This window comes from the organism of the source record quoted next, unplaced genomic scaffold (genome assembly GCF_019419815.1).
Source record: "Pyrus x bretschneideri cultivar Hongxiangsu unplaced genomic scaffold, Pyrus_bretschneideri_v1 Contig28, whole genome shotgun sequence".
NCBI lineage: Eukaryota > Viridiplantae > Streptophyta > Magnoliopsida > Rosales > Rosaceae > Pyrus > Pyrus x bretschneideri.
This window is the reverse complement of record NW_025999590.1, coordinates 4,330,055-4,468,714: the sequence shown is the minus strand read 5'-3', so window position 1 is coordinate 4,468,714 and position 138,660 is coordinate 4,330,055. Positions and strand designations below refer to the sequence as shown.

At 36.4% G+C, this 138,660-nt stretch overlaps 13 protein-coding genes and 5 pseudogenes across 21 annotated transcripts; 14 read left to right on the top strand and 4 right to left on the bottom strand.

Annotated features, from left to right (window-relative positions):
- The first annotated feature begins 293 nt into the window (after positions 1-293).
- On the top strand, positions 294-2,168 carry LOC125468081 (SH3 domain-containing protein 2-like). 4 transcript variants are annotated; one of them, XM_048588340.1, is made up of 5 exons: positions 294-633; positions 1,033-1,155; positions 1,241-1,310; positions 1,637-1,738; positions 1,992-2,008. In XM_048588340.1, exons 1-4 carry the CDS (start codon positions 586-588, stop codon positions 1,729-1,731), a joined length of 336 nt encoding a protein of 111 aa, XP_048444297.1. In that variant the 5' UTR covers positions 294-585; the 3' UTR covers positions 1,732-1,738; positions 1,992-2,008. The 4 variants fall into 4 exon arrangements, with proteins under 4 accessions (XP_048444297.1, XP_048444296.1, XP_048444295.1 ...); XM_048588338.1 differs by lacking the exon at positions 1,992-2,008 and adding an exon at positions 2,026-2,168 and having other exon boundaries at positions 295-633; XM_048588339.1 differs by lacking the exon at positions 1,992-2,008 and having other exon boundaries at positions 1,637-1,943.
- On the top strand, positions 2,089-3,168 carry LOC103930123 (SH3 domain-containing protein 2-like). Its single transcript, XM_048588158.1, has 6 exons — positions 2,089-2,226; positions 2,351-2,404; positions 2,529-2,681; positions 2,769-2,843; positions 2,934-2,947; positions 3,114-3,168. The coding sequence occupies exons 1-6, from the start codon at positions 2,089-2,091 to the stop codon at positions 3,166-3,168; spliced, it is 489 nt and encodes a 162-aa protein (XP_048444115.1).
- Positions 3,169-5,578: 2,410 nt separating this feature from the next.
- Positions 5,579-11,405, top strand: LOC125479224 (disease resistance protein RUN1-like). Of its 2 annotated transcripts, none has more exons than XM_048588334.1 (6): positions 5,579-6,381; positions 7,843-8,941; positions 9,027-9,326; positions 9,453-10,301; positions 10,394-10,979; positions 11,087-11,405. In XM_048588334.1, exons 1-6 carry the CDS (start codon positions 5,870-5,872, stop codon positions 11,272-11,274), a joined length of 3,534 nt encoding a protein of 1,177 aa, XP_048444291.1. In that variant the 5' UTR covers positions 5,579-5,869; the 3' UTR covers positions 11,275-11,405. The 2 variants fall into 2 exon arrangements, with proteins under 2 accessions (XP_048444291.1, XP_048444290.1); XM_048588333.1 differs by having other exon boundaries at positions 5,580-6,381; positions 11,066-11,405.
- A 2,509-nt stretch (positions 11,406-13,914) lies between these two features.
- LOC103930117 lies at positions 13,915-19,810 on the top strand (annotated as a pseudogene).
- A 3,273-nt stretch (positions 19,811-23,083) lies between these two features.
- On the top strand, positions 23,084-28,904 carry LOC108865770 (disease resistance protein RUN1-like). The gene is made up of 6 exons (XM_048588336.1): positions 23,084-23,889; positions 25,341-26,439; positions 26,523-26,822; positions 26,951-27,799; positions 27,892-28,498; positions 28,611-28,904. Exons 1-6 carry the CDS (start codon positions 23,378-23,380, stop codon positions 28,796-28,798), a joined length of 3,555 nt encoding a protein of 1,184 aa, XP_048444293.1. The 5' UTR covers positions 23,084-23,377; the 3' UTR covers positions 28,799-28,904.
- Positions 28,905-37,825: 8,921 nt separating this feature from the next.
- Positions 37,826-42,026, top strand: LOC108865768 (SH3 domain-containing protein 2). The gene is given in 11 exon segments (XM_048588337.1): positions 37,826-38,136; positions 38,536-38,658; positions 38,744-38,813; positions 38,908-39,059; positions 39,339-39,440; positions 39,736-39,742; positions 40,258-40,451; positions 40,566-40,589; positions 40,591-40,629; positions 40,754-40,906; positions 40,994-42,026. Coding segments are annotated over 11 exon segments (1,179 nt in total). The 5' UTR covers positions 37,826-38,088; the 3' UTR covers positions 41,261-42,026.
- Positions 42,027-43,798: 1,772 nt separating this feature from the next.
- On the top strand, positions 43,799-49,604 carry LOC125479225 (disease resistance protein RUN1-like). Its single transcript, XM_048588335.1, has 6 exons — positions 43,799-44,588; positions 46,043-47,141; positions 47,226-47,525; positions 47,652-48,500; positions 48,593-49,199; positions 49,316-49,604. Exons 1-6 carry the CDS (start codon positions 44,077-44,079, stop codon positions 49,501-49,503), a joined length of 3,555 nt encoding a protein of 1,184 aa, XP_048444292.1. The 5' UTR covers positions 43,799-44,076; the 3' UTR covers positions 49,504-49,604.
- A 2,440-nt stretch (positions 49,605-52,044) lies between these two features.
- Positions 52,045-55,362, top strand: LOC125479227 (annotated as a pseudogene).
- Positions 55,363-55,582: 220 nt separating this feature from the next.
- On the top strand, positions 55,583-62,319 carry LOC103930118 (disease resistance protein RUN1-like). Of its 2 annotated transcripts, none has more exons than XM_048588331.1 (6): positions 55,583-56,975; positions 58,399-59,497; positions 59,584-59,883; positions 60,339-61,187; positions 61,280-61,886; positions 62,003-62,319. In XM_048588331.1, the coding sequence occupies exons 1-6, from the start codon at positions 56,464-56,466 to the stop codon at positions 62,188-62,190; spliced, it is 3,555 nt and encodes a 1,184-aa protein (XP_048444288.1). In that variant the 5' UTR covers positions 55,583-56,463; the 3' UTR covers positions 62,191-62,319. The 2 variants fall into 2 exon arrangements, with proteins under 2 accessions (XP_048444288.1, XP_048444287.1); XM_048588330.1 differs by having other exon boundaries at positions 60,063-61,187.
- A 2,472-nt stretch (positions 62,320-64,791) lies between these two features.
- Positions 64,792-68,298, top strand: LOC125468099 (annotated as a pseudogene).
- A 1,166-nt stretch (positions 68,299-69,464) lies between these two features.
- On the top strand, positions 69,465-78,547 carry LOC125479226 (disease resistance protein RUN1-like). Its single transcript, XM_048588342.1, has 5 exons — positions 69,465-70,864; positions 75,316-76,414; positions 76,498-76,797; positions 76,977-77,825; positions 77,912-78,547. The coding sequence occupies exons 1-5, from the start codon at positions 70,353-70,355 to the stop codon at positions 78,473-78,475; spliced, it is 3,324 nt and encodes a 1,107-aa protein (XP_048444299.1). The 5' UTR covers positions 69,465-70,352; the 3' UTR covers positions 78,476-78,547.
- Positions 78,548-82,762: 4,215 nt separating this feature from the next.
- LOC125479228 lies at positions 82,763-86,205 on the top strand (annotated as a pseudogene).
- A 2,745-nt stretch (positions 86,206-88,950) lies between these two features.
- Positions 88,951-95,673, top strand: LOC125468212 (disease resistance protein RPV1-like). The gene is made up of 6 exons (XM_048588332.1): positions 88,951-90,306; positions 91,764-92,862; positions 92,946-93,245; positions 93,425-94,549; positions 94,642-95,248; positions 95,365-95,673. The coding sequence occupies exons 1-6, from the start codon at positions 89,795-89,797 to the stop codon at positions 95,550-95,552; spliced, it is 3,831 nt and encodes a 1,276-aa protein (XP_048444289.1). The 5' UTR covers positions 88,951-89,794; the 3' UTR covers positions 95,553-95,673.
- A 2,411-nt stretch (positions 95,674-98,084) lies between these two features.
- On the top strand, positions 98,085-101,410 carry LOC103930131 (SH3 domain-containing protein 2-like). Of its 2 annotated transcripts, XM_048588324.1 has the most exons (11): positions 98,085-98,345; positions 98,742-98,864; positions 98,950-99,019; positions 99,114-99,265; positions 99,545-99,646; positions 99,934-100,134; positions 100,248-100,310; positions 100,435-100,587; positions 100,675-100,749; positions 100,846-100,944; positions 101,062-101,410. In XM_048588324.1, the coding sequence occupies exons 1-11, from the start codon at positions 98,298-98,300 to the stop codon at positions 101,068-101,070; spliced, it is 1,095 nt and encodes a 364-aa protein (XP_048444281.1). In that variant the 5' UTR covers positions 98,085-98,297; the 3' UTR covers positions 101,071-101,410. The 2 variants fall into 2 exon arrangements, with proteins under 2 accessions (XP_048444281.1, XP_048444280.1); XM_048588323.1 differs by lacking the exon at positions 101,062-101,410 and having other exon boundaries at positions 100,846-101,056.
- Positions 101,411-104,822: 3,412 nt separating this feature from the next.
- Positions 104,823-106,757, bottom strand: LOC125479340 (B-box zinc finger protein 21-like). Its single transcript, XM_048588551.1, has 3 exons — positions 106,336-106,757; positions 105,762-106,208; positions 104,823-105,535 (listed from the first exon to the last, which is right to left on the bottom strand). Exons 1-3 carry the CDS (start codon positions 106,519-106,521, stop codon positions 105,263-105,265), a joined length of 906 nt encoding a protein of 301 aa, XP_048444508.1. The 5' UTR covers positions 106,522-106,757; the 3' UTR covers positions 104,823-105,262.
- Positions 106,758-115,758: 9,001 nt separating this feature from the next.
- LOC125479255 lies at positions 115,759-121,296 on the bottom strand. Of its 2 annotated transcripts, XR_007259895.1 has the most exons (8): positions 120,911-121,296; positions 118,286-120,226; positions 118,130-118,184; positions 117,512-117,660; positions 117,139-117,225; positions 116,723-116,851; positions 116,104-116,266; positions 115,759-115,905 (listed from the first exon to the last, which is right to left on the bottom strand). XR_007259895.1 is itself a non-coding variant. In XM_048588411.1 (7 exons), the coding sequence occupies exons 1-7, from the start codon at positions 120,977-120,979 to the stop codon at positions 116,192-116,194; spliced, it is 2,505 nt and encodes an 834-aa protein (XP_048444368.1). In that variant the 5' UTR covers positions 120,980-121,296; the 3' UTR covers positions 115,947-116,191. The 2 variants fall into 2 exon arrangements, 1 of the variants encoding a protein (XP_048444368.1); XM_048588411.1 differs by lacking the exon at positions 115,759-115,905 and having other exon boundaries at positions 115,947-116,266.
- Positions 121,297-122,655: 1,359 nt separating this feature from the next.
- On the bottom strand, positions 122,656-125,320 carry LOC125479310 (annotated as a pseudogene). The gene is made up of 8 exons (XR_007259925.1): positions 125,245-125,320; positions 124,902-125,157; positions 124,712-124,778; positions 124,548-124,609; positions 124,277-124,376; positions 123,635-123,676; positions 123,237-123,278; positions 122,656-123,117 (listed from the first exon to the last, which is right to left on the bottom strand). The product of XR_007259925.1 is annotated as an agamous-like MADS-box protein AP3 (transcript).
- Positions 125,321-126,795: 1,475 nt separating this feature from the next.
- LOC125479292 (V-type proton ATPase subunit a3-like) lies at positions 126,796-132,357 on the bottom strand. Its single transcript, XM_048588458.1, has 18 exons — positions 132,118-132,357; positions 131,979-132,023; positions 131,654-131,776; positions 131,474-131,581; positions 131,184-131,294; positions 130,915-131,088; positions 130,547-130,684; positions 130,159-130,266; positions 129,932-130,039; positions 129,658-129,806; positions 129,169-129,322; positions 128,919-129,079; positions 128,624-128,830; positions 128,084-128,267; positions 127,898-127,981; positions 127,587-127,780; positions 127,408-127,467; positions 126,796-127,313 (listed from the first exon to the last, which is right to left on the bottom strand). The coding sequence occupies exons 1-18, from the start codon at positions 132,271-132,273 to the stop codon at positions 127,109-127,111; spliced, it is 2,469 nt and encodes an 822-aa protein (XP_048444415.1). The 5' UTR covers positions 132,274-132,357; the 3' UTR covers positions 126,796-127,108.
- Between the last annotated feature and the right edge of the window lie 6,303 nt (positions 132,358-138,660).

The window sequence follows — 138,660 nt, the reverse complement described above, 5'->3', positions numbered from 1 at the left end:
TAACAACTGAAAACTAAAAATAGTTACAAAAAGAATTTTTCAGTTTTTAATTTTCAAAAAAAAAAAAAAAAAACTGAAAACTCCAAACTATAGACTAAAAATTAAAAAGTGAAATCAAATTGGGCTCTCAACAAAATTGAAAAAAGACTGGGCTCAATTACTAAATTCAAAGCAGGGCTTATTAACGCTATGAGGCCTAATGGATCCGCATAAATAACTTTTGTTATTATTATTTTTAAATCAAAACTAAAACTCCTTATTCATAAGTTATCGTAATAGACTTGTTATTTTATTTTATAAGAAAAAAGAAAGAAAGCAATGAACAGCTGCACATAAACTGAATACAAAAAGGAATGAAATGAAATGAAGAGGAGTGGGAGACTAACGTTTAATTCAAGATAAAGAAAGAAAGGTAATCGCGTTTCCAAAAGCAAAAAAAGAAAGAAAGGTAATCGCACCACGACGGCGGCGACGTGACGGTCATTTAACGGAAAATACCAGACAAATCAGCCTCCAGATCAAGTCTTGAAGGGCACAACTCTGAAAAATCGAGACTACCTACCGCTGAGCTCCGACCAACCGTTGATGGAGGCAATCAGGAAGCTCAGAGATCAGGTCGCCAAGCAACAGCAGGTACTCTCTCTCGTTTGATTCCGAATGTGTATTTCTGTATGGATTTTGATATGAACATAATCTGCGTTGATTGCGAGATACTGAGATTGCTTAATGAAATAATATTTATATAATTGTTCGAGTTGAATTGGATCGATTCGAATTCGAATAGATTTTTCACTATTTCTGAGCTGTTTGGGGATGTGTTGGAGTGTAATGTTGCTGAATTTCTGAAATTTTGAGCTAGGCGTTGCTAATTACTTATCGATTTTCGGATTTAATTGGATGCTTAATTTTTACATTTTCGGAAAACTTCAAGCGAAAATGGCATATAATTCAATGTTCTATGCTTCATTAATGCATAAGAGTTAGTCGAAGCTTTATCGAGTTTGCTTTTGATTATTTTGTGAACACCGTCAGGCTGTGTTCAAACAATTTTCTGGTGGCATATATGGGGGATCGGATAATGTTGCCTCGGATGAAAATGAATTTCAACAGCATCAGAAACTCGAGAAGCTGTACATATCAACTCGTGCTGCCAAGGTTGCTACGCTTATTTTTTGTCTGTGCTTTTAACGAGCATCACGTTAGTTGTGTTACCTATCGTTTTTTGCTTCTTCTTTAACAGCATTACCAAAAGGAAATTGTCCGCGGAGTGGAAGGTTACATTGTGGCCGGTTCAAAGCACGTTGAAATAGGTATGTTGCTTGAAATGCGTTGTCTTTTCTTGGGAGTTTGGATATGAATTCATGTTGGTTTTATCAGTTGGCATACATAATACTTTTTCAACAGGTACCAAGCTATCAGAAGATAGCAGGAAATATGGTTCTTAAAAGACTAATTTTCGTGTGCATTTGATCATTACGAAAGAAATTTACAGTAAAAATTGTTTCCATTTTCACGTGGGGTTCAAGAACTGGACTACTTTTTGTGTTATTATGCATCATATGACAAACTGGTTCACCGTTTCTTTCTATAGGTTTGCATAATAACTCTTTCTGTGCTTATCAATTTGCCTGTGTAGGTTGCAGAGCCTTTAAGGGCAATGATAGTGGGAGCGCCCTTGGAGGATGCTCGACATCTAGCTCAACAATATGCTACAATGCGGCAAGAAGCTGAAGCTCAGGTATATGCAGTTTCTTCTGTTTCCTACCCATTTTATACTACAGTGATTTTATATGTTACATGGTTATCGTACATTTTCTCGGTTAACTTTTTTTGTTTTCTTTTAAAAGTGTTTGTTCATTTTGAGACAATCATGCATTGGTATTCATAGAGAACGCAAAATCTTAAGTTGTTTAATGTAAACTTGTTGAGATTGCTTCATTACTTGAAGCTTTGTTGTAATTTGGTTGTTGGTTTTTTTATTACTCCTTCAGATTTGTCTATATATACTAACTTCCACCGGGATAGGCTATAGATGTTTCCAGATGCCAAACCAAAGCACGGGATTCTGCAGGTAATGCTGATATTATCATGAAACTAGAAGCTGCTGAAGCCAAGCTTCAGGAGCTGCAGTCTAGCGTTGCAATATTGGGAAAAGAAGCTAGTGCAACTATGGCTGCTGTTGAAGGTCAACAGCAAAGATTGACTCTTCAGCGGCTTCTTGCAATGGTAAGGGATTGCCTTCCCTTTTTTATTTAAGTATTAAGACCTTGGCCTGTTCTAGTGACAAGACTGAAAAGGAAATTAATTTTGTAAACTTGTCATTTTTCGTCCCAATTCAAGTTTGAAGCAGAGCGCAACTATCATCCAGAACATTCTTCAGATACTTGATCAGCTTGAAGGCGAGGTATGAAATATCCTAAAGTCTTCCTTTCAGCATGAAAATTTCTTTTCCCAATTCATTTGGCTGTATATTATTCTAGTGTCTTGCTACTAAAAGCAGAGATCATTGACACTATTTGTTGGGACAGATTTTGTCAGAAAAGCAGCAAATTGAAGCATCGCATAGTCCGCATACAGAGGACACTATGCCTCCACCACCATCGTATGAGGATCTCAGCCGTAGCTTTGCTTCTGAAACCTATGATGAATTGACAGGGTTGAGGGACTATTTCTTAGGAGAGGTATCTTTATGCTAATGTTGTTGTATCCAAGTTTTAGTCTGTTCGACTCTTTAGTTTCTAGTTACTGTTTCTTTTCGCCTACCGCAGGTTATGTACACCTTCCATGCTGTAACTGATGTGGTGTTAAGTTTGTCATTCGGGGATTACGTTGTCGTCCGGAAGGTTCTGTCGTCTTTCCTGCTTGCATGCTTTCATCTTATATTCATGTTCGGATTTATTTCTTTCGTATTGAGGTTAAATTTTCATGTTCAGAGACGTCCACTCAGGTATGTTCGTCAATGCATATGCATTAGCACACCACCGAGTGCATTAGAATATGGATTTCAGTTTTGGGTGCTGCATGCATTAAAGTAGTTTGTGTGGTTTTGGTTTTTGCTGCCGCTGAGAGCATGAGTGGTTTTCTGTAGTTGCTGAGAGTTATATTGTGAGCAGAATTCATACAGCAGCTTTCATATACGGCACATGTAGTCGGCAGCACTGCATTTAGAAAGAGAAAGTTATATTTTCTTCACTGTTTATTCAAAACTTATATGTTGCATGTTCTGGCTTTTAAAGTGAGTCGGCATAAGAGTCTTTATTTGAGAAAAATCAGTTTTGTGTCCATGTGTTTTCAAAGAAAATATTTTAGTTTTTAATCACTGATTTTTCATTGTGCTTCAATTAGAAATCAATTATGAGAATGTGCCTTGTGATTTTTGTAATTGGTTGATTTCAAACAATCATTACATTTCATACATTATGCATGATCACGGTAGTATCTTGCAAAGTTTGAGGAGATAGTGATTGACGGCCGTGTTAGTGTCGTGTCACTTCCACTTGAAGGCTGAAGAGAGATTGAGTAGCAAAGCGCAGTGAAAAAATTGCCTACTAGTATGTGGGTCTAGTTGATGAGTTTTGTAAGTCTTTTTGTACTCATTTTTCTTATTGTTTGTCCTGATTTAAGAGTCTGAGAATTTTCTCAGTGGTGAGTTTTATCTTGTTAAATCCTACATCATGTGTACACGTTATTTGTCATTTTAATTACAAATGTGTAGGATAATATTTCACTTATTTTCTTGCAGTGAACTCTATCTTAGACATTCATCAACATATAGAGTTTATGACATAGGACTTTGCTACTATATTATTCAGTGCATTGATTAATTTGTAAAGCGCTCATTTATCCTAATTATAAAATATAATATGTTCAAGACATTAAAAAAATGGAGGTGTCTTTCAACAGTTTGGATGTCATGTATGGCCATATCCTTTATTTCCACCATTCTTATCAACCGGATGGGGAGAGATTGTCTTTATCTCGCAAACCCATAATGTGGCAATCGTCCATTAGAAAGGTAACGTACGTTTTGAAAATCTTGGCAAATATTGAATGGGTAATGACGCCTCTAAAAATAAAATTAAGTTATCTGAAAGAATCTCTCATAAAATAAAATAAGAAAAATTAATGAAAAGAGTTTAAAAACTTTGAGTTTTAACGATAAGAACAAAATAAAAAGTAAAGTGAATTGTACCAAGTTTGACTTTTTAGTGTAAAAATGTGATTTTTTGTTAAAGTGAACAGTATCGTAGACTTTTCGTTAAAATTTCCAATAAAGTAACAAAATAATCAACAAAAGTACCAGTACACCAAATTGGACATTTTTCAACGTTGAAATGAAATATGAAAGGAGATCAAGTTGATATTATTCATCCACTTTTTTTTTTTTTTTGAATAAACGATATTGTCTATATTAAGAAGAGGAAGTTGGCTAAGCCTCACAATGAGCTAGCAATAACATGGTTCAAATTTGCATTTGACGAGAATCAAACCTAAAACTTCTCACTTACAAGTAAAGAGAAATATTATTAGACCGTAGCATTATTCATCCGCTTTTAAATAATGAATAATCAAGAAAAACATTGCATGGGTCCCCCTCTCGTCACTTACCACTAATGGCCATCACTTCCCTGAGCAAAAGAGATATTTCCAATTGCTCGACCAAAACAAGCATTGACTTGGCTGTCCATCCATCAATAATAGGTCCACATCCCAACCCAAATATAATGATGTCAAAAGTGAGGGGAAAATGAGAAGGAAACTCTGGAGGGTAGAGGGAAGGAAAAGGAGAAAAGGAGAAGGGAAGAGTAGAGAAAGGCAAGGAGGAAAATGAGATGAAATGAGGGGAAAATGGGAAGGAAACTCTGAAGGGTAGAGGGAAGGAAAAGGAGAAAAGGAGAAAATGAGAAGGGAAAAGTAGAAAAGGAGGGAGGAAAATGAGAGGAAAATTCGGAGAATAGAGAAAAGGAGTAGGAAAAAGAAGAAAAGCGGAAAAGAAGGGAAAATGTGAAGGAAACTTGAGGGTAGAGGAAAAGAGGGAAATGCATAAAAATAAAAAATAAAAAATAAAAAATAAAAAATCATTATGTCTTCTAACGGAAGGGAGCAAAATGCTCCCAACTTCCCTTGTTTCTTTCTTACGTTGTAAATTATATTTCGTATAATGAGAAACCAATATTCCTACTCCGAGGATATAGACATAACTTGTCGAATCTTGTTACTATTCAACAAACCTATAACTACACAACAATTCGATCAATCACCTTAAGTTCAACCATACATGTACCAAGATTCAAGTTTTTATAAACTTTCGTTATGAAACTAACTGAACATTATAAGTGCCACATTATTATGTGGTTATATCAAGTTTTAAATTTTGTCTCATAACCACATCATCTTTAGGATAATCAATCTTGCAGTTGAATATGTAAACCTTCGATATGGTGATATTGGAAACACCAGTTGGTGGGTTGATTGGTAGAAATGGTTCCAACAATTCAAGAACGAGAAATAAGCATTGAGCAACGATCAAAATGTGTTTTATTTTATCACAAAAGATGGTTGTGCAATTAGAAATGCATTTTATCACAAAAAGATGAGCAACGATCAATATAATTGTTATTTATAAAATCACACATAAAATAAGAAGTAATCTTTTCTTTTTCTTTTCATGTCTGCCACTAGCGGCCGACCATGACTTAAAGAAATGCTTTTTGGGTCAATGGATGGGAACGGCCCATTTTACAATATTGTTTGTAAATTTTTCTGGAAGTAGATGGAAATGATCCAATTACATATTTCCCCTGCTCACAGACATTTGCATTGCACCTAGCAAACACCAGTTTTTTTGTTTAAACATCGATCCACATCAATGGCTCTTGTGAGAACATCTCCAGGAACCTCCTCTGATTCCAACACTTTTCGGGGTTATCGCTACGACGTGTTCTTGAGCTTCAGAGGCGAAGAAACTCGCAAGACTTTTACCGACCACCTCTACACAGCCTTGAACAACGCAGGATTTCTTACGTTCAGAGACGACGACGAACTTGAGAGAGGAGAAGATATAAAGCCAGGACTGCAGAAAGCGATCCAGCAGTCACGAACTTCTGTTGTCGTGTTTTCGAAAGATTACGCGTCATCCAGTTGGTGTCTTGATGAGCTTGTGCTGATCCTTGAACGCAAGCGGACCACCTCGGACCATGTAGTTTTACCAGTCTTCTACGATGTCGATCCGTCCCACGTGAGGAAGCAGACAGGAAGTGTTAGAAAAGCATTTACTAGAAGCCAGAAAAATCAGTCACCGGAAAAGGTGGAGGGATGGAGGAAGGCACTTGCAGAGATTGCAGATCTAGCAGGCATGGTCTTACAAAATCAAGCTGATGGGTAACTTTCATTATCTCCATTTCTCTTCTCTTTCTTGGGTCAATTTGATGTATGATCCGTAGTGACCTAGATTTTTATATATTTATTAATTCAATCTCAGTAGTGAATAATAATCTCAATTTAGGTCAACTTAAAGAAATCACACTCAACTCAACTCAAGGATTAGTCATTTTCCATGTTAATCTACTGGTTTCTAGTTGCTTAAATATTTTTGAAAGCTGGTGTGGCAAAAAGTTAGGATGTGATCTGTAATGTATTTATCTATAGTTCGTATAAATTATGCAATGTATTTTATTTTTTTTAGGAAAGCTAATAAAAAAATGTTTGAGTTTTAACGATAAGGGCAAAATAAAGGGTAAAATAAATAGTATCAAGATTGACTTTTTAGTGTAAAAATATGATTTTTCGTTAAAATGAATTGTACAAGAGCTTTTTGTTAAAGTATTTTTTTTTTTTCAATTTAATTTTGTCAGCAGTTCTCTTTTTGCTTAAATATTTTTGAAAGCTAGTGTGCAAAAAAGTTAGGATGTGATCTGTAATGTATTTGTCTATAGTTCGTATAAATTATGCGATGTATTTCTTTTTTTAGAAAACTAATGAAAAAAGTTTGAGTTTTAACGATAAGGACTTAGGAAAACTAATGAAAAATGTTTGAGTTTTAACGATAAAGACAAAATAAAGAGTAAAATGAATAGTATCAGGATTGATTTTTTAGTGTAAAAATGTGGTTTTTCGTTAAAGTGAACAGTACAGAGAGCTTTTTGTTACAATTTCTTTTTTTTTTTTTTTTTTTTTTCAATTTAATTTTGTCAGTAGTCCTCTTTTTACTTAAATTTTTTTGAAAGCTGGTGTGAAAAAAAGTTAGGATGTGATCTGTATTGTATTTGTCTATAGTTTGTATAAATTATGCGATGTATTCCTTTTTTTTTAGGAAAGCTATTGAAAAAGGTTTTGAGTTTTAACGATAAGGACAAAACAAAGGGTAAAGTGAATAGTATCATAATTGACTTTTTAGTATAAAAATATGGTTTTTCGTTAAAGTGAATAGTACTGAGAGCTTTTTGTTAAAGTTTATTTTTTCTTTTCTTTTTTCAATTTAATTTTGTCAGCAGTCCTTTTTTTTTCTTTTTTTTTTCCTTTTTTAAACAAAGGCAATCAACATATGTTTTAATTATCTAATTTCCCCAATTCCTTTTTCATTTTGTTTGCAAAATCAAGCTACTGGTTTCCAGTTGCTTAAATTTTTTTGAAAGCTGGTGTGGAAAAAAGTTAGGATGTGATTTGTGATGTATTTGTCTATAGTTCGTATAAATTATGCACTGTATTCCTTTCTTCTTCTTTTTTTCAATTTAATTTTGTCAGCAGTCCTCTTTTTTTTCTTATTTAAACAAGGGCAATCAACATATGTTTTAATTATCTAATTTCCCCAATTCATTTTTCATATTGTTTGCAAATTCTTAGGTACGAGTCAAAGTTTATCAAAAACATTGTTAAAGTGATAGGAGACAAGTTAAGTCGCACGCCGTTGAGTGTTGAACCAAAATTGATTGGAATTCAATCTCAAGCCAAACGCATCAATTTGTGGTTACAAGATGGATCAAGTGATGTTGGTATATTTGTTGTGTATGGCATGTCTGGAATAGGGAAGACAACCATTGCAAAACATGTTTACAATTCAAACTTCAGAAGCTTTCAAGGAAGTAGTTTCATTGAAAATATCAAAGAAACAGCAGATCAACCAAATGGCTTAGTTCAAATACAAATGAAACTTCTTTGTGATATTTTGAAAGGCAGAGAAGTGAAAATACACAGTGTTAGTGAGGGAATAATTAAGATTGAAGGGGCCGTAAGCACTAGAAGAATTCTACTTGTTCTTGATGATGTTGACCAAATGGACCAATTAGATGCAATCCTAAGGATGAAAGATCAGTTTTATCCGGGAACTAAGATACTAATAACAACTAGGCGTGAAAGGTTGTTAAGGGCAGATCAAGTTACAGAGGTGCACAGAGTTCAAACTTTGTATTACAATGATTCATTAAAGCTTTTGAGTTGGCATGCTTTTGGCCAGGACCATCCCATAGAAGAATACATGGAGCACTCAAAACAACTAGTGCGGTATACCGGCGGACTTCCATTAGCTCTAAAAGTTTTGGGTTCTTCTTTATCAGGGCAAAATATAGGTGTATGGGAAAGTGCATTGGAAAAGCTAAAAGTTATTCCTGATGGTGAAATCATGAATAAACTAAGAATAAGCTATGAAAGTTTAAAAGATGACCATGACCGGAAATTATTCCTCCACATTGCTTGTTTCCTAATAGGAAGGAACAAAAGCTACATTGTTAGAATATTGGATGGATGTGATTTCTATACAACCATTGGCGTTGAAAATCTCATTGATAGATGCTTGGTGACACTTGATAAACACGGCAAGGTGAAAATGCATGACATGATACGTGCTATGGGAAGAGAAATTGTTCGCCAAGAATCAGAAAAGCCTGAGGAACGTAGTAGATTATGGCGCCATAAGGATTCTTTCCAAGTATTGAGGAAGAAAAATGTAAGAAACATGCCTTTTATGTCTATATGTGTATTTCTTCTTGTGAAAATTATGCATATTAATGTCTTTTTTTTTTTTTCTTTAGGGTAAAAAAGAAATCCAAGGTCTTGTCCTGGATATGCGTAACCATCCTGCAAATAGTCCAATAAACACAAATGAGATAGTCTTGGAAACCAATGCATTTGCAAGGATGTGCAATTTACAACTACTCCATCTTAGTCATGTACGACTGGATGGATGTTATGCAGATTTCCCTACAAAATTAAGATGGTTGTGTTGGCTTGAATTTCCTTTGGATTCTATACCAATTGATTTTCCTTTGGAGAACGTAATTGTTCTTGAAATGCAATACAGTAGCTTGAGACAAGTATGCAGAGGAACAAAAGTATGTTACTCTATGCATTTCAATTCATTTTCCTTATTTTCTTTAATTCGATGACTAATTTCTTATCTTAGATACTTATTTCATTGTTCTATTTTCTTTTCATTTTTTTTCCCTCTGTTTCCACAGTTTCTTCCATCGTTGAAGATCCTTGACGTCAGCCATTCTCATGGCCTTGGTGAAACCATTGACTTCTCACTTTTCCCCAATCTAGAGGAACTGATTCTTGTAGATTGCACAAGCGTGAAGAATGTTCATGAATCCATTGGAAACCTGGGGAGACTCGTGTACTTGAATATGAAGGACTGCAAGAATCTTAGGAAGCTTCCGAAGAACATGTACATGCTTAAATCACTTGAAACACTCATTTTATCTGGTTGCTCAAATCTTGATGAGTTTCCAGTGGAGATGATGAAGAAGATGGAGTCTCTGAAAGTTCTTGAGACAGATGGAATTCCAATAAGTGAATTATGGCCAAAAAGAAGTTTAACTATCTTGAGTTCTTTTCCATGCTCTTTAGTAGAGTTAAGTCTGAAGGGGTGCAATCTTTCTGATGATGTCTTTCCTACGGATTTAAGTAATCTATCCTACTTGCGGAGATTATGCTTAGATGAGAATCCAATTTGCAGTTTGCCAGTTTTCATCAAAGGTTTGAGGAGGATCGATTACCTCTCTTTCGCGGGTTGTGATAGGCTCGGATCGCTTGTGGGGTTGCCGAAAGTACACCGACTGCTAAATATAGTCAGATGCAAATCATTAAAAAAAATAACTAATCATTCCCCTGGGCAATGTTATGGAGCATTTGTTGGTGACAACTGGAATCTTGTTGAGTGGGAATTCTGTTACAAAATAGAGCCTATTGATAGAGTTGATGTGGAAATGATCAAACTTTTGGGCTTGTGCAAATTGGAATCCATGCCAGCTGTTCGAATGCATAATCCATGCATATACACGGATCCAAAAGAGGTCCCCGTCCAGGTGCGCCTCTCTTTCTCTCTCTCATAAGTCTTAAATATATAATGGGAAACAAATGACTGAGTAATGTTGTGATGACTGTGGCAAATACATAGGGACTGTATCAACGTGGTATATTCAGCACGTTTTTTGTTGGGAATGAGGTTCCAGGCCAGTTCAGCTATAAAAGTACCAAGTCCTCGATATCTTTTATTGTCCCTTTACTACTTGCTAGTCACAGAATTCGAGGCTTGAACATCTTTGCTACCTATGCAAAGGAAAATTCAAATAATTATTTTATAATGATCAAAGTGAGAAACAAGAGTAAGGGTCTGAAGTGGATCCAAGCCCCAATGTTCTATGGAATTCCAGGTGACGGAGAAGATATGATATGGTTGAGCCACTGGAAGATGGAGAATGAAGCAATATTACAATGTGGAGATGAAGTGGTGGTTTCGGTAATAACCGGACGACGTGACGTGTTTTGGGTAAAGGAGTTTGGTGTCGAGCTTGTGCAAGAGCACCAAGACAAGATGAGTACCCAACACAACTCCAAATCAGATCCTAATTATCCATTTGTTATCGGTGGAGATTTGAAGTCGTCGAAGTGCAGACCGGGAATATACTTCCTGGGCGGTTGTGCAACAAAAGATATCGACAACATTGATATCCTCATCATGGACTCTGATGAAGAAGACACAAGTATGTTGTGTTGTTGTATTGCATTGAATTATACTTCATCTAAACACTTCCAGGTGTGTCCGTATTCATTTCAAAAACGTTTCCAGGTGTGTCCGTATGTTTTTCAGACAAAGAAGGGCAAGAGAATGAACCTGATGACACAATTCCAAAGACGAGGGTTGCTAGCAATAACTGCAGCCTGAGAGGCTGGAAGGTGCGCCTCACAGCTGTTGGCTTCTTTTTCGCGCTTGCTCTAGTAGGTTGGTCCTCCATCTCCCAAAAAAAGAAGCGACACTCGTCCACAAGCCCACCATGAGTTTGTAATTTGACTTGGTATAGATGTATCTTTGCATTCCTTGCTCTCAAGATGTTTTCTACCTTCAAAACTTCAAGTTCAAAGCTAATCACTCTTAACCGCTTGAGATCTAAAAGCCCCTTCGAACTAGATACCGAAGTTTAAATGTGTTCAACGCCATCAAATGTAGCATAAAATACATCCAGCATGAGCGATACTAGCAGAGTATCAGTAAATAAGTAAAACAAAAAAATGCTTCTACACATGGTAGATTTTTTTTTTTTTGTTTGGGGGGGGTAAATAAGTAAAACAAAAAAATGCTTCTACACATGGTAGATTTTTTTTTTTTTGTTTGGGGGGCGGGAATTATTTCGGCATCGGGGAAAACAAAAGCAGACCTCACAGGCTGCACATCCAAGTGGCAAACAAAATTTTAAATAAAGCTAATGACGAATGAAGAGTATTGAAACACTTATAGCCCTCGAACGCTGGCTACATGGTCTTTTCTTATAACAATAAAAGGAACAAATTCATCAAGTCACATTTGAGCCATCTAAAAAAAAATGAAGCAAACACCACAAACAACCCAAAATATGTTCAAACCTAGTATCAAACTAATTATAAACTGCATCCATCCCAAACAATGAATATGGGAAAAATGAAAATTCCATGGGACATTTAATCCAACGAATTTACTGATGGGTCCTAAGATTAGCATAGGATTATAGTTAACCACAAGTATATGCAATCAGTCCCTCTCCCTGTGTAGTGTTGTCCCCCTCAGAAACCTGCACATCCATAAATCATGTTTAGTCATGTTTAAATTACTAAACGTACAAAACTTAAGAAAAACTCATCTTGATGTTAAAAATATGAATTGTATCTAAGGGGAAATTTTTAATTGTGACGCGAACACAAGTGGTACACTACATATTTTAATAGAAGTGGTCAGAAATTTTATTTTTTAAGTTATTAATTTTTTAGCACACATATCCAACCATTTGTATAGTAACATGTGATATACCATCCCGTGTACCGATCATACTGAAAAATTCCTCGTATCTGAGCATGCACGTGAGACCTTGGGAACTGTGAAATTTTCATTCTTTTCAATTTGGATGTAAGAGTTAAAATCTTACAGTGCCAAATACACAACTGCTGATTTCCTCATCTGACCTGTCTAACCATTTTGCTTGGATCTCTCACATAAGAAGCAACTTGTTCACTGATATTCTGCAATTGGAAAAAGAAAAATGAATTCTTGGTGAATATCTGGCAAAGCATGGCACAAGTCCGTCATAAGGAAAGGCATGGTTACAAGTTCAATTATAGAGCCAAACCTGATTAAAGTCGTATGATTCTCTCCCCTCTTTTTTTACCTTCTTTTCTCTCTCCTCCTATTTGAACAGTCACGGTTAAACTACGTCAACATCTTATATTAATTTTTTATTGAAAGAGAAAGACAACATAAAGAATATGAAAGGAGGAGATGAAAGGGGATGGAAAGAGGAGGGGAGAGAATCCTAGTCCCTGATTAAAATCATGCAGTTTGCTTTTAATAGCAGCAGCACATGTGGTTACCTTCATCTTCCTCTGCCATTTGTCTATCGATTTGTTTCTGAAAGTGGCTATTCTACAAGATACAGCATGACAGGTCTTAGTTAGACCAAGTAACCGGCATGGAAATGCTTTCTGAAGTAAGATTCTGAACTCGAGAGCTTTGTGCCAAAGAGACTTCAGAAAAATGAAAAAGAAAAAGAAAAAAACATAGAATATGAGTAAGAATAAACATCGATCAGACAATAATTCACTGTATAAATCATTTTTTCAACTTTAAAGTGTGGCTTAAATGGAAGCTTTAAACAAGTAGCAATAATTTCATATTGAAAAATAAAACCTATTTCATGGATATTACAAGAGCCATTATTTTGAAAAACACACCTTTTGGTTCTCCACTGCTTGACTTTTAAGAAGATCTTCGTCCTTGTGACGATTCAGATTCTTTAAAATATCTCTGCGACGGAATAAACAAAACCAATTTAGGCCAAAATTGACTTATTCGATTTGATTATGTTCATTGATTTTTCTGTTCACATGTTTACCCCTACTTGCCATGTAGTTTTGGGGGTGTTCTACTCTTTAGAGCATAGTGCTCTTCTCTTTACACACAAGTTTCAATTTTATGATTCTTAAACTAAGAGACCATTTGATAATCATTTCGTTTTCAGTTTAAAATATAAAAAAAAAACTAAATAGAGATTTCAAAATTCGGCCTAGAATTTTCGCTTTTGATTTTCAGTTTTAATTTTTTTTTTTTTAACAACTGAAAACTAAAAATAGTTACGAAAAGAATTTTTTTAGTTTTTAATTTTCAAAAAAAAAAAAAAACTGAAAACTCCAAACTATAAACTAAAAATTAAAAAGTGAAATCAAAATGGGCTGTCAACAAAATTGAAAAAAGACTGGGCTCAATTACTGAATTCAAAGCAGGGCTTATAGGCCCAATGGATCCTCATAAATATTTTTCATTATTATTATTTTTAAATCAAAATTAAAATCTCTTATTTACAAGTTATCGTAATAGGCATGTTTTTTTATTTTATAAGAAAAAGAAAAAAAAGTAATGAACAGCTGCACATAAACTAAATACAAAAAGGAATGAAATGAAGTGAAGAGGAGTGGGAGACTAACGTTTAATTGAAGATAAAGAAAGAAGGTAATCGCGTTTCCAAAAACAAAAAAAGAAAGAAAGGTAATCGCACCACGACGGCGGCGACGTGGCGGTCATTTAACGGAAAATAACAGACAAATCTGTTGGAACCCCAGTCCCACATCGGACAGAGGGAGAAGAGAAGAGTGTTTTAAATAGAAATACCCCTCTCTAATTAACATCGAGGTCTTTTGTGATAAAACTCCACACCTGAGGATTGTGCAGGTGGTTAAGTGGGGACAGTATCAGTGTTGTTGGAGTGGGCCCTCGGCCCGTCGACCTGAAAATTCTACAAAATCAGCCTCCAGATCAAGTCTTACTGCTGAGCTCCGACCAACCGTTGATGGAGGCAATCAGGAAGCTCAGAGATCAGGTCGCCAAGCAACAGCAGGTACTCTCTTGTTTGATTCCGAATTTGTATTTCGGTATGGATTATGATATGAACATAATCTGCGTTGATTGCGAGATACTGAGATTGCTTAATGAATAATATTTATATAATTGTTCGAGTTGAATTGGATCGATTCGAATTCGAATAGATTTTTCACTATTTCTGCTCTGTTTGGGGATGTGTTGGAGTGTAATGTTGCTAAATTTCTGAAATTTTGAGCTAGGCGTTGCTAATTACTTATCGATTTTCGAATTTAATTGGATGCTTAATTTTTACATTTTCGGAAAACTTCAAGCGAAAATGGCATATAATTCAACGTTCTATGCTTCATTAATGCATAAGAGTTAGTCGAAGCTTTATCGAGTTTGCTTTTGATTATTTTGTGAACACCGTCAGGCTGTGTTCAAACAATTTTCTGGTGGCATATATGGGGAATCAGATAATGTTGCCTCGGATGAAAATGAATTTCAACAGCATCAGAAACTCGAGAAGCTGTACATATCAACTCGTGCTGCAAAGGTTGCTACGCTTATTTTTTGTCTGTGCTTTAAACGAGCATCACGTTAGTTGTGTTACCTATCGTTTTTTGCTTCTTCTTTAACAGCATTACCAAAAGGAAACTGTCCGCGGAGTGGAAGGTTACATTGTGGCCGGTTCAAAGCACGTTGAAATAGGTATGTTGCTTGAAATGCGTTGTCTTTTCTTGGGAGTTTGGATGTGAATTCATGTTGGTTTTATCAGTTGGTATACATAATACTTTTTCAACAGGTACCAAGCTATCAGAAGATAGCAGGAAATATGGTTCTGAAAAGACTAATTTTCGTGTGCATTTGATTATTACGAAAGAAATTTACAGTAAAAATTGTTTCCATTTTCACGTGGGGTTCAAGAACTGGACTACTTTTTGTGTTATTATGCATCATATGACAAACTGTTTCGCCGTTTCTTTCTATAGGTTTGCATAATAACTCTTTCTGTGCTTATCAATTTGCCTGTGTAGGTTGCAGAGCCTTTAAGGGCAATGATAGTGGGAGCGCCCTTGGAGGATGCTCGACATCTAGCTCAGCAATATGCTACAATGCGGCAAGAAGCTGAAGCTCAGGTCTATGCAGTTTCTTCTGTTTCCTACCCATTTTTACTATAGTGATTTTACATGTTACATGGTTATCGTACATTTTCTCGGTTAACTTTTTTTGTTTTCTTTTAAAAGTGTTTGTTCATTTTGAGACAATCATGCATTGGTATTCATAGAGAACGCAAAATCTTAAGTTGTTTAATGTAAACTTGTTGAGATTGCTTCATTACTTGAAGCTTTGTTGTAATTTGGTTGTTGGTTTTTTTATTACTCCTTCAGATTTGTCTATATATAATAACTTCCACCGGGATAGGCTATAGATGTTTCCAGATGCCAAACCAAAGCACGGGATTCTGCAGGTAATGCTGATATTATCATGAAACTAGAAGCTGCTGAAGCCAAGCTTCAGGAAACTACAAGCTGCTGAAACCAAAGCATGAAACTAGAAGCTGCAGTCTAGAGTTGCAATATTGGGAAAAGAAGCTAGTGCAACTATGGCTGCTGTTGAAGGTCAACAGCAAAGATTGACTCTTCAGCGGCTTCTTGCAATGGTAAGGGATTGCCTTCCCTTTTTTATTTAAGTATTAAGACCTTGGCCTGTTCTAGTGATAAGACTGAAAAGGATATTAATTTTGTAAACTTGTCATTTTTCGTCCCAATTCAAGGTTGAAGCAGAGCGCAACTATCATCCAGAACGTTCTTCAGATACTTGATCAGCTTGAAGGCGAGGTATGAAATATCCTAAAGTCTTCCTTTCAGCATGAAAATTTCTTTTCCCAATTCATTTGGCTGTATATTATTCTAGTGTCTTGCTACTAAAAGCAGAGACCATTGACACTATTTGTTGGGACAGATTTTGTCAGAAAAGCAGCAAATTGAAGCATCGCATAGTCCGCCTACAGAGGACACTATGCCTCCACCACCATCGTATGAGGATCTCAGCCGTAGCTTTGCTTCTGAAACCTATGATGAATTGACAGGGTTGAGGGACTATTTCTTAGGAGAGGTATCTTTATGCTATTGTTGTTGTATCCAAGTTTTAGTCTGTTCGACTTCTTAGTTTCTAGTTACTGTTTCTTTTCGCCTACCGCAGGTTATGTACACCTTCCACGCTGTAACTGATGTGGAGTTAAGTTTGTCATTTGGGGATTACGTTGTCGTCCGGAAGGTTCTGTCGTCTTTCCTGCTTGCATGCTTTCATCTTATATTCATGTTCGGATTTATTTCTTTCGTATTGAGGTTAAATTTTCATGTTCAGAGACGTCCACTCAGGTATGTTCGTCAATGCATATGCATTAGCACACCACCGAGTGCATTAGAATATGGATTTCAGTTTTGGGTGCTGCATGCATTAAAGTAGTTTGTGTGGTTTTGGTTTTTGCTGCCGCTGAGAGCATGAGTGGTTTTCTGTAGTTGCTGAGAGTTATATTGACACACCCCGATCGAGAGCAGGGCGTGCTGGCCGTCACGTGGGAGTGACGTAACCATGTGCACAGTGCGGAAGCTAATAAAATAGTAACGTAAAAGTACGAAGAAATAAAAACTAGCATACATAAGTTAAAAGTAATAAGTGCAAGCGTAAGTGAGACACGAGTTCAGAGCAATAAGCCTACAGCAGTCCAAACGGAAAAGATGTGACAATGATACACCCGAAGGTGGCCCTACGCTGGTGACCGTCTGTCAGAAATGCCGGGAAAGCCCTCTGGGAAACCACCAAAAGTACTGAAGAGCTAGAACCAGGAGGGGCGCAAAACAAAAGCGTGAGTGGGCAAAAACAAAGCTTTTCAAAAACCATTTCAAAAACAATATTCTAACCCCTCGCCGTAAAACCTGTATACTTCCCAGAAAATAAACGTAGGCACGTATATATATATATATATATATATATATATATATACGTGCCAGTCATGCTCAAGAATATGCCATGTCGGAACCTCAGAATGAAATGCAAGTGCTCAGGTATAAATCACATCAATAACATATCATCTGGCAGCCGGAGTCACCTAACGTGACCTGTACGGCTGCATCTAGAGCTCAAATCTCAATCTCAATAACTGAACCTGCCCACGAGTCGGAACCACCTAAAGTGGTCTGTACGACAGGCCTGGGTGTAATACATATAAACGCTCTAGTGCTACGATCACGTGAAGGCTGTGCGAATAATTGCGGGTCACCTACGAGTCGGAACCACCTAAAGTGGTCTGTACGACAGGACTGTGCACCTAACTTAGATCCAAGCTGAGCGTGTGGTGCGAGAGGTGAACATCACGTGAAGGACTGTGCCCTACTCTGAGCGGGAACACTAACACCGGGGGTGCAGGTTATGAGCTCTCTAAGCATCTCTAATCACTATCAAATGCAGATATTAAATCACACTTACCTGGCACTTACCTGTGCGTCCGCAGCACCCAAACATGCATATGAATATAAATATATACTCCCAGTAATGCAACTAATAATGCATAAAAGACGATAGTATAATGCATGGCATATAATTAATAAACATTTAAATTAATTTCTGGGAAAATATAAGTATATAGGTATACCTATTTACGGAAAACCAAAAGCCGACTCACTGATAAGTGGAAGGGTCGTAGCCCCCCTGCCTCGAGTGACCACGCTCGTCCTCGGGATACGTCTCACCTATATGCGAAATAACTATAAAAACGTTAATTTTAAAGCACATAACCTTCTTTTCGTAATAACTTCTCATACATTGCTCAAATTGGACAATTGAATATACCAACGTGCTCTACACAACCTCAGGATCACACCCAAATTTTTAGAAAAATTTTCCACCGCCGCACGCGCCTCCACGCGCCGGCCAAGACACGGCCACATGCGCTGGCCACGCGCAGGCACGTGCCTGGCACGCTGACGGCGTCAACTGACGCCGTTAGGAATATTCCGTTAGTTCTAATGGATTCCGTCAACGGCGTCAGGAATATTCCATCAGACTTGACGGAATATTCCGTCTCCTTCCCCGGCGAGACTCCGGCAACGTCGCCGGCGCCGGAAAACTGGAAAAATTTTAAACTTTGATATCTCGTTCATTTTTCGTCCAAATTTCATGAAATCACGACCAAATTGAAGCTTAGACCTAGGAGAACACAAATATACTACTTTTAAGGGTTGAAAACCACGAGATCTCACCTGTCCAAACCACCCAACTCCGGCCAACTCCAAATACAGTGATCCCGACGTCCAATTTCTTCAAACGAACTACTCCGAGCCTCCTTGGGACCTCACCAAGCTATCTACAAGCTTCATTTTCCCTAAAATGTGAGAAATTATGTTTGCATGAATAGTACCCAAAATCGGACTTCGTGGAATCGACGTGAAAACGTTGATATTCTTACCTGAAAATGGTACGGTTGAGTTCCCACGAGCCTCATGAGCTCGAATATGGGTTTGGCTTCTTCGATCTGTGGGTGATTAGTGTGCTTGTGTGTGTGTCCGTACGTTTAAGAAGAAAAAGGGAAGGAATGGGGAAGGGAACTGGGCACGGGAGAGGGGTACAGGGCAGGGAAAGTGTGTAGGTGTAGGTTAGTGTGTGGGTGGCTCCCAACAAGCCAATAAAAACCCAAAACAACCACAACATGAAAAGAAAACGTACTAGGGGCAATTTCGTCTTTTCACGCGTACATTTTCGATATTTTCGGGACGGGCTGTCACATATATTGTGAGCAGAATTCATACAGCAGCTTTCATATACGGCACATGTAGTCGGCAGCACTGCATTTAGAAAGAGAAAGTTATATTTTCTTGACCGTTTATTCAACACTTATATGTTGCATGTTCTGGCTTTTAAAGTGAGTCGGCATAAGAGTCTTTATTTGAGAAAAATCAGTTTTGTGTCCATGTGTTTTCAAAGAAAATATTTTAGTTTTTAATCACTGATTTTTCATTGTGTTTCAATTAGAAATCAATTATGAGAATGTGCCTTGTAATTTTCGTAATTGATTGATTTCAAAAAATCATTACATTTCATACATTCTGCATGATCATGTTAGTATCTTGCAAATTTCGAGGAGATAGTGATTAACGGCCGCGTTAGTGTCGTGCCACTTTCACTTGAAGGCTAAAGAGATATTGAGTAGCAAAGCGCAGTGAAAAAATTGTCTACTAGTATGTGGGTCTAGTTGATGAGTTTTGTAAGTCTTTCTGTACTCATTTCTCTTATTGTTTGTCCTAATTTAAGAGTCTGAGGATTTTCTCAGTGGTGAGTTTTATCTTGTTAAATCCTACATCATGTGTACATATGTTATTTGTCTTTTTAATTGCAAATGTATAGGATAATATTTCACTTATTTTCTTGTAGTGAACTCTATCTTAGACATTCATCAACATATAAAGTTTATGACAGAGGACTTTGCTACTATATTATTCAGTGCATTGATTAATTTGTAAAGCGCTCATTTATCCTAATTATAAAATATAATATGTACAAGACATTAAAAAAATGGAAGTGTCTTTCAACAGCTTGGCTGTCGTGTATGGCCATATCCTTTATTTCCACCATTCTTATCAACCGGATGGGGAGAGATTGTCTTTATCTCACAAACCCATAATGTGGCAATCGTCCATTAGAAAGGTAACGTACGTTTTGAAAATCGTGGCAAATATTGAATGAGTAATGACGCCTCTAAAAATAAAATTAAGTTATCTGAAAGAATCTCTCATAAAATAAAATAAGAAAAATTAATGAAAAGAGTTTAAAAACTTTGAGTATTAACGATAAGAACAAAATAAAAAGTAAAGTGAATTGTACCAGGTTTGACTTTTTAGTGTAAAAATGTGATTTTTCGTTAAAGTGAACAATATCGTAGACTTTTCATTAAAATTTCCAATAAAGGAACAAAATAATCAACAAAAGTACCAGTACACCAAATTGGACATTTTTCAGCGTTGAAATGAAATATGAAAGGAGATCAAGTTGATATTATTCATCCACTTTTTTTTTTTATGAATAAACGATATTGTCTATATTAAGAAGAGGGAGTTGGCTAAGCCTCACAATGAGCTAGCAATAACATGTTCAAATTCGCATTTGACGAGAATCAAACCTAAAACTTCTCACTTACAAGTAAAGAGAAATACTATTAGACCGTAACATTATTCATCCGCTTTCAAATAATGAATAATCAAGAAAAACATTGCATGGGGTCCCCCTCTCATCACTTACCACGAGTGGCCATCATTTCCCTAAGCAAAAAAGATATTTCCAATTGCTTGACCAAAACAAGCATTGACTTGGCTGTCCATCCATCAATAATAGGAAAAATTTTTAGGTGTACCGGGTACACCAAATTTTTTTGGTGTACCCTCACTCATTAGAATTTTTTTGGTGTACAAAAAGTGAGGGTGCACCAATTTTTTTTGGTGCACCCTCACCATTATGAGTGAGGGTACACCAAAAAAATTTGGTGTGCCGGGTACACCGAAAAATTACTCCAATAATAGGTCCGCATCTCAACCCAAATATAATGACGTCAAAAGAGAGGGGAAAATGAGAAGGAAACTCTGGAGGGTAGAGGTGAAGGAAAGGGAGAAAAGGAGAAGGGAAAAGTAGAGAAGGGGAAGGAGGAAAATGAGAGGAAATGAGGGGAAAATGGGAAGGAAACTCTGAAGGGTAGAGAGAAGGAAAAGGAGAAAAGGAGAAAGGGAGAAGGGAAAAGTAGAAAGGGAAGAAGGAAAATGAGAGGAAAATTCAGAGAATAGAGAAAAGGAGTAGGAAAAAGAAGAAAAGCGAAAAAGAAGGGAAAATGTGAAGGAAGCTTAGGAGGGTAGAGGAAAAGAGGGAAATGCATAAAAATAAAAAATAAAAAACCATTATGTCTACTGCCGGAAGGGAGCAAAATGCTCCCAACTTCCCTTGTTTCTTACGTTGTAAATTATATTTCGTATAATGAGAAACCAATATTCCTACTCCGAGGATATAGACACAACTTGCCGAATTTCGTTACTATACAACAAGCCTTTAACTACACAACAATTCGATCAATCACCTTAAGTTCAACCATACATGTACCAAGATTCAAGTTTTTTCAAACTTTCGTTATGAAACTAACTGAACATTACAAGTGCCACATTATTATGTGGTTATATCAAGTTTTAAATTTTGTCTCATAACCACATCTGTGAACACGAAAAAATTCCTTGAAACAAGAAACAGGAATAACGTGTACAAAATAATATTTTGTGTTTAATGATTTTGGGGTTACGATCTCTCTCAAATTTGGTCCTCTGATTCTATCTTCGTAGGGTGTAGGTTTGTGGATGAGTTGTTGATCCAAAGGGCCGTCGGGGCTTGATCTAAGGATGAACAGTTGATGAACGGATGAACACTTTCTTCAAGGGCCGTCGGGGCTTGATCTTGAATAATGGTTGTGTGGATTTCTTCAAGGGCTTTTGGGCTTGATCTTGAAGGTTGATGGATGAGCGGATCTTCAAGGGCTTTTGGGCTTAATCTTGAAGAACGATTGGATGTGTGGATTTGTTGAGGTTGTTGATCCAAAGGGCCGTTGGGGCTTGAGCTTAGGATGAACGGATGATGAATGATGAACGCTTTCTTCAAGGGCCGTTGGGGCTTGATCTTGAATAATGGTTGTGTGGATTTCTTCAAGGGCTTTTGGGCTTGATCTTGAAGGTTGATGGATGAGCGGATCTTCAAGGGCTTTTGGGCTTAATCTTGAAGAACGATTGGATGTGTGGATTTGTTGAGGTTGTTGATCCAAAGAGCCGTTGGGGCTTGAGCTTAGGATGAACGGATGATGAATGATGAACGCTTTCTTCAAGGGCCGTTGGGGCTTGATCTTGAATAATGGTTGGAAGCTTTGGAGTTTCAAAGCTTCAAGGATTTGGGGAATTCCTCTTCTAATTTTGGAGTAGAGAAATGTATTTGTGAATTCCTTGATGCTTGATACCTTGATGGAGAAGCCTATTTATAGGCTTTGAGAATGAATCACCACCACAAAAATATTTTTTTCCTTTCCAAGCACCATTGCCTAATTTTCCCACTTAATGCAATATTGAAATTGAAGTGGTGTAACTTATGGCCTAATTTCCCACTTAATACCATTTTAAACTTGAAGTGGTGTAACTTATGGCCTAATTTCCCACTTAACACCATTTTAAACTTGAAATGTGTATGCTTTGTCATTGCCCAAATGAGAAAAACTTGCTTTGATCCGTAATGGATTGAAGTGTGCTTGCCTTGTCATTGCCCAACATGAGAAGAAAAACTTGTTTTGATCCTCAATGGATTGAAATGTACTTGCCTTGTCATTGCCCAAAATGAGAAGAAAAACTTGTTTAATCCTTCAAGGGTATTTCTTCCTATTTTGTTGAGTCACACGCCATGTGTACAATTTGTACAACACGTGGCGTATGCCATGTATGCCTTGACACGTCAAAACTTTAATGCATTGGTGAACATTTGTTTTACTGAAATTTCGATGTCTACAACATCATCTCTAAGACAATCAATCTTGTAGTTGAATATATAAACCTTCGATATGGTGATATTGGAAACACTAGTTGGTGGGTTGATTGGTAGAAATGATTTCAACAATTCAAGAACGACAAATAAGCATTGAGCAACGATCAAAATGTGTTTTATTTTATCACAAAAGATGTTTGTGCAATTAGAAATGCATTTTATCACAAAAAGATGAGCAACGATCAATATAATTGTTATTTATAAAATCACACATAAAATAAGAAGTAATCTTTTCTTTTTCTTTTCATGTCTGCCATTAGCGGCCGACCATGACTTAAAGAAATGCTTTTTGGGTCAATGGATGGGAACGGCCCATTTTATAGTATTGTTTGTAGATTTTTCTGGAAGTAGATGGAAATGATCCAATTACATATTTCCCCTGCTCACAGACATTTGCATTGTACCTAGCAAACACCAGTTTTTTTGTTTGAACATCGATCCACATCAATGGCTCTTGTGAGAACATCTCCAGGAACCTCCTCTGATTCCAACACTTTTCGGGGTTATCGCTATGACGTGTTCTTGAGCTTCAGAGGTGAAGAAACTCGCAAGACTTTTACCGACCACCTCTACACAGCCTTGAACAACGCAGGATTTCTTACGTTCAGAGACGACGACGAACTTGAGAGAGGAGAAGATATAAAGCCAGGACTGCGGAAAGCGATCCAGCAGTCACGAACTTCTGTTGTCGTGTTTTCGAAAGATTACGCGTCATCCAGTTGGTGTCTTGATGAGCTTGTGCTGATCCTTGAACGCAAGCGGACCACCTCGGACCATGTAGTTTTACCAGTCTTCTACGATGTCGATCCGTCCCACGTGAGGAAGCAGACAGGAAGTGTTGGAAAAGCATTTGCTAGAAGCCAGAAAAATCAGTCGTTGGAAAAGGTGGAGGGATGGAGGAAGGCACTTGCAGAGATTGCAGATCTAGCAGGCATGGTCTTACAAAATCAAGCTGATGGGTAACTTTCATTATCTTCATTTCTCTTCTCTTTCTTGGGTCAATTTGATGTATGATCCGTAGTGACCTAGATTTTTGTATATTTATTAATTCAATCTCAGTAGCGAATAATAATCTCAATTTAGGTAAACTTAAAGAAATCACACTCTACTCAACTCAAGGATTAGTCATTTTCCATGTTAATCTACTGGTTTCCAGTTGCTTAAATATTTTTGAAAGCTGGTGTGGAAAAAAGTTAGGATGTGATCTGTAATGTATTTGTTTATAGTTCGTATAAATTATGCAATGTATTCCATTTTTTTTTAGGAAAACTAATAAAAAAATGTTTGAGTTTTAACGATAAGGACAAAATAAAGGGTAAAATGAATAGTATCAGGATTGATTTTTTAGTGTAAAAATGTGATTTTTCATTAAAATGATTTGAGAGTTTTTTTGTTAAAGTTTTTTTTTTTTTTTTTTTAAATTTAATTTTGTCAGCAGTCCTCTTTTTGCTTAAATATTTTTGAATTCTGGTGAGCAAAAAAGTTAGGATGTGATTTGTAATGTATTTGTCTATAGTTCGTATAAATTATGCGATATATTCCTTTTTAAAAAAAAACTAATGAAAAATGTTTGAGTTTTAACGATAAGGACTTAGAAAAACTAATGAAAAATGTTTGAGTTTTAACGATAAGGACAAAATAAAGGGTAAAATGAATAGTATCAAGATTGATTTTTTATTGTAAAAATATGATTTTTCGTTAAAGTGAACAGTACCGAGAGCTTTTTGTTAAAATTTCTTTTTTCTTTTTTTTTTCAATTTAATTTTGTCGGCAGTCCTCTTTTTACTTAAATATTTTTGAAAGCTGGTGTGCAAAAAAGTTAGGATGTGATCTGTATTGTATTTGTCTATAGTTCGTATAAATTATGCGATGTATTCCTTTTTTTTAGGAAAGCTAATGAAAAAGGTTTGAGTTTTAACGATAAAGATAAAATAAAGGGTAAAGTGAATAGTATCAGAATTGACTTTTTAGTGTAAAAAAGTGGTTTTTCGTTAAAGTGAACAGTAGTGAGAGCTTTTTGTTAAAGTTTCTTTTTGCTTTTCTTTTTTCAATTTAATTTTGTCAGCAGTCCTCTTTTTTTTTTCCTTATTTTAACAAAGGCAATCAACATATGTTTTAATTATCTAATTTCCCCGATTCCTTTTTCATTTTGTTTGCAAAATCAAGCTACTGGTTTCCAGTTGCTTAAATTTTTTTGAAAGTTGGTGTGGAAAAAAGTTAGGATGTGATTTGTGATGCATTTGTCTATAGTTCGTATAAATTATGCGTTGTATTCCTTTCTTCTTCTTTTTTTTTCAATTTAATTTTGTCAGCAGTCCTCTTTTTTTCTTATTTAAACAAAGGCAATCAACATATGTTTTAATTATCTAATTTCTCCAATTCATTTTTCATTTTATTTGCAAATTCTTAGGTACGAGTCAAAGTTTATCAAAAAAATTGTTAAAGTGATAGGAGACAAGTTAAGTCGCACGCCATTGAGTGTTGAACCAAAATTGATTGGAATTCAATCTCAAGAGGAACGCATCAATTTGTGGTTACAAGATGGATCAAGTGATGTTGGTATATTTGTTGTGTATGGCATGTCTGGAATAGGGAAGACAACCATTGCAAAACATGTTTACAATTCAAACTTTAGAAGCTTTCAAGGAAGTAGTTTCATTGAAAATATCAAAGAAACAGCAGATCGACCAAATGGCTTAGTTCAAATACAAATGCAACTTCTTTGTGATATTTTGAACGACAAAGAAGTGAAAATACACAGTGTTAGTGAGGGAATAATTAAGATTGAAAGGGCCATAAGCTTTAGAAAAGTTCTACTTGTTCTTGATGATGTTGACCAAATGGACCAATTAGATGCAATCCTAAGGATGAAAGATCAGTTTTATCCGGGAAGTAAGATACTAATAACAACTAGGTGTGAAAGGTTGCTAAAGGCAGATCAAGTTACAGAGTTGCACAGAGTTCAAACTTTGTATTACAATGATTCATTAAAGCTTTTGAGTTGGCATGCTTTTGGCCAGGACCATCCCATAGAAGAATACATGGAGCACTCAAAACAACTAGTGCAGTATACCGGCGGACTTCCATTAGCTCTAAAACTTTTGGGTTCTTCTTTATCAGGGCAAAGTAGAGGTGTATGGGAAAGTGCATTGGAGAAGCTAAAAGTTATTCCTGATGGTGAAATCATGAATAAACTAAGAATAAGCTATGAAAGTTTAAAAGATGACCATGACCGGAAATTATTCCTCCACATTGCTTGTTTCCTAATAGGAAGGAACAAAAGCTACATTGTTAGAATATTGGATGGATGTGATTTCTATGCAACCATTGGCATTCAAAATCTCATTGATAGATGCTTGGTGACACTTGATAAACACGGCAAGGTGAAAATGCATGACATGATACGTGCTATGGGAAGAGAAATTGTTCGACAAGAATCAGAAGAGCTTGAGAAACGTAGTAGATTATGGCGCCATAAGGATTCTTTCCAAGTATTGAGGAAAAAGAATGTGAGAAACATGCCTTTTATGTCTATATATGTATTTCTTCTTGTGAAAATTACGCAAATTAATGTCTCTTTTTTTTCCTTTAGGGTACAAAAAAAATCCAAGGTCTTGTCCTGGATATGTGTAACCATGCTGCAAGTAGTCCAATAAACACAAATGAGATGGTCTTGGAAACCAATGCATTTGCAAGGATGTGCAATTTACAACTACTCCATCTTAGTCATATACGACTGGATGGATGCTATGCAGATTTCCCTACAGGATTAAGATGGTTGTGTTGGCTTAAATTTCCTTTGGATTCTATACCAATTGATTTTCCTTTGGAGAACATAATTGTTCTTGAAATGCAATACAGTAGCTTGAGACAAGTATGCAAAGGAACAAAAGTATGTTACTCTATGCATTTCAATTCATTTTCCTTATTTTCTTTAATTCAATGACTAATTTCTTATCTTAGATACTTATTTCATTGTTCTATTTTCTTTTCATTTTTTTTTTCCTTCTGTTTCCACAGTTTCTTCCATCGTTGAAGATCCTTGACGTCAGCCATTCTCATGGCCTTGGTGAAACCATTGACTTCTCACTTTTCCCCAATCTAGAGGAACTGATTCTTGTAGATTGCACAAGCGTGAAGAATGTTCATGAATCCATTGGAAACCTGGGGAGACTCGTGTACTTGAATATGAAGGATTGCAAGAATCTTAGGAAGCTTCCGAAGAACATGTATATGCTTAAATCACTTGAAACACTCATTTTATCTGGTTGCTCAAATCTTGATGAGTTTCCAGTGGAGATGATGAAGAAGATGGAGTCTCTGAAAGTTCTTGAGACAGATGGAATTCCAATAAGTGAATTATGGCTAGAAAGAAGTTCAGCTATCTTGAGTTCTTTTCCATCCTCTGTGGTAGAGTTAAGTCTGAAGGGGTGCAGTCTTTCTGATGATGTGCTTCCTACGGATTTAAGTAATTTATCCCACTTGCGAAGACTACATTTAGATGAGAATCCAATTTGCAGTCTGCCAGTTTTCATCAAAGGTTTAAAGAGGATCGATGAACTCTCTTTCAGGGGTTGTGATAGGCTCGAATCGCTTGTGGGGTTGCCGAAAGTACACCGAGGGCTAATTATAGGCAGATGCAAATCATTAAAAAAAATAACTCATCATTCCCTTGGGCAATGCTATGAAGCATTTGTTGGTGACAACTGGAATCTAGTTGAGTGGCAGCACAAATTCAAGTTAGAGCCTATTGATAGAGTTGATGTGGAAATGATCAAACTTTTGGGCTTGTGCAACTTGGAATCCATGCCAGCTGTTCGAATGCATCATCCATACATATACACGGATCCAAAAGAGGTCCCCGTCCAGGTGCGCCTCTTTTTCTCTCTCTCATAAGTCTTACATATATAATGGGAAACAAATGACTGAGCAATGTTGTGATGACTGTGGCAAATACATAGGGACTGTATCAAGGTGGTATATTCAGCACGTTTTTTGTTGGGAATGATGTTCCAGGCCGGTTCAGCTATAAAAGTACCAAGTCCTCGATATCTTTTATTGTCCCTTTACTACTTGCTAGTCACAGAATTCGAGGCTTGAACATCTTTGCTACCTATGCAAAGGAAAATTCAAATAATGATTTTACTGGACCTAGAATTGCTCCAATAATGATCAAAGTGAGAAACAAGAGTAAGGGTCTGAAGTGGATCTTTGCCCCAGAGTTCTATGGAATTCCAGGTGACGGAGAAGATATGATATGGTTGAGCCATTGGAAGATGGAGAATGAAGCAATATTACAATGTGGAGATGAAGTGGTGGTTTCGGTAATAACCGGACGACGTGACGTGTTTTGGGTAAAGGAGTTTGGTGTCGAGCTTGTGCAAGAGCACCAAGACAAGATGAGTACCCAACACAACTCCAAATCAAATCCTAATTATCCATTTGTTATCGGTGGAGATTTGAAGACGTGGGAGTGCAGACCGGGAATATACTTCCTTGGCAATTATGTAACAGAAGATATTGACGACATTGAGATCCTCATCATGGACTCTGATGAAGAAGACACAAGTATGTTGTGTTGTTGTATTACATTGAATTATACTCCATCCAAACACTTCCGTGTTCGTATTCATTTCAAAAACGTTTCCAATAAATTTTATATTATTTGTATGTTTTTCAGACAAAGAAGGGCAAGAGAATGAACCTGATGACACAATTCCAAAGACGAGGGTTGCTAACAATAACTGCAGCTTGAGAGGCTGGAAGGTGCGCCTCACAGCTGTCGGCTTCTTTTTCGCGCTTGCTCTAGTAGGTTGGTCCTCCATCTCCCAAAAAAAGAAGCGACACTCGTCCACAAGCCCACCATGAGTTTGTAATTTGACTTGGTATAGATATATCTTTGCATTCCTTGCTCTCAAGATGTTTTCTACCTTCAAAACTTCAAGTTCAAAGCTAATCACTCTTAACCGCTTGAGATCTAAAAGCCCCTTGCAACTAGATACCGAAGTTTAAATGTGTTCAACGCCATCAAATATAGCATAAAATACATCCAGCATTAGCGATACTAGTAGAGTATCATCATCAATAAATAAGTAAAACAAAAAAATGCTTCTACACATGGTAGTGTTTTTTTTTTTTTGGGGCGGTGGGGGGCGGGAATTATTTCGGCATCAGGGAAAACGAAAGCAGACCTCACAGGCTGCACATCCAAGTGGCAAACAAATCAACATTTTAAATAAAGCTAATGGCGCATGAATAGTATTGAAACACTTATAGTCCTCGAACACAGGCTACATGATCTTTTCTTATAACAATAAAATTTTAAATTCATCAAGTCACATTTGAGCCATTTAAAAAAAGATGAAGCAAACACCACAAACAACCCAAAATATGTTCAAACCTAGTATCAAACTAATTATAAACCGCATCCATCCCAATTAATGAATTTATACCTCCCAAACAATGAATTTGTACCTCATTTGGAAGTTAAAATAGCACATGGGAAAAATGAAAATTCCATGGGACATTTAATCCAACGAATTTACAGATGGGTCCTAAGATTAGTATAGGATTATAGTTAACCACAAGTACATGCAATCAGTCCCTGTCCCTGTGTAGTGTTGTCCCCCCTCAGGAACCTGCACATCCATAAATCATGTTTAGTCATGTTTAAATTACTAAACATACAAAACTTAAGAAAAACCCCTCTTGATGTTAAAAATATGAATTGTATCTAAGGAAAATTTTTTTAATTGTAATGTGAACACAACTGGTACACTATATATTTTAATAAAAGCGGTGAGAAATTTTATTTTTTAAGTTATTAACTTTTTAGTGACACATAATGTATCATCCCGTGTACCGATCATACTAAAAAATTCCTCGTATATGAGCATGCACGTGAGACCTTGGGAACTGTGAAATTTTCATTCTTTTCAATTTAGATGTAAGAGTTAAAATCTTACAGTGCCAAATACACAACTGCTGATTTCCTCATCTGACCTGCCTAACCATTTTGCTTGGATCTCTCACATAAGAAGCAACTTGTTCACTAATATTCTGCAACTGGAAAAAGGAAAATGAATTCTTTGTGAATATCTAGCAAAGCATGGCACAAGTCCGTCATAAGGAAAGGCATGGTTACAAGTTCAACTATAGAGCCAGACCTGATTAAAGTCGTATGATTCTCTCCTCTTTTTTTTTTTTTCTTATTTTCTCTCTTCTCCTATTTGAACGGTCACGGTTAAGCCATGTCAACATCTTATATTAATTTTTTATAAAAAGAGAAAGACAACATAAAGAATATGAAAGGAGGAGATGAAAAGGGATGGAAAGAGGAGGGGAGAGAATCCTAGTCCCTGATTAAAATCATGCAGTTTGCTTTTAATAGCAGCAGCACATGTCTTCCTCTGCCATTTGTCTATCGATTTGTTTCTGAAAGTGGCTATTCTACAAGATACAACATGACAGGCCTTAGTTAGACCAAGTAACTGGCATGGAGATGTTTTCTAAAGTAAGATTCTGAACTCGAGAGCTTTGTGCCAAAGAGACTTCAGAAAAATGAAAAAAAAAAAACATAGAATATGAGTAAGAATAAACATCGATCATACAATAATTCACTGTATAAATCATTTTTTCAACTTTAAAGTGTGGCTTAAAAGGAAGCTTTAAACAAGTAGCAATAATTTCATATTGAAAAATAAAACCTATTTCATGGATATTACAAGAGCCATTATTTTGAAAAACACACATTTTGGTTCTCCACTGCTTGACTTTTAAGATCTTCGTCCTTGTGACGATTCAGATTCTATAAAATATCTATGCGACAGAATAAACAAAACCAATCTAGGCCAAAATTGACTTATTCGATTTGATTATGTTCACTGATTTTTCTGTTCACATGTTTACCCCTACTTGCCATGTAGTTTTGGGGGTGTTCTTCTCTTTAGAGCATAGTGCTCTTCTCTTTACACACAAGTTTCAATTTTATGCTTCTTAAATTAAGAGACCATTTGATAATCATTTCGTTTTCAGTTTAAAATTTTTAAAAACTAAATAGAATTTTCGCTTTTGATTTTCAATTTTAATTTTTTTTTAACAACTGAAAACTAAAAATAGTTACAAAAAGAATTTTTTAGTTTTTAATTTTCAAAAAAAAAAAAAAAAACTGAAAACTGTTATAAAAGGGTTAAAGTTTGAGAGAATAACCTTTTTAGTAGTAGGTGCAAGGTAGATGTAAAATGACACACTAAAACTTATAGCACAAAAGGATAACAAATAAAAGACAGAGGAATAGATGATGTTACTGATATTTCTCTCTTGTTTTCTTCTTCTTATATTTTCTGTTCTATGAAAACATGCGGAGTGCTCTATTTATAGAGCAACTCCAAACTGATGCAGTTAATGCATCTTGAAATTTATGAAACTTCGTCTGACTATACAATCTCTTTCACTTTGCATGGGCATTGAAAACTTTGCCCATGCAGAAGACTTTCACAAATGAAATTGTGGGCATTCATTGCCCATGAGACTTTTCAACACTCCCCCTTGGATGCCCACATATCAACATGAGTTGCCTCGTTAAAACCTTGCTTGGAAAAACCCAGTGGGAAAAAACCATAGCGAAGGAAAAATAGTACAATTTTTCCTGGATCGTTGATATAGTGTCAAGTATGCTTATGTTGCCTCGTTAAAACCTTGATAGGAAAAACCCAGTGGGAAAAATCCTAATCGAAGGAAAAAGAGTACAACAAGCATGTATCAGGGATGCTCCCCCTGATATGTATCTCCCCCTGATTCCGCATTCTCCAAATTTAGCTGTTTGGTAAGTCGACGTAATCCAATGCCTTGCACTAACTTCTGAAATGTGCACTTTGGTAGAGATTTGGTGAACAAGTCTGCCAGATTTTCATTTGAACGGATTTGTCTGACTTCAATAACTTTAGCCTTCTGAAGCTCATGAGCACTGAAAAACTTTGGAGATATGTGTTTAGTCTTATCGCCCTTGATGAATCATTCCTTCATTTGGGCAACACAAGCTGCATTATCTTCATGGATGACAGTTGGATTGTCTGTCTTTGAAGTTAGACCACATGAATTCCGGATATGATGGATCATTGATCTTAACCAAGAACATTCACGACTTGCTTCATGTAAAGCAAGTATTTCTGAATGATTTGAAGATGTAGCAACTAATGTTTGCTTGGTTGAGCGCCATGAGATTGCTGTATCTCCATTCTTAAACACATATCCAGTTTGTGAGCGGGCTTTATGCGGATCAGAGAGGAAGCCAGCATCTGCATATCCAACAAGGACCTCGTCATCTGTGGAGTTCTTTGAGTAGAAGAGACCCATGTCTGTTGTCCCACGAAGGTATCGCAATACATCTTTGATACCCTTCCAATGGCAAATTGTTGGAGCAGAGCTATACCTTGCTAACAAATTAACTGAAAAAGCTATATCTGGTCTAGTACATTGTGCTAAATACAACAAAGCACTTACTGCACTCAGATATGGTACTTCTGGACCAAGGACCAGCTCATCATCTTCTTTTGGACGAAATGGATCTTTTTTAATGTCCAAAGAACGAACAACCATTGGCGTGCTTAGTGGATAAGTCTTGTCCATACCAAATCGCTTCAGAATTTTTTCAATGTAAGCTGATTGGTGAACCAAAATTCCACTAGCACAATGCTCGATCTGCAGACCGAGACAATATTTTGTTTTTTCAAGGTCTTTCATTTCAAATTCGCTTTTCAGATATTCAGCAGTTTTATTGAGCTCTTCAGGAGTCCCAACTAGATTCATATCATCAACATATACTGCCACTATAGCGAATCCAGAATTGGATTTCTTAATGAACACACAAGGGCAAATAACATTGTTGATATACCCTTCTTTGATCAAATACTCACTGAGACGATTATACCACATTCGTCCAGATTGTTTCAGACCATACAATGATCGCCTTAATTTGATCGAGAGCATACCTCGTGGTTTATTACTTGTTTCAGGCAACTTAAGTCCTTCTGGGACTTTCATATAGATGTCAGTATCTAATTCTCCATATAGATACGCAGTGATGACATCCATAAGTCGCATGTCAAGTCTTTCTGAAACCACTAAACTTATTAAGTAACGGAACGTAATTGCGTCCATTACAGGAGAGTATGTCTCCTCATAATCAATTCCAGGTCTTTGAGAAAAACCTTGTGCAACGAGTCGTGCTTTGTATCTTGCGATCTCGTTTTTCTCATTGCGTTTCCTTGTGAATACCCATTTGTAACCCACGGGGTTTACACTAGGCGAGGTTTGGACTACTGGTCCAAAAACATTCCGTTTTTCCAAGGAATTTAATTCTGCCTGGATTGCATCTTTCCACTTAGGTCAATCTTGTCTCTGTTTGCATTCATCAACAGAGCGGGGCTCAATATCATCACTTAAGATGATTTCAGTGGCTACTGCAAATGCAAACATATCATCAATGATTATTTCATTCCGATCCCACAATTCATTTGTACATGCATAATTTATGGAGATTTCTTTGCTTTCATGTACTTTTGTCTCTTCAGGGACAGATGTCTCATCAGGGACATTTTCTTTTTCTGGAAGTCCAGAATTATGAATTGTGGATGTATCATTCATTTTCTCTTCCTGAATGACTTCATTTGGATTCAGTTGTGCTCTCGACTTTCTCTTTCGAGGAGCTGAATCTTTTGAACCTGGGGGTCTACCACGCTTCAGGCGTGCACCAGATGAATCATTTGCTGCCACTTTATTTTGTCCAACAGGGACATCAATTCTTGCAGGTGCATTTGCAGCTGGTATATGTGATTTTGTCACTTTCATAGCATCATTAAATGCATCTGGCATTTGATTGGCAATGCTTTGAAGAAATGATCCTTCTCACTTCATTTTCACATTGAATGCTGCGAGGATCAAAATGAGACAAGGTGGGAACAACCCATGTCAGCTCTTTCCGTTCTTCTGGAACGGTCTTTTCTCCCCCTAACAACGGGAAAATTGTCTCATCAAAGTGACAATCAGCAAAACGAGCTGTAAACATATCATCTGTCAAGGGTTCCAAATATCTAATGATAGATGGTGAATCAAAACCCACGTAAATTCCCAGTCTACGCTGAGGTCCCATTTTAGTGCGTTGCAGCGGTGCAATAGGCACATAAACAACACAACCAAAAACTCGTAAATGGGAAATGTTTGGCTGATGTCCAAACACGAGTTGTACTGAAAGAGTATTGATGGTTGGCTATAGGCCTCAATCGAACCATTGATGCAGCATGTAAGATAGCATGTCCCCATGCAGAGACTGGCAATTTGGTTTTCATAAGCAGAGTGCGAGCTATTAACAGAAGCCGCTTGATCAATGCTTCTGCTAAACCATTTTGAGTATAGACATGAAGAACAGGGTGTTCAACATCAATGCCCAATGTCATGCAATAATCATCAAAGGTTTGAGACGTAAATTCACCAGCATTATCAAGTCGGATTGACTTAATGGGATAATCTGGGAACTGTGCTCGTAACTTAATCATTTGAGCAAGAAGTCTCACAAAGGCTACATTCCGAGTAGACAAAAGACAAACATGTGACCATCGGGTAGATGCATCAACCAAAACCATAAAATATCGAAATGGTCCACATGATGGTTGAATAGGCCCACAAATATCCCCTTGAATTATTTGCAGAAATGATGGGGATTCAGCATCAACCTTTAGTTGTGATGGTCTAATTACCAACTTCCCTTGAGAACAAGCTTTGCAAGGGTTATCATTTGAGGCAGCAATGTGTCTGCTCACTAATGGATGTCCATTAGAGTTGGTAATGATCCTACGCATCATGGTAGATCCTGGATGACCTAGACGGTCATGCCAAAGCATGTAAACCTTTGAATCAATGAACTTCTGGTTCATGACAGTATGTGATTCAATTGTCCTTATGTATGTATAATATAATCCACTCGAAATACCACGCAACTTCTCCAATATACGCTTCTGGGTATCATTGGAGGTAATGCATAGATACTCCACATTTTCTGCACTTTTTGTTTCAATGTGGTATCCATTTAGACGTATGTTTTGAAACTCAACAAATTTCGAGTAGATCGAGTAGCATACAATTCATTCTGTATGGACAATATTGTTCCATTTGGTAACATAATCTGGGCTTGCCCTGAACCTTGAATTACATCTGAAGGTCCTGATATTGTTGTTACCCCTACTCTTGTAAGTCTTAAGCTTGAGAAATATTTTCGATCACGAAGTATTGTATGTGTGGTTGCACTGTCTGCAAGACAAATATCTCCGCTATTTCTCATGTTCTGAGAATAACCACAATTTTTGTCCATGCTCTCTGAGTAAGAGAATCAGAGTTAAAAGCAAGTTATAACAAGAAATTTACATGTCACTTTTATTGAATCTGAAAATACTACAAGTTCACCATAATAAAAGTACATTAATGATTCAATCGGACCGGTATACTTCATTTCCCCTTTCCACAATATAGTCTGAAACATCTAGATGAGTTGTGTTCAACTGCCCTGATAAGTCAAACACTGGATCAGGTATATCCATTGGTCTAGCCTAGTCGAGAAAGTTGGTCTCGACACCATTCTCCTTGAGGGAGGCTTGATACAGATCCACTAGATGTTTTGAGGTACGACAAGTACGCGCCCAATGCCCATTGCCACCACACATATGGCAGGCTCCTTCAGAGTTTCTAGGAGCATTGTTCATATGAGCTTTGCCTTTGTGGCGATTCGCATTTTTAAAGCTCGGGCCTGAATTATTCCTGGGAACCTGGTTATGAAACTGAACTCCATGGTTCTTGCCTTTCCTATTCCATCGACCTCGCTTGTGGCCACGTCCTCGTTTATGATTATCACCACCAGAGGATGTGGCGTTCACTTCGAGGGAAGCAACATTCACTTCTAGGAATGGTGCAGATCCAGTAGGTCGGGAATGATGATTTTTCATCAGGAGCTCATCATTCTGTTCAGCTACTAAGAGCACAGATATCAGCTGGTTGTACTCAGTGTAGCATCGCGCTCTATACTGCTGCTGCAGAAGCACGTTGGAAGCATGAAATGTGCTAAGAGTCTTTTTCAGCATATGCTCCTCAGTAATAATATCCCTACAGAGCTTCATCTGAGAGGTAATTCTGAACAATGCAGAATTGTATTCTGCCACTGACTTGAAGTCTTGAATCCTCAGATGAGTCCACTCATAGCGGGCCCTTGGAAGAATCACCGTTGTCTGGTGATTGTATCTGTTTCTCAAGGAATTCCAAAGAGCTAACAGATTTTCAACCGTTAAGTACTCGCTCTTTAGCGCCTCATCAAGATGGCGGCGAATGAAAATCATGGCCTTTGCTCGATCTTGAGAGGATGAGTTGCTCTCTTCCCTGATGGTATCTCCAAGATTCCCTGCTTCCAGATGGATCTTGGTATCCAGTACCCAGGTCAGGTAATTCTTCCCGGTAATATCCAGGGCAGCAAATTCAAGCTTCGCCAAGTTCGCCATTTTCTTTTCTGAAAGAAAATGAGATATGTAAGAACTTGCAATAATATGTATTCCTGGAGGAATATGATGTTAGAACTTCTGGTTCTTACAAATTTTTCATTTTGATCTTCAGGCCAAAATGATAAGCACTCGAAACTTCTGGCTCGAGATTTTCAGGGTGAATGAGAAGGGCGATCGTACCGCACCATTCTCATTGAAATAATGTAATATAGAATGGACGATTATTCCGCACCACTCAAGTAACAGGAAAATTAAATATGCAGAGCAGCGTGGGCGATTATACCGCACCACATAAAATTGCAATGAAATTAAACAGCAGGTAAATTCGAATATGCAGGGTAGGGTGTGCGATTATACCGCTCCACCTAAAAATTGCAGTAAAATTAAATCTGCAGTCCAAGATAGGCGATGATACCGCACCGTCTTGGATCGCAGTAAGAATAAATTTGTAGTTCAAGATGGGCGATTGTACCGCACCATCTTGGATTGCAGTAGAATTAACATAAATAAATACTGGGTTAGTAATCAATTTCTACACTAAACAAGTAATCAAAGATGTATGTAACCGTTAGTTGGAGAACTAAGAGCAGGCATGGAGCAAACAACTCGTCGCGAGGTTACACGGCGCAGTTGAGGCAGAGGAAGAAGATGAACAGTAAAAACCTTAAAGGAAACATTTTTTTTTTCTTTCTTTCGTTCGTTCGGCGAAGAGAGATGAGAGAATAATTATATTTTAAGACTCATGCTGATAACGTGTTATAAAAGGGTTAAAGTTTGAGAGAATAACCTTTTTGGTAGTAGGTGCAAGGTAGATGTAAAATGCCACACTAAAACTTATAGCACAAAAGGATAACAAATAAAAGGCAGAGGAATAGATGATGTTACTGATATTTCTTTCTTGTTTTCTTCTTCTTATATTTTCTGTTCTATGAAAACATGCGGAGTGCTCTATTTATAGAGCAACTCCAAACTGATGCAGTTAATGCATCTTGAAATTTATGAAACTTCGTCTGACTATACAATCTCTTTCACTTTGCATGCACATTGAAAACTTTGCCCATGCAGAAGACTTTCACAAATGAAACTGTGGGCATTCATTGCCCATGAGACTTTTCAACAAAAACTCCAAACTATAGACTAAAAATTAAAAAGTGAAATCAAAATGGGCTCTCAACAAAATTGAAAGAAGACTGGGCTCAATTACTGAATTCAGAGCAGGGCTTATTAACGCTATGAGGCCTAATGGATCCGCATAAATATTTTTCGTTATTATTACTTTTAAATCAAAATTAAAACCTCTTGTTTACAAGTTATAGCAGGCTTGTTATTTTATTTTATAAGAAAAAAGAATGAAAGCAATGAACAGCTGCACATAAACTATATACAAAAAGGAATGAAATGAAGAGGAGTGGGAGACTAACGTTTAATTCAAGATAAAGAAAGAAAGGTAATCGCGTTTCCAAAAGCCAAAAAAGAAAGAAAGGTAATCGCACCACGACGGCGGCGACGTGACGGTCATTTAACGGAAAATACCAGACAAATCAGCCTCCAGATCAAGTCTTCAAGGGCACAACTCTGAAAAATCGAGACTACCTACCGCTGAGCCCCGACCAACCGTTGATGGAGGCAATCAGGAAGCTCAGAGATCAGGTCGCCAAGCAACAGCAGGTACTCTCTCTCGTTTGATTCCGAATTTGTATTTCTGTATGGATTTTGATATGAACATAATCTGCGTTGATTGCGAGATACTGAGATTGCTTAATGAAATAATATTTATATAATTGTTCGAGTTGAATTGGATCGATTCGAATTCGAATAGATTTTTCACTATTTCTGCTCTGTTTCGGGATGTGTTGGAGTGTAATGTTGCTGAATTTCTGAAATTTTGAGCTAGGCGTTGCTAATTACTTATCGATTTTCGGATTTAATTGGATGCTTAATTTTTACATTTTCGGAAAACTTCAAGCGAAAATGGCATATAATTCAACGTTCTATGCTTCATTAATGCATAAGAGTTAGTCGAAGCTTTATCGAGTTTGCTTTTGATTATTTTGTGAACACCGTCAGGCTGTGTTCAAACAATTTTCTGGTGGCATATATGGGGGATCGGATAATGTTGCCTCGGATGAAAATGAATTTCAACAGCATCAGAAACTCGAGAAGCTGTACATATCAACTCGTGCTGCCAAGGTTGCTACGCTTATTTTTTGTCTGTGCTTTTAACGAGCATCACGTTAGTTGTGTTACCTATCGTTTTTTGCTTCTTCTTTAACAGCATTACCAAAAGGAAATTGTCCGCGGAGTGGAAGGTTACATTGTGGCCGGTTCAAAGCACGTTGAAATAGGTATGTTGCTTGAAATGCGTTGTCATTTCTTGGGAGTTTGGATGTGAATACATGTTGGTTTTATCAGTTGCTATACATAATACTTTTTCAACAGGTACCAAGCTTTCTGAAGATAGCAGGAAATATGGTTCTGAAAAGACTTGCACCAGTGGTAACACACTGGCGAGAGCTGCACTGAGTTTTGGAAGAGCTCGGGCCCAAATGGAAAGAGAGTGCGGAGTTCTACTTAAAGCCCTTGGCACACAGGTTTAAGTTAAATTATTACTATACAATGCTTCATATTAAGTAAAAATCAAATATTGCCAGGGCCGGTTTCATACAAATGGAATTTCAACTGACTAATTTCCGTGTGCATTTGATCATTTCGAAAGAAATTTACAGTAAAAATTGTTTCCATTTTCATGTGTGGTTCAAGAACTGGACTGCTTTTTCTGTTGTTATGCATCATATGACAAACTGGTTCACCATTTCTTTCTATAGGTTTGCGTAATAACTCTTTCTGTGCTTATCAATTTGCCCGTGTAGGTTGCAGAGCCTTTAAGAGCAATGATAGTGGGAGCGCCCTTGGAGGATGCTAGACATCTTGCTCAACGATATGCTAGAATGCGGCAAGAAGCTGAAGCTCAGGTATATGCAGTTTCTTCTGTTTCCTACCAATTTTATACTACAGTGATTTTATATGTTACATGGTGATCATACATTTTCTCGGTTAACCTTTTTTGTTTTCTTTTAAAAGTGTTTGTTCATTTTGAGACAATCATGCATTGGTATTCATCATAGAGAACGCAAAATCTTAAGATGTTTAATGTAAACTTGTTGAGATTGCTTCATTACTTGAAGCTTTGTTGTGAGTTGGCTTTTGGTTTTTTTTATTACTCCTTCAGATTTGTCTATATATACATACTAACTTGCACCGGGATAGGCTATAGGTGTTTCCAGACGCCAGGCCAAAGTACGGGATTCTGCAGGTAATTTATGAACCTAAGGGCTCTGATACCACATGTTAGCATAAACACAACACCAAGATCATGCAAAGCAAGTTACCACGATCAAAACACAGAACCATAAACCATAAAGCAATGCACAGAGAGAAAACATACCTGCAGAAGAGTTCGAAGCTGCTGCCATGTCTGATTTCTGCAGCAAAGTCGTGGTGCACCTTCTCCTCTCTTCAGTGAACGAGACTCTCAACTAATAATAGGTCTTAGTCTTATATCAAGTACTCACTGCGAGAGCAGAGGCCACCATATATATACTATACAATCTTAGCCAAATTCTATAAGGATTCCCCTATTAAAATCCATATAGAATACCAATTCATTCCAAATAGCAATCCAGTTACAACATGGATTTACAAATCCATTCCCAACAAGACTTCCTATTCAATTCTAATCCTACAACCAAGTTTACCGATTCATACTCATGCTCATATTCTAACATATAGATGTTTCCAGATGCCAAACCAAAGCACGGGATTCTGCAGGTAATGCTGATATTATCATGAAACTAGAAGCTGCTGAAGCCAAGCTTCAGGAGCTGCAGTCTAGCGTTGCAATATTGGGAAAAGAAGCTAGTGCAACTATGGCTGCTGTTGAAGGTCAACAGCAAAGATTGACTCTTCAGCGGCTTCTTGCAATGGTAAGGGATTGCCTTCCCTTTTTTATTTAAGTATTAAGACCTTGGCCTGTTCTAGTGACAAGACTGAAAAGGAAATTAATTTTGTAAACTTGTCATTTTTCGTCCCAATTCAAGTTTGAAGCAGAGCGCAACTATCATCCAGAACATTCTTCAGATACTTGATCAGCTTGAAGGCGAGGTATGAAATATCCTAAAGTCTTCCTTTCAGCATGAAAATTTCTTTTCCCAATTCATTTGGCTGTATATTATTCTAGTGTCTTGCTACTAAAAGCAGAGATCATTGACACTATTTGTTGGGACAGATTTTGTCAGAAAAGCAGCAAATTGAAGCATCGCATAGTCCGCATACAGAGGACACTATGCCTCCACCACCATCGTATGAGGATCTCAGCCGTAGCTTTGCTTCTGAAACCTATGATGAATTGACAGGGTTGAGGGACTATTTCTTAGGAGAGGTATCTTTATGCTAATGTTGTTGTATCCAAGTTTTAGTCTGTTCGACTCTTTAGTTTCTAGTTACTGTTTCTTTTCGCCTACCGCAGGTTATGTACACCTTCCATGCTGTAACTGATGTGGTGTTAAGTTTGTCATTCGGGGATTACGTTGTCGTCCGGAAGGTTCTGTCGTCTTTCCTGCTTGCATGCTTTCATCTTATATTCATGTTCGGATTTATTTCTTTCGTATTGAGGTTAAATTTTCATGTTCAGAGACGTCCACTCAGGTATGTTCGTCAATGCATATGCATTAGCACACCACCGAGTGCATTAGAATATGGATTTCAGTTTTGGGTGCTGCATGCATTAAAGTAGTTTGTGTGGTTTTGGTTTTTGCTGCCGCTGAGAGCATGAGTGGTTTTCTGTAGTTGCTGAGAGTTATATTGTGAGCAGAATTCATACAGCAGCTTTCATATACGGCACATGTAGTCGGCAGCACTGCATTTAGAAAGAGAAAGTTATATTTTCTTCACTGTTTATTCAAAACTTATATGTTGCATGTTCTGGCTTTTAAAGTGAGTCGGCATAAGAGTCTTTATTTGAGAAAAATCAGTTTTGTGTCCATGTGTTTTCAAAGAAAATATTTTAGTTTTTAATCACTGATTTTTCATTGTGCTTCAATTAGAAATCAATTATGAATGTGCCTTGTGATTTTTGTAATTGGTTGATTTCAAAAAATCATTACATTTCATACATTCTGCATGATCACGTTAATATCTTCAAAGTTTGAGGAGATAGTGATTGACGGCCACGTTAGTGTCCTGCCACTTCCACTTGAAGGCTGAAGAGAGATTGAGTAGCAAAGCGCAGTGAAAAAATTGCCTACTAGTATGTGGGTCTAGTTGATGAGTTTTGTAAGTCTTTTTGTACTCATTTTTCTTATTGTTTGTCCTGATTTAAGAGTCTGAGAATTTTCTCAGTGGTGAGTTTTATCTTGTTAAATCCTACATCATGTGTACACATGTTATTTGTCATTTTAATTACAAATGTGTAGGATAATATTTCACTTATTTTCTTGCAGTGAACTCTATCTTAGACATTCATCAACATATAGAGTTTATGACATAGGACTTTGCTACTATATTATTCAGTGCATTGATTAATGTGTAAAGCGCTCATTTATCCTAATTATAAAATATAATATGTTCAAGACATTAAAAAAATGGAGGTGTCTTTCAACAGTTTGGATGTCATGTATGGCCATATCCTTTATTTCCACCATTCTTATCAACCGGATGGGGAGATATTGTCTTTATCTCGCAAACCCATAATGTGGCAATCGTCCATTAGAAAGGTAACGTACGTTTTGAAAATCTTGGCAAATATTGAATGGGTAATGACGCCTCTAAAAATAAAATTAAGTTATCTGAAAGAATCTCTCATAAAATAAAATAAGAAAAATTAATGAAAAGAGCTTAAAAACTTTGAGTTTTAACTATAAGAACAAAATAAAAAGTAAAGTGAATTGTACCAAGTTTGACTTTTTAGTGTAAAAATATGATTTTTTGTTAAAGTGAACAGTATCGTAGACTTTTCGTTAAAATTTCCAATAAAGTAACAAAATAATCAACAAAAGTACCAGTACACCAAATTGGACATTTTTCAGCGTTGAAATGAAATATGAAAGGAGATCAAGTTGATATTATTCATCCATTTTTTTTTTTTTTGAATAAACGATATTGTCTATATTAAGAAGAGGAAGTTGGTTAAGTCTCACAATGAGCTAGCAATAACATGGTTCAAATTTGCATTTGACGAGAATCAAACCTAAAACTTCTTGCTTACAAGTAAAAAGAAATATTATTAGACCGTAATATTATTCATCTGCTTTTAAATAATGAATAATCAAGAAAAACATTGCATGGGGTTCCCCTCTCGTCACTTACCACTAGTGGCCATCACTTCCCTAAGCAAAAGAGATATTTCCAATTGCTTGACCAAAACAAGCATTGACTTGGCTGTCCATCCATCAATAATAGGTCCACATCTCAACCCAAATATAATGACGTCAAAAGAGAGGGGAAAATGAGAAGGAAACTCTGGAGGGTAGAGGGAAGGAAAGGGAGAAAAGGAGAAGGGGAAGGAGGAAAATGAGAGGAAATGAGGGGAAAATGGGAAGGAAACTCTGAAGGGTAGAGGGAAGGAAAAGGAGAAAAGGAGAAAAGGAGAAAAGGAGAAGGGAAAAGTAGAAAGGGAAGAAGGAAAATGAGAGGAAAATTCGGAGAATAGAGAAAAGGAGTAGGAAAAAGAAGAAAAGCGGAAAAGAAGGGAAAATGTGAAGGAAGCTTAGGAGGGTAGAGGAAAAGAGGGAAATGCATAAAAATAAAAAATAAAAAATCGTTATGTCTACTGCCGGAAGGGAGCAAATTAGCAAAATGCTCCCAACTTCCCTTGTTTCTTACGTTGTAAATTATATTTCGTATAATGAGAAACCAATATTCCTACTCCGAGGATACAGACACAACTTGCCGAATTTCGTTACTATACAACAAGCCTATAACTACACAACAATTCGATCAATCACCTTAAGTTCAACCATACATGTACCAAGATTCAAGTTTTTCAAACTTTCGTTATGAAACTAACTGAACATTACAAGTGCCACATTATTATGTGGTTATATCAAATTTTAAATTTTGTCTCATAACCACATCATCTTTAAGACAATCAATCTTGTAGTTGAATATATAAACTTTCGATATGGTGATATTGGAAACACTAGTTGGTGGGTTGATTGGTAGAAATGGTTTCAACAATTCAAGAACGACAAATAAGCATTGAGCAACGATCAAAATGTGTTTTATTTTATCACAAAAGATGTTTGTGCAATTAGAAATGCATTTTATCACAAAAAGATGAGCAACGATCAATATAATTGTTATTTATAAAATCACACATAAAATAAGAAGTAATCTTTACTTTTTCTTTTCATGTCTGCCACTAGCGGCCGACCATGACTTAAAGAAATGCTTTTTGGGTCAATGGATGGGAACGGCCCATTTTATAATATTGTTTGTAAATTTTTCTGGAAGTAGATGGAAATGATCCAATTACATATTTCTCCTGCTCACAGACATTTGCATTGCACGTAGCAAACACCAGTTTTTTTGTTTGAACATCGATCCACATCAATGGCTCTTGTGAGAACATCTCCAGGAACCTCCTCTAATTCCAACACTTTTCGGGGTTATCGCTACGACGTGTTCTTGAGCTTCAGAGGCGAAGAAACTCGCAAGACTTTTACCGACCACCTCTACACAGCCTTGAACAACGCAGGATTTCTTACGTTCAGAGACGACGACGAACTTGAGAGAGGAGAAGATATAAAGCCAGGACTGCAGAAAGCGATCCAGCAGTCACGAACTTCTGTTGTCGTGTTTTCGAAAGATTACGCGTCATCCAGTTGGTGTCTTGATGAGCTTGTGCTGATCCTTGAACGCAAGCGGACCACCTCGGACCATGTAGTTTTACCAGTCTTCTACGATGTCGATCCGTCCCACGTGAGGAAGCAGACAGGAAGTGTTGGAAAAGCATTTGCTAGAAGCCAGAAAAATCAGTCGTTGGAAAAGGTGGAGGGATGGAGGAAGGCACTTGCAGAGATTGCAGATCTAGCAGGCATGGTCTTACAAAATCAAGCTGATGGGTAACTTTCATTATCTTCATTTCTCTTCTCTTTCTTGGGTCAATTTGATGTATGATCCGTAGTGACCTAGATTTTTATATATTTATTAATTCAATCTCAGTAGCGAATAATAATCTCAATTTAGGTAAACTTAAAGAAATCACACTCTACTCAACTCAAGGATTAGTCATTTTCCATGTTAATCTACTGGTTTCCAGTTGCTTAAAGATTTTTGAAAGCTGGTGTGGAAAAAAGTTAGGATGTGATCTGTAATGTATTTGTCTATAGTTCGTATAAATTATGCAATGTATTCCATTTTTTTTAGGAAAACTAATAAAAAAAATGTTTGAGTTTTAACGATAAGGGCAAAATAAAGGGTAAAATGAATAGTATCAGGATTGACTTTTTAGTGTAAAAATGTGATTTTTCGTTAAAATCATCAAGAGTTTTTTGTTAAAGTTTTTTTTTTTTTTTTTTCAATTTAATTTTGTCAGCAGTCCTCTTTTTGCTTAAATATTTTTGAATTCTGGTGTGCAAAAAAGTTAGGATGTGATTTGTAATGTATTTGTCTATAGTTCGTATAAATTATCGGATGTATTCTTTTTTTTAAGAAAACTAATGAAAAATGTTTGAGTTTATCGATAAGGACTTAGAAAAACTAATGAAAAATGTTTGAGTTTTAACGATAAGGACAAAATAAATGGTAAAATAAATAGTATCAGGATTGATTTTTTATTGTAAAAATGTGATTTTTCGTTAAAGTGAACAGTACCGAGAGCTTTTTGTTAAAATTTATTTTTTCTTTTTTTTTTCCAATTTAATTTTGTCAGCAGTCCTCTTTTTACTTAAATATTTTTGAAAGCTGGTGTGCAAAAAAGTTAGGATGTGATCTGTATTGTATTTGTCTATAGTTCGTCTAAATTATGCGATGTATTCTTTTTTTTTAGGAAAGCTAATGAAAAAGGTTTGAGTTTTAACGATAAAGACGAAATAAAGGGTAAAGTGAATAGTATCATAATTGACTTTTTAGTGTAAAAATGTAGTTTTTGGTTAAAGTGAACAGTAGTGAGAGTTTTTTGTTAAAGTTTCTTTTTGCTTTTCTTTTTTCAATTTAATTTTGTCAGCAATCCTCTTTTTTTTTTTTTTTTCCTTATTTTAACAAAGGCAATCAACATATGTTTTAATTATCTAATTTCCCCAATTCCTTTTTCATTTTGTTTGCAAAATCAAGCTACTGGTTTCCAGTTGCTTAAATTTTTTTCAAAGTTCGTGTGGAAAAAAGTTAGGATGTGATTTGTGATGTATTTGTCTATAGTTCGTATAAATTATGCGCTGTATTCCTTTCTTCTTCTTTTTTTTTCAATTTAATTTTGTCAGCAGTCCTTTTTTTTCCTTATTTAAACAAAGGCAATCAACATATGTTTTAATTATCTAATTTCTCCAATTCATTTTTCATTTTGTTTGCAAATTCTTAGGTACGAGTCAAAGTTTATCAAAAACATTGTTAAAGTGATAGGAGACAAGTTAAGTCGCACGCCATTGAGTGTTGAACAAAAATTGATTGGAATTCAATCTCAAGCCAAACACATCAATTTGTGGTTACAAGATGGATCAAGTGATGTTGGTATATTTGTTATGTATGGCATGTCTGGAATAGGGAAGACAACCATTGCAAAACATGTTTACAATTCAAACTTCAGAAGCTTTCAAGGAAGTAGTTTCATTGAAAATATCAAAGAAACAGCAGATCAACCAAATGGCTTAGTTCAAATACAAATGAAACTTCTTTGTGATATTTTGAAAGGCAGAGAAGTGAAAATACACAGTGTTAGTGAGGGAATAATTAAGATTGAAGGGGCCGTAAGCACTAGAAGAATTCTACTTGTTCTTGATGATGTTGACCAAATGGACCAATTAGATGCAATCCTAAGGATGAAAGATCAGTTTTATCCGGGAAGTAAGATACTAATAACAACTAGGCGTGAAAGGTTGTTAAAGCTAGATCAAGTTACAGAGGTGCACAAAGTTCAAACTTTGGATTACAATGAATCATTAAAGCTTTTGAGTTGGCATGCTTTTGGCCAGGACCATCCCATAGAAGAATACATGGAGCACTCAAAACAGCTAGTGCAACATAGCGGCGGACTTCCATTAGCTCTAAAGGTTTTGGGTTCTTCTTTATCAGGGGAAAGTATAGATGTATGGGAAAGTGCATTGGAGAAGCTAAAAGTTATTCCTGATGGTCAAATCATGAATAAACTAAGAATAAGCTATGAAAGTTTAAAAGATGAACATGACCGGCAATTATTCCTCCACATTGCTTGTTTCCTAATAGGAAGGAACAAAAGCTACATTGTTAGAATACTCGATGGATGTGATTTCTATACAATCATTGGCATTCAAAATCTCATTGACAGATGCTTGGTGACACTTGATGAATATGGCAAGGTGGAAATGCATGACATGATTCGTGCTATGGGAAGAGAAATTGCTCATCAAGAATCAGAAGAGCCTGAGAAACGTAGTAGATTATGGCGCCATAAGGATTCTTTCCATGTATTAAGGAAAAAGAATGTAAGAAACATGCCTTTTATGCCTATATATGTATTTCTTCTTGTGAAAATTATGCATATTAATGTCTCTTTTTTTTTTTTTTAGGGTACGAAAAAAATCCAAGGTCTTGTCCTGGATATGCGTAACCATCCTGTAAACAGTCCAATAAACACAAATGAGATAGTCTTGGAAACCAATGCATTTGCAAGGATGCGCAATTTACAACTACTCCATCTTAGTCATGTACGAGTGGATGGACGTTATGCAGATTTCCCTACAGAATTAAGATGGTTGTGTTGGCTTGAATTTCCTTTGGATTCTATACCAATTGATTTTCCTTTGGAGAACGTAATTGTTCTTGAAATGCAATATAGTAGCTTGAGACAAGTATGCAGAGGAACAAAAGTATGTTACTTTATGCATTTCAATTCCCTTTCCTTATTTTCTTTAATTCGATGACTAATTTCTTATCTTAGATACTTATTTCATTGTTCTATTTTCTTTTCATTTTTTTTCCCTCTGTTTCCACAGTTTCTTCCATCGTTGAAGATCCTTGACGTCAGCCATTCTCATGGCCTTGGTGAAACCATTGACTTCTCACTTTTCCCCAATCTAGAGGAACTGATTCTTGTAGATTGCACAAGCGTGAAGAATGTTCATGAATCCATTGAAAACCTGGGGAGACTCGTGTACTTGAATATGAAGGATTGCAAGAATCTTAGGAAGCTTCCGAAGAACATGTACATGCTTAAATCACTTGAAACACTCATTTTATCTGGTTGCTCAAATCTTGATGAGTTTCCAGTGGAGATGATGAAGAAGATGGAGTCTCTGAAAGTTCTTGAGACAGATGGAATTCCAATAAGTGAATTATGGCCAGAAAGAAGTTCAGCTATCTTGAGTTCTTTTCCATCCTCTATAGTAGAGTTAAGTCTGAAGGGGTGCAGTCTTTCTGATGATGTGTTTCCTACGGATTTAAGTAATCTATCCCACTTGCGAAGACTAAATTTAGATGAGAATCCAATTTGCAGTCTGCCAGTTTTCATCAAAGGTTTGAGGAGGATCAATGAACTCTCTTTCAGGGGTTGTGATAGGCTCGAATCGCTTATAGGGTTGCCGGAAGTACACCAATGGATAAGTATAGTCGGATGCATATCATTAAAAAAAATAGGTTTTCATTACCCTCGGCTATGGTGTCCAATGTATGTGGGTGACAACGGGAATCTTGTTGAGTGGGAATTCAATTACAAGTTAGAGCCTATTGATAGAGTTGATGTGGAAATGATCAAACTTTTGGGCTTGAGCAACTTGGAATCCATGCCAGCTGTTCGAATGAATAATCCATGGACACTCAGGGATCCCAAAGAGGTCCCCGTCCAGGTGCGCCTCTCTTTCTCTCTCTCATAAGTCTTAAATATATAATGGGAAACAAATGACTGAGTAATGTTGTGATGACTGTGGCAAATACATAGGGACTGTATCAATGTGGTATATTCAGCACGTTTTTTGTTGGGAATGATGTTCCAGGCCGGTTCAGCTATAAAAGTACCAAGTCCTCGATATCTTTTATTGTCCCTTTACTACTTGCTAGTCACAGAATTCGAGGCTTGAACATCTTTGCTACCTATGCAAAGGAAAATTCAAATAATTATTTTACTACACCTGGTATTGCTCCAATAATGATCAAAGTGAGAAACAAGAGTAAGGGTCTGAAGTGGATCCTTGCCCCAGAGTTCCATGGAATTCCAGATGACGGAGAAGATATGATATGGTTGAGCCATTGGAAGATGGAGAATAAAACAATATTACAATGTGGAGATGAAGTGGTGGTTTCGGTAATAATCGGACGACGTGACGTGTTTTGGGTAAAGGAGTTTGGTGTCGAGCTTGTGCAGGAGCACCAAGACAAGATGAGTACCCAACACAACTCCAAATCAGATCCTAATTATCCATTTGTTATGGGTGGAGATTTCAAGACGTGGAAGTGCAGACCGGGAATATACTTCCTGGGCGGTTATGCAACAAAAGATACTGACGACATTGATATACTCATCATGGACTCTGATGAAGAAGACACAAGTATGTTGTGTTGTTGTATTGCATTGAATTATACTCCATCCAAACACTTCCAGGTGTGTCCGTATTCATTTCAAAAACGTTTCCAATAAATTTGATGTTATTTTTATGTTTTTCAGACAAAGAAAGGCAAGAGAATGAACCTGATGACACAATTCCAAGGACGAGGGTTGCTAGAAATAACTGCAGCCTGAGAGGCTGGAAGGTGCGCCTCACAGCTGTCGGCTTCTTTTTCGCACTTGCTCTAGTAGGTTGGTCCTCCATCTCCCAAAAAAAGAAGCGACACTCGCCCACAAGCCCACCATGAGTTTGTAATTTGACTTGATATAGATATATCTTTGCATTCCTTGCTCTCAAGATGTTTTCTACCTTCAAAACTTCAAGTTCAAAGCTAATTATTCTTAACCACTTGAGATCTAAAAGCCCATTGCAACTAGATACTGAAGTTTAAGTGTGTTCAACGCCATCAAATATAGCATAAGCAATACTAGTAGAGGATCAGTAAATAAGTAAAACAAAAAAATGCTTCTACACATGGTAGAGATTTGTTTTTTTTTTTTTGGGGGGGGGGGGCGTGGGAAGCAGACCTCACAGGCTGCACATCCAAGTGGCAAACAAAATTTTAAATAAAGCTAATGGCGGATGAAGAGTATTGAAACACTTATAGCCCTCGAACACAGGTTACATGGTCTTTTCTTATAACAATAAAAGGAACAAATTCATCAAGTCACATTTGGGCCATTAAAAAAAAATGAAGCAAACACCACAAACAACCCAAAATATGTTCAAACCTAATTTGGGCGTTAAAACTAATTATAAACTGCATCCATCCCAATTAACGAATTTATACCTCATTTGGGCGTTAAAACTAATTATAAACTGCATGCATCCCAAACAATGAATTTGTACCTCATTTGGAAGTTAAAATAGCACATGGGAAAAATGAAAATTCCATGGGACATTTAATCCAACGAATTTACAGATGGGTCCTAAGATTAGCATAGGATTATAGTTAACCACAAGTATATGCAATCAGTCCCTCTCCCTGTGTAGTGTTGTCCCCCTCAGGAACCTGCACATCCATAAATCATGTTTAGTCATGTTTAAATTACTAAACGTACAAAACTTAAGAAAAACCCATCTTGATGTTAAAAATATGAATTGTATCTAAGTAGAAATTTTTAATTGTGACGCGAACACAAGTGGTACACTATATATTTTAATAGAAGCGGTGAGAAATTTTATTTTATAAGTTATCAACTTTTTAATGACACGTAATGTACTATCCCGTGTACCGGTCACATTGAAAAATTTCTCGTATACGAGCATATCGTGAGACCTTGGGAACTGTGAAATTTTCATTCTTTTCAATTTAGATGTAAGAGTTAAAATCTTACATTGCCAAATACACAACTGCTGATTTCCTCATCTAACCTGCCTAACCATTTTGCTTGGATCTCTCACATAAGAAGCAACTTGTTCACTAATATTCTGCACTTGGAAAAAGAAAAATGAATTCTTGGTGAATATCTGGCAAAGCATGGCACAAGTCCGTCATAAGGAAAGGCATGGTTACAAGTTCAATTATAGAGCCAGACTTGATTAAAGTCGTATGATTCTCTCCTCTCTTTTTTTTCCCTTCTTTTCTCTCTCCTCCTATTTGAACAGTCACGGTTAAGTCACGTCAACATCTTATATTAATTTTTTTATAGAAAGAGAAAGACAACATAAAAAATATGAAAGGAGGAGATGAAAGGGGATGGAAAGAAGAGGGGAAAGAATCCTAGTCCCTGATTAAAATCATGCAGTTTGCTTTTAATAGCAGTAGCACATGTGGTTACCTTCGTCTTCCTCTGCCATTTGTCTATCGATTTGTTTCTGAAAGTGGCTATTCTACAAGATACAGCATGACAGGTCTTAGTTAGACCAAGTAACCGGCATGGAAATGCTTTCTGAAGTAAGATTTTGAACTCGAGAGCTTTGTGCCAAAGAGACTTCAGAAAAATGAAAAAAAAAAAGAACATAGAATATGAGTAAGAATAAACATCGATCATACAATAATTCACTGTATAAATCATTTTTTCAACTTTAAAGTGTGGCTTAAAAGGAAGCTTTAAACAAGTAGCAATAATTTCATATTGAAAAATAAAACCTATTTCATGGATATTACAAGAGCCATTATTTTGAAAAACACACCTTTTGGTTCTCCACTGCTTGACTTTTAAGAAGATCTTCGTCCTTGTGACGATTCAGATTCTTTAAAATATCTCTGCGATGGAATAAACAAAACCATTCTAGGCCAAAATTGACTTATTCGATTTGATTATGTTCATTGATTTTTCTGTTCACATGTTTACCCCTACTTGCCATGTAGTTTTGGGGGTGTTCTTCTCTTTAGAGCATAGTGCTCTTCTCTTTACACACAACTTTCAATTTTATGCTTCTTAAATTAAGAGACCATTTGATAAGCATTTCGTTTTTAGTTTAAAAATATAAAAAACTAAATGGAGATTTCAAAATTTGGCCTACAATTTTCGCTTTTGATTTTCAATTTTAATTTTTTCTCTAACAACTGAAAACTAAAAATAGTTACAAAAAGAAATTTTCAGTTTTTAATTTTCAAAAAAAAAATAAAAACTGAAAACTCCAAACTATAGACTAAAAATTAAAAAGTGAAATCAGAATGGGCTCTCAACAAAATTTAAAAAATACGGGGCTTAATTACTGAATTCAAAGCAGGGCTTATTAACGCTACGAGGCCCAATGGATCCACATAAATATTTTTCGTTATATTATTTTTAAATAAAAACTAAAACTCTTTATTTACAAGTTATGGCTTGTTATTTTATTTTATAAGGAAAAAGAAAGAAAGCAATGAACAGCTGCACATAAACTAAATACAAAAAGGAATGAAATGAAATGAAGAGGAGTGGGAGACTAACGTTTAATTCAAGATAAATCAGCCTCCAGATCAAGTCTTGAAGGGCACAACTCTGAAAAATCGAGACTACCTACCGCTGAGCTCCGACCAACCGTTGATGGAGGCAATCAGGAAGCTCAGAGATCAGGTCGCCAAGCAACAGCAGGTACTCTCTCTCGTTTGATTCCGAATTTGTATTTCGGTATGGATTATGATATGAACATAATCTGTGTTGATTGCGAGATACTGAGATTGCTTAATGAATAATATTTATATAATTGTTCGAGTTGAATTGGATCGATTCGAATTCGAATAGATTTTTCACTGTTTCTGCTCTGTTTGGGGATGTGTTGGAGTGTGATGTTGCTGAATTTCTGAAATTTTGAGCTAGGCGTTGCTAATTACTTATCGATTTTCGGATTTAATTGGATGCTTAATTTTTACATTTTCGGAAAACTTCAAGCGAAAATGGCATATAATTCAACGTTCTATGCTTTATTAATGCATAAGAGTTAGTCGTAGCTTTATCGAGTTTGCTTTTGATTATTTTGTGAACACCGTCAGGCTGTGTTCAAACAATTTTCTGGTGGCATATATGGGGGATCGGATAATGTTGCCTCGGATGAAAATGAATTTCAACAGCATCAGAAACTCGAGAAGCTGTACACATCAACTCGTGCTGCCAAGGTTGCTACGCTTATTTTTTGTCTGTGCTTTAAACGAGCATCACGTTAGTTGTGTTACCTATCGTTTTTTGCTTCTTCTTTAACAGCATTACCAAAAGGAAACTGTCCGCTGAGTGGAAGGTTACATTGTGGCCGGTTCAAAGCACGTTGAAATAGGTATGTTGCTTGAAATGCGTTGTCTTTTCTTGGGAGTTTGGATATGAATTCATGTTGGTTTTATCAGTTGGCATACATAATACTTTTTCAACAGGTACCAAGCTATCAGAAGATAGCAGGAAATATGGTTCTGAAAAGACTAATTTTCGTGTGCATTTGATCATTACGAAAGAAATTTACAGTAAAAATTGTTTCCATTTTCACGTGGGGTTCAAGAACTGGACTACTTTTTGTGTTATTATGCATCATAGGACAAACTGGTTCACCGTTTCTTTCTATAGGTTTGCATAATAACTCTTTCTGTGCTTATCAATTTGCCTGTGTAGGTTTCAGAGCCTTTAAGGGCAATGATAGTGGGAGCGCCCTTGGAGGATGCTCGACATCTAGCTCAACAATATGCTACAATGCGGCAAGAAGCTGAAGCTCAGGTATATGCAGTTTCTTCTGTTTCCTACCCATTTTATACTACAGTGATTTTATATGTTACATGGTTATCGTACATTTTCTCGGTTAACTTTTTTTGTTTTCTTTTAAAAGTGTTTGTTCATTTTGAGACAATCATGCATTGGTATTCATAGAGAACGCAAAATCTTAAGTTGTTTAATGTAAACTTGTTGAGATTGCTTCATTACTTGAAGCTTTGTTGTAATTTGGTTGTTGGTTTTTTTATTACTCCTTCAGATTTGTCTATATATACTAACTTCCACCGGGATAGGCTATAGATGTTTCCAGATGCCAAACCAAAGCACAGGATTCTGCAGGTAATGCTGATATTATCATGAACTGCTGAAGCCAAGCTTCAGGAGCTGCAGTCTAGCGTTGCAATATTGGGAAAAGAAGCTAGTGCAACTATGGCTGCTGTTGAAGGTCAACAGCAAAGATTGACTCTTCAGCGGCTTCTTGCAATGGTAAGGGATTGCCTTCCCTTTTTTATTTAAGTATTAAGACCTTGGCCTGTTCTAGTGAAAAGACTGAAAAGGAAATTAATTTTGTAAACTTGTCATTTTTCGTCCCAATTCAAGGTTGAAGCAGAGCGCAACTATCATCCAGAACGTTCTTCAGATACTTGATCAGCTTGAAGGCGAGGTATGAAATATCCTAAAGTCTTCCTTTCAGCATGAAAATTTCTTTTCCCAATTCATTTGGCTGTATATTATTCTAGTGTCTTGCTACTAAAAGCAGAGACCATTGACACTATTTGTTGGGACAGATTTTGTCAGAAAAGCAGCAAATTGAAGCATCGCATAGTCCGCCTACAGAGGACACTATGCCTCCACCACCATCGTATGAGGATCTCAGCCGTAGCTTTGCTTCTGAAACCTATGATGAATTGACAGGGTTGAGGGACTATTTCTTAGGAGAGGTATCTTTTCGCCTACTGCAGGTTATGTACACCTTCCACGCTGTAACTGATGTGGAGTTAAGTTTGTCATTCGGGGATTACGTTGTCGTCCGGAAGGTTCTGTCGTCTTTCCTGCTTGCATGCTTTCATCTTATATTCATGTTCGGATTTATTTCTTTCGTATTGAGGTTAAATTTTCATGTTCAGAGACGTCCACTCAGGTATGTTCGTCAATGCATATGCATTAGCACTCCACCGAGTGCATTAGAATATGGATTTCAGTTTTGGGTGCTGCATGCATTAAAGTAGTTTGTGTGGTTTTGGTTTTTGCTGCCGCTGAGAGCATGAGTGGTTTTCTGTAGTTGCTGAGAGTTATATTGTGAGCAGAATTCATACAGCAGCTTTCATGTACGGCACATGTAGTCGGCAGCACTGCATTTAGAAAGAGAAAGTTATATTTTCTTGACTGTTTATTCAAAACTTATATGTTGCATGTTCTGGCCTTTAAAGTGAGTCGGCGTAAGAGTCTTTATTTGAGAAAAATCAGTTTTGTGTCCATGTGTTTTCAAAGAAAATATTTTAGTTTTTAATCACTGATTTTTCATTGTGCTTCAATTAGAAATCAATTATGAGAATGTGCCTTGTGATTTTTGTAATTGGTTGATTTCAAAAAATCATTACATTTCATACATTCTGCATGATCATGATAATATCTTGCAAAGTTCGAGGAGATAGTGATTGACGGCCGTGTTAGTGTCGTGCCACTTCCACTTGAAGGCTGAAGAGAGATTGAGTAGCAAAGCGCAGTGAAAAAATTGCCTACTAGTATGTGGGTTTAGTTGATGAGTTTTGTAAGTCTTTCTGTACTCATTTTTCTTATTGTTTGTCCTGATTTAAGAGTCTAAGGATTTTCTCAGTGGTGAGTTTTATCTTGTTAAATCCTACATCATGTGTACACATGTTATTTGTCTTTTTAATTACAAATGTGTAGGATAATATTTCACTTATTTTCTTGCAGTGAACTCTATCTTAGACATTCATCAACATATAGAGTTTATGACATAGGACTTTGCTACTATATTATTCAGTGCATTCGCTCATTTATCCTAATTGTAAAATATAATATGTTCAAGACATTAAAAAAATGGAGGTGTCTTTCAACAGTTTGGATGTCACGTATGGCCATATCCTTTATTTCCACCATTCTTATCAACCGGATGGGGAGAGATTGTCTTCATCTCACAAACCCATAATGTGGCAATCGTCCATTAGAAAGGTAACGTACGTTTTGAAAATCTTGGCAAATATTGAATGAGTAATGACGCTTCTAAAAATAAAATTAAGTTATCTGAAAGAATCTCTCATAAAATAAAATAAGAAAAATTAATGAAAAGAGCTTAAAAACTTTAAGTTTTAACGATAAGAACAAAATAAAAAGTAAAGTGAATTGTACCAAGTTTGACTTTTTAGTGTAAAAATGTGATTTTTTGTTAAAGTGAACAGTATCGTAGACTTTTCGTTAAAATTTTCAATAAGGTAACAAAATAATCAACAAAAGTACCAGTACACCAAATTGGACATTTTTCAAGTTTTTTCAAACTTTCGTTATGAAACTAACTGAACATTACAAGTGCCACATTATTATGTGGTTATATCAAGTTTTAAATTTTGTCTCATAACCACATCATCTTTATGACAATCAATCTTGTAGTTGAATATATAAACCTTCGATATGGTGATATTGGAAACACTAGTTGGTGGGTTGATTGGTAGAAATGGTTTCAACAATTCAAGAACGACAAATAAGCATTGAGCAACGATCAAAATGTATTTTATTTTATCACAAAAGATGTTTGTGCAATTAGAAATGTATTTTATCACAAAAAGATGAGCAACGATCAATATAATTGTTATTTATAAAATCACACATAAAATAAGAAGTAATCCTTTCTTTTTCTTTTCATGTCTGCCACTAGCGGCCGACCATGACTTAAAGAAATGCTTTTTGGGTCAATGGATGGGAACGGCCCATTTTATAATATTGTTTGTAAATTTTTCTGGAAGTAGATGGAAATGATCCAATTACATATTTCCCCTGCTCACAGACATTTGCATTGCACCTAGCAAACACCAGTTTTTTTGTTTGAACATCGATCCACATCAATGGCTCTTGTGAGAACATCTCCAGGAACCTCCTCTGATTCCAACACTTTTCGGGGTTATCGCTATGACGTGTTCTTGAGCTTCAGAGGTGAAGAAACTCGCAAGACTTTTACCGACCACCTCTACACAGCCTTGAACAACGCAGGATTTCTTACGTTCAGAGACGACGACGAACTTGAGAGAGGAGAAGATATAAAGCCAGGACTGCAGAAAGCGATCCAGCAGTCACGAACTTCTGTTGTCGTGTTTTCGAAAGATTACGCGTCATCCAGGTGGTGTCTTGATGAGCTTGTGCTGATCCTTGAACGCAAACGGACCACCTCATACCATGTAGTTTTACCAGTCTTCTACGATGTCGATCCGTCCCATGTGAGAAAGCAGACAGGAAGTGTTGGAAAAGCATTTGCTAGAAGCCAGAAAAATCAGTCGCCGGAAAAGGTGGAGGGATGGAGGAAGGCACTTGCAAAGATTGCAGACCTAGCAGGCATGGTCTTGCAAAATCAAGCTGATGGGTAACTTTCATTATCTCCATTTCTCTTCTCTTTCTTGGGTCAATTTGATGTATGATCCGTAGTGACCTAGATTTTTATATATTTATTAATTCAATCTCAGTAGTGAATAATAATCTCAATTTAGGTCAACTTAAAGAAATCACACTCAACTCAACTCAAGGATTAGTCATTTTCCATGTTAATCTACTGGTTTCTAGTTGCTTAAATATTTTTGAAAGCTGGTGTGGAAAAAAGTTAAGATGTGATCTGTAATGTATTTGTCTATAATTCGTATAAATTATGTGATGTATTCCATTTTTTTTAGGAAAACTAATAAAAAATGTTTGAGTTTTAACGATAAGGGCAAAATGAATAGTATCAGGATTGACTTTTTAGTGTAAAAATGTGATTTTTCGTTAAAATGAACAGTACCGAAAGCTTTTTGTTAATTTTTTTTTTTTCAATTTAATTTTGTCAGCAGTCCTCTTTTTGCTTAAATATTTTTGAAAGCTGGTGTGCAAAAGAGTTAGGATGAGATCTGTAATGTATTTGTCTATAGTTCGTATAAATTATGCGATGTATTCCTTTTTTTAGGAAAACTAATGAAAAAGGTTTGAGTTTTAACTATAAGGACATAGGAAAACTAATGAAAAGTGTTTGAGTTTTAACGATGAGGACAAAATAAAGGGTAAAATGAATAGTATCAAGATTGATTTTTTATTGTAAAAATGTGATTTTTTGTTAAAGTCAGCATCGAGAGTTTTTTGTTAAAGTTTCTTTTTTCTTTTTTTTTTCAATTTAATTTTGTCAGCAGTCTTCTTTTTACTTAAATATTTTTGAAAGCTGGTGTGCAAAAAAGTTAGGATGTGATCTGTATTGTATTTGTCTATAGTTCGTATAAATTATGCGATGTATTCCTTTTTTTTAGGAAAGCTAATGAAAAAGGTTTGAGTTTTAACAATAAAGAAAAAATAAAGGGTAAAGTGAATAGTATCAGAATTGACTTTTTAGTGTAAAAATGTGGTTTTTCGTTAAAGTGTACAGTACTGGGAGCTTTTTGTTAAAGTTTCTTTTTGCTTTTCTTTTTTCAATTTAATTTTGTCAGCAGTCCTCTTTTTTTTCTTTTTTTTTTCTTATTTAAACAAAGGCAATCAACATATGTTTTAATTATCTAATTTCCCCAATTCCTTTTTCATTTTGTTTGCAAAATCAAGCTACTGGTTTCCAATTGCTTAAATTTTTTTGAAAGTTGGTGTGGAAAAAAGTTAGGATGCGATTTGTGATGTATTTGTCTATAGTTCGTATAAATTATGCGTTGTATTCCTTTCTTCTTCTTGTTTTTTCAATTTAATTTTGTCAGGATTATTTAAACAAAGGCAATCAACTTATGTTTTAATTATCTAATTTCTCCAATTCATTTTTCATTTTGTTTGCAAATTCTTAGGTACGAGTCAAAGTTTATCAAAAAAATTGTTAAAGTGATAGGAGACAAGTTAAGTCGCACGCCATTGAGTGTTGAACCAAAGTTGATTGGAATTCAATCTCAAGCGGAACGCATCAATTTGTGGTTACAAGATGGATCAAGTGATGTTGGTATATTTGTTGTGTATGGCATGTCTGGAATAGGGAAGACAACCATTGCAAAACATGTTTACAATTCAAACTTTAGAAGCTTTCAAGGAAGTAGTTTCATTGAAAATATCAAAGAAACAGCAGATCGACCAAATGGCTTAGTTCAAATACAAATGCAACTTCTTTGTGATATTTTGAACGACAGAGAAGTGAAAATACACAGTGTTAGTGAGGGAACAATTAAGATTGAAAGGGCCATAAGCTTTAGAAGAGTTCTACTTGTTCTTGATGATGTTGACCACATGGACCAATTAGATGCAATCCTAAGGATGAAAGATCATTTTTATCCGGGAAGTAAGATACTAATAACAACTAGGCGTGAAAGGTTGTTAAAGGTAGATCAAGTTACAGAGGTGCACAAAGTTCAAACTTTGGATTACAATGAATCATTAAAGCTTTTCAGTTGGCATGCTTTTGGCCAGGACCATCCCATAGAAGAATACATGGAGCACTCAAAACAGCTAGTACAACATAGCGACGGACTTCCATTAGCTCTAAAAGTTTTGGGTTCTTCTTTATCAGGGGAAAGTATAGGTGTATGGGAAAGTGCATTGGAGAAGCTAAAAGTTATTCCTGATGGTGAAATCATGAATAAACTAAGAATAAGCTATGAAAGTTTAAAAGACGACCATGACCGGAAATTATTCCTCCACATTGCTTGTTTCCTAATAGGAAGGAACAAAAGTTACATTGTTAGAATATTGGATGGATGTGATTTCTATACAACCATTGGCATTCAAAATCTTATTGATAGATGCTTGGTGACACTTGATGAACACGGCAAGGTGAACATGCATGACATGATTCGTGCTATGGGAAGAGAAATTGTTCGCCAAGAATCAGAAGAGCCTGAGAAACGTAGTAGATTATGGCGCCCCAAGGATTCTTTCCAAGTATTGAGGAAAAAGAATGTAAGAAACATGTCTTTTATGTCTATATATGTATTTCTTATGGGTAAAATTATGCATATTAATGTCTCTTTTTTTTTTTCCTTTAGGGTACAAAAAAAATCCAAGGTCTTGTCCTGGATATGCGTAACCATCCTGTAAACAGTCCAATAAACACAAATGAGATAGTCTTGGAAACCAATGCATTTGCAAGGATGCGCAATTTACATCTACTCCATCTTAGTCATGTACGACTAGATGGATGTTATGCAGACTTCCCTACAGGATTAAGATGGTTGTGTTGGCTTGAATTTCCTTTGGATTCTATACCAATTGATTTTCCTTTGGAGAACGTAATTGTTCTTGAAATGCAATACAGTAGCTTGAGACAAGTATGCAAAGGAACAAAAGTATGTTACTCTATGCATTTCAATTCATTTTCCTTATTTTGTTAGTTTTTCATTTGTTGACTAACTCCATGTGTTAAAATGAACTACAATGTTTTCTTTAATTTGATGACTAATTTCTTATCTTAGATACTTATTTCATTGTTCTTTTTTCTTTTCTTTTTTTTCCTCTGTTTCCACAGTTTCTTCCATCGTTAAAGATCCTTGACGTCAGTCATTCTCATGGCCTTAGTGAAACCATTGACTTCTCACTTTTCCCCAATCTAGAGGAATTGATTCTTGTAGATTGCACAAGCCTGAAGAATGTTCACGAATCCATTGGAAACCTGGAGAGACTCGTGTACTTGAATATGAAGGATTGCAAGAATCTTAGGATGCTTCCGAAGAACATGTGCATGCTTAAATCACTTGAAACACTCATTTTATCTGGTTGCTCAAATCTTGATGAGTTGCCACAGTTTCTTCCATCGTTGAAGATCCTTGACGTCAGCCATTCTCATGGCCTTAGTGAAACCATTGACTTCTCACTTTTCCCCAATCTAGAGGAACTGATTCTTGTAAATTGCACAAGCCTGAAGAATGTTCATGAATCCATTGGAAACCTGGAGAGACTCATGTACTTGAATATGAAGGATTGCAAGAATCTTAGGAAGCTTCCGAAGAACATGTACATGCTTAAATCACTTGAAACACTCATTTTATCTGGTTGCTCAAATCTTGATGAGTTTCCAGTGGAGATGGTGAAGAAAATGGAGTCTTTGAAAGTTCTTGAGACAGATGGAATTCTAATAAGTGAATTGTGGCCAGAAAGAAGTTCAACTATCTTGAGTTCTTTTCCATCCTCTTTGGTAGAGTTAAGTCTGAAAGGGTGCAATCTTTCTGATGATGTCCTTCCTACGGATTTAAGTAATCTATCCCACTTGCGAAGACTACATTTAGATGAGAATCCAATTTGCAGTCTGCCAGTTTTCATCAAAGGTTTGAGGAGGATTGATGAACTCTCTTTCAAGGGTTGTGATAAGCTTGAATCGCTTATGGGGTTGCCGGGCGTACACCAAAGGATAAGTATAGCCGGATGCATATCATTAAAAAAATTATCTTTTCATCCCCCTAAGCAACGGTGTTCAGTATATGTGGGTGACAACTGGAATCTTATTGAGTGGGAGTGCTTTTACAAGTTAGAGCTTATTGATAGAGTTGATGTGGAAATGATCAAACTTTTAGGCTTGTGCAACTTGGAATCCATGCCAGCTGTTCGAATGAAACATCCATACTCATACAGGGATCCAAAAGAGGTCCCCGTCCAGGTGCGCCTCTCTTTCTCTCTCTCATAAGTCTTAAATATATAATGGGAAAGAAATGACTGAGTAATGTTGTTATGACTGTGGCAAATACACAGGGACTGTATCAATATGGTATATTCAACACATTTTTTGTTGGGAATGAGGTTCCAGGCCAGTTCAGCTATAAAAGTACCAAGTCCTCGATATCTTTTATTGTCCCTTTACTACTTGCTAGTCACAGAATTCGAGGCTTGAACATCTTTGTTACCTATGCAAAGGAAAATTCAAATAATTATTTTACTTTACCTAGAATTGCTCCAATAATGATCAAAGTGAGAAACAAGAGTAAGGGTCTGAAGTGGATCCAAGCCCCAATGTTCTATGGAATTCCAGGTGACGGAGAAGATATGATATGGTTGAGCCATTGGAAGATGGAGAATGAAGCAATATTACAATGTGGAGATGAAGTGGTGGTTTCGGTAATAACCGGACGACGTGACGTGTTTTGGGTAAAGGAGTTTGGTGTCGAGCTTGTGCAAGAGCACCAAGACAAGATGAGTACCCAACACAACTCCAAATCAGATCCTAATTATCCATTTGTTATCGGTGGAGATTTGAAGACGTGGAAGTGCAGACCGGGAATATACTTCCTGGGCTGTTATGCAACAAAAGATACTGACGACATTGATATACTCATCATGGACTCTGATGAAGAAGACACAAGTATGTTGTGTTGTTGTATTGCATTTAATTATACTCCATCCAAACACTTCCAGGTGTGTCCGTATTCATTTCAAAAATGTTTCCAATAAATTTTATGTTATTTGTATGTTTTTCAGACAAAGAAGGGCAAGAGAATGAACCTGATGACACAATTCCAAAGACGAGGGTTGCTAGCAATAACTGCAGCCTGAGAGGCTGGAAGGTGCGCCTCACAGCTGTCGGCTTCTTTTTCGCGCTTGCTCTAATAGGTTGGTCCTCCATCTCCCAAAAAAAGAAGCGACATTCGTCCACAAGCCCACCATGAGTTTGTAATTTGACTTGGTATAGATATATCTTTGCATTCCTTGCTCTCAAGATGTTTTCTACCTTCAAAACTTCAAGTTCAAAGCTAATCACTCTTAACCGCTTGAGATCTAAAAGCCCCTTCCAACTAGATACCGAAGTTTAAATGTGTTCAACGCCATCAAATATTGCATAAAATACATCCAGCATTAGCGATACTAGCAGAGTATCAGTAAATAAGTAAAACAAAAAAATGCTTCTACACGTGGTAGCGTTTTTTTATTTTTTTTTTTATTTTTTTATGTGTGGAGGGTGGGGGGCGGGAATTATTTCGGCATCAGGAAAAACAAAAGCAGACCTCACAGGCTGCACATCCAAGTGGCAAACAAATCAAAATTTTAAATAAAGCTAATGGCGCATGAAGAGTATTGAAACACTTATAGTCCTCGAAAACAGGCTACATGGTCTTTTCTTATAACAATAAAAGGAACAAATTCATCAAGTCGCATTTGAACCATTTAAAAAAAAAATGAAGCAAACACCACAAACAACCCAAAATATGTTCAAACTAATTATAAACCGCATCCATCCCAATTAATGAATTTATACCTCATTTGTGCGTTAAAACTAATTATAAACTGCATGCATCCCAAATAATGAATTTGTACCTCATTTGGAAGTTAAAATAGCACATGGGAAAAATGAAAATTCCGTGGGACATTTAATCCAACGAATTTACAGATGGGTCCTAAGATTAGTATAGGATTATAGTTAACCACAAGTATATGCAATCAGTCCCTCTCCCTGTGTAGTGTTGTTCCCCTCAAGAACCTGCACATCCATAAATCATGTTTAGTCATGTTTAAATTACTAAACGTACAAAACTTAAGAAAAACTCATCTTGATGTTAAAAATATGAATTGTATCTAAGGAGAAATTCTTAATTGTGACGCGAATATAAGTGGTATACTACATATTTTAATAAAAGTGGTGAGAAATTTTATTTTTTAAGTTATTAACTTTTTAGTGACACGTAATGTACTATGTCGTGTACCGGTCACATTGAAAAATTTCTCGTATATGAGCATGCACGTGAGACCTTGGGAACTGTGAAATTTTCATTCTTTTCAATTTAGATGTAAGAGTTAAAATTTTACAGTGCCAAATACACAATTGCTGATTTCCTCATCTGACCTGCCTAACCATTTTGCTTGGATCTCTCACATAAGAAGCAACTTGTTCACTAATATTCTGCAATTGGAAAAAGAAAAATGAATTCTTGGTAAATATCTGGCAAAGCATGGCACAAGTCCGTCATAAGGAAAGGCATGGTTACAAGTTCAATTATAGAGCCAGACCTGATTAAAGTCGTATGATTCTCTCCCTTCTTTTTTTTCCTTATTTTCTCTCTTCTCCTATTTGAACGGTCACGGTTAAGCCACGTCAACATCTTATATTAATTTTTTATAGAAAGAGAAAGACAATATAAAGAATATGAAAGGAGGAGATGAAAGGGGATGGAAAGAAGAGGGGAAAGAATCCTAGTCCCTGATTAAAATCATGCAGTTTGCTTTTAATAGCAGTAGCACATGTGGTTACCTTCGTCTTCCTCTGCCATTTGTCTATCGATTTGTTTCTGAAAGTGGCTATTCTACAAGATAGAGCATGACAGGTCTTAGTTAGACCAAGTAACCGGCATGGAAATGCTTTCTGAAGTAAGATTCTGAACTCAAAAGCTTTGTGCCAAAGAGACTTCAGAAAAATGAAAAAAAAAAAAAACATAGAATATGAGTAAGAATAAACATCGATCAGACAATAATTCACTGTATAAATCATTTTTTCAACTTTAAAGTGTGGCTTAAAAGGAAGCTTTAAACAAGTAGCAATAATTTCATATTGAAAAATAAAACCTATTTCATGGATATTACAAGAGCCATTATTTTGAAAAACACACCTTTTGGTTCTCCACTGCTTGACTTTTAAGAAGATCTTCGTCCTTGTGACGATTCAGATTCTTTAAAATATCTCTGCGATGGAATAAACAAAACCAATCTAGGCCAAATTGACTTATTTGATTTGATTATGTTCATTGATTTTTCTGTTCACATGTTTACCCCTACTTGCCATGTAGTTTTGGGGGTGTTCTTCTCTTTAGAGCATAGTGCTCCTCTTTACACACAACTTTCAATTTTATGCTTCTTAAATTAAGAGACCATTTGATAAACATTTCGTTTTTAGTTTAAAAATATAAAAAACTAAATGGAGATTTCAAAATTTGGCCTACAATTTTCGCTTTTGATTTTCAATTTTAATTTTTTCTTTAACAACTGAAAACTAAAAATAGTTACAAAAAGAATTTTTCAGTTTTTAATTTTCAAAAAAAATAAAAACTGAAAACTCCAAACTATAGACTAAAAATTAAAAAGTGAAATCAGAATGGGCTCTCAACAAAATTGAAAAAAGAAGGGGCTTAATTACTGAATTCAAAGCAGGGCTTATTAACGCTATGAGGCCCAATGGATCCACATAAATATTTTTAGTGATATTATTTTTAAATAAAAACTAAAACCCACTATTTACAAGTTATCGTAGTAGTATTGTTATTTTATTTTATAAGGAAAAAGAAAGAAAGCAATGAACAGCTGCACATAAACTAAATTCAAAAAGGAATGAAATGAAATGAAATGAAGAGGAGTGGGAGACATAACGTTTAATTCAAGATAAAGGAAGAAAGGTAATCGGGTTTCCAAAACCAAAAAAAGAAAGAAAGGTAATCGCACCACGACGGCGGCGACGTGGCGGTCATTTAACGGAAAATAACAGACAAATCAGCCTCCAGATCAAGTCTTACCGCTGAGCTCCGACCAACCGTTGATGGAGGCAATCAGGAAGCTCAGAGATCAGGTCGCCAAGCAACAGCAGGTACTCTCTCTCGTTTGATTCCGAATTTGTATTTCTGTATGGATTTTGATATGAACATAATCTGCGTTGATTGCGAGATACTGAGATTGCTTAATGAAATAATATTTATATAATTGTTCGAGTTGAATTGGATCGATTCGAATTCGAATAGATTTTTCACTATTTCTGCTCTGTTTGGGGATGTGTTGGAGTGTAATGTTGCTGAATTTCTGAAATTTTGAGCTAGGCGTTGCTAATTACTTATCGATTTTCGGATTTAATTGGATGCTTAATTTTTACATTTTCGGAAAACTTCAAGCGAAAATGGCATATAATTCAACGTTCTATGCTTCGTTAATGCATAAGAGTTAGTCGAAGCTTTATCGAGTTTGCTTTTGATTATTTTGTGAACACCGTCAGGCTGTGTTCAAACAATTTTCTGGTGGCATGTATGGGGCATCGGATAATGTTGCCTCGGATGAAAATGAATTTCAACAGCATCAGAAACTCGAGAAGCTGTACATATCAACTCGTGCTGCCAAGGTTGCTACGCTTATTTTTTGTCTGTGCTTTAAACGAGCATCACGTTAGTTGTGTTACCTATCGTTTTTTGCTTCTTCTTTAACAGCATTACCAAAAGGAAATTGTCCGCGGAGTGGAAGGTTACATTGTGGCCGGTTCAAAGCACGTTGAAATAGGTATGTTGCTTGAAATGCGTTGTCATTTCTTGGGAGTTTGGATGTGAATACATGTTGGTTTTATCAGTTGCTATACATAATACTTTTTCAACAGGTACCAAGCTTTCTGAAGATAGCAGGAAATATGGTTCTGAAAAGACTTGCACCAGTGGTAACACACTGGCGAGAGCTGTACTGAGTTTTGGAAGAGCTCGAGCCCAAATGGAAAGAGAGTGCGGAGTTCTACTTAAAGCCCTTGGCACACAGGTTTAAGTTAAATTATTACTATACAATGCTTCATGTTAAGTAAAAATTAAATATTGCCAGGGCCGGTTTCATACAAATGGAATTTCAACTGACTAATTTCCGTGTGCATTTGATCATTTTGAAAGAAATTTACAGTAAAAATTGTTTCCATTTTCATGTGTGGTTCAAGAACTGGACTGCTTTTTGTGTTGTTATGCATCATATGACAAACTGGTTCACCGTTTCTTTCTATAGGTTTGCATAATAACTCTTTCTGTGCTTATCAATTTGCCTGTGTAGGTTGCAGAGCCTTTAAGAGCAATGATAGTGGGAGCGCCCTTGGAGGATGCTAGACATCTTGCTCAACAATATGCTAGAATGCGGCAAGAAGCTGAAGCTCAGGTATATGCAGTTTCTTGAAGCTTTGTTGTAATTTGGTTGTTGGTTTTTTTATTACTCCTTTAGATTTGTCTATATATACTAACTTCCACCGGGATAGGCTATAGATGTTTCCAGATGCCAGACCAAAGCACGGGATTCTGCAGGTAATGCTGATATTATCATGAAACTAGAAGCTGCTGAAGCCAAGCTTCAGGAGCTGCAGTCTAGCGTTGCAATATTGGGAAAAGAAGCTAGTGCAACTATGGCTGCTGTTGAAGGTCAACAACAAAGATTGACTCTTCAGCGGCTTCTTGCAATGGTAAGGGATTGCCTTCCCTTTTTTATTTAAGTATTAAGACCTTGGCCTGTTCTAAGACTGAAAAGGAAATTAATTTTGTAAACTTGTCATTTTTGGTCCCCATTCAAGGTTGAAGCAGAGTGCAACTGTCATCCAGAACGTTCTTCAGATACTTGATCAGCTTGAAGGCGAGGTATGAAATATCCTAAAGTTTTCCTTTCAGCATGAAAATTTCTTTTCCCAATTCATTTGGCTGTATATTATTCTAGTGTCTTGCTACTAAAAGCAGAGATCATTGACACTATTTGTTGGGACAGATTTTGTCAGAAAAGCAGCAAATTGAAGCATCGCATAGTCCGCATACAGAGGACACTATGCCTCCACCACCATCGTATGAGGATCTCAGCCGTAGCTTTGCTTCTGAAACCTATGATGAATTGACAGGGTTGAGGGACTATTTCTTAGGAGAGGTATCTTTATGCTAATGTTGTTGTATCCAAGTTTTAGTCTGTTCGACTCCTTAGTTTCTAGTTACTGTTTCTTTTCGCCTACCGCAGGTTATGTACACCTTCCACGCTGTAACTGATGTGGAGTTAAGTTTGTCATTCGGGGATTACGTTGTCGGCCGGAAGGTTCTGTCGTCTTTCCTGCTTGCATGCTTTCATCTTATATTCATGTTCGGATTTATTTCTTTCGTATTGAGGTTAAATTTTCATGTTCAGAGACGTCCACTCAGGTATGTTCGTCAATGCATATGCATTAGCACACCACCGAGTGCATTAGAATATGGATTTCAGTTTTGGGTGCTGCATGCATTAAAGTAGTTTGTTTGGTTTTGGTTATTGTTGCCGCTGAGAGCATGAGTGGTTTTCTGTAGTTGCTGAGAGTTATATTGTGAGCAGAATTCATACAGCAGCTTTCATATACGGCACATGTAGTCGGCAGCACTGCATTTAGAAAGAGAAAGTTATATTTTCTTGACTGTTTATTCAAAACTTATGTGTTGCATGTTCTGGGTTTTAAAGTGAGTCGGCATAAGAGTCTTTATTTGAGAAAAATCAGTTTTGTGTCCATGTGTTTTCAAAGAAAATATTTTAGTTTTTAATCACTGATTTTTCATTGTGCTTCAATAGAAATCAATTATGAGAATGTGCCTTGTGATTTTTGTAAGTGGTTGATTTCAAAAAATCATTACATTTCATACATTCTGCATGATCACGTTAATATCTTGCAAATTTCGAGGAGATAGTGATTGACGGCCACGTTAGTGTCGTGCCACTTCCACTTGAAGGCTAAAGAGAGATTGAGTAGCAAAGCGCAGTGAAAAAATTGCCTACTAGTATGTGGGTCTAGTTGATGAGTTTTGTAAGTCTTTTTGTACTCATTTTTCTTATTGTTTGTCCTGATTTAAGAGTCTGAGGATTTTCTCAGTGGTGAGTTTTATCTTGTTAAATCCTAACACATGTTATTTGTCTTTTTAATTACAAGTGTGTAGGATAATATTTCACTTATTTTCTTGTAGTGAACTCTATCTTAGACATTCATCAACAGTTTGGATTAAAAAACACAAACTCTATCTTATTTTCTTGTAGTGAACTCTATCTTATGACATAGGACTTTGCTACTATATTATTCAGTGCATTGATTAATTTGTAAAGCGCTCATTTATCCTAATTATAAAATACAATATGTTCAAGACATTAAAAAAATGGAAGTGTCTTTCAACAGTTTGGATGTCATGTATGGCCATATCCTTTATTTCCACCATTCTTATCAACCGGATGGGGAGAGATTGTCTTTGTCTCACAAACCCATAATGTGGCAATCGTCCATTAGAAAGGTAACGTACGTTTTGAAAATTGTGGCAAATATTGAATGAGTAATGACGCCTCTAAAAATAAAATTAAGTTATCTGAAAGAATCTCTCATAAAATAAAATAAGAAAAATTAATAAAAAGAACTTAAAAACTTTGAGTTTTAACGATAAGAACAAAATAAAAAGTAAAATGAATTGTACCAGGTTTGACTTTTTATTGTAAAAATGTGATTTTTCGTTAAAGTAAACAATATCGTAAACTTTTCGTTAAAATTTCCAATAAAGTAACAAAATAATCAACAAAAGTACCAGTATACCAAATTGGACATTTTTCGGCGTTGAAATGAAATATGAAAGGAGATCAAGTTGATATTATTCATCCACTTTTTTTTTTTTTTTGAATAAACGATATTGTATATATTAAGAAGAGGGAGTTGGCTAAGCCTCACAATGAGCTAGCAATAACATGGTTCAAATTCGCATTTGACGAGAATCAAACCTAAAACTTCTCACTTACAAGTAAAGAGAAATACTATTAGACTGTAACAATATTCATCTGCTTTTAAATAATGAATAATCAAGAAAAACATTGGATGGGGTCTCCCTCTCGTCACTTACCACTAGTGGCCATCACTTCCCTAAGCAAAAGAGATATTTCCAATTGCTTGACCAAAACAAGCATTGACTTGGCTGTCCATCCATCAATAATAGGTCCACATCTCAACCCAAATATAATGACGTCAAAAGAGAGGGGAAAATGAGAAGGAAACTCTGGAGGGTAGAGGGAAGGACAAGGAGAAAAGGAGAAGGGAAAAGTAGAGAAAGGGAAGGAGGAAAATGAGAGGAAATGAGGGGAAAATGGGAAGGAAACTCTGAAGGGTAGAGGGAAGGAAAAGGAGAAAAGGAGAAAAGGAGAAGGGAAAAGTAGAAAGGGAAGGAGGAAAATGAGAGGAAAATTTGGAGAATAGAGAAAATGAGTAGGAAAAAGAAGAAAAGCGGAAAAGAAGGGAAAATGTGAAGGAAGCTTAGGAGGGTAGAGGAAAAGAGGGAAATGCATAAAAATAAAAAATAAAAAATCATAATGTCTACTGCCGGAAGGGAGCAAAATGCTCCCAACTTCCCTTGTTTCTTACGTTGTAAATTATATTTCGTATAATGAGAAACCAATATTCCTACTCCGAGGATATAGACACAACTTGCCGAATCTCGTTACTATACAACAAACCTATAACTACACAACAATTCGATCAATCACCTTAAGTTCAACCATACATATACCAAGATTCAAGTTTTTATAAACTTTCGTGATGAAACTAACTGAACATTACAAGTGCCACATTATTATGTGGTTATATCAAGTTTTAAATTTTGTCTCATAATCACATCATCTTTAGGATAATCAATCTTGCAGTTGAATATATAAACCTTTGATATGGTGATATTGGAAACACTAGTTGGTGGGCTGATTGGTAGAAATGGTTTCAACAATTTAGGGACGAGAAATGAGCATTGAGCAACGATCAAAATATGTTTCCTTTTATCACAAAAGATGTTTGCGCAATTAGAAGTGCATTTTATCACAAAAAGATGAGCAACGATCAATATAATTGTTATTTATTTATAAAATCACACATAAAACAAGAAGTAATCTTTTCTTTTTCTTTTCATCTCTGCCACTAGCAACCGACCATGACTTACAGAAACGCTTTATGGGTCAACGGATGGGAACGACCCATTTTATAATTGTTTGCAAATTTTTCTGGAAGTAGATGGAAAGGACCCAATTACATATTTCCCCTGCTCACGGACATTTGCATTGCACCTAGCAAACACCAGTTTTTTTGTTTGAACATTGATCCACATCAATGGCTCTTGTGAAAACATCTCCAGGAACCTCCTCTGATTCCAACACTTTTCAGGGTTATAGCTACGACGTGTTCTTGAGCTTCAGAGGCGAAGAAACTCGCAAGACTTTTACCGACCACCTCTACACAGCCTTGAACAATGCAGGATTTCTTACGTTCCGAGACGACGATGAACTTGAGAGAGGAGAAGATATAAAGCCAGGACTGCGGAAAGCGATCCAGCAGTCACGAACTTCTGTTGTCGTGTTTTCGAAAGATTACGCATCATCCAGTTGGTGTCTTGATGAGCTTGTGCTGATCCTTGAACGCAAGCGGACCACCTCGGACCATGTAGTTTTACCAGTCTTCTACGATGTCGATCCGTCCCACGTGAGGAAGCAGACAGGAAGTGTTAGAAAAGCATTTGCTAGAAGCCAGAAAAATCAGTCACCGGAAAAGGTGGAGGGATGGAGGAGGGCACTTGCAGAGATTGCAGATCTAGCAGGCATGGTCTTACAAAATCAAGCTGATGGGTAACTTTCATTATCTCCATTTCTCTTCTCTTTCTTGGGTCAATTTGATGTATGATCCGTAGTGACCTAGATTTTTATATATTTATTAATTCAATCTCAGTAGTGAATAATAATCTCAATTTAGGTCAACTTAAAGAAATCACACTCAACTCAACTCAAGGATTAGTCATTTTCCATGTTAATCTACTGGTTTCTAGTTGCTTAAATATTTTTGAAAGCTGGTGTGGCAAAAAGTTAGGATGTGATCTGTAATGTATTTGTCTATAGTTCGTATAAATTATGCGATGTATTTCTTTTTTTTTTTTACGAAAACTAATGAAAAATGTTTGAGTTTTAACGATAAGGACTTAAGAAAACTAATGAAAAATGTTTAAGTTTTAACGATAAGTACAAAATAAAGGGTAAAATGAATAGTATCAGAATTGATTTTTTAATGTAAAAATGTGATTTTTCGTTAAAGTGAACAGTACCGAGAGCTTTTTGTTAAAAATTTCTTTTTTCTTTTTTTTTTTTTTCAATTTAATTTTGTCAGCAATCCTCTTTTTACTTAAATATTTTTGAAAGCTGGTGTGCAAAAAAGTTAGGATGTGATCTGTAGTGTATTTGTTTATAGTTCGTATAAATTATGCGATGTATTCCTCTTTTTTAGGAAAGCTAATGAAAAAGGTTTGTGACACACCCCGACCCAGAAAGTCCACTTGGACCCTGAATCGAGCTGTGCTGGCCGACACCTGGAAGGTGACGAAGCCATAAAATGTGATAGTGCATAAAAAGTGAATAAATTTGAATCTAAAAGTGTCTAAGTACCAGAGTGCGCTACGAGTGGGAGCGAACCCATTTCACACGCGATGTCAGAGCATAAGTAAGGTACAGTAGTGTGGGTAAGAATCATACCCTAAAAAATATCCATCAATACTAAGATTCGCCACAGATTCTTGTCGATACAAACTCAGCAGCTAAAACCTGGAAGGCACCAAACAGAAGGTGTGAGTAAGCAATAAAACCAAGTTTCCCAAAGTTACTACCTCTCTAAAAGTAATGCCCCTAAATGTAAAACCCGTATCGTTTTCCATAAGACAGTACAACATATATACATATATCCAAACCATACTCAGAAATGACCAAAACCACGGTTTGCCATCAAATCCACCATACATTAATAAGTAGGCCAAATGAACTAAATCAATACAAAGTGATATATCAGTCAGAGTCATCTAAAATGACATGTACAACTTATCCGTATCTCATCAATCATGGCTAGCATATAAGTCGGAGTCACCTATAGTAACCTGTACGACTTATCCATATCTCATCAATCCTGGCTAGCATATAAGTCGGAGTCACCTATAGTGACCTGTACGACTTATCCATATCTCATCAATCCTAGCTAGCATATAAGTCGGAGTCACTTATAGTGACCTGTACGACTTATCCACATCTCATCAATCATGGCTAGCATATAAGTCGGAGTCACCTATAGTGACCTGTACGACTTATCCACATCTCATCAATCATGGCTAGCCAATAGCTCAATAAGTATACCTGCACACGAGTCGGAACCACCTAAAGTGGTATGTACGACAGGACTGGGTGTAAATAAATACGCTCAAGTGCTAGGATCACGTGAAGACTGGGCGAATAATCGCGGGTCACCTACGAGTCGGAACCACCTAAAGTGGTCTGTACGACAAAACTGTGCACCTACCTTGAATCCAAGGTGAGATTAAGTTGCGGGAGGTGAACATCACGTGAAGAACTGTGCCCTGGCCACGGGCGGGAGCACTAACACCGGGGTGCAGGTTTATGAGCTCTCAATGCATCTCAATATAACCTGTGGAACTCATGGCAACCAGTACGACAGTATCGAAGTTGCCTAACACATAATTGTAGTCATGCTATAACTCAATCGATTCAACTAATACCATAAACTCACCTAAACTTACCTAGGTGTCCTGAGTTTACCTTTGCACTTGAAAGCATTCCTAATAATTATATGCAAGTAATATACATATGGATATATCATGATGCAATCTACTACTCAACCATGTCGTAGTATTTTCAATTATAAACAATATGGTGTGAAGTGTACAATCAGTAACGCCTTACTCCCAAACTACTTATTTTCAGGGATAATTATCCATGACAACCCAATTAACTCTAATTTAACTAACTAATTCACAAAACTAAAACTTGTCTTTACCAATTTCCTTCGCATTACTCAATTTCCCAAGCAAGGCTTTTGTCTCAAATATTTTATGGCTGCATCTAACGTCTCGTTAGACTGCCTACGTACCCTAGACAGGGATCAAGCCATTCGTAGTTCATATAGTACTTCAAGCATTCACAATAATTATATATGAAAGTAATATGCCTAATGAATTTAAAAGTGTCGATAGAACTCTCAATAATATGCACAATAAAAAGGAAAAGATCCACTCACCTGGAGTCCACGCTATACTTCTCTAGCGCACGCATCGAGGCGTCCTGAATGATCGGTCCCTGTGGCCAATTATCAAATCACATCTCAGAACTCTTATCCATAGAATACGTAATTCACATAAAACACAACCTCAACGACATTCTAAAATAGTTTGAGACCCATTGACCACAAGTCAACCGTCGATCAAAGATCGACGGTAGGGTTTACAACCCTGTATAACTTAACCCGGAAGATCCGCATATCAGATTTCCAATCCGCAACTCCCAACGATCCACAATATGTTTCTAGAATAACATATTAAAATTTCATTACGATCCAACGGTCAGATCTCCGCCAATTGCCTAAAACAAGTGGCCGTGAACATTTATTTTACTAACTTACAAATCCAATTCAGGAAGATCCATAAGTCGGATTCCCGATCCATAAATTCCTATGATCTTTAAATATTACGTGTTATAATTTATCCAATTTTGGTGACGATCCAACGGTCGGATCATAGATTCACATTTTTATCAAGTAACGTATCGTAACGAATTTAGGTTCCAACTATCAACCTACGTCATTCAAATGACAAAAGTGAATTCAAGACATTTGACATAGCCTAAAAATAGCATTGGCGGCCCACTGGCCACGCGCCGCCGCCGGTGGCGGTCGGCCGCCCCGACTCGCCGGAAAATCCAACTATTTCCAAAAATTCTCAAACTTCACAGAAATGAAGATCTCAGAGAGTGGAGTAACTTTCATACCTGCCACGAAGTCCAAAAGTGGACGGAAGATGATCAATTTTTCCCACAAAGCCGGCGGGTGCCTAAAACTTCCCGACGTCGATTCGTCGTCTACGGTGGTCCAACGGGGTCAAGGTTGGTTGGGTTTTGCTCCTGGGATGATGGGCTACAAAGCCCAAGTGGTGGCATCGGCCATCGCTTTGCCGATTTGCCGATTTGCCGGAAAATCGAAAAGGGTGGCCGGAGCACCATTGATTTTCGTCAACTTTCGTGGCCTCAAACCGTCTCATACCATGGTTAATCAAGGTAGTTCTTGGGTGGGTTTTATAGAGGGGAATGAGAGCTTCAAGATGGTGGTGGTGGCATTGAAAAACTCCACCGGAGTTGGCCGAAATCGGCCTTGGAAAATGGGTGGTCGCGAGTGGGAAAAACCCACGGGAAAGCTGGGATTTTTTTTTTCTTTCTTTCCTTTTTCTGATTGGGTTTCATCTTAAATAACCAATTTCTGATTGGGGATTTAATTTAATTAACACTAAACCTTGAATAACCAATTTCGAACGTCCGTAACTATACCGTTATAATCCGGACTCGCAAACGGCTTTCGCCTATGCGTTCACATCCACGAGTATTACGAGAATATGTTAAAAGAATAAGTCATACGTCTCTCTAGACGATGGTCAACAGAAGTCAAAGTCCTTGCTTCTAGGGAAATTTCGTAAATTCACGCTTTTAAAATAAAATAAAAACGTAAAATTTGGAACGGGTTGTCATAGTTTGAGTTTTAACGATAAGGACAAAATAAAGGGTAAAGTGAATAGTATCAGAATTGATTTTTTAGTGTAAAAATATGGTTTTTCGTTAAAGTGAACATGACTGAGAGCTTTTTGTTAAAGTTTCTTTTTTCTTTTCTTTTTTCAATTTAATTTTGTCAGTAGTCCTCTTATTTTTTTCTTTTTTTTTTCTTATTTAAACAAAGGCAATCAACATATGTTTTAATTATCTAATTTCCCCAATTCCTTTTTCATTTTGTTTGCAAAATCAAGCTACTGGTTTCCAGTTGCTTAAATTTTTTTGAAAGCTGGTGTGGAAAAAAGTTAGGATGTGATTTGTGATGTATTTGTCTATAGTTCATATAAATTATGTGCTGTATTCCTTTCTTCTTCTTTTTTTCAATTTAATTTTGTCAGCAGTCCTCTTTTTTTTCTTATTTAAACAAAGGCAATCAACATATGTTTTAATTATCTAATTTCGCCAATTCATTTTTCATTTTGTTTGCAAATTCTTAGGTATGAGTCAAAGTTTATCAAAAAAATTGTTAAAGTGATAAGAGACAAGTTAAGTCGCATGCCATTGAGTGTTGAACCAAAATTGATTGGAATTCAATCTCAAGCGGAACACATCAATTTGTGGTTACAAGATGGATCAAGTAACGTTGGTATATTTGTTGTGTATGGCATGTCTGGAATAGGGAAGACAACCATTGCAAAACATGTTTACAATTCAAACTTTAGAAGCTTTCAAGGAAGTAGTTTCATTGAAAATATCAAAGAAACAGAAGATCGACCAAATGGCTTAGTTCATATACAAATGCAACTTCTTTGTGATATTTTGAACGACAGAGAAGTGAAAATACACAGTGTTAGTGAGGGATTAATTAAGATTGAAAGGGCCATAAGCTTTAGAAGAGTTCTACTTGTTCTTGATGATCTTGACCAAATGGACCAATTAGATGCAATCCTAAGGATGAAAGATCATTTTTATCCGGGAAGTAAGATACTAATAACAACTAGGCGTGAAAGGTTGCTAAAGGTAGATCAAGTTACAGAGTTGCACAGAGTTCAAACTTTGGATTACAATGAATCATTAAAGCTTTTCAGTTGGCATGCTTTTGGCCAGGACAATACCATAGAAGAATACATGGAGCACTCAAAACAGCTAGTGCAACATAGCGACGGACTTCCATTAGCTCTAAAAGTTTTGGGTTCTTCTTTATCAGGGCAAAGTATAGGTGTATGGGAAAGTGCATTGGAGAAGCTAAAAGTTATTCCTGATGGTCAAATCATGAATAAACTAAGAATAAGCTATGAAAGTTTAAAAGATGACCATGACCGGAAATTATTCCTCCACATTGCTTGTTTCCTAATAGGAAGGAACAAAAGTTACATTGTTAGAATATTGGATGAATGTGATTTCTATACAACCATTGGCATTCAAAATCTCATTGATAGATGCTTGGTGACACTTGATGAACACGGCAAGGTGAAAATGCATGACATGATTCGTGCTATGGGAAGAGAAATTGTTCGCCAAGAATCAGAAGAGCCTGAGAAACGTAGTAGATTATGGCGCCATAAGGATTCTTTCCAAGTATTGAGGAAAAAGAATGTAAGAAACATGCCTTTTATGTCTATATATGTATTTCTTCTTGTGAAAATTATGCATAGTAATGTCTCTTTTTTTCCCTTTAGGGTACAAAAAAAATCCAAGGTCTTGTCCTGGATATGCGTAACCATCCTGCAAATAGTCCAATAAACACAAATGAGATAGTCTTGGAAACCAATGCATTTGCAAGGATGTGCAATTTACAACTACTCCATCTTAGTCATGTACGACTGGATGGATGTTATGCAGATTTCCCTACAGAATTAAGATGGTTGTGTTGGCTTGAATTTCCTTTGGATTCTATACCAATTGATTTTCCTTTGGAGAACGTAATTGTTCTTGAAATGCAATACAGTAGCTTGAGACAAGTATGCAAAGGAACAAAAGTATGTTACTCTATGCATTTCAATTCATTTTCCTTATTTTGTTAGTTTTTTATTTGTTGACTAACTCCATGTGTTAAAATGAACTACTATGTTTTCTTTAATTCGATGACTAATTTCTTATCTTAGATACTTATTTCATTGTTCTTTTTTCTTTTCTTTTTTTTCCTTTGTTTCCACAGTTTCTTCCATCGTTGAAGATCCTTGACGTCAGCCATTATCATGGCCTTAGTGAAACCATTGACTTCTCACTTTTCCTCAATCTAGAGGAACTGATTCTTGTAGATTGCACAAGCCTAAAGAATGTTCATGAATCCATTGGAAACCTGAAGAGACTAGTGTACTTGAATATGAAGGATTGCAAGAATCTTAGCATGCTTCCAAAGAACATGTGCATGCTTAAATCACTTGAAACGCTCATTTTATCTGGTTGCTCAAATCTTGATGAGTTTCCAGTAGAGATGATGAAGAAGATGGAGTCTCTGAAAGTTCTTGAGACAGATGGAATTCCAATAAGTGAATTATGGCCAGAAAGAAGTTCAGCTATGTTGAGTTCTTTTCCATGCTCTTTAGTAGAGTTAAGTTTGAAAGGGTGCAATCTTTCTGATGATGTCCTTCCTATGGATTTAAGTAATCTATTCTACTTGCGAAGACTACATTTAGATAAGAATCCAATTTGCAATTTGCCAGTTTTCATCAAAGGTTTGAGAAGGATCGATGAACTCACTTTCGAGGGTTGTGATAGGCTCGAATCACTTGTGGGGTTGCCGGAAGTACACCAATGGATAAGTATAGCCGGATGCATATCATTAAGAAAAATAACGTTTCATTCCCCTGAGAAATGTTGTCCAATATGTGTGGGTGACAACTGGAATCTTGTTGAGTGGGAGTGCTATTACAAGTTAGAGCCCATTGATAGAGTTGAAGTGGAAATTATCAAACTTTTGGGCTTGTGCAACTTCGAATCCATGCCAGCTGTTCGAATGCGTAATCCACACACATACAAGGATCCAAAAGAAGTCCCCGTCCAGGTGCGCCTCTCTTTCTCTCTCTCATAAGTCTTTTGTTTTCACAGAAATGACTGAGTAATGTTGTGATGATTGTGGCAAATACATAGGGACTATATCAACGTGGTATATTCAGCACGTTTTTTGTTGGGAATGAGGTTCCAGGCCGGTTCAGCTATAAAAGTACCAAGTCCTCGATATCTTTTATTGTCCCTTTACTACTTGCTAGTCACCGAATTCGAGGCTTGAACATCTTTGCTACCTATGCAAAGGAAAATTCAAATAATTATTTTACTATGCCTAGAATTGCTCCAATAATGATCAAAGTGAGAAACAAGAGCAAGGGTCTGAAGTGGATCTATAGCCCAGTATTCTATGGTATCCCAGGTGACGGAGAAGATATGATATGGTTGAGCCATTGGAAGATGGAGAATAAAACAATATTACAATGTGGAGATGAAGTAGTGGTTTCGGTAATAACCGGACCACATGACTTGTTTTGGGTAAAGGAGTTTGGTGTCGAGCTTGTGCAAGAGCACCAAGAAAAGATGAGTACCCAACACAACACCAAATCAGATCCTAATTATCCATTTGTTATCGGTGGAGATTTGAAGATGTGGAAGTGCATACCGGGAATATACTGTTGGAAATGTGCCCTAAAACCAATCATATGATGATACTTTACGGACATTTCAAACTAATGTAGTTTAAATGTAAAGGGCAAAGATTATTGTTTGAGCCGTCTCATATAAATGTTATATGCTTAAACGATAAGTCCAAGGAATATGTGATTGGAAGAATGCGATCTAAAGAAGTTAGATTCATGAGACCATTCTTTCGTTGACACATCCTAAACGTTCCTGATCATAGGATTGTCAATTGGGCATTGACAGTCCGTTAAGATCAGTACGTGCTATGTCTTCTCTCAGGGAGAGTGACTAGTCTCGAGTCATTGGTGTGTGTGACATCAAGACAAGTACGTAGGTGCTCAATAGAGAATGAGTTCACTGAACACGATCAACGAAGAGTTCTCATATTCATGTCACATGAGAACTCATGGTTGGGATAATGCAAATTAGTCTTTTGACCTGAGGCATCACAGTTGTCTTGTGGTTAGGTCCTTAATCTTTGATTATGTCAAAGTCACTCCATCAGGAGGGTGTCCACGGCATCGTTGGGGTTAAGCCACTTAGCCATGGAGGCAATTGAATGCGCAACAAGGGATCTCTAACCTTCAAACTGTTTGAGGGAGAATACTCTATGATATGATTAAGAATCTTTGGCCAAAGTATGAATGAGATTTAGGAATGTGTTCCAAATCACATTCAAGGTAATCATATAAGCACAAGACTCACATTGGATAGTAGACATGAATAAACTATCAAACCAAACAATGTGGTCAAGAGTATTGTATTAGAGAAAGACCGTATTGCATTTGTAATCCTAAAACTGAATAGGTTCTCCACCTCTTCTGATTAGCTTGGGTAACCATGACATGCTGCTAGGCGTCAACCATGGTTTGTGGAAGCCCTAAAAGTGTATTATCACTAACGGGAGAATTGAAAGTAAGTTTCAATTCACAATCGATTTGAAAGAGTTTGAATCGCCCACTGCCTCGCTAAAAGGAACCTAATGGATCGTACACCGTGTAAGGTAGAGATTGAAGATTCAACGGAGATGAGTAAGAATAATTAAATAGTTTAATTGTTTATGGCAAGGATTAATTAATATGATTATTAATCAAACGAATAAGTTCGTTAAAAGACCTCGGGATAGTTTTGGACCTTAAGGCCCAATGGGCTTCGAACGTCAAGTCCATTGACTTAAGTTGTATGACAACTTAATGAATAATGATTCACAAAGGCCCAAATAGCCCAATAAATCCCATATGGCCGGCCATTTAGAGGAGGGTAGTGAACTTGGCTTAATTGCAAGTTTGCCACTCCATTGTGAGGTGGTATAAAGACATCTTTATAGCCATTTCATCCTAAGGGTTTTCTTAGGAGTAAAGATGAGAACACAAACCTCCCTTTACTCTAAAAGAGGCCGACCACCCTTGAGGAAAACATCTAGCAATCTTACTTCCTCAAGGTCACTCATTTCTTCTACAATATGCCTTGGTGTGGAGACTTAGAGGTTCTCAATTTTGGGAACTTGGAGAAACCTTTTCATCCATCCAAATCCATGGATCTAAGATGCAAGGAATGAAGGCCCTCTCTTTGGGTGATTAGCCTTTGCTTATGCAAAGAGGAATCTACAAAGGTATTGATTTCTCAACTCACTTTGTTTTGAGTTGAGTCTTGGTTCACCTATCTACTAGGCTTTGAAGTTCATGGGTTAAGTTTTGTTTTTGAGTGCATATAAACATGATTCCGCCTTTTAATTGTTAATTGCATGTTGTTGATGTTGCTCAAATGAACTTGTTTTTCACAAATCTTCCTTCATATACTACCTTGGCACTTGGACAAGAGAAGATGCTAATGACATTGATATCCTCACCATGGACTCTGATGAAGAAGACACAAGTATGTTGTGTTGTTGTATTGCATTCAATTATACTCCATCCAAACACTTCCAGGTGTGTTCGTATTCATTTCAAAAACATTTCCAATAAATTTTATGTTATTTGTATGTTTTTCAGACAAAGAAGGGCAAAAGGATGAACCTGATTACACAATTGCAAAGACGAGGGCTGCTAGCAATAACTGTAGCCTGAGAGGCTGGAAGGTGCGCCTCACAGCTGTTGGCTTCTTTTTCGCGCTTGCTCTAGTAGGTTGGTCCTCCATCTCCCAAAAAAAGAAGCGAGTCAGCGACACTCGTCCACAAGCTCACCATGAGTTTGTAATTTGACTTGATATAGATATATCTTTGCATTCCTTGCTCTCAAGATGTTTTCTACCTTCAAAACTTCAGGTTCAGAGCTAAGCACTCTTAACCGCTTGAGTTATAAAAACCCCTTGCAACTAGATACCGAAGTTCAAATGTGTTCAACACCATCAATTATAGCATAAAATACATCAAGCATTAGTGATACTAGCAGAGTAGCAGTAAATAAGTAAAACAAAAAAATGCTTCTACACATGGTAAGGGAAAGACTTTGACATAGGTATCTTTAGCAATAACGGGCATTTTTTTTGGAGGTGGGGTAAGTGACGAAGTTACAAATCGTAATTGTCGTTTACAACAAAATCATTCTTAAAAACTCGGCTCCCCATTGAAATTGTGTAAATTGCATGAATATCAATACAACATATATTAGATAGAATAAATATCAAATAAATTAACGACAGGCAATTTCTTAACATGAGATCCAAGGACTTTACAGTTGGTTCATCCTTGCATCGCTCTTACACTACAGAAGCTGGTTTCTGCTTCTTCAACCTGAACAAATTATTGAGGTCAAGAATTATAGAAGGAACGGCCATAGTCTCTGGAGCTATGAAATTTACTATCTTCTCATGAACATTGTATCTGCAAAAGCATAATGCAATAAGCATTCAACAATCTAACCTAGTTTGCTCAACAGATGCTCAAAGATATTCCAAAACAAAGTCACAACAGTTTCACATAGGGAACCGAAGAATCTATTGATACCTTATCTTGCAACTCTTAGAGGCTCTTCTGTCAACAATCTTCCTCTTCTAAGCATGCAACTTTTTAAAGAATAAAAGGCTTGTCTCTACGAATAATCAAATAGTGCAAAATCATAATCAATAATCAATAGAAGTTCAGGATCTATTAGGTTCCAAGCCCACTATTGAAAATCATGTTCATCCACTCTACACATCCAAAGCAGCAAACTAACTAGGATACCAAGTTGGGAGGATACAATCATTAACAATTTCAAAAGCTTTAAATGTAATCTGAATGCATGTGTTTTGAACTACAAGAAATCTTATAGATTGGGTAGACCGTATAGTATATCACATTCAAATGCAATTATTCAAGTAGATGAAGTATGAGATGCCCTAATTGTTTTACCAGAAGATGCTGGATCAATTGTTGGCAAAACTCAAAGTTATCCAAAAGTTCGAGGTCAGCATAATCTTGTGCACCAGCATCACATTGTGTCTCCTATCAAACTAAAGGACTAAAATTACTCAATTTGTGCAAATAGAAATATAAATTTTATAACACATCAAAGAGATAATTAAAGCGTACCTCATAGGCTGCACATCCAAGTGGGCAAACAAAACAAAATTTTAAATAAAGCCAATGGCGCATGAAGAGTATTGAAACACTCACGGCCCTTATTTTGAAAAATAAAACCTATTTCATGGATATTACAAGAGCCATTATTTTGAAAAACACACCTTTTGGTTCTCTACTACTTGACTTTTAAGAAGATCTTCGTCCTTGTGACGATTCAAATTCTTTAAAATATCTCTGCGACAGAATAAACAAAACCAATCTAGGCCAAAATTGACTTATTCGATGTGATTATGTTCACTGATTTTTCTGTTCACATGTTTACCCCTACTTGCCATGTAGTTTTGGGGGTGTTCTTCTCTTTAGAGCATAGTGCTCTTCTCTTTACACACAAGTTTTAATTTTATGCTTCTTAAATTAAGAGACCATTTGATAATCATTTCGTTTTCAGTTTAAAAATTTTAAAAACTAAATGGAGATTTCAAAATTTGGCCTAGAATTTTCTCTTTTGATTTTCAATTTTTTTTTTTTTTTAACAACTGAAAACTAAAAATAGTTACAAAAAGAATTTTTCAGTTTTTAATTTTCAAAAAAAAAAAAAAAAAACTGAAAACTCCAAACTATAGACTAAAAATTAAAAAGTGAAATCAAATTGGGCTCTCAACAAAATTGAAAAAAGACTGGGCTCAATTACTAAATTCAAAGCAGGGCTTATTAACGCTATGAGGCCTAATGGATCCGCATAAATAACTTTTGTTATTATTATTTTTAAATCAAAACTAAAACTCCTTATTCATAAGTTATCGTAATAGACTTGTTATTTTATTTTATAAGAAAAAAGAAAGAAAGCAATGAACAGCTGCACATAAACTGAATACAAAAAGGAATGAAATGAAATGAAGAGGAGTGGGAGACTAACGTTTAATTCAAGATAAAGAAAGAAAGGTAATCGCGTTTCCAAAAGCAAAAAAAGAAAGAAAGGTAATCGCACCACGACGGCGGCGACGTGACGGTCATTTAACGGAAAATACCAGACAAATCAGCCTCCAGATCAAGTCTTGAAGGGCACAACTCTGAAAAATCGAGACTACCTACCGCTGAGCTCCGACCAACCGTTGATGGAGGCAATCAAGAAGCTCAGAGATCAGGTCGCCAAGCAACAGCAGGTACTCTCTCTTGTTTGATTCCGAATTTGTATTTCTGTATGGATTTTGATATGAACATAATCCGTGTTGATTGCGAGATACTGAGATTGCTTAATGAAATAATATTTATATAATTGTTCGAGTTGAATTGGATCGATTCGAATTCGAATAGATTTTTCACTATTTCTGAGCTGTTTGGGGATGTGTTGGAGTGTAATGTTGCTGAATTTCTGAAATTTTGAGCTAGGCGTTGCTAATTACTTATCGATTTTCGAATTTAATTGGATGCTTAATTTTTACATTTTCGGAAAACTTCAAGGGAAAATGGCATATGATTCAACGTTCTCTGCTTCATTAATGGATAAGAGTTAGTCGAAGCTTTATCGAGTTTGCTTTTGATTATTTTGTGAGCACCGTCAGGCTGTGTTCAAACAATTTTCTGGTGGCATATATGGGGAATCAGATAATGTTGCCTCGGATGAAAATGAATTTCAACAGCATCAGAAACTCGAGAAGCTGTACATATCAACTCGTGCTGCCAAGGTTGCTACGCTTATTTTTGTCTGTGCTTTAAACGAGCATCACGTTAGTTGTGTTACCTATCGTTTTTTGCTTCTTCTTTAACAGCATTACCAAAAGGAAACTGTCCGCGGAGTGGAAGGTTACATTGTGGCCGGTTCAAAGCACGTTGAAATAGGTATGTTGCTTGAAATGCGTTGTCTTTTCTTGGGAGTTTGGATGTGAATTCATGTTGGCTTTATCAGTTGGTATACATAATACTTTTTCAACAGGTACCAAGCTATCAGAAGATAGCAGGAAATATGGTTCTGAAAAGACTAATTTTCATGTGCATTTGATTATTACGAAAGAAATTTACAGTAAAAATTGTTTCCATTTTCACGTGGGGTTCAAGAACTGGACTACTTTTTGTGTTATTATGCATCATATGACAAACTGGTTCACCGTTTCTTTCTATAGGTTTGCATAATAACTCTTTCTGTGCTTATCAATTTGCCTGTGTAGGTTGCACAGCCTTTAAGAGCAATGATAGTGGGAGCGCCCTTGGAGGATGCTCGACATCTAGCTAAACAATATGTTACAATGCGGCAAGAAGCTGAAGCTCAGGTATATGCAGTTTCTTCTGTTTCCTACCAATTTTATACTACAGTGATTTTATATGTTACATGGTTATCGTACATTTTCTCGGTTAACTTTTTTTGTTTTCTTTTAAAAGCGTTTGTTCATTTTGAGACAATCATGCGTTGGTATTCATAGAGAACGCAAAATCTTAAGATGTTTAATGTAAACTTGTTGAGATTGCTTCATTACTTGAAGCTTTGTTGTAATTTGGTTGTTGGTTTTTTTATTACTCCTTCAGATTTGTCTATATATACTAACTTCCACCGGGATAGGCTATAGATGTTTCCAGATGCCAGACCAAAGCACGGGATTCTGCAGGTAATGCTGATATTATCATGAAACTAGAAGCTGCTGAAGCCAAGCTTCAGGAGCTGCAGTCTAGCGTTGCAATATTGGGAAAAGAAGCTGGTGCAGCTATGGCTGCTGTTGAAGGTCAACAACAAAGATTGACTCTTCAGCGGCTTCTTGCAATGGTAAGGGATTGCCTTCCCTTTTTTATTTAAGTATTAAGACCTTGGCCTGTTCTAGTGACAAGACTGAAAAGGAAATTAATTTTGTAAACTTGTCATTTTTCGTCCCAATTCAAGGTTGAAGCAGAGCGCAACTATCATCCAGAACGTTCTTCAGATACTTGATCAGCTTGAAGGCGAGGTATGAAATATCCTAAAGTCTTCCTTTCAGCATGAAAATTTCTTTTCCCAATTCATTTGGCTGTATATTATTCTAGTGTCTTGCTACTAAAAGCAGAGATCATTGACACTATTTGTTGGGACAGATTTTGTCAGAAAAGCAGCAAATTGAAGCATCGCATAGTCCGCCTACAGAGGACACTATGCCTCCACCACCATCGTATGAGGATGTCAGCCGTAGCTTTGCTTCTGAAACCTATGATGAATTGACAGGGTTGAGGGACTATTTCTTAGGAGAGGTATCTTTATGCTAATGTTGTTGTATCCAAGTTTTAGTCTGTTCGACTTCTTAGTTTCTAGTTACTGTTTCTTTTCGCCTACCGCAGGTTATGTACACCTTCCACGCTGTAACTGATGTGGAGTTAAGTTTGTCATTCGGGGATTACGTTGTCGGCCGGAAGGTTCTGTCGTCTTTCCTGCTTGCATGCTTTCATCTTATATTCATGTTCGGATTTATTTCTTTCGTATCGAGGTTAAATTTTCATGTTCAGAGACGTCCACTCAGGTATGTTCGTCAATGCATATGCATTAGCACTCCACCGAGTGCATTAGAATATGGATTTCAGTTTTGGGTGCTGCATGCATTAAAGTAGTTTGTGTGGTTTTGGTTTTTGCTGCCGCTGAGAGCATGAGTGGTTTTCTGTAGTTGCTGAGAGTTATATTGTGAGCAGAATTCATACAGCAGCTTTCATGTACGGCACATGTAGTCGGCATTTAGAAAGAGAAAGTTATATTTTCTTGACTGTTTATTCAAAACTTATATGTTGCATGTTCTGGCTTTTAAAGTGAGTCGGCATAAGAGTCTTTATTTGAGAAAAATCAGTTTTGTGTCCATGTGTTTTCAAAGAAAATATTTTAGTTTTTAATCACTGATTTTTCATTGTGCTTCAATTAGAAATCAATTATGAATGTGCCTTGTGATTTTTGTAATTGGTTGATTTCAAAAAATCATTACATTTCATACATTCTGCATGATCACGTTAATATCTTGCAAAGTTTGGGGAGATAGTGATTGACGGCTACGTTAGTGTCCTGCCACTTCCACTTGAAGGCTGAAGAGAGATTGAGTAGCAAAGCGCAGTGAAAAAATTGCCTACTAGTATGTGGGTCTAGTTGATGAGTTTTGTAAGTCTTTCTGTACTCATTTTTCTTATTGTTTGTCCTGATTTAAGAGTCTGAGAATTTTCTCAGTGGTGAGTTTTATCTTGTTAAATCCTACATCATGTGTACACATGTTATTTGTCTTTTTAATTACAAATGTGTAGGATAATATTTCACTTATTTTCTTGCAGTGAATTCTATCTTAGACATTCATCAACATATAGAGTTTATGACATAGGACTTTGCTACTATATTATTCAGTGCATTGATTAATTTGTAAAGCGCTCATTTATCCTAATTATAAAATATAATATGTTCAAGACATTAAAAAAATGGAGGTGTCTTTCAACAGTTTGGATGTCATGTATGGCCATATCCTTTATTTCCACCATTCTTATCAACCGGATGGGGAGAGATTGTCTTTATCTCGCAAACCCATAATGTGGCAATCGTCCATTAGAAAGGTAACGTACGTTTTGAAAATCTTGGCAAATATTGAATGGGTAATGACGCCTCTAAAAATAAAATTAAGTTATCTGAAAGAATCTCTCATAAAATAAAATAAGAAAAATTAATGAAAAGAGCTTAAAAACTTTGAGTTTTAACGATAAGAACAAAATAAAAAGTAAAGTGAATTGTACCAAGTTTGACTTTTTAGTGTAAAAATGTGATTTTTCGTTAAAATGAACAGTATCGTAGACTTTTCGTTAAAATTTCCAATAAAGTAACAAAATAATCAACAAAAGTACCAGTACACCAAATTGGACATTTTTCAGCGTTGAAATGAAATATGAAAGGAGATCAAGTTGATATTATTCATCCACTTTTTTTTTTTTTTTGAATAAACGATATTGTCTATATTAAGAAGAGGAAGTTGGCTAAGCCTCACAATGAGCTAGCAATAACATGGTTCAAATTTGCATTTGACGAGAATCAAACCTAAAACTTCTCACTTACAAGTAAAGAGAAATACTCTTAGACCGTAACATTATTCATCTGCTTTTAAATAATGAATAATCGAGAAAAATATTGCATGGGGTCCCCACGTCACTTACCACTAGTGGGCATCACTTCCCTGAGCAAAAGAGATACTTCCAATTGCTTGACCAAAATATAATGATGTCAAAAGAGCGGGGAAAATGAGAAGGAAACTCTGGAGGGTAGAGGGAAGGAAAAGGAGAAAGGAGAAAAGGAGAATGGAAAAGTAGAAAGGGAAGGAGGAAAATGAGAGGAAATGAGGGGAAAATGGGAAGGAAACTATGAAGGGTAGAGGGAAGGAAAAGGAGAAAAGGAGAAGGGAAAAGTAGAAAGGGAAGGAGGAAAATGAGAGGAAATTTCGGAGAACAGAGAGAAGGAGTAGGGAAAAGAAGAAAAGCGGAAAAGAAGGGAAAATGTGAAGGAAGCTTAGGAGGGTAGAGGAAAAGAGGGAAATGCATAAAAATAAAAAATAAAAAATCATTATGTCTACTAACAGAAGGGAGCAAAATGCTCCCAACTTCCCTTGTTTCTTACGTTGTAAATTATATTTCATATAATGAGAAGCCAATATTCCTACCCTGAGGATATAGACACAACTTGCCGAATCTCATTAATATACAACAAACCTATAACTACACAACAATTCGATCAATCACCTTAAGTTCAACCATACATGTACCAAGATTCAAGTTTTTCCAAACTTTCGTTATGAAACTAACTGAACATTACAATTGCCACATTATTATGTGGTTATATCAAATTTTAAATTTTGTCTTATAACCACATCATCTTTAGGACAATCAATCTTGCAGTTGAATATATAAACCTTCGATATGGTGATATTGGAAACACTAGTAGGACAATCAATCTTGCAGTTGAATATATAAATCATGTATGGCCATATCCTTTATTTCCACCATTCTTATCAACCGGATAGGGAGAGATTGTCTTTATCTCGCAAACCCATAATGTGGCAATCGTCCATTAGAAAGGTAACGTACGTTTTGAAAATCGTGGCAAATATTGAATGAGTAATGACGCCTCTAAAAATAAAATTTAGTTATTTGAAAGAATCTTTCATAAAATAAAGTAAGAAAAATTAATGAAAAGAGCTTGAAAATTTTGAGTTTTAACGATAAGGACAAAATAAAGGGTAAAATGAATAGTACTAAGTTTGACTTTTTAATGTAAAAATGTGGTTTTTAATTAAAGTAAACAGTCCTGTGAACTTTTCGTTAAAATTCCCAATAAAGTAATGAATAATCAACAAAAGTACCAGTACACCAAGTTGGACCTTTTTCAGCGTTGAAATGAAATATGAAAGGAGATCAAGTTGATATTATTCATCCACTTTTTTTTTTTTTTTTTTGAATAAACGATATTGTCTACACTAAGAAGAGGGAGTTGACTAAGCATCACAATGGGCTAGCAATAACATGGTTCAAATTTGCATTTGGCGAGAATCAAACCTAAATTTCTCACTTACAAGTGAAGAGAAATATCATTAGATCGTAACATTATTCATCTGCTTTTAAATAATGAATAATCTAGAAAAACATTGCATGGGGTCCCCCTCTCATCACTTACCACTAGTGGCCATCACTTCCCTGAGCAAAAGAGATATTTCCAATTGCTTGACCAAAATATAATGATGTCAAAAGAGTGGGGAAAATGAGAAGGAAACTCTGGAGGGTAGAGGGAAGGAAAAGGAGAAAGGAGAAAAGGAGAAGGGAAAAGTAGAAAGGGAAGGAGGAAAATGAGAGGAAATGAGGGGAAAATGGGAAGGAAACTCTGAAGGGTAGAGGGAAGGAAAAGGAGAAAAGGAGAAGGGAAAAGTAGAAAGGGAAGGAGGAAAATGAGAGGAAAATGAGAGGAAATTTCGGAGAATAGAGAAAAGGAGTAGGGAAAAGAAGAAAAGCGGAAAAGAAGGGAAAATGTGAAGGAAGCTTAGGAGGGTAGAGGAAAAGAGGGAAATGCATAAAAATAAAAAATGAAAAATCATTATGTCTACTAACGGAAGGGAGCAAAATGCTCCCAACTTCCCTTGTTTCTTACGTTGTAAATTATATTTCGTATAATGAGAAACCAATATTCCTACGCCGAGGATATAGACACAACTTTCTGAATCTCGTTACTATACAATAAGTCTATAACTGCACAACAATTCAATCAATCACCTTAAGTTCAACCATACATGTACAAAGATTCAAGTTTTTCCGAACTTTCCGTACAAAACTAACTGCACATTACAAGTGCCACATTATTATGTGGTTCTATCAAGTTTTAATTTTTGTCTCATAACCACATCATCTTTAGGACAATCAATCTTGCAGTTGAATATATAAACCTTCGATATGGTGATATTGGAAACACTAGTTGGTGGGTTGATCAGTAGAAATGGTTTCAACAATTCAAGAACGACAAATAAGCATTGAGCAACAATCAAAATGTGTTTTAGTTTATCACAAAAGATGTTTGTGCAATTTGAAATGCATTTTATCACAAAAAGATGAGCAACGATCAATATAATTGTTATTTATAAAATCACACATAAAATAAGAAGTAATCTTTACTTTTTCTTTTCATGCCCGCCACTAGCGGCCGACCATGACTTAAAGAAATGCTTTTTGGGTCAATGGATGGGAACGACCCATTTTATAATATTGTTTGTTGTTTGTAATTTTTCTGGAAGTAGATGGAAATGATCCAATTAGATATTTCCCCTGCTCACAGACATTTGCATTGAACCTAGCAAACACCAGTTTTTTTGTTTAAACATCGATCCACATCAATGGCTCTTGTGAGAACATCTCCAGGAACCTCCTCTGATTCCAACACTTATCGGGGTTATCGCTACGACGTGTTCTTGAGCTTCAGAGGCGAAGAAACTCGCAAGACTTTTACCGACCACCTCTACACAGCCTTGAACAACGCAGGATTTCTTACGTTCCGAGACGATGATGAACTTGAGAGAGGAGAAGATATAAAGCCAGGATTGCGGAAAGCGATCCAGCAGTCACGAACTTCTGTTGTCGTGTTTTCGAAAGATTACGCGTCATCCAGTTGGTGTCTTGATGAGCTTGTGCTGATCCTTGAACGCAAGCGGACCACCTCGGACCATGTAGTTTTACCAGTCTTCTACGATGTCGATCCGTCCCACGTGAGGAAGCAGACAGGAAGTGTTAGAAAAGCATTTACTAGAAGCCAGAAAAATCAATCACCGGAAAAGGTGGAGGGATGGAGGAAGGCACTTGCAGAGATTGCAGATCTAGCAGGCATGGTCTTACAAAATCAAGCTGATGGGTAACTTTCATTATCTCCATTTCTCTTCTCTTTCTTGGGTCAATTTGATGTATGATCCGTAGTGACCTAGATTTTTATATATTTATTAATTCAATCTCAGTAGTGAATAATAATCTCAATTTAGGTCAACTTAAAGAAATCACACTCAACTCAACTCAAGGATTAGTCATTTTCCATGTTAATCTACTGGTTTCTAGTTGCTTAAATATTTTTGAAAGCTGGTGTGGCAAATAGTTAGGATGTGATCTGTAATGTATTTGTCTATAGTTCGTATAAATTATGCGATGTATTTTATTTTTTTTAGGAAAACTAATAAAAAAATATTTGAGTTTTAACGATAAGAGTAAAATAAAGAGTAAAATAAATAGTATCAGGATTGATTTTTTAGTGTAAAAAATATGATTTTTCGTTAAAATGAACAGTACCGGAGTTTTTTGTTAAAGTATTTTTTTTTTATTCAATTTAATTTTGTCAGCAGTCCTCTTTTTGCTTAAATATTTTTGAAAGCTGGTGTGCAAAATAGTTAGGATGTGATCTGTAATGTATTTGTCTATAGTTTGTATAAATTATGCGATGTATTTCTTTTTTTAGAAAACTAATGAAAAATGTTTGAGTTTTAACGATAAGGACGTAGGAAAACTAATGAAAAATGTTTGAGTTTTAACGATAAGAACAAAATAAAAGCTAAAATGAATAGTATCAGAATTGATTTTTTAGTGTAAAAATGTGGTTTTTCGTTAAAATGAACAGTATCGGGAGCTTTTTGTTAAAATTTCTATTTTTTTTTTTCAATTTAATTTTGTCAGCAGTCCTCTTTTTACTTAAATATTTTTGAAAGCTGGTGTGCAAAAAAGTTAGGATGTGATCTGTATTGTATTTGTCTATAGTTCGTATAAATTATGCGATGTATTCCTCTTTTTTAGGAAACTAATGAAAAAGGTTTGAGTTTTAACGATAAGGACAAAATAAAGGGTAAAGTGAATAGTATCAGAATTGACTTTTTAGTATAAAAATATGGTTTTTCGTTAAAGTGAACAGTACTGAGAGCTTCTTGTTAAAGTTTCTTTTTTCTTTTCTTTTTTCAATTTAATTTTGTCAGCAGTCCTCTTTTTTTTTTTTTTTTTTTTTTCTTATTTAAACAAAGGCAATCAACATATGTTTTAATTATCTAATTTCCCCAATTCCTTTTTCATTTTGTTTGCAAAATCAAGCTACTGGTTTCCAGTTGCTTAAATTTTTTTGAAAGCTGGTGTGGAAAAAAGTTAGGATGTGATTTGTGATGTATTTGTTTATAGTTCGTATAAATTATGTGCTGTATTCCTTTCTTCTTCTTTTTTTCCAATTTAATTTTGTCAGCAGTCCTTTTTTTTTCTTCTTATTTAAACAAAGGCAATCAACGTATGTTCTAATTATCTAATTTCCCCAATTCATTTTTCATTTTGTTTGCAAATTCTTAGGTACGAGTCAAAGTTTATCAAAAACATTGTTAAAGTGATAGGAGACAAGTTAAGTAGCACGCCGTTGAGTGTTGAACCAAAATTGATTGGAATTCAATCTCAAGCGGAACGCATCAATTTGTGGTTACAAGATGGATCAAGTGATGTTGGTATATTTGTTGTGTATGGCATGTCTGGAATAGGGAAGACAACCATCGCAAAACATGTTTACAATTCAAATTTTACAAGCTTTCAAGGAAGTAGTTTCATTGAAAATATCAAAGAAACAGCAGATCGACCAAATGGTTTAGTTCAAATACAAATGCAACTTCTTTGTGATATTTTGAACGATAGGGAAGTGAAAATACACAGTGTTAGTGAGGGAATTATTAAGATTGAAAGGGCCATAAGATCTAGAAGAGTTCTACTTGTTCTTGATGATGTTGACCAAATGGACCAATTAGATGCAATCCTAAGGATGAAAGATCAGTTTTATCCGGGAAGTAAGATACTGATAACAACTAGGCGTGAACGGTTGCTAAAGGCATATCAAGTTACAGAGGTGCACATAATTCAAACTTTGGATTACAATCAATCATTAAAGCTTTTCAGTTGGCATGCTTTTGGCCAGGACCATCCCATAGAAGAATACATGGGGCACTCAAAACAGCTAGTGCAACATAGCGACGGACTTCCATTAGCTCTAAAAGTTTTGGGTTCTTCTTTATCAGGGGAAAATATAGGTGTATGGGAAAGTGCATTGGATAAGCTAAAAGTTATTCCTGATGGTGAAATCATAAATAAACTAAGAATAAGCTATGAAAGTTTAAAAGATGACCATGACCGGAAATTATTCCTCCACATTGCTTGTTTCCTAATAGGAAGGAAGAAAAGTTACATTGTTAGAATATTGGATGGATGTGATTTCTATACAACCATTGGCATTCAAAATCTCATTGATAGATGCTTGGTGACACTTGATGAACACGGCAAGGTAAAAATGCATGACATGATTTGTGCTATGGGAAGAGAAATTGTTCGCCAAGAATCAGAAGAGCCTGAGAAACGTAGTAGATTATGGCACCATAAGGATTCTTTCCAAGTATTGAGGAAAAAGAATGTGAGAAACATGCCTTTTATGTCTATATATGTATTTCTTCTGGGTAAAATTATGCATATTAATGTCTCTTTTTTTTCCTTTAGGGTACAAAAAAAATCCAAGGTCTTGTCCTGGATATGCGTAACCATCCTGCAAACAGTCCAATAAACACAAATGAGATAGTCTTGGAAACCAATGCATTTGCAAGGATGCGCAATTTACATCTACTCCATCTTAGTCATGTACGATTGGATGGATGTTATGCAGATTTCCCTACAGGATTAAGATGGTTGTGTTGGCCTGAATTTCCTTTGGATTCTATACCAATTGATTTTCCTTTGGAGAACGTAATTGTTCTTGAAATGCAATACAGTAGCTTAAGACAAGTATGCAAAGGAACAAAAGTATGTTACTCTATGCATTTCAATTCATTTTCCTTATTTTGTTAGTTTTTTATTTGTTGACTAACTCCATGTGTTAAAATGAACTACTATGTTTTCTTTAATTCGATGACTAATTTCTTATCTTAGATACTTATTTCATTGTTCTTTTTTTTTTTCTTTTTTTTCCTCTGTTTCCACAGGTTCTTCCATCTTTAAAGATCCTTGACATCAGTCATTCTCATGGCCTTAGTGAAACCATTGACTTCTCACTTTCCCCCAATCTAGAGGAACTGATTCTTGTAGATTGCACAAGCCTGAAGAATGTTCATGAATCCATTGGAAACCTGGAGAGACTCATGTACTTGAATATGAAGGATTGCAAGAATCTTAGGATGCTTCCGAAGAACCTGTGCATTTTTAAATCACTTGAAACACTCATTTTATCTGGTTGCTCAAATCTTGATGAGTTTCCACAATTTCTTCCATCGTTGAAGATCCTTGACGTGAGCCATTGTCATGGCCTTAGTGAAACCATTGACTTCTCACTTTTCCCCAATCTAGAGGAACTGATTCTTGTAAATTGCACAAGCTTGAAGAATGTTCATGAATCCATTGGAAACCTGGAGAGACTCATGTACTTGAATATGAAGGATTGCAAGAATCTTAGGAAGCTTCCGAAGAACATGTGCATGCTTAAATCACTTGAAACACTTATTTTATCTGGTTGCTCAAATCTTGATGAGTTTCCAGTGGAGATGGTGAAGAAGATGGAGTCTCTAAAAGTTCTTGAGACAGATGGAATTCCAATAAGCGAATTGTGGCCAGAAAGAAGTTCAACTATCTTGAGTTCTTTTCCATCCTCTTTGGTAGAGTTAAGTCTGAAGGGGTGCAATCTTTCTGATGATGTCCTTCCTACGGATTTAAGTAATCTATCCCACTTGCGAATACTACGTTTAGATAAGAATCCAATTTGCAATCTGCCAGTTTTCATCAAAGGTTTAAGGAGGATCAATGAACTCTCTTTCAAGGGTTGTGATAGGCTCGGATCGCTTATGGGGTTGCCGGACGTACAACAAACGTTAAGTATAGCCGGATGCACATCATTAATAAAATTATCTTTTCATCCCCTTAGGCAACCGTGTTCATTACAACTGGCTGACAACTGGAATCTTATTGAGTGGGTGGGCTTTTACAAGTTAGAGCCTATTGATAGAGTTGATGTGGAAATGATCAAACTTTTGGGCTTGTGCAACTTGGAGTCCATGCCAGCTGTTCGAATGTATAATCCATCGACATTCAGAGACCCCAAAGAGGTCCCCGTCCAGGTGCGCCTCTCTTTCTCTCTCTCATAAGTCTTAAATATATAATGGGAAACAAATGACTGAGTAATGTTGTGATGATTGTGGCAAATACATAGGGACTGTATCAATATGGTATATTCAGCACGTTCTTTGTTGGGAATGAGGTTCCAGGCCAGTTCAGCTATAAAAGTACCAAGTCCTCGATATCTTTTATTGTCCCTTTACTACTTGCTAGTCACAGAATTCGAGGCTTGAACATCTTTGCTACCTATGCAAAGGAAAATTCAAATAATGATTTTACTCGACCTAGAATTGCTCCAATAATGATCAAAGTGAGAAACAAGAGTAAGGGCCTGAAGTGGATCCTTGCCCCAGGGTTCTATGGAATTCCAGATGACGGAGAAGATATGATATGGTTGAGCCATTGGAAGATGGAGAATAAAACAATATTACAATGTGGAGATGAAGTGGTGGTTTCGGTAATAACCGGACAACGTGACGTGTTTTGGGTAAAGGAGTTTGGTGTCGAGCTTGTGCAGGAGCACCAAGACAAGATGAGTACCCAACACAACTCCAAATCATATCCTAATTATCCATTTGTTATCGGTGGAGATTTGCGGACGTGGAAGTGCAGACCGGGAATATACTTCCTGGGCAGTTATAGAACAAAAGATATTGACGACATTGATATCCTCATCATGGAATCTGATGAAGAAGACACAAGTATGTTGTGTTGTTGTATTGCATTGAATTATACTCCATCCAAACACTTCCAGGTGTGTCCGTATTCATTTCAAAAACATTTCCAATAAATTTTATGTTATTTGTATGTTTTTCAGACAAAGAATGGCAAGAGAATGAACCTGATGACACAATTCCAAAGACGAGGGTTGCTAGCAATAACTGCAGCCTGAGAGGCTGGAAGGTGCGCCTCACAGCTGTTGGCTTCTTTTTCGCGCTTGCTCTAGTAGGTTGGTCCTCCATCTCCCAAAAAAAGAAGCGACACTCGTCCACAAGCCCACCATGAGTTTGTAATTTGACTTGGTATAGATGTATCTTTGCATTCCTTGCTCTCAAGATGTTTTCTACCTTCAAAACTTCAAGTTCAAAGCTAATCACTCTTAACCTCTAAAAGCCCCTTCCAACTAGATACCGAAGTTTAAATGTGTTCAACGCCATCAAATGTAGCATAAAATACATCCAGCATTAGCGATACTAGCAGAGTATCAGTAAATAAGTAAAACAAAAAAATGCTTCTACACATGGTAGCGGTTTTTTATTTTTTATTTTTTTGGGAAAACAAAAGCAGACCTCACAGGCTGCACATCCAAGTGGCAAACAAAATTTTAAATAAAGCTAATGACGAATGAAGAGTATTGAAACACTTATAGCCCTCGAACGCTGGCTACATGGTCTTTTCTTATAACAATAAAAGGAACAAATTCATCAAGTCACATTTGAGCCATCTAAAAAAAATTAAAGCAAACACCACAAACAACCCAAAATATGTTCAAACCTAGTATCAAACTAATTCTAAACTGCATCCATCCCAAACAATGAATATGGGAAAAATGAAAATTTCATGGGACATTTAATCCAACGAATTTACTGATGGGTCCTAAGATTAGTATGGGATTATAGTTAACCACAATTATATGCAATCAGTACCTCTCCCTGTGTAGTGTTGTCCCCCTCAGGAACCTGCACATCCATAAATCATGTTTAGTCATGTTTAAATTACTAAACGTACAAAACTTAAGAAAAACTCATCTTGATGTTAAAAATATGAATTGTATCTAAGGGGAAATTTTTAATTGTGACGCGAACACAAGTGGTACACTACATATTTTAATAGAAGTGGTCAGAAATTTTATTTTTTAAGTTATTAACTTTTTAGCACACATATCCAACCATTTGTATAGTAACATGTGATGTACCATCCCGTGTACCGATCATACTGAAAAATTCCTCGTATCTGAGCATGCACGTGAGACCTTGGGAACTGTGAAATTTTCATTCTTTTCAATTTGGATGTAAGAGTTAAAATCTTACAGTGCCAAATACACAACTGCTGATTTCCTCATCTGACTTGCCTAACCATTTTGCTTGGATCTCTCACATAAGAAGCAACTTGTTCACTGATATTCTGCAATTGGAAAAAGAAAAATGAATTCTTGGTGAATATCTGGCAAAGCATGGCACAAGTCCGTCATAAGGAAAGGCATGGTTACAAGTTCAATTATAGAGCCAAACCTGATTAAAGTCGTATGATTCTCTCCCCTCTTTTTTTACCTTCTTTTCTCTCTCCTCCTATTTGAACAGTCACGGTTAAACTACATCAACATCTTATATTAATTTTTTATTGAAAGAGAAAGACAACATAAAGAATATGAAAGGAGGAGATGAAAGGGGATGGAAAGAAGAGGGAAGAGAATCCTAGTCCCTGATTAAAATCATGCAGTTTGCTTTTAATAGCAGCAGCACATGTGGTTACCTTCATCTTCCTCTGCCATTTGTCTATCGATTTGTTTCTGAAAGTGGCTATTCTACAAGATACAGCATGACAGGTCTTAGTTAGACCAAGTAACCGGCATGGAAATGCTTTCTGAAGTAAGATTCTGAACTCGAGAGCTTTGTGCCAAAGAGACTTCAGAAAAATGAAAAAAAAAAAAGAAAAAAACATAGAATATGAGTAAGAATAAACATCGATCAGACAATAATTCACTGTATAAATCATTTTTTCATCTTTAAAGTGTGGCTTAAAAGGAAGCTTTAAACAAGTAGCAATAATTTCATATTGAAAAATAAAACCTATTTCATGGATATTACAAGAGCCATTATTCTGAAAAACACACCTTTTGGTTCTCCACTGCTTGACTTTTAAGAAGATCTTCGTCCTTGTGACGATTCAGATTCTTTAAAATATCTCTGCGACGGAATAAACAAAACCAATCTAGGCCAAAATTGACTTATTCGATTTGATTATGTTCATTGATTTTTCTGTTCACATGTTTACCCCTACTTGCCATGTAGTTTTGGGGGTGTTCTACTCTTTAGAGCATAGTGCTCTTCTCTTTACACACAAGTTTCAATTTTATGATTCTTAAACTAAGAGACCATTTGATAATCATTTCGTTTTCAGTTTAAAAATATAAAAAAAACTAAATGGAGATTTCAAAATTCGGCCTAGAATTTTCGCTTTTGATTTTCAGTTTTAATTTTTTTTTTTTTAACAACTGAAAACTAAAAATAGTTACGTAAGAATTTTTTGGTTTTTAATTTTCAAAAAAAAAAAAAACTGAAAACTCCAAACTATAAGCTAAAAATTAAAAAGTGAAATCAAAATGGGCTGTCAACAAAATTGAAAAAAGACTGGGCTCAATTACTGAATTCAAAGCAGGGCTTATAGGCCCAATGGATCCGCATAAATATTTTTCGTTATTATTATTTTTAAATCAAAACTAAAATCTCTTATTTACAAGTTATCGTAGTAGTAAGCATGTTATTTTATCTTATAAGAAAAAGGAAAAAAAGTAATGAACAGCTGCACATAAACTAAATACAAAAAGGAATGAAATAGTGAAGAGGAGTGGGAGACTAACGTTTAATTCAAGATAAAGAAAGAAAGAAAGGTAATCGCGTTTCCAAAAACAAAAAAAGAAAGAAAGGTAATCGCACCACGACGGCGGCGACGTGGCGGTCATTTAACGGAAAATAACAGACAAATCAGCCTCCAGATCAAGTCTTACTGCTGAGCTCCGACCAACCGTTGATGGAGGCAATCAGGAAGCTCAGAGATCAGGTCGCCAAGCAACAGCAGGTACTCTCTTGTTTGATTCCGAATTTGTATTTCGGTATGGATTATGATATGAACATAATCTGCGTTGATTGCGAGATACTGAGATTGCTTAATGAATAATATTTATATAATTGTTCGAGTTGAATTGGATCGATTCGAATTCGAATAGATTTTTCACTATTTCTGCTCTGTTTGGGGATGTGTTGGAGTGTAATGTTGCTGAATTTCTGAAATTTTGAGCTAGGCGTTGCTAATTACTTATCGATTTTCGGATTTAATTGGATGCTTAATTTTTACATTTTCGAAAAACTTCAAGCGAAAATGGCATATAATTCAACGTTCTATGCTTCGTTAATGCATAAGAGTTAGTCGAAGCTTTATCGAGTTTGCTTTTGATTATTTTGTGAACACCGTCAGGCTGTGTTCAAACAATTTTCTGGTGGCATATATGGGGGATCGGATAATGTTGCCTCGGATGAAAATGAATTTCAACAGCATCAGAAACTCGAGAAGCTGTACATATCAACTCGTGCTGCCAAGGTTGCTACGCTTATTTTTTGTCTGTGCTTTAAACGAGCATCGCGTTAGTTGTGTTACCTATCGTTTTTTGCTTCTTCTTTAACAGCATTACCAAAAGGAAATTGTCCGCGGAGTGGAAGGTTACATTGTGGCCGGTTCAAAGCACGTTGAAATAGGTATGTTGCTTGAAATGCGTTGTGATTTCTTGGGAGTTTGGATGTGAATACATGTTGGTTTTATCAGTTGCTATACATAATACTTTTTCAACAGGTACCAAGCTTTCTGAAGATAGCAGGAAATATGGTTCTGAAAAGACTTGCACCAGTGGTAACACACTGGCGAGAGCTGCACTGAGTTTTGGAAGAGCTCGGGCCCAAATGGAAAGAGAGTGCGGAGTTCTACTTAAAGCCCTTGGCACACAGGTTTAAGTTAAATTATTACTATACAATGCTTCATATTAAGTAAAAATCAAATATTGCCAGGGCCGGTTTCATACAAATGGAATTTCAACTGACTAATTTCCGTGTGCATTTGATCATTTTGAAAGAAATTTACAGTAAAAATTGTTTCCATTTTCATGTGTGGTTCAAGAACTGGACTGCTTTTTGTGTTGTTATGCATCATATGACAAACTGGTTCACCATTTCTTTCTATAGTTTTGCATAATAACTCTTTCTGTGCTTATCAATTTGCCTGTGTAGGTTGCAGAGCCTTTAAGAGCAATGATAGTGGGAGCGCCCTTGGAGGATGCTAGACATCTTGCTCAACGATATGCTAGAATGCGGCAAGAAGCTGAAGCTCAGGTACATGCAGTTTCTTCTGCTTCCTACCAATTATACTACAGTGAATTTATATGTTACATGGTGATCGTACATTCTCGGTTAACTTTTTTTGTTTTCTTTTAAAAGTGTTTGTTCATTTTGAGACAATCATGCATTGGTATTCAATCATAGAGAACGCAAAATCTTAAGATGTTTAATGTAAACTTGTTGAGATTGCTTCATTACTTGAAGCTTTGTTGTGATTTGGTTTTTGGTTTTTTTATTACTCCTTCAGATTTGTCTATATATACTAACTTGCACCGGGATAGGCTATAGATGTTTCCAGACGCCAGGCCAAAGTACGGGATTCTGCAGCTAATGCTGATATTATCATGAAACTAGAAGCTGCTGAAGCCAAGCTTCAGGAGCTGCAGTCTAGCGTTGCAATATTGGGAAAAGAAGCTAGTGCAGCTATGGCTGCTATTGAAGGTCAACAACAAAGATTGACTCTTCAGCGGCTTCTTGCGATGGTAAAGGATTGCCTCCCCTTTTTATTCAAGTATTAAGACCTTGGCCTGTTCTAGTTACAAGACTGAAAAGGAAATTAATTTTGTAAATTTTTCATTTTTCGTCCCCATTCAAGGTGGAAGCAGAGCGCAACTATCATCAGAACGTACTTCAGATACTTGATCAGCTTGAAGGCGAGGTATGAAATATCCTAAAGTCTTCCTTTCAGCAAGACAATTTCCTTTCCCAATTCATTTGGCTGTAAATTATTCTAGTGTCTTGCTGCTTTAAGCAGAGATCATTGACACTATTTGTTGGGACAGATTTTGTCAGAAAAGCAGCGAATTGAAGCATCACCTAGTCCGCCTACAGAGGACACTATGCCTCCGCCACCATCGTATGAGGATCTCAGCCGTAGCTTTGCTTCTGAAACGTATGATGAATTGACAGAATTGAGGGACTATTTCTTAGGAGAGGTATCTTTATGCTAATGTTGTTGTATCCAAGTTTTAGTCTGTTCGACTTTTTAGTCTCTACTAATTGTTTCCTTTCGCCTACCGCAGGTTATGTACACCTTCCACGCTGTAACCGATGTGGAGTTAAGTTTGTCATTCGGGGATTATGTCGTTGTCCGGAAGGTTCTGTCATCTTTCCAGCTTGCATGTTTTCATCTTATATTCATGTTCGGATTTTTCTCCTTCGTATGGAGGTTAAATTTTCTTGCCCTTGAGCAGGTATCAAACAATGGCTGGGCTGAGGGTGAATGCAAGGGAAAAGCCGGTTGGTTCCCCTTTAATTACGTTGAAAAGCGGGAGCGTGCGCTTGCTAGCAAGGTCGCTGCAGTCTTTTAAATCTTTTGGTTGCCTGTTTAATTTGCTTGTGTTTGTGCTTCTGCTCTGGGATTTCAACTTCTTTTATATTGAGATTCAGTCGTCTTTGATGATCTCTAGTTGGCTTAGCGTCATCCTCAAGAAAGATGCGATGCATACACATGGAAGGGCTAATACTTTGTATATCCGCTATAGTCCAACCCAATGTCGTCTTGGGCTCTCTCAGCACCCTCAAAAGCTTTTCTTCTTCCACCTTAGTCAACTTAGAATCAATAATAACGGGTAATGTTTCCGACTCACCAAGGTAGGCATACTTCAAGTGCTCGGGTAGTTGCTTGAGTTCCTCAAAGGGAGAAGTTCCTCGAAAAGCTGGCGACCTCGGACATGATTACCTGGAACTTGTTGCACACTTTTAACCTCAACAATCGCTGGTAGTGCGTTAAGTGCAGCTTGCATTTCATTAAGTTCACTTTCCAATTCGTACTCATCACAGTTTTGAGTAAGGCATGTCTCATGCATCTGCGGATCAAGTAAGCATGAACAATTTGGTATCTACTCGAAAACGAGCATATACCTTCCCAGGTTGCTTCGTGGCATAAAAAATTCGGAATTCCATCGTCTCCTCAAAGACTGTCATTGTTAAGAGACCTTCTTTCACATCGATTTTAGTCCCTGAGGTAGCCATGGACGGTCTTCCGAAAATAATCGGAATCTCCTTCTCATGCATAGGAGCAACTTCCATATCAAGCACAATAAGATCCACTGGTAGGATAAAGTGATCAACTTGAACAAGAACATTCTTCAAAATTCTCTGCAGATATTTTACTAATCGGTTTGCGAGTTGTAAAACTACTAAAGTGGGTTGAAGCTCTCCTAAACTTAGCTGTTCATACATTGAAAAAGGCATCAAATTTATGCTAGCCCCCAAATCAAGTAGGGCTTTTTTAAACGTGAGATTACCAACATTTTAAAAGATAGTAAATGTAGCATTACTCTTTATCAATTAAAAAGTGAACCACCCGTTTAAAAAAGTAAACATCCGCCCAATAAGGATTTGCCAAAATAAGCAAGTGAAGCAAATAGGGCCCATGGTTGTGTAACTTGATCGGGAATTTGTACGCAATTTAAACACGCATAATTTTTTCAAGAAAGTTAACATTAAGGATTCTATCTATTTAAACTATATTTTGTAAATCATATGATGTGGTTGTTAATAATTTGATTATCACATAAGTGTTGATTAACGTGCTTATTTTCTATTAATGACACATCACACAATTCTTAAATTGATTTAAAAAGTTGGTCTATCTAGCATTATTCTTTTCAGGTGTGACTGTGCTAGTAGGGTTAGCATTACTCTTTTTTATTATCACCAAAGGCGATTTTGAACCATATTACTAGCTCATTGTGAAGCTTAGCCCACTCTTCCACTTTTTTTTTTTTTTTTTTTTTTTTTTTGGGAAATTGGTTAATTCATTACCCAGGCAAAGATGCCAGTCAATACAAGGAGAGCCTACAACAAGGCAAGCAAACAACAAAACAAAGGAAAACTACGTACAGTAGAGGGAGTTACAAGGAACACACCATAGCCAAGCTATTGGGTCGCTCCCTCCACTACCCCTATTACATTAAGGAGGGTAGGGTAACCTGTCATTTTGAACCACAAAAACTAGTGAAGATGGGGGTCTGTTGACCCAAGAAATATCGCACATCTCTACACATCGCTGCGACGCCAACGAGTCCGCCATCATGTTGGCTGATCTTTAGTATAAATAATATCGTTTATTTGAAAGAAAAAAAAAATTGAAGATTTACTAGCTTAGCTTGACATGAAATTCAAATATCCAAACCAAAGGATTTTGTAGGAAAGGGTTCCTCTCTAGATCCCTTCCACCAAATCCTCCCCATCAAACAATTCGGATCTTTAAAATTTGATCCAACGACTAAAATTATTATAACTTTTAAAGTAGGCATCTGTTTGTAGTCGTTAGATCAAATTTTAAGGGTTCAGATTAGTTGATGAAAAAGATTTGATGAAATCATGGAAGGAATCCGGAGATGATTCCTTTCCTTTTATATATTCTTGGGGATCTCTTAGACAATTAACTGGACCCCACAACAAAATGACACCATTCAGTCGACACTCGCTAGGGTTTTCTCTCCTCATTTGGACATTCACACTTCACATCGATGTTAACCACACTTCACAAAAACAAAAAACAAAAAAAAAAAAAAATTAAATTAAATAAAAAGAAAGCCTTGTGCTTAATGTTTATCCACAAAGATTTTTATATTTGGACTACCAGTCAAAGTGGATATTTCCTACATGATTGGACTTTGAGGTTTTTCCTTGTGAACAAATCACAATTTTCGATTAGATATCTCGTATACAAATAACAATTTTCGACTAGATACGTTGTATAAAATTTATATGCATTCAGATTTAAAACTTAAAACAGAGTTTTACGTGTGTATACATTTTTATTTTCGAGATTTTAACGAATTTAACTTTGTATGTATACAGGGACAGAGGCTAAGAGAACCCAATGGGGGGAATGTGCTCAACTTATATGCATTTTATTTCACTCTCGCCAACAAACACAATACACTTCATTGTATACTCTTCTAATTCTGCCTTTATACGTATCAAACTGTAATTAACAGGTAAGAATAATTGACTCGTGGCATCGTATGTAGCCGAGTAATGTTTATGCATAATATAATCAACAAACTAAGTGCATTTGCACTGACGTTTGGCCATATGAGGTTTTAATTATACCAAGACAAAACCAAACGAGCTTTCAAGTTTTGATAAATGAAAGTGACGCTGCGCTTGCCCATACGACTTGAAACCTTGTGCCTCAAGACAAAACATGACCATCTTTCTAGAATGAGGATCTTCTTCGGATTCTTTATGAGGTCTTATGAGATCTTTTAATTGTGTTTGTTTATCGTAAATCGTGCAGTCAGTTTTTGTTAAATACTATTTATGTACCTTTTTAAATAAAAAATTTAAAATAATTTCTGACCGCATGATGTACAATGAATAGACACGATTAAACAATTTTCTAAATATTCACAAAGAGAATAAAAAAAAGGACCCTCATTCATCTTTCCATGCCTTCCTGTACCTTTTTTTGTTGTTTTTTGGTCCATTGCCTCTCTGTACTTATCTTTCCACATCCGACTGTCAACTTCTTCATCATTAACCATCTACTTAAAATTTCTCTACCTTCCATTCCAACGTCACACTCTTGAATAGTAACTTCTTTTATATGATCGTCATAACTTTACATGCCGTTACAAGTTCATTCATGTTACAACATGTTGCCGTAAATTCCTTTAACATGCATGATGGTATAAAATCATTCCGCGTGATGTTACACCAGCTTAGCTAAGTTCCTCTAGCATGCATGGTTTTATAAATTCATTCCGTGTTATGTTAAAACCACCTTAGCTAGGTTCCTCTAGCTTGCATGATTGTATAAGTTCCAAGAGGAACCCGAGAATTCTATAATCATATATGTTCATTATACATCATGCGATAAAAAATTATTGTAAGTTTTTTTAATTTAAAATTAAATATAAATAATATTTGATAAAAATTGATCATACGATATACGATAAACGGATATAATTAAAAGATCTTCGAGATCCTCGCAAAGAAAATCTGTCAAGAATATAAGTTCACTCCCCGCGTGATGTTACACCACTCTAGCTAGGTCAATTACAAACTATGTCACTCGTCCAAATTATAATGCCTATATGATCTATAACATGACGTGCCAGTATAACCGTCACACGTTTAAAATCTTTATCGAGAAAGTAATCTACAGTTATATGAACAAGCCTTTCCTACTATTTCCCGAAAATCTACTCACTTCTCCAATTCCACACAATTTATAAACTGAAAGCAAATGAAAAATCACAGAGAGTTGCAGTTGATATTTACATTGATGCTTGCATTCCGAAATAAGTACAAAGGGAAGAGAGAGAGAAGAGGAAGCTGAAGCACCCCAACTGAGTTAGTTGAAAGCCTTTAAAACTCCCCTCTTACAAAAAGTGGGAAGAAGAGACCGAAGTAAAACCACAAGAAGAAGAAGAAAAAAAAAAAAAAACAAACAAACAAACGAAATCCCTGCGTTAAAATTTACTTCAGAAGGATATAAGGATTGGATCTTGTGAGGTTTAATTCTAAATGGGTGATTTCCGCACACCAGTTTTCTTCGTCTGCGCTCCTTCGAGAATCAAGCGACAAAAACATAAAGCGCTGAAGGAGAAAAAAGTGTGCGGAAATGGCTTCCCACTCCAATTTGTTGTATCAAAAGGGTCTGAACCTCTTGGAGCCAAGAGATGGAGGACTGATCTGAGGAACTGTGAAGCCATCGTCCATCCAGAGTCTGTTGCTGGCATTCATGTTTGTACCCTCCTTTGTCTCTTTGAACCCGACGAACCCACCGCCCACCTGTGAATACTGATGCGGAGGAGCTTGCGGTGCCTGTGGGACCCACATCGCCATATTTTCCGATGAGAAAGAGTTCAGATTGCTTTCCGGATAGGCATCTGAAAACGGCAGCATCATATCGTTGTCGGCCTGCCATCACCAATCAAAAAAATGCAAGATGTCAGATCCAGCAGGCTAATTAACTAATTGATGACCAATCATGTCGTTTCCGCAAACTCATCATCTCTTATTGTCGTTAGGATGAAATAAATCAAACGAGAATCGAGAGACTAAAATAAACAGAAGTGTGCAGAAATCATTTCTGGACGGAAATTTCAAAATTTTATAGGGAAGAACGAGATCGATCAATGCAAACCTTAGAGAAACCAAAGGGGGCAGAAGAAAAATCAAGAAAGTCCTCAACGTGCCAGCCCGGAAGCGTCTCTATCAAGTACTCCGATATGCTACTAGTCGCACCCACCAAATTTCCACCGCCTTTGTTGACTGCAGCGGTTGAAGTTGAAATCTTGGCAGCAACTGGAGGTGGGTTTGGATTTGAAATTGGAGGGGAGGCGGTGGAAACAGATTCCTTGGTCAAAGGTTGATGCTTTTTGAGATCGGTAGCGGCGGTTTCAGAACTAGCAGTTGCTATAGTTGGCGGCGGTGGAGATTCGTAAAGGGCGGAGGTGGCGGAGAGCTTAATACCTGTTAGAAGAAATCGGTTGTGCTTCAGGGTGTGCTCGTTGGCGTTGTGAATTGGAAGGTCGCACTCCCTGCAGAGAATCGCTCTGTCCTGCTGACAAAACAAGAAGGCTCTTCTCTCCTGTGGATCAAGATTAAGAAACCCAAATCAGAAAATCGAGCCAAGTTAATATCTTTCCCGGATGGAGAATTAAAGGGAAGGAGGGAAGATATATATAGTAACAATCGAGCGGTAACCTAGTTAATACCTGACAGATATCACAGACAGGGAACTCCTTAGAGGAGGGGTGGATGAGAGAGAAGCGGTGGTGCTTGGAAGCGAGCTTATTGGCATGGTGGACACGGTGGTCGCAGGCGTCGCAGAGGGCCGCCTCGTCGGCGGTGCAGAACACCGAGGCGTCGTCCTTGTTACACACATCACACTGGATCTTCATGAAGAGAAGCTAAACCTAAGGGAAATAGGTAAAGAGGGGAAAGATGGAGGCAGTGGGAGTGGAGGTTCTCTGAAGAAAACAGGGGATAATTAAAGAGAACAAATATAAGGAGGGTAAAAAGTACTGGAGAGTAATAAAATAATATCTGGGAAATCTTGGGGTGCCATTTATGGCACTCTCTCTCTCTCTCTCTCTCTAAATTTACCAGAGCGAGAATGGTGGGAGTGAGTAAAAGGAAGATGCTGAGAGGTTGGGCGGTTGTTGCTTTATTAAATGGTTTTGGTCAGTGAATATTCAACAAATTACAGTAACCCAGTTCAGCTATGAAGTGAGAGTGGGATAAAAGTTCCATATGTTTTGGGGTTCGTTTGTTTACTATTTTTAGTTGTGGATAAGCTTTGGTTCCCGTTTTATCGTTTTTGATTTCCGGCTTTGGTAATCGGTTCCTCTTTAGGCGAGAGTTGCATTTTTGCTTAGCATCCTCGAGTGAGTGGTGGTAATCCTACTTGAGAATATTCCCTTAATTAGGTGGCAGGTGAGGAAGTGAGAAAGTCGGGGTAGGATTACTGCATAGGATAGTTTTCTCACATACTAAAATTAACTTACGTGCAACACAAACGCTAATGTGACTGATGTGATAATATAGATGCATGAGAAAGTGAAAATATGTTGCAATTTGTGATAGTTTGAGATTGTTAAATTGTTATTTTCGTTTTATGTCAGTCTTTTTATATGTACGAGATTCTCTTTATAAGATGAATAAATTACGTAATCACGTTGCTGTAACCAAATTTTCTTCTCCCAACGAAGTGCATCTTTCTTCCTTTGTTTCTTTCTCAAATTGCTCTTAATCAATTGATAAATAATCAGTTCATCATGAATTTCAAGTAGCTTAATCTACTTTTTAGTTTTTGTTTATTTTTTCAATTATACCTTTAAACCCCATTTTATGGGACCACCTTATTATACGTACCCATGCTGAATCGACATTGCAACTGATACCATGTGATCTCCAAATCTAGGAGGAGGAGGGCTTTGTTTATCGGAACAAGACCTCGAGCCTGCTAACGTTGCTGGCTACGACTTCCTCGCCACCCCACTCCACCACACACAGAAAGTAAACTTGAAAATTCGTTTCATATATGGTAGTGATGGTGGTGGTGGTGACAAGATAAGAGAAGATATCATGTGATCTCGAAAAGGAATAAGGGACCTTTCATAGTTCATGCTCATGTATAATTGGCGAAAGTGACCAAATTGTGCTTTCCCTTTGAGGATGGCATGCATGGAATATATATATATATATATAGAGAGAGAGAGAGAGAGAGAGAGAAGGCTTGTGTTTAACTAAGGATAAAAAGTACGGAAAATGATGGGATTAGTCACGTTTATACAAGCATAAATGAACAGAATAAGCTCACACACACATGTGAAACTACTAATTCTAGCACTCTTCAATAAGATATATCATGTGTTTTGGGTAATAAATACTTGATATCTAGTTGTGTAAGATCATCAAAAGAAATATTCAAATGTCCAAATCATCATTAACAGTAAAAAAAGATATCAGCAATGTTTTTATAATCCAAAAATTAAATCTGATGTGGCATGACATGAATTAACCGCTCTCGCTCTTATTGGCAAAATTGACAACAACTTCAAATCTTTTTTAAATTAATTATTAAATGCATTTTATTAATTTAATAATAGTTTAATGTAATAAAATAATAATATAATATGACATATCAAATGAAAAGCAAAACTTGTATCAAATGCCACATAAACTGTCAAATTTGAATTTTATGTTTAAAATTTAGCTCTACGAGCACAAAAATCACTATTAACTTATCGTGATACTGGAATATTATTTTACTCTGAAGCACTAAATAATAGAGGTTCTTTGTGGATGCTAGCACCTTTTTGAGCAAATTGATTACATATTTATGTAATACACTATAATGTTGCCCTATAGGGTTCTGGTAGTGAAGTATTATAGAAAACATATTATTTGTTAATTGTCATATAATATTATAGTCTGATGAGATATAATTAAGTTACTTTTATTAGGAATTAAGGATTACAATATAATGAGATCTAATTAAGTTATTTTTATTAGGAATTAAGGATCATGGGTAGGGGCGGATGGACTTAGAGACCAAGGTGGTCTCATGATTATCTGAAGTGCAAAAAATATACATGTGAAGGCCTTCTAAGGACCTTCCAAATGTTTGGTATGAGTCATTTTTGTGCCTATACTAAGTGTTTGATGTAATGTCTGCTAAGCATAGTTCAACAGATTATGTTATAACACTCGACAAATTTTCTATATATCAATCATTAGAATGTTTCGGCATATGTCGATATCTATTGAAATGAGCGCAACTTGATTTGGCTGACGACAATAAGGCCATCAAGTATTCGATGAAATGCCTCTGGAATAAACAGAAATTTTTTTACGCGCTTCGCGCTCTATTTTTATCTATAAACTTGTATTTAACACTAGGACCCTCAATATTTAAATCTTGAATCGGCCGCTTTGCCCTTTTGCAATTGGGGCATGGGTGGCTTAAATTTTGAATTGTGAAATCATGCACATCTTTATGGTAGCATGGACAAGTAGGGCAGATTGAGCCTGCAATCTCGGCTGTCTCGACGGTTGTATTTTGTGGTATATGTACATACCGAAAACCTCCTCATGTTGCTAGTACTACGCACTGAAAGCTATTTCTGCACTTTCGTTTTTTGTGTTTTGTTATGTTATAGAGTTTCGAACTTTGACCTAATTTATATCAATCACCGAACTCATCTCAACGACTACTAACCCTAATACTACAATTTGATTAATTTTGCCTTTTCGTTTGGATACAATTTTATGCATCCTTTACCTTGCAGCCTTTTTTTTTTTTTTTAACGAACATTTGACCTTTAACGTTTATACAAATATTTTCTTGGAATGGCAGTATGGGGGCATATACTCGAGAACCCTATATGTCTTTTTATTGCTAAAGATCTACCTTATTCTAATATCAAGAAGGAAGTTGAAATGTTTAATTCAAAAAATTGGTAATAGTTCAAGGGAGTGACCGAACTCCTTTTATCAATCACCGAACTCATCCTAATTCTAGACTAACTCCAATAATCACGTGCAAAATTCTTTACTTTTCAATGTAAAATAACAATCTACTTCTGCACACATTATAAGTGACATTTATCTAAAAAAAAAAAAAAAAAAACATGATTGTTGATTAATTAGCAATTAATGAATAATTTAGCAGCAAAAGTCCATATTCTTTTGGACAAATTTGTACGAAATTAATTTCAGCTTGTTAAAGTTCGATGGCAAGTTGCTGTCATAAAAGGAATATTGGCCATACCTGTGAGAATTTGAAGTTTTGATGAAAAGAGGGAATCGGTCACCCAGCAGCATCCTACCTATTTCGGACAAGAAACGATATTCTGCAGATTTTTCCGGAAAGAATTTGAAGCTTTATCGTGCCTTATTCATTCAAATGATTATTCTATGATTGTTCACTAGTTTGATAAATAAAGTATATATCTAAAAATATCTAGCCCATCAAGTTGACTGGAACCCCATGATAAAGATCTAGCTAGATAGCCACAAATTAACGCACACTACTACTACTACATAAAAATGACGATTCTAAATCAATAAAGCTTCCCTCTCTCTTTCTTGTGAAAATCAAATAAACGTTTATGGTACACCATTTTATCTTTATTTTACAAAAAGATTATATCTAAGACTTAAATCTGTAACTTTTCAATTACAAAAAAACAATATATTCATTGCGTGAAGAATACTACATATCAACCCGTAATATGAATTTAACTTATCAACTTAACGTCAACATCTAAAATACTTCCAAGTATCCATTAGCCAAGCATAAATGGGAAAAACATTTATTAGTCACTAAAAATAGATTTGAAGCACTTTTGCTATGAATTTACATCACACCATATAGGAATTGACATTTCGATTGAAAAACATAAGTATTGTCTTTTTTATTATTATTGTTGATTTATACTTTTTTACTTTCTTTCGGAGATGCTCTAAGCAGCATGTATATTTTGAGGTTGTGTTTAGATGAAACAAAATGGATTAGAGAGAAGTGTATATATTTTGAGGGTATTTTTACTCTTCTTTTGGAGATTCTTGCAGTTATTAACCCTCTGATATTTGTGTATATTTTGAGGGTATTTTTACTTTTCTTTTGGAGATTCTTGCAGTTATTAACCCTCTGATATGAAAGTCGAAAAACTGGATTAGAAAGTAGAGAAATGCTAAGAGAACTCTCTTAATAGTGGGATTCGTTATGGACTTTCTGTCAGTTTACAGTTTAATCTTAATTTTGTGCCAACATTATATATGATTGTGTAAAAAATATGAGGCGACATAGAATCTATAGAGAGTTATTTTTAATAGGCTCTTAGTATTTATGGAGAAGATAATCTTTATCCATTATATGGAATGAGGATCCGCCAATCACATATGTTCATCGTGCATCATGCAATCACAAATCATTATAAATTTTTTATTTAAAATTAAATATAAACAGTACCTGACGAAAACTAACCGCACGACGTTTAATAAACGAATATGATTGGAGGATATTCCATTATATGGATTCCAAAGTGATGATGGCGCATTAATGCTCCTTTAATTATATAAAATTTTCATGTCCGCCTAGTTAAGATGTCTTTGAAAGTTTAGACTTTTCGATTAGTTAAAAGATAATATAATTAAATTTGCAGCCCTTGTCAAATAAGTGGTGCCACAAAATGCATGCTTTGTAATGTCATTGGCACGCATTAAACCTAATTAGGGTTTATTAATGTTTGTGCTAGCTTTTTATGCAAGAGGATCCTCTCCTGAGCATAGGATGGGGATCCTCCTGACCACAAAATCCGGGCCGTTCAATTTTAATCCAACGGTTGCATTATTATAACTTTTTAGGGGACCCCCTGTTTAGAGTCGTTGGATTAAAATTGAACGGCCCAAATTTCGTGGTCAGGAGGATCCTCATCCTGAGTTTAGGAGAGGATCCTCTTCCGCTTTTTATGTTTCTGGTCAACTAGCACTTGAAGACGAAAAGATATCCTCTCCAAATTTCTCCCACCAAAGTCATCAAATTCACTCATCCGGACTTTTGAAATTTGATTAAACGGTTACAAATAGATGACCCCTTAAAAGTTATAATAATTTTAACCGTTGAATCAAATTTCAAGGGTCCGGATAAGTGGACTTGGTGGCTTTGGTGGGAGAGATCTTGAGAGGATCTTTTCCCCTTGAAGACACATAAAACCATTTTACAGGCTCACTAGTCACCATTTTATATGATAATATTTTAATATTTTTGTTTCTGATATATGTGATAATTTAACCCAACAGATCCTCTTCGGATTCTATTGGTGATGATCATAGGAATTCGTGAATCGTATCCATTCATCGTACATCGTGCGATCAGTTTTTGTTAGGTACTGTTTGTGTTTAATTTTAAATAAAAAAATTTAAAATGATTTTTGACCGCACGGTGTACGATGAACGGACACGATTCACAGATTCTCAGAATCTTCACTAGTCACCATTTTATATGATAATATTTTTTTCTTCTGATATATGTGATAATTTAACTGGTTGTTTTGATATAGGCCCTAGAAGGCTAGAACTTATATTATTGAGTAAATTATAGTTTGCACTCTCAAGTTTTTGTTTAATTTCAAATTCACATAATGTATTTTAACTTTTTTCAATTTCAAACAATGACTATGATTTCATCACAACCTTATACATCAGTTAGTCATCTGTAAACCTAATCGCTAAGTAATGACGTGACAAATATCAAATTCATAGTTGACCTAGAAAGTTCCAGGAGGTGAGAATCGGAAAACTTGCAGTGTGGACATATATGAGAAATAACCACAAGGGAGAAGGATAGGGAGAGAGAGAGAGAGAGAGAAAGAGAGCAGGAAGAGGATGAGGAGGAAGAGACGGATGCTGATGGTGATGAGGTGCGATGGTGGTGGTCGGTATTGGGTGGGCGAGGGCGGTTGGGTTTTGTGTTCACTTTGTTGTTTGTTTTTTAAACTCTTGTTAGAGTTTTATTTTTTATTTTGTGACAGTAACAATGTTAAAGTGAGAGTTTATGAGTGGACGTATGCCACGAAATTAGCCTCATAGACGCCACAATTCTTTTTAGGGGGTAGAAGATTTGAACTCAGTATTTTAAGTATTCAGAAACTGCAAAATGGGTAGAGTCAAACAAAATTAATAAATTTGCTCATAGTTTTATTTAAGCAAAAAAAAAAAAAAAACAAAAAAAAAACACTGTATATATAGAGAAACTTGAATTTCAGGGTTTGAAGTCAAATTTTCGGTAATTTAAATGCTGTTAATTATAAATAACTCATATTAGAAAAAATTACACCAAAACTAAATAATGGTTTTTTAGCCAAAGTGGTCCCTGAGATTTGCATAACTCCTCACTTTGGTCCATAAGATTTGAAATCGATAGAATTGGTTCCTGAGTTTGTCCACAAGCAATCATTTTGGTCATTTCGTGAAAAATCTCTATAAAATAAGGGTAAAATGATAAAAATACCATCATTTTTTGTCAAATCATTTTGGCCTATTGTTTATTAATGAGGGTAGTTTTATCATTTTGATTCTTATTTAACATAATTTTTTACCCAAGAACCAAAATGATTGATGGTGGACAATCTCAGGAACCACTTATATTGATTTCAAATATCAGAGATCAAAGTGAGGAGTTACGCAAATCTCATGAAACATTTTGACTAAAAAGCCCCAAATAATCTTGCAGGGACATAAGAAGGATCAATAGATAGGTGTTGTTGAAATCATCGTATACAGTATAGAAGGGGCGAATATTTGTATTAGGGTTTGATTCCAATACCTTTCATTTGGACGGGAATTTGGAAGAACAGGATGTGTGCTCAGGCTGGAATATACCTATATATGTACGTATGTAAAGTGTGTGTGTGTGTATATATTATATAATATAATAAGAGGAAGTTTAGATATTTTTACTGGCATGTTGCTTCATAAGCTGTATATGCGCTGGTGCTCTGTGTGTGAGAATATTTTTCTTATAAACCAATAGTATTTAGTACATGTTAAATTTGTAAACTGATTGCTGTTTTTAATATCATAATCACAATGATCATCGTCTTCAAGTTGTTTTCTCTTTTACCTTTTTTTTTTTTTTTTTTCGATACGGAATTTAAACTAGTAGATAATTGTGTGAGAATAAGAAGTGTTGTGCCACATATGAACAATAAGAAATTTTGTATGCACTTACAAAAATGTGTTATTTTTGTCATAGTCAATAAATTTTAAGATGAAATCTTAACTTTATTCGAATAAAAGCCTAAGAGATGTAATGATCTGGCTGTGAATGAATGAGATCCACTCCGGATTTTTGGTGTTCGAAACTTATGAATTGAAAGATCTAGATTGTTCAAGAGAGAAAGAGTGAGATAGTGAAATAGGCTAACGATGGTTGTAAAATTGGAATTGAACGGTTCGATCTTTCATTAACAGACTCCGAACACAGAACTTTGAAGTAGATCTCAATCCGGCTGTGAGAGAATAAAACCATGGAAGAAGAAATGAAGTGATGATATTCATATCATGGCATGCATGGGCATAGGAGTGGGCGTGGGAAAAGCCGAAAAGGAGTGAGGAGGGAGATTGAGATAGGGATATGATGGATTGAGAGAAATCCATCAGATATATACACACTTGTCACGTCAACCAAAACTTTAAAGGGCCGATTATCTCCCTTTGCTTCCAAATTAATTTATAAATTATTTACCAAAATAATTTAGTTATAATTTTATAATTATTTATAATAGACGAAAATATTATTCTAATCGACTAATCAATAATATAAGGTTTTCAATCGGACTGAGGACATATACTGGAGAGATTTCTGGACTGTTTAGACCATCTTCAATTAAAGGGTTCAAAAGGTCAAATGGCAAAAAATAGTTCGAAAATCGTCTCTAACGGAGGGTTAGGCCATAGAGGTCGTGGACCCCACGAGACAAAAAAGGACCAACCGACTGGCCCAATCCAGTCAGCCTTGTGGGCTGGATTTTTCATTATTAATACATTTTCTGTCGGCTGTATCCAACAGTATTGTCCTTTTTTTTCTCTTTTTCTTTTTTTTTTTGGGCCAAATTTAAAAAAAAAAAATCCACTTTTTTTTTTCCTATAAATACCTAGGTCATTCCTACATCATTTTCACCATTTTTAAATTTAAGTTGTTGTAGTTTTTAAATTTAAATAATAAATTATATTTGGCTCCTTAGCCCTCGGTGGGAGACTCTTTTTTGTCACAGAGCTAAAACGAGCCCTATGGCCCTTGGTTGGAGATGGAGGCAAATATGGTCATATACTGTTTATTAAAATATTAATATCTTGAAGGACCAGAATGCTAAAACGAGCTATCTGGCCAATTTTCGGTTGGAAATGACCTTATACGATGAGGTCCCCCACCCTACTACCATGCCACTGAGTTAAGGCTAGGGCTTAGCTGGCACCACTCTCTTTGCCTTGCCCAAGTCCGAAGGGGCAATTGACCAACATAACTATATAAGTCCCAAGGGACAAGGGCTAGTCTGTTTTTTTCAAATAAGTATCTTCTTCAAATTTTTTTTTTTTTTTAAGAATTTTAAAGATTTTTTAATCACATTCGTTCATCGTATATCGTGTGATCAGTTTTTATAAAGTATTTATATTTAATTTTAAATATAAATTTAAAATAATTTCTAACTGTACGATATACAATAAACAGATGTAATTAAATGATCTTCGAGATCCTTACAAAATGAACCCTCATTCGTCTTTTTCCCCCAACTTTTTCTTAAACTTTTTTATTATTTTATATATATTTTTACTCCCTCATTTGTTAACCATCTGCTGTAGCAAAACACGACTTTGGATTTGTTATTCCACTCCTGGCAGCGGAACAAGCTTAAAAAAATTATTTTTTACATCAATTTTTTATTTATTTTTGTATTTTTTTAAATTCAGCTACAAGAATTATCAAGCAGTGTACTTTCGTAGAATCACGCTTCCTATTTGGAGACTGAGGGCGAAAGCTTTGTCGTGCCCTTTTTAAAGAACCCACATTTTTTCCTATTCTATAACAATTGAGATTTTAAATTTGAATTTTCCGTCTAAGCGTGCGTTCATATCAACGAGAATGCTCAATTAGGTTAACATTAAAAAACAATAAGCAGAAAGTAAATGTATTGTTAAATTACAGACCACCTTTCTTCAACAGTAGACTAGTTACATGCAACAGAAGAGAAGTGACTTTAACTAGAGGGGAAGAGATCCCATCCAGATCTCTCCCACCAAATCCTAAGGATCCGGAGATCCAGACCCTTGAAATTTGTTTCAATGGCTACAAACAAGGATCCCATATAAGTTATAATAATTGTAGCCATTGGATCAAATTTCAAGGATCCACATCTCCGGATCCCTAGGACTTGGTGGGAGAGATCCGGATGGGATCTCTTCCCTAACTAGAGAACCCCAGAAGCTGCAGGAAAAATTAGCACCTTCTGAATACCGTTTGTGGCACCTCCGTTATCATTCACAATCGGTGCTCTTTGCCTTCAGCTACTGCGGGATGCTATCCAAATACTGCTTCACGCGTGTTTGGTTCATCTCGAATATGAATGGCATTCCCCGTATCTGCAAAATTCATCATTTGCAAGAAATCGTTTAGTTAAGTACTGGTTTGGTACTGATATGCTTTTATAAAAAGTGGGTATCAAAAAAAGTTGAGTTCAAAAAGGTGTTTGGTAAACACTTAAAAATAGTTTATTTTCACAGTTTTGGATGAAAAAAAGTTGAAAACATGAAGCAGTCAAAATGAGATGAGTTTATTCTCATAGCACAGCAGAAATAATTTTTTTTTCAAAGTGCAGCAATACCAAACCAGCCCTAACTACGATGCGATCAAGCTACCCTAAACATTCTTTTATGTGATTATTACGGCAGGAAAACCGCAATCTATTTGAAACAAATTTCGAGGTATGACGATCAAGACTTAGGCACAGCCACAGAGACACATTGCACCAAAAAAAAAAAAAAAAAACAGCTAAGAAATTCAAAGAAAAACTAAATTTTAGCAAACTAAGAACATACCTCGATCAAGCAACTTGAACTAAGGCTTAGACTTTGTCCGGGGGCTACTTCCTTGCTATTTACCGAGATTGAACACTTCCCAAGATTTTTCAGATGGAAGGATCCATCTTTGTCCATATTTATCATTGCCTAACAAATGCAGAAAAAATCAATTTTTGCGCTCACTTGAAGACAAACCAAAATGCATGCCCTTTTCTGGGGTTAGCAAGAAGATGTAAACCGCATAATCTGAAGACACCTAAGTTCGGTTCTGTAATTGTTATCGTGATTTAATGAACTAAATCGTAAATGTCCAAATGATTTCTTTTTTCCACATCACTGAGAACATTACGTAGAACAAACTTTTGAAAGGAAAGGAAAAGGCAAGTAACTGCATCACTGGTATGGTAAGTTAAAGTGCTCAATAATATTATTACCTGTTTTCGAGATATCTTATTACCACGCCCTTCGCTTCCCAAGTCAATATCAACAACAGCGTCGTCTGTTGCTCTACCCAATAAAACCTGCAGATATAGATTGCTATTCAATTATTCATTCACAGAATCAACACATGTCTGACATAAACTAATTCGACCATCAGTTTTCAATTTTCGATTAAATATGCATGTCATAGCAAAACCTAGATGGATCCCTATGGCAAAGTGATTAAGTTTTACACAGAACTCTTGCCCCATAATGCAGCTATGGGGTGAAAACTTCCCAACCCCAGATAGCGGAAAAGAGAAAAGAAGGGTCCATATGGCCAACCCCAATTGGGTTGGGTAAAAATTTACAGAGCAAACGAAATACCTCAGGCTTCTGAATGTAATGCTTAGAATGATGTCCATACAAAATGGCAAATGCTCCGTGAGAAGCAGTGGCTCTTTGCAAATATGAATAAGCACACTGCTCCAGCCGTATGATTGTCCTCTTAGCATCCTCATTCTGATATTTTGAGACTGCATATAGAGAACAGCATAAAATCACAATTTTTTAGGCATACTGATGCAGTGAGCCTCCATCAAATATGATGCAATCGCTTTACAGAAAATATTAGTTCCTTGATTAGGAATGTTCTATATGTTTCAAATAATCAACAAATGCAAACATTTTCTATTGTGATGCATTGCAAACTTGTAGATCACGAATAATTCCGACATCATTGAGTATAGATACCATATCATCTGTCAGTTAAGCATGAATGCCGCATAATAAACAAACTATTTTCCATTAACAAAACTCATTGCATTAATGCATACCATTTATTACAGGATTTGATATGCAGAAGGGAAGTACCAATAAGATTATGTTAATGCATACCATTTTAGAGGATTTGATAGGCAAAAGATAAAGTACGGATTAAGTCTGTATAAAGGAAACAAGTAATGAGCTGGTCATTAGATGTATAATAGTTTGACCAAGTATTACCTTCCTCGCTAGAGTACAACTCCTGGTCATATGGGTCCAAATCCATATCAAGTACCTGCAGGTGGAACAAAAGTCAATGAAACAAAAAGATGAACTACGAAATTGATAAGCAAATCAAATGTTCATCGACAAGATGATTCGCATTTTAGCACTTACCATTGCCTCTATATCGGAATAACATGGTACATCATCATCACTCTCAAAAATCCCCAGTTGATCTGATGTCTCAGGGTTTAATTGTGCTTCAGCAATCCCTCCTGTATGTAATGATTTATTGTCTCTAATTGTAGCTGATGGATCAAGCTCCTGTTTAATGACACCGGAATCTGGTTTCTCCACATGAAACTCAGTTGAGTTATAATTGAGAAGCTTTGCCGATATACTTTTTTCTCTAGTGTCTTCCTTCAGGATTCCAGGTTGAACACTTGTACTTGGATTGGCTGAATAAATTTGACCCAGAACTTCACTAACATGACCTGCATTCTTAGATGCCACTTCACTGGCGTCAGTCTTAGACAGCTCAAATTTCACCCCGAAATTACCTAGTGGAGGTTTTAGACCCTTTTCTTGTAAGAAGTGTGATCCTTTAATCTGAGAGGTACTATGTGGTTCTCCAAGATTTTTTCGCTCTCTGTGCATAAAGCATGACCCTGTGTCATTATTTCTCTTATTAACAGGGAAACCTCTAGTGGACAAAGATAATGGCTTATCCACTTCAGAAGTTGATGGACGATTTGGTAGAAAAATATCATCGTTGCATGGAATTTCTGGGTCCTCGGTGTTTAATGGGCAGCAGATAACTCCATCTTTCAATTCAGGATTTTGATAGTTCGAAGCAGTTGAAGATGATAGCATCGGAGTCTCTGAATGGCAAACCATATCTTCATCAGCATTTGGGGATCCTCTATTATCATCTACCACTCCAGGATACGTACTAGGGGGATTCATGGAGTCCATAACTGGAGCTACAGATGTTTCTGGCTCAGATTTGACGATCGTCTGTTCTTGATGAACCCCATCTTTCGGTGACCTCAACAAAAGGGAGCTCAAGCCATCATAGTAAGACTTATCAATCACATCTTTTCCATCAGCAGTCATAAGCATGAGCTCCTCGTTCGTAAAGTTTAAAAGCGAATTGGACAGTTCTGCCAAATAACCTTCAGTACTAACAGGAGCTGCAGAACTCTGGAAATCACCACATGGCATTTCAGCGTCCACCTCAATCCTAATATGAACTTCAGTCTCTGATGTCCTTGCACTGTCAGCATCGATATTCTCATGAAGTTCAAAAGCATCGCTGGTGCACATATTATTTTCTCTAAGATCAACATCGACTGGCATAGCTGGAAGTGGACATGAATACTCCAAGTTGTTAAACAATGCACCACTGTCTGAAACAGGTGAATTAAAGGCCTTATTCCCTTCAAATTCTGTGCACATATTTCCCTCGTTGCCATTAATTTGATCAAGTGTAAATTTCATTCCCAAGTCATCAGCATTGAACAGGCTGCAATCTGGCAATCCCTCTGGATGATTGAATTCATCCACCTCAGATTCATTCCATGTCATAATATCTTCATGTATATTACCTTGTTCCATATGAAAATCATTCCCATCTGGGTTCTGGAGCATATGAAAGGTATCATCAATGCCGACATTCATCAGATTTTGCATAGCATCCACATCTGACGTCTCAAGGCCAAAAGGGGCTGAGGTCGGATCTCCATTCATGCAATTTCCATAAAGAGGTTCATCTCCATTTCCATGATAGTTGTTATTACTGGGTGCAACCAGAAAATTAAGGCCCATGGAATTAAATGGCTCATTGCAAATCCTTTTACGCATTGCATAGTAACTACTACGAACACTTTCAGCCTTTCTCTTTCCAGATTCGCATTTTTTTTCTTTTGAATTTCCCGACCTGTCAAATGGAACAGTTGTGGTGGAACTCTCAAACTCAATCATGCGAGCAGAAGCATCTTCAGAAACTACTGGATCATACAGGAGAGAATACCACCGATCTTGCAGCTCACGAACAGTAAATCTTCGAGAAAAATGCACTGCACCTTTAGCAAGCGACTCCAACGAAGCACCATCCTGCAAACAGAGCAAAAGAATACCAAGTCCGAATATAACTTTTGAGAATACTAACTTCCTGATAAGCTTTCCTTGTATGATAAATATATTACAAAATTAAAACCGGGATTCTGAAAAGTACCAAATCCTAATTTATTTCCGAAAGGGGAACCCGGGCAGTTCCCCTCCGACGCAACACAGTTAATAGAGGCGAATACTTGTTAATTCGACTAAGATACCGCCTATCTCAGTAGGAAAACCAGCAGTGACAATTGTTCTAGCACTGGACAACATAATTTCAACTGTATTCACCTTCAATTTTATCTAGCATTTGTCCAATTTACTGATTATGTTCCTCGATTTCAATCTTAAATACGAGGAAAGCTAAATCCATAACATATTCGGAGAACATAAACCCGAAATCGAAAGTTGAGGTTCCACCATAAAACCAATTGGCAATATGGGCAGTAGCCCAACCTCTTATAAGCCCATGCAAGATCCCTCCTCTCATCAATGTGGGACTCATTCCCAACACAACTCGAATTCATGCTTAAACACACTAAAACCCCAAGAATTTGAAAACCCAAAAAAGAAACATACATAATATGTATAACCAAAAGCAAATTACCAGAAAAATCCAGATTAATAATACACTGCGAGGATGCAAGAACATCAAATTTTCCGAAATTGAGAGTCGAATTGTACCTCAACAGCTTTCTTAAGCAGGATATCATCCGCCGGAATCCATTTAGAGAACGGAGCGAGAGCACCCATGGCCTCCGTCAGCCAGCCTCCCTCCCTTCCTCCCTCCCTCTCTCTCTCTCTCTCTCTCACTCTAGAGCGTGCTTGTTCACGGGAGCATGGAAAAAGCTTGAAGAAAGAGGAAAATTACGAAAATAGGCGCCCCGGGGGGTTGGGGGGGGGGGGGGGGGGGGCGGGGGTTGGAAGGCCTTCGTGGCAGCTGGAGGGGTTTAGAGGGAAAGAAAAAAAATATACAAGGAAAGGATTTTACAGAGGTTTTGTGAAACGTGGACGGCGGCGAATCGGGCGGTGGGGGCACCGCGTCGTGGTCTCAGATGACTTTTGGGTGGCGAGGTTTAAGGGTTTACTTGGGTGGGGCAATTAGAGCACGTGCCAACCCACTCAGCCGTTTCACCGTTGCCTCGGACTCCTATGCTCTTGGTTGACCGTTGACCCAAGAGTGGTCATCCGGAACTATGAACTGCACTAGTATTCACACATTTATATTTACTTGTCACATATGTTTTTCAATTTTTTATCGTCATATCAAATGAATTGAAAATGATTCATGATAAAATTCAATAAGGATGTATGAGATATAAAAATAAATGTGTGAATAGTACTTTTTGAAATATAAAGTGTCCTTTTTTCTGTTTGAAAGATTTACTTATATTGATGGACTTTATTTTTAATATAGAGGCGGTACAATTTGATGTCACCAACATTACTCCATTAAACAAGTGATGCAAATTAGCAAAGGAATGTGTTTTCTTTGTGCACTAAATTTTTAAGTGTAGATATACATTGTTGCGTTATTTGGGAAGTAGACGAAAAACTCCTAGGACCAACCATAAGAGAGTATCAAGAACAAACTCGCGCTGTAACAAGAGGGAGGGTGCTTAACCGCACTTGAACTCCATCCAAATTATGACCCAATAAAGCAAAAACATTCATCACAAAATACACTTTTGTGGCGTTTGTGACTATAAACTTTTTAAATATTCTACTTTGGTGAGAAAGGTAATGTCTTTTGGTACATAAGAAAGAATAAAGGCGAAGTGACCAAATTTCTTGTCAAAAGCTAATGGAGAAAAAAAGTTGTGATGGAGTTTTTGAACCGGAAAGGAAGCACATCAAACAAATCCAGTAGCTTTCAATTTTGTTGGGTGTCCACTTTCCCAAAAGGGCTTGTGGGGCCTTCCTATTTTGAAGGTCACACTTGAAATTTTTGAAAAGAAAATAAAATTTCCAAATCGTTATTCTCTCCTCTTTTTCTTCTTCTTTTTTTCCAAAAAAAAGACCAGTTGATACTATAGTCATCTTTCTGGAGGCCGAGAAGATTTACATAGGCATTTCAGCCTTCTCACGCACTAAGAACCAAACCAAGAAGGTATCGTATGGAATCCGGATCTAAAATTAATCTATAATTACTGAATCACCCCATGATAGTTAACTTGGATGTTATTCTTGAAACCCTCTAAAAAAAAAGAAACAGAAAAAAGGGAATTGAAATCCTATTTTGAAGGTCACACTTGAAATTTTTGAAAAGAAAATAAAATTTCCAAATCGTTATTCTCTCCTCTTTTTCTTCTTCTTTTTTTCCAAACAAAGGACCAATTGATACTATAGTCATCTTTCTGGAGGCCGAGAAGATTTACATAGGCATTTCAGCCTTCTCACGCACTAAGAACCAAACCGAGAAGGTATCGTATGGAATACGGATCTAAAATTAATCTATAATTACTGAATCACCCTATGATAGTTAACTTGGATGTTATTCTTGAAACCCTCTAAAAAAAAAAGAAACAGAAAAAAAGGGAATTGAAATCCTCTGTGTTAGGTCACATGGCCCAAACATTTAGGCCCAACCACATATGCAGCCCACCATAACAAAACGACATCGTGATAGGTAATACTGCGACTACAAGTCTACAACAAACAAGTTCAAATCTTAACAATACATGGGTAATTAACCAAATGTTTAACTAATTACTGCAGTGGTGGTGGAATCTGATGCAGCTCCAGCAGCAATGCAGTGAAGATTAGTGGGATGCGATTGGTTACTACTTCGCAAATATGGGAGGTCCTCCTCCATTTGGTGAGCAGCCACACACTGAATCATAATCCCCTTCATTCTCTACTTATTCATAGTGTATACCGTCCCTCGCATACTAATTAATTAAACCAAAAACAAAAACAAAACAAACAAACAAACAAACAAAAAGATTTCAAAGGTCGGAAAAGAGTAAATATAATTTGATCAATTACAAGAGAGAGATTAAGTGCATACGAGTTCGTGGAGACTCATGTTTATATCTGCTTGGCTCTTTACCTATAGAGCAACAAACGGAGAAAAATGAGCGATTTCATTATATAGTACAACTTAAATAAGAAACGAGATCAAAAAAAGGAGAACGTGGTACGAGATATGATATTGACAATTGTGTAATCAATATATAGACATCATCATGATATGCGAAACATGTTGACAATGGCTAACATGTTGATATGTTTGCACTTTGTCGATATCGAATAAAAAAAACAAGTCAACTGATAAGACGGTCTAACTCACATTTTTTTCTCCCCAATTGAACCTTATATCAACCAAAGTAACTTAAAAAACATAGAAATTAATTAACAAAGGATTGGCAACTAGGTTTAGATGGTCAATTAGCTAGGGTTAATTACCTTTTTCTTGGTTGTATCAATCTTATTAGAGATCATCCGAACCTGTCCACCATCGTACACATATAGTTAATGTAAGATTAGGAAATTAAAACTCATCTACCCTACAGTCTAATATACACCTTAACTGTAAGAGGAAAGAGCTTTACCAACACAATCGGATATAACTGTGACGGATTAATGATATAATGTTATGTAAAACAGTTAAAACACATGATATTGTATCAATAATTGAGAATGCCACAGTAGCATCTCAAGGTGTAGGTAAGTCATTCTCCCTTGTAAGAGGCAGGGCGACCGTTGCCCTCGTAACCAATATAAACTAAATTCTTTATCTTCAAATGGTTTATAGGATGCATATTAAGAAGAGATTTTTATTTTTCAGAGTGCGAGAACACAATTCAATACATCAAATATTGTAATACAAGAAGTTGGATAGTTGAAAACGAAATATTTACGACCACTTGTATTATGACATTTAATGTACAGGGCCGTGTTACCAACTTTTGTTATATTAATAGTGACTTGCTCGGATTTTCCTTCAAACTAGCTATATCTGATTGGCTTTGAATTTACCACAGTAATCCCTCTAGAAGAATAATATCAATTAATTAAGAGCTACAACAATGGCAACACATATACAACCTTGCGCTGCCGAATGACGGCGACGGCAGCTTCCACCTCTTCCTGGAGACCACGCAGTTCATCGAAACTCAGATCGTTCAGACAATCCCCAACTCTCTGCCTACATATTATACTCCGATTAACTTGAAAAACAATAATTTAATCAGTAACAAATTGACTCCTATGCAGTGTTCTAAGAGTTCTCGTCTAGGCTCTACTTAAACGCCTAGGCGTTAGCCCATTGACTAGGGCCTCTTAGAACCTTGCTCCTATGTAAATATTTATTAATTACCTGATCTGCCTCCGAAGATTCATGTTCACCTCCTTCAGCTTCTTCAAATGCTCTTGCATTGCCTGCAGTGCACACACATTAACTACCACAAACATTTACGCATATAAGCGTATTGCAAACGCTAACCAATTAGTAACTTAAAATGAAAAACGAACGAGGAATACCTCGTAGTGCGAGCTCCAAATATCGATTCCAACAGTCTTCCGGTACTGATCCAGCAATTGCTTTGTTCTGGTTAAGCACAAATTCATCACTTAAGCAAACGATGAAACCCAGAAAATCCAACAGTTTGAAGAAAAACCTAGGGTTTTAGAGAAAATGAGAGGGGGGAGAGAGAGAGAGTGAATGGATTACGTGGTGGAGGGGCTAATGTACTCGTGGACTTTGCCGGAGCTCGAAACCATGATGAGAGAGACCTCGGCGTCGCAGAGGACGGTGAGCTCGTTGGCCTTCTTGAAGAGTCCGTTCCTTCGCTTGGAGTAGGTCACCTGCCTGTTGGTCGAGTTCTCTATCCTCCTGATCTGGATCTTCCCTCTCGCCATCTCTCTCTCTCTCTCTCTCCTCTCCTCCTCCCTCTCTCTCCTCAAATCCGATCTGAAAATATGAATATCTGAAATTCCGAAACGATTAGATTTAATAGAACAAAAATAATTAACAAATAATTAAGAGGAGATTAGGGTTGCAGAAGGGAATTTACCAGAAATAGAAAGGGTTTCGGGTTAAAATCGGGTCGGATTTCGATGTGTGGGGACCCATTGATGGAGATGGAGCATCGTACGTCCGCTTTCCGTTCTTCACCAAATCACGGTTTCCGTTCTGATGTAACATCCTACGGCCTACGGGGTTTGATAGATTCAGTCAGGGCTACCCTAGCTAGCCAAATTTTTAATGGTAATTAGAAAGGAACCAAACGGCTAGTTTTAAGGCGCGCTTTTGATAATTCAACCACGTGTTTGCCTTCCTTCTCACTGTTTTAGATAAATTGCATGAATCTATTAACTCGTTTGTAAGTGTTTTTAAAATAATTGAAAATTTTTTTTGATGAAAGTGTTTTGGGTTATAAAAGTACTTGAAGTATTTCGTGCAAGAAGCATATTTCGATAATTCACTTGTATTTTTTTTTTTACTGAAAATTGGTTTCAAAAGCAATCTTATAAAAAAACATTTTCAATCATTTTAAAAGTCCTTCCAAATGAACTCTATATCTATGTCAAGGAAGCAAAAAAATCTTTAGGCATTGTTGAACTTAATCGTTGGTGGGATGTATTTTAAGAGTTGTTATAACGGTAAATTTGACTCAAATCTCTTGATCCACGTGTTTCAGACCTAGAGATCCGAAATAAATCTAGATCCACAAATAATAAGACAAGAGTAACATTGATATATACAATTTAGCCAAACGTTTTTTGCCATTTATTTATTGGCAAGAATAAAAACCAGTGGTCAAAGAGAAGGCATTGGTGGATGCAATTAGATGTTTCAAAATTGGAACCCCTGGATTTTTCCCTGCAGGCGTGGTTAGGGCGTCGTAGGCTGGAGCAAGTAGGCTTGGGACAATCACGAAATTTGAACATGTTAACGTTGTTCAAACCTTCAAGTAAAGTCAATGTCAAATCTCTCACGCGTCTAATCGTATTTGACCCCCGCCCAATTTCATGCCTCAAAGGGATCTCTTCTATCAAATCCACATAATGCACCAATCAGAACCTTTGAAATTTGATCAAACAACTACGAACAAGAGGTCTTTTAAAAGTTATAATAACTTTAGTTGTTGGATCAAATTTGAAAGCCTAAATTTGTGGATTTGGTGGCCTATTATGTTAAAATGGTAGTTACATAATGGGGCCCTCAACAAGGGAGGCAATGGCCCAATTGCTTCATTGGGCTATGTAGAAGGGCGAGGCCTTATGCTTAGCCCAGGCTGGGACAAAATAGCAGAGCAAGTACAAGTATTAATAACATAGCAAAAATGCATTCCTCGTCATTAATATGTTTGCTCGCAGTAATTGTGACCTCTCGGGTTCTGCTCTTCTCTTTTCGTTTTTATTCGTTGATTCTGTTTAATTTATTCAATGAAAAAATTGAGAAAAAAAATGGTCGAGTGCTAGAAAATAAAGAGTGCGAAAATCATTTCTCAATATCAGTTCTACTTGATTTATAAGTGAAAGGAATTGTAAGTCTGAAAAATTGATCCAAAACACAGTACCAAACATGAATTTTCTCTTACATTAATCGAGAAGTTCATGAATAGATGAATCCTAACAGTTATGTATTAGTATATTTGTACGTCAAATAATATCGATACATTTCTGTTTGGTTGACAACGAAACATAAGCCCGAAAGAAAAGGAAAGATTATATAAAAATATCACGAACCCATGAGACCCCAACTACATCTGCAACTAGCAATCGATGACAAGAAAGAGCATGCTCAAAAAAGACTGAATCCAAACTGCATGACAAACCTCCGGCTATACCTGTATTTTGTACGTTTGTCACACTCGTACCCCGTTCGAAAATAATTTCTATGTATACAAAAATTGTACAAACGACGGCAGTGCATCACTCGTCCTCCTCGCTGAGCAATGCAAATGAGAAGGGATAGAATTTGTAACCGGAGCCCTCATAAAACTTGTTCTGGAACTCCACCCAGTGAAGCCTCAAGGCATGTAAGAATGCACTCAAGGTCTCCATCACTAGCAGCACTCCGACTGTCGCGCATGTAAAGACGATTATGCCAACGATCAGAATGATCACATTGTTGTACCTGTAGTGATTCCGAAACCATTCATTACTCCGATAATTTGAGGTCTCGACTTCTGTGACGAACGAAAGATGAGTAAAACTGTGAAAGAACTTACCCCCAGGCTAGAAGTAGAACCTTGTCGTAAAATACACTGGACAACTCCGAATGAGCTAAGCTGAAGAAGGCAAAACAAGGGCAAACAAGACGATGTAATATGTGAACCGTACTGAGTTAGATGCCTAATTATGCTTCAAGTCGATGCTATTAGATGGTTGTAAGTTGTTATTCACTCACCTGAGTGCCCATAAACGTAGATATGAAGCTGTATTAGACACCGCTCCAAGCACAAATTCTATGGTATGTATGAGTTGGTGTACGAAGACCTCGGTGAATTCAAATTCCTCATGACCAGGCAAACTTGGGTGGTGCTCCTCGTCAAGAGGGTCCTCGCCGCTGTGAAGCAGTGAGTAGGATTGACCTTGGTGCCTCTGAGAGAGGTAATAGGCCAAAAGAGAAAGACGAAAAAGAATAAATGCAAAGTATAGAGACTGTAGGACACAAGAAACAGATGTTGAGATATGATAAGACTTTAGTTTCAAGTTTACCTCCTCATGCTGTTTCTTCAAGAAATAAGGCTTTGGAAACAGCATCCATGGTACAGCAACAAGAGCCGATAGCAGTAACAAAATCTGTAATTAAACACACGGAAAAAGAAAAAAAAATTGTTAGGAATAGTGTCACTCTTTCGTACTGATTGAGAAATTTTACAGCATAATTGAAGAAGAACAAACCTGAAGGAATCTTTGCCCCCAAAAAAGCTGATTTTCACCGAGGTTGTCAGTAGGACTCAGGAACATGTATATCATTACATGATACAAATCGGCTTGTGAACCAGTGCACCATTTCACAATAATTAGGAGAGAAAGGTAGCCAAACAGGCTGTTTAAAAATATCATCTGAGGAACAAATTGGTACCTAAAAGAATAAGGTTAGGTTGTCAACATTAAGAGAGTAACTCATAATCTTACACATGCATTCTCCGAAAGAGAGTGAACAAGATAGAGGAGAAGAAATACATATCAAGTTTCACATTTAAGGTGGACGGGCATGTCATGCGAGATATACGATATCCCAAACAGTCACACTAGAGATGCTTTATAGGAAGTATGATACACATAAAGATAATTCTTTTTTTTTTTTTCTTTCTTTTTGCGCGGAGAGATAAAAGATAAAGATAATTCAATTTCAACCACACACTGATGGAAATTCCTACTCCTATATATATATATGCATATATTAATGCAAGATCGAGGTTGAGTAGTATAGCTTACCAGATATTCAGTTTATCCGCAAAGAATTTTGCATTAAAGTAACTCAAAACAATTCCAAGATTCATCTGGGCTACTCCAAGTAGGATTGACATCTTCATCTTCAATGAGTTAAGAAATGGTAACTCAGATCGAGAACCATGCCATTTGGGATCCACACCAAACGGATAAGTGTCACGAACCTTAGTCAAACCAACTGTAGTAGCGTCTCTGCCACAAAAAAGAAACCCAAGTTTAATCAACTCAAATGGGATTGAGAGACCACACATATGTTAAGGATCTCAGGCTGATTGTGTACCTACAAGACGGGTCACGGCACCCATAGGCAGATTTCCCAAATAACTCAAATGGGACCGAAAAGAATTCATTATATATCAGTCCTGTGTAAATTGAGAACAGCGCCATCATCATAATAATATAACGGCCACCAAATGTCATTTCTACGATGTCCCCAAGTTTCTGTTGTCAACAAATCGAGTTAATAGAACCGCGTGAAAGTTAAAAGAAGCAAATAGTCTGTCTACGGTCACAAAGCCATGCAGCATTACCTGGCTAGCAAACTTCCTCTCCCGGATTATGAAATAGAGTGATGCCAGCAACAAGCAAATACCATGTCCCCAATCTCCAAACATTACAGCAAAAAGGAAAGGGAATGTGATAATGGTGTATACGCCTGGATTAGCCTCCTGATACTTGGCGACCCTGTGAGGATGATACATTAGACAAATTCTTCCCGAAATGATCTCATTCGGAAACATGAGTTGTGCAGTCTAAAGTAAAATAACTTAAGTAGGTTAGGAAATGGTCTTCCTTTCTGTTTAATGGAAGAGAAGGAAGACAAAAGGTAAAGAACTATAAAAATTATGTTTTACCATTATAAACAGGTTAAAAGAAATAAACAGGTAATTCCCAAACTTCCCCAAAAGACCTCACCCTCCCCCCTCTGCCACCCCTGCTCTCAGTCTACCAACTATCATGATCCTCCTACCGAGCATAGAGCAACACCTTGTATAGGCATAACTTGCAAAATGACTCACCCGTATGCATCAACAATTTCTTGAAAAGCAGAAGTGAATTTGTTTGTGCAGAAATATGTCGGTGGCGGTTCCTTTGTATGCAAAACCTGGAATATGGCGCCAAGTTGAGAGTTGCTATCTAAGGATGCCCGCTGCAGCACGTTTTGAATCTGTGAAACATCAAGCCTATGTTAATTGACAAATTCTTCAAACATACCTTGCATTTGCAAATGATTCATGCCAAGTTTTAGCATTGAATACAATTTTGGAAAGTGTTACAGGATAAAGATCAAACCTGGTTTGAAGCATATACAGGACACCAACCTTCTGCAACAAGACACATTCTACTCACATCAATGCTTAGCATGTTTAACGTATGGTAAATGGATTTTTCCTTCTTCACCTATCGAGGCATAAAGGAATAAAACTCACCGATCAAACAAAACTAAACTCATTGACTATGAAATACAAATATGAAAGGAGAATTAGTAGCTAGATGCATAAGTATTTGGAATAACAAACCAGAAGGTTCCACTGCTCATATTGATGGCCAATTGTCTGTAATAAACTGCTCCTGTGCAACAATCCAGCATCTATTGTAGTCTTCAGCTCTGAAAGTTTTCCAGACACCTAGAAATTAAAGTGGTTATAGAATTCAGAATTCAGATTACAGAACGAGTCAGTGACTGTAATTAAAGACGGACACACTCATCTCTTATTGAGCACAAAGTTTGATATTTTAATGATAATAAATCCAGACTATTTAAACTCAACATTTAAGGAAATCCCCTGTATAAAAGATATACACATACACACATTAATACAAACGGAAATTTTGAATCTAAACATAATTAAGTTGTGGTAAAGTAAAGCTGTTGATTCCACATATAGAGGTAAGAATACTGCATACCTCGTTAATCATCTGAAATTGTTTTCCCAAGTCATCTGTAAATGGGTAACGGTTTGCTCCAAAAGCTTCACATATTTTCAGAATTTTGTTCTTTGCCCTTTCTCCAGAATAGAAGATGATAAACACATTTTTCTCAACCTGAAATATATTAACTCGTTAATTTCCCGAAAAGAAAAAAAAAAGTATTCAATCATCCTGCAGGAAGACAATGATATCTAGGCATACTAGGATTCACAACATGAAAAAAGTACAGCATGGAGCAGGATTAACAATCATCTGTGCGAGTGCACTTCCACAATAAGTAAAATAAGACGGACAGTTCACAAAAGATATATATGAACATGAAATAGTTATGTTATTGAGTTAACCTTATCTCCTGACACAGGATCAACGACACGGTCATTGACCACAGCCTGCTTCAGAAACACATTACCCCTGGTTGCACGAAACAGAATCCTTTCAAAAGCCATCGATTTTTCTCTTGGAACAAGACCGCTAATAGATCCGAGCTTAACATGCTTTGATGGGTCTGTTGTCATTTCCTACAACAGAAAATACCTAAGCATCAGTCAAAGGATATGATAAAAGAATTTCATCTTAAACGAAACAAATGAAACCAAAAACTACAAATCTGCACTTGTTCGAGTAATAATGGACTGTCGATGGATCTTTCCGTACTATGCTGCACTTCAAGTTCTCTCCGCAGAGCTGCAGCAGTGCTTTGAGCTGAATTAAAAAACTCGCCAGCCTGAAACGAGTAAACAAGTTGAGTTCACTTTATGGATCACATGAAGGAAATCAATGACACAATAACAAATAATTACAAATGAATAAGTTAAGTTGCAGAATTTTTCATGACCGCAACAAACTAAAATGTAAACAACCCTCTCATAGAACTAACTGCAATTACAGTAAAACAAGCCATACCTTCTGCAGAACAAGTTTATATTCTAACAATTCACTGTAAGTGCGTTGTAATTGCTCGTTGTTCGCATTAATTTCTAACAGCTCGGCTTCAAGTTCACCAAGTTTAACCTAGCAAAGGGGGAAAATGATTCAATGTAGACCACAGAAAACTCAAAATATCAACTCAAGTACTGAAACTACCTCCAAGTTATCGAGATCGATGTCATTGCTAATCATGGACCTTGTTGAGGGAGACAAGCCAGCCTTGTTCATTTGTTCCTTGAAGAACCGTAACCTCCGAGCCATTTCACCACACCGTTTGATCTGCATCACACAATTTCAAATCCACAAACAAGATTTTCAGATCAACCATATTTTTTGCAAATCTACTCACAAAACCACAGATACCACGGCAATTAATCGCCGATTCCAAATTCCACATCCAATTATTTTCTGATAACACATTATTTCATATCGTATGAAATTAAATTGGTTCATTAATTCAAAAAATAAAAAATCAACGAACCTGAGTGGCGTATGTTCGCTGGAACGGGCTTTTTTCCGCATTGAGCTGCAAAAACAAAACAAAAAATCCAAAAAATGAACAGAAAATAAAAAATAAAAAAATTGAAAGGAGAAAGAGGAAATGCGAGAGCAACGATTACGTCTTTGAATTGAAAGAGGCCGAGATCGCCGAGGTAGGAGATGGCGTGGCGAGACGACTCGATCGGAATGATGAGTTGCACTAACTGCATTGGCTCCGACCGCAGCAGATCCATTGTCGGACAGCACCCTCCTCCCGCCGCTTCCGTCGTCCCCATTTTCCCGGCAAATTTTCACAAATCTGTTATTTTCTCTCTGGGTTCTTCAAACGTCAAACTGTTTTATTTTTCTTATTTATTTATTTCTGCGTCGTATACCGCACACCTACCGTTTTTTCCTTTTTTCAAACCTTTTACTTTACGTTGCGGCGTCGTTTTAACTTTGACGTGGCGCGGTGGGCGCTCTCTGGATCACATAGGCGGGGCAGCTGAAACGCAGCGTTTCGTGGAAGATCAGATAAATACTTGCATCTGGTATTGGTGGTAATTGTCAACGTCGCAATCACGTTTTTATTCTGATTCATAGGTTGACTTGGACTCTTCGATCAGTCAATTGGAGCCCATGAATGTCGGTGGCCCAAGTTTAATTTCATGACTTAAAAGCCCCTTCAAATTGGATTTCGCACTGATTCCATTAGCAGGGTCCAGGCCCACTACAATTGGCTACAATTTTGAATTTTAATTATTTTGTGGCTATATTGCCAAAGAATGTAAAAAAATAAATAATCATTTCAAAACTTCTTTGGTAAATAGATCTGTATTTAGTCAAGCTGCCTAAAATAGTATGCTTTTTTTTTTTTTTTTTAACAAACGATAATGTCTATAGAGGTTGGAGAGTGGTGTAAGCCTCACAACGACGTTTAAATTCACCTTTGACGAGAACTGAACCTAACACCTCTCACTTACAAGTAAAAAAAATACCACTAGACCGTAATAGTGCATTTTCCCTTACCACCCATGTATGAATCGTTTCCTTATAATTTAGATGAATTTTGTACTGACAATCTTATTCTGAAACTAGGGTTTTCTATATGAGAAAAACCCATCCTTCCCAATAAAATTTCTACTAAAAAAAAAAACATTTTTATGATATGTAAGATAAGAGACTTTAAACTCAACCAAAACTCTGAAAAAAAAAAATTCATTAAACATCTTAACATAAAAATGGTGGATGCAATACATTTGAAAAACATTTGTGTCGAGTACATTTCTTTAGTAGTGTTCTTGTAATATAAGTGTGCTGAATTGAATGTTAATAAGAGGAGTGTATTCAGTTGGGATTTTGAGGAATTTTGATGAATTTTATAAATTATGAATCCTGATGGAGTTTAATTAATTTTCATGAATTTTTTTTAGTGAATTCTCTCAAAGAAGATGTGAGATTTGTGAATGTTTAAAATTCACTATAAAATCTCTCTAATTCCCTCGAATTCCTCAATTTTTTAAAACCCTATCAATTTATAATTCAATACACCTAAACTTTCAAAGAATGACTTAAAATCATAATTTTTGTTTTCAAACAAACGATATTATCTACACTAAGGGGAATGGAGTATGTTTAACCTCACAATGGGCTAGCAATAATGTGGTTCAAATTCACCTTTGGCGAGAATCGAATCTAAGACCTCTCACTAACAAGTGAAGAGAAATACTACTAGACCGTAATATTAAATAGCGACTTAAAATCATAATTGAATACCCCTGAATTTGTAAAAAGAATTAAAGACTAAAAGAAAATCATGTATTGGTCCGGGCAAATCCATATGTAAAATAGGAGATAAATAAATAGAAATGTTTTTCATGACCTTATTGAGATCCGACCAGAAATTTTTATTTTTTATTTTTTATGATTTTTGAGCAATTCCTAATTTAATCCTAAGTAAATAAATACTAAGGGACATGAATAAATGTAGATAGGCACAAAGTAAACATTTTGATTATACTAGTGAGCCTCCGTTTGGATGAAAGTTGCACTCTTCATAATTTAGATCCAATAAAGTTATCTCTTTTCGCTAGACATTAAAATGATAAACACACACCATTTTTCACATCCTTGTTTAATATTAAGAGAAATTAGGATGCAATCCCTAACCACCAAAATCATTTGATTGAAATCCTATTGATTTTAAATTTTTGATCAAAGTCCTTCTACTTTATACACATTAACATATTTACATTTAAAACTTTATGCCATCCATAAATGTAATTAATTCATTTCTTTACAAAATTTCATAAGATTAGTGAGAACTAATCAATTCCTACATATCAGGCAAAACAAAATATGTTTTTGTACATAGATTTTTATTTCATTTATATCTTAGTTTGAATTCAAGTTATTTCTTTAATGGGTACATGTGAATTTAAATGTACCCATTGATGCATTTGGGATATTTGTACCCATAAAATTGTTATGGTTTTTCTGGACTTGTTACATATACAATTTTTATAACGTGTATATTTGAGTTCCACGTTACAATTGATACATTCTTTCTCACAATTCCTTTGTTAGGGTACAATTACAGTGGGTACATATAAATCCGAGATAATATTATAGATGGGTACAAAGATGAACACAAAAGGCAGGTTTAATTTGCACTTACTATGTAGAAAGCCAAAAGAAAATTTTGGTTCATGGGTACAAAGATTGAAACATAAACAATTGTAACACAAATATACTACAATTAACGGTGTTATGATTTTGTACTCTGCAACTTTTGGATTGCTTGGGTGATTTTACAGAAGACAATTGTGTGTGGGTTCTAGTTGGCTAGGTTGTACCCACTAGTAAGCAGTGCAGATTATTTCAAATTCGAAAATCAAATTAAACTCATATTTGGTGTGCCTGATATCACTAATATGTGATATAAATTTGGGATAATTTGGAGGTCTTAGTGGAAAGGTTGTAATTTAAGGTGCACATATGTTCATCGTTAAGATGAGCTAGCAAAATGTAATTTATCACAATGTAATAAATAGAGGACTTGAATTAAAGTTTTTAAACTAATAAGATGTGAGTCTATAATATATGATCAAGTGGGACCGGAAACTAAGTGTCCCTTAATATTATTTGTTGCTTTTGATGGTAAAAAACAAAGAGAGATGTATGAGAAGTTAAAATACGTGCGTGCAAATCATTAAAAAGCAAAACAATGATCTCTCTTCATTGGCCCCTAAGTAGATTTGCATAAGTGGTGGATTGCCATAGGATATTATTCTTTAATTCACTGCGTTCCAAGTTCAAACATAATCACTCTTACTATAAATTAAAGAATTGTTATTAGCACTTTAAAAATCTCATTTGACATTCCACATTTTTTATAATTAGAAAGAAAAATACATTTGTGAGGAGCGTAGAATAAAATTTTCAGAATGCTAATAACAGTTTCCTAAATTAAAATAGATATCACTTGTAATAAAACAGATTTACAAAAATGGAATTGTTATTAGCACTCCAAAAATCTCATTCTACACTCCAGACTTTCTATATTGGGAAAGAAAAATACATAAAGTGTAGAATAAAATTTTTAAAGTGCCAATAACACTTATCTTACAAAAATTGTAAATAATTAAATGCAAAATCGAAAGTAAGATGCCTTGAAGTCAGGGCCGGCGGGATTGAGGATGATGGCAGGCGTTATGGCCTTCTTGTAAACAAAAACAATCACAAGGATTAGCAGGAGCACCGCAAGTACATACAGATTACATACATACATATCCTATGTATATTCTCACAGTCACACACTGACTGCAACAGAAAACCTAGCAGTAGCAGCTATATATACGTAGCGGTAGCAGACGCGGATGTGTTCTGGACCACCGTCGTAGTTAAACCGCAATCCGCATGCGGCCTGGCCACAACCCTACGCTCCGCCTAGCCCTGCTCACCCTATATCTATATATAATATATAATAATCAAATATTATATATATATATGTATATATTAGGAGGAAGAAATGATAAACCCTAGCTGCATTTGTTCCACTAGATGATCTCATAAATTCTACAAGGGTTTTTTTTTTTTTTTTTTTTTTTTTTCCATCTACGTAGCTAGATAGAGAAAAGCGGAGGGATATGGATAAAGAGATGGGGATGGACTACGTGCACACGGCAGAGAGCTACAACTCGATATCATGCCCATTTCGTGTCCCCTAATTAGCGATGTGATCGCTATTCTGCTCGACCGCTTTATGTGCTTCAACGGCCGAGCGGGTGAGGTAAGTTTTCAAAAGCGGATGTCCACCTCTTTGCATTCAAGTTTGAGTCTTTTTTTTGTGCAAAGTAATATAATTTAGACTTTTGTTCTATCAATAGAAATCTTGAAAAATAAGTTCCGCACACACTTTTCAGTCTCTTTTTACGTACCCTTTGTCACATCCTAAGTCTGCTCCACCACCATAGCACGATATTGTGCTCTTTGGGCCCTGACGACGTCCTCATGGTTTTGTTTCTGTGAATTCACACGAGAACTTCCCAGTGGGTCACCCATCATGGGATTGCTCTCGTGCGCTACTCGCTTAACTTTGGAGTTTCCATGAAACCTGAAGCCAGTGAGCTCTCAAAATGCCTCGTGCTAGGTAGGGATGAGAATATAATCACTCTCCTGGGCGATGTGGGATCTTACAATCCACCCCCCTTTAGGGGCCCGACGTCCTCGTCGGCACACCACGGCCAGGGTTAGACTCTGATACCAAATTGTCACACCCCAAGCCTGCTCCACCACCATAGCACGATATTGTCTGCTTTGGGCTCCGACGACGCCCTCACGGTTTTGTTTCTGGGAACTCACACGAGAACTTCCCAGTGGGTCACCCATCATGGGATTGCTCTCACGCGCTACTCGCTTAACTTGGGAGTTCTCATGGAACCCGAAGCCAGTGAGCTCCCAAAAGGCCTCGTGCTAGGTAGGGATGAGAATATACATATAAGGATCACTCCCCTGGACGATGTGAGATCTTACACCCTTGTTGCGTGTAAATTATCCTTTAATTGATTCAATTTGAAAATAAAATAACTCATGAGCCTATAACGTTTCCCTTACTATTTATTTTTCTCTTGTGCATGCAGGGATCCATATTTAAAATTTACTAATAGGGAGACTACTAGTACAGTAGTTCTTATATAGACCCCACATACATCACTGGTTACTATTAAACACGCATCTCTCTCTCTCTCTCTCTCTCTCTTACCGCGAGCCCTAATTGACTCGTGATGATCTGATAATTCTGAGCACAAAGCCAGAAAATAAGGGTGATTGATTGCATACATAGTAGTAGTGCAGTTTTAGGTCAGTAAAGTCAAGCGAGAAAGACACCCGGAGAATTTAAATGAAAAAGTAATTAGCAGTACGTATAAGTCCTCGATCAAACCTTCGTTCAACTTATGTGGGTCAATACAAATACTGTTTATTCGTTCCATCTTGATGTGTCAATGTTTTCAAATTTCAAATACAATTGATTTCAGTGATCTCGATATCAGTTTGGTGGCTAATTAAGTTTCCTCTAGTCAGTCCGAGCGTTGGAAGGCCAGGCTGTTGTAACAGTATGACGACTTAGTCCTCGTTCAAATTAATTGTTTTGCATAAATCTGAACTTAGCTAAGTTGATTAGAACTACGTACTTTTCTTGTGCACCTAAGTTGAAATCATCTTTTCTCTATAACTAAGATAAATTTAATGTACAATATGGTTAATCGAAGATAAAGATTGAAAACTGTAAGCATTACCCCAAGCTAATAAGGATTTCACATTGTGAGGGTCACATGAGAAACATTTATCGTACGCAGTTTTATCTTTACTTTACAAATATACTGTTTTCAAAACTCGAATTTGTAACATTTCAGTCACAAAAATACAATATTTTCGTTGTACAAAATTTGTTTTTATAAATTCAGAAATTAAAAATCTTGACGTACGAGATTTGGGAAATCAAATCATAGATACATATAGTCTGACTGCCTATGTCTCCGCTCCGTGTTAACAATCTGATCAACCAAATCCCTTTTTCCTTCCACGGTTGTTTGACCGTGATCATTTATATATATATATATATATATATATCCGTGTGTGTGTGTGTGTATACTTATATACGTATATCTAGCCTTAGATTTGACATTTTAGGTTATACATGAAACAACCTTTCTTTTTCTACATTTTGCTGAGCTAAACAAAGACCCGTCAAATACTAAACGGGAGGGTCAACAACTAGGGTTCATCTTTTTTCCTGATGCATAAAGTGAGACACTGCTAGGTTAAACTAGTTCTAGGGTTTACACAGATCTAACCTTAAAGATTATAGGTCAAAAGTACAATAACTACATCTAAACGTTAAGATCTCGAAATATCCACCATAGAATTTTCTATATTCTTATATATAAGTAATATTCATTCCAGAACTATAAATTGCGGGTGAAAGAATCTTATGAAGAAGCACATCCTCTTTAACCAATACACATATGGCCACATTGCGGGGTGGATGGAAATAGGGAGCAAGATGGTCCTAAAACCACTCGAGTTTGGAAAATATACATGTGAAGGTCTTCTGATAACCTTCCGAATGTTTGGTACGGTTTTTTTTTTTTGTACCTACTAAATATTTGATGTAATGCATG

What these genes read in the sequence shown, in the direction of transcription:
- LOC125468081 (XM_048588338.1), top strand. Translation starts at nt 586, where the DNA reads ATGGAGGCAATCAGGAAGCTCAGAGATCAGGTCGCCAAGCAACAGCAG. An exon ending in AGGTCGCCAAGCAACAGCAG is followed by an intron (nt 634 to 1,032) that starts GTACTCTCTCTC and finishes GAACACCGTCAG; the next exon opens with GCTGTGTTCAAACAATTTTC. An exon ending in TTCAAAGCACGTTGAAATAG is followed by an intron (nt 1,311 to 1,636) that starts GTATGTTGCTTG and finishes TTGCCTGTGTAG; the next exon opens with GTTGCAGAGCCTTTAAGGGC.
- LOC103930123 (XM_048588158.1), top strand. Translation starts at nt 2,089, where the DNA reads ATGAAACTAGAAGCTGCTGAAGCCAAGCTTCAGGAGCTGCAGTCTAGC. An exon ending in TTCAGCGGCTTCTTGCAATG is followed by an intron (nt 2,227 to 2,350) that starts GTAAGGGATTGC and finishes AGTTTGAAGCAG; the next exon opens with AGCGCAACTATCATCCAGAA. An exon ending in GGGACTATTTCTTAGGAGAG is followed by an intron (nt 2,682 to 2,768) that starts GTATCTTTATGC and finishes CGCCTACCGCAG; the next exon opens with GTTATGTACACCTTCCATGC.
- LOC125479224 (XM_048588333.1), top strand. Translation starts at nt 5,870, where the DNA reads ATGGCTCTTGTGAGAACATCTCCAGGAACCTCCTCTGATTCCAACACT. An exon ending in AAGTATGCAGAGGAACAAAA is followed by an intron (nt 9,327 to 9,452) that starts GTATGTTACTCT and finishes CTGTTTCCACAG; the next exon opens with TTTCTTCCATCGTTGAAGAT. An exon ending in CAAAAGAGGTCCCCGTCCAG is followed by an intron (nt 10,302 to 10,393) that starts GTGCGCCTCTCT and finishes GCAAATACATAG; the next exon opens with GGACTGTATCAACGTGGTAT.
- LOC108865770 (XM_048588336.1), top strand. Translation starts at nt 23,378, where the DNA reads ATGGCTCTTGTGAGAACATCTCCAGGAACCTCCTCTGATTCCAACACT. An exon ending in TTACAAAATCAAGCTGATGG is followed by an intron (nt 23,890 to 25,340) that starts GTAACTTTCATT and finishes GCAAATTCTTAG; the next exon opens with GTACGAGTCAAAGTTTATCA. An exon ending in CAAAAGAGGTCCCCGTCCAG is followed by an intron (nt 27,800 to 27,891) that starts GTGCGCCTCTTT and finishes GCAAATACATAG; the next exon opens with GGACTGTATCAAGGTGGTAT.
- LOC125479225 (XM_048588335.1), top strand. Translation starts at nt 44,077, where the DNA reads ATGGCTCTTGTGAGAACATCTCCAGGAACCTCCTCTAATTCCAACACT. An exon ending in TTACAAAATCAAGCTGATGG is followed by an intron (nt 44,589 to 46,042) that starts GTAACTTTCATT and finishes GCAAATTCTTAG; the next exon opens with GTACGAGTCAAAGTTTATCA. An exon ending in ATGTATTAAGGAAAAAGAAT is followed by an intron (nt 47,142 to 47,225) that starts GTAAGAAACATG and finishes TTTTTTTTTTAG; the next exon opens with GGTACGAAAAAAATCCAAGG.
- LOC103930118 (XM_048588330.1), top strand. Translation starts at nt 56,464, where the DNA reads ATGGCTCTTGTGAGAACATCTCCAGGAACCTCCTCTGATTCCAACACT. An exon ending in TTGCAAAATCAAGCTGATGG is followed by an intron (nt 56,976 to 58,398) that starts GTAACTTTCATT and finishes GCAAATTCTTAG; the next exon opens with GTACGAGTCAAAGTTTATCA. An exon ending in AAGTATTGAGGAAAAAGAAT is followed by an intron (nt 59,498 to 59,583) that starts GTAAGAAACATG and finishes TTTTTCCTTTAG; the next exon opens with GGTACAAAAAAAATCCAAGG.
- LOC125479226 (XM_048588342.1), top strand. Translation starts at nt 70,353, where the DNA reads ATGGCTCTTGTGAAAACATCTCCAGGAACCTCCTCTGATTCCAACACT. An exon ending in TTACAAAATCAAGCTGATGG is followed by an intron (nt 70,865 to 75,315) that starts GTAACTTTCATT and finishes GCAAATTCTTAG; the next exon opens with GTATGAGTCAAAGTTTATCA. An exon ending in AAGTATTGAGGAAAAAGAAT is followed by an intron (nt 76,415 to 76,497) that starts GTAAGAAACATG and finishes TTTTCCCTTTAG; the next exon opens with GGTACAAAAAAAATCCAAGG.
- LOC125468212 (XM_048588332.1), top strand. Translation starts at nt 89,795, where the DNA reads ATGGCTCTTGTGAGAACATCTCCAGGAACCTCCTCTGATTCCAACACT. An exon ending in CCAAAGAGGTCCCCGTCCAG is followed by an intron (nt 94,550 to 94,641) that starts GTGCGCCTCTCT and finishes GCAAATACATAG; the next exon opens with GGACTGTATCAATATGGTAT. An exon ending in ATCTGATGAAGAAGACACAA is followed by an intron (nt 95,249 to 95,364) that starts GTATGTTGTGTT and finishes TATGTTTTTCAG; the next exon opens with ACAAAGAATGGCAAGAGAAT.
- LOC103930131 (XM_048588323.1), top strand. Translation starts at nt 98,298, where the DNA reads ATGGAGGCAATCAGGAAGCTCAGAGATCAGGTCGCCAAGCAACAGCAG. An exon ending in AGGTCGCCAAGCAACAGCAG is followed by an intron (nt 98,346 to 98,741) that starts GTACTCTCTTGT and finishes GAACACCGTCAG; the next exon opens with GCTGTGTTCAAACAATTTTC. An exon ending in TATCAACTCGTGCTGCCAAG is followed by an intron (nt 98,865 to 98,949) that starts GTTGCTACGCTT and finishes CTTCTTTAACAG; the next exon opens with CATTACCAAAAGGAAATTGT.
- LOC125479340 (XM_048588551.1), bottom strand. Translation starts at nt 106,521, where the DNA reads ATGAAGATCCAGTGTGATGTGTGTAACAAGGACGACGCCTCGGTGTTC. An exon ending in CTGTCTGTGATATCTGTCAG is followed by an intron (nt 106,209 to 106,335) that starts GTATTAACTAGG and finishes CTTGATCCACAG; the next exon opens with GAGAGAAGAGCCTTCTTGTT. An exon ending in CCCCCTTTGGTTTCTCTAAG is followed by an intron (nt 105,536 to 105,761) that starts GTTTGCATTGAT and finishes TGGTGATGGCAG; the next exon opens with GCCGACAACGATATGATGCT.
- LOC125479255 (XM_048588411.1), bottom strand. Translation starts at nt 120,979, where the DNA reads ATGGGTGCTCTCGCTCCGTTCTCTAAATGGATTCCGGCGGATGATATC. An exon ending in TGCTTAAGAAAGCTGTTGAG is followed by an intron (nt 120,227 to 120,910) that starts GTACAATTCGAC and finishes CTCTGTTTGCAG; the next exon opens with GATGGTGCTTCGTTGGAGTC. An exon ending in ATAAGATATCTCGAAAACAG is followed by an intron (nt 116,852 to 117,138) that starts GTAATAATATTA and finishes TGCATTTGTTAG; the next exon opens with GCAATGATAAATATGGACAA.
- LOC125479292 (XM_048588458.1), bottom strand. Translation starts at nt 132,273, where the DNA reads ATGGGGACGACGGAAGCGGCGGGAGGAGGGTGCTGTCCGACAATGGAT. An exon ending in ATCCTGTGTCAGGAGATAAG is followed by an intron (nt 130,685 to 130,914) that starts GTTAACTCAATA and finishes AATATATTTCAG; the next exon opens with GTTGAGAAAAATGTGTTTAT. An exon ending in GTTCTACTTCTAGCCTGGGG is followed by an intron (nt 127,314 to 127,407) that starts GTAAGTTCTTTC and finishes GAATCACTACAG; the next exon opens with GTACAACAATGTGATCATTC.